The following is a 126045-nucleotide window of genomic DNA, read 5'->3' as shown; positions in this document are numbered from 1 at the left end:
TTTTTTAAATCAATTTTATTATTTTTTTTTTGTTTTAAAGTCCAAAACTTCCAAAAAAATTGCATTCAAGTCCTCCTAAGTTCTAAATTTTACCTTTAAACCTTTTTTAAATTCTTTTTTCAAAAGTCTTTTTTTTAAGTCCTTCGAAGTTTTTTTGTCAGTCCTTTTGTCCAAAATGTTTTGCAGAACAGTCCTTTGCCTAAATTGCAGGGTAGTCCCCCAACTTTCAAAATTGCAGAAAGGGTCCCAAAGTCCAAAAATAGTCAAGGCCGAGCCAAACAAGTCCAGTTCCAGGTGTCATAAGGCCATTGGTCCAGAATGTTACACTTAGCCTATAAATAGAGGCCACATCACCAATCACGCAGGGTTTTTTCACCACACAATCATTGCCAACTCATCAATAACAGAATCACCTTTCTCTCTCTTCCAACTCTCTCCGCCGTAACAAACTATTACGGCCACCACAGTCACCACCGTAACTGAATTGAACCACCGCAACAAATACCAAATCACAACAAGTTTTTCACAAAGTTCGAACCAATTCATCACAAATTCATAGAGCTTCGTCATAGAAAACCAAAATCCAGGGTTTGATAGCAAAAACAATGGGAATAGAAGCGTTTGTTTCGAAGAGTTCTCAGTGATACTTACGAGAATCATCATCATTGAACTTCGAATCTCTGCAATTCAAGCGTGAATCCGCGACCGAAGTAGCGAATCACGCGATCACAGAGAGATTGGGAAGAGAAGAAGAAGAATCAAAGGGAATCTGAACTAGCGAAGAGGAAAAAGGGGAAGAACTGATTTATTTTCAGTTTCGGAGTAAAGCTTACCACAAAACATCAAAAGAAGATTCAGAGTCCAAGTTTCTCCGAAGAATCCAGTTCGAATCTCCAATCAAGCTCAAGTAAGTCCATAAAACCTCCTCGTTTCTTCATATAATCATCATCGAAGGTTTAATTGCGAAAATAAACGGTGAATCAAAGAGGATTTCGAAAAGACTCCAAAAAAAAATTTGAAACGAAACCCTAGGGCACAAAATCTCAGGGATTCACCGTTTGTTTTACGAAACAAAGTTCAGATTCGTAATCAGCGAAGGAAACGAGTTAGATCAGGGTTTAATTCCAAGAATTTCGAGAAAAAGTTCGAAACCCTAAAAACGAAGGATAAAAGTCCGATCTACATCGTTTTCTCCATGTTCTCACAAAAATAACCTTGGATTCGTAAAGAGGGAAGGAAGACGGATGTTTTCATGTAAAATTTTCTTTCAGATCGTCGGAGAAGATGAATGTTCATCTTCCTCCGCCGTTCCTCCGCCGTCCTTCCCAGTTTCCGGCCAGGGTTAGGTTGCAGAGGTTTTAGAGAGAGAGAAGAGAGTGTTTGTGACTTAGAGAGAGAAAGAGAGGGTTGAAATGAAGGTTGAACCGGTTTCTTGCTTATATACTCCCCTGAACCGGTTCAACCCATGGCTTGACCCGTTGCTTGACCCTACCCAGTCCGTTCTAGGTGTTTTGAGCCCAATAACTGTCCTGAGCCCTTTCCTGCACGTTTTGATATGCGCACCCCCTTTGTATCTGCTGTTCTTGTTGATTTTCGCTATTTGCACCCCTGTCCACTTAATCCTTTTATGAAAAATCCTAAAAAAATTTCTATGTGTTCTTAATGTTTCTTTTAACATGTTTTTTGACATTTTTTGTGCTAAAAATTGAGAAAAGTATTTGAAGCATTTTTTCCCATTTTTTGTTAGAATTAGTATTTTTCTTGCATTTTTTTTAGTCCAAAAAACCTTTAAAAACTTCCAAAAAATTCATGTAGGCTTCTTGGTATTTTTGTAGCATTGTGTGGTAATTTTCACATTTTAAAATTGGTTAAAAAACGAGGTGTTAATTTTTCTTGCTATTTTTGTCATATTTTGTGCTAAAAATGAATAAAACTTTGCTTGATTTCAATCCTATTGCTTGATGAATATTAGTGACCAATGTCTCTTGACTTCATAGAGTTTAGCCACTGTTTGTGTTTAATTTTGTTGCATAATTGTGAATTTTGGTAGGTTACTTAGCTTACAAGTTAGTTGTGTAGTTAAATAATGTAAATATGCTTAAAATTTGTTTTAAAATGCCAATTAAACCATGTTGCCTTAATTCCCATTCCAAGACTTGATTCTAAACCTTTAAAAATGTATTGGAATGTGAGAATAATAGGTCATATGGTTCTTGCATTTTATGAACACATTTTAGCCATATTTGCATTCATCTTGCCTTTATTTTCTATCCTTTATGTTCTAGTGCTTCTCTTGCTTTATTTCCTTTAATATTGTCATGTGCTACTAACTCCTTTCATTTCATGTTTCATCATTTCATAAGCATCTCCATTTCATCTCATATCCATCTCTATTTCTTTCTTGCAATTTAATTTGTACCAAAGTTAGAATGTAAATAATTAGGAGTTCTTGTAATATTTTCCCTTCTATGCTTTTAATTTCTTGGCAAAGAGGCCATAGAATGTATCTAGGATATGATGTAAAGGACAATGGACTCTAATGATGTACACCGACACAAGCACCGACACATGCACACACATCACTATATAGCTAGAATATGCATGTTTAGATGTATGCTTAGGATTGTATGTTTAGATGAATGCCTAGGATTTATACTTAGAAAAAACCAATTTTCCAAAAAATATGAACAAACTTCACTCAAAACTTTTTTTCATAATAAACCTTGGGGTCAAAACCCCATTGAATTTTCCTTTTATTTTCTTAATCAAAATTCAATGAAAAATAATCAAATTTTGACTTCTTTTGCAAATAACTAATCAAACCCCACTCTTTTCTAAATCTCATGCCCTTGAGGCCTCTTTCTATTCTTCAAAATCCATTTTCAAACTTAAAATCAACCAACAAAAACAAAAACATTTTTTGAGAGAGAACTACGGTGGATTTGATCCCTTAAACGGGTACGTAGGCAAGGAACAAAATTCCTTCAATTCAAATAAAATAAAAAATCCAAAAAACATTCTTCTCCCTCCAATTCTTCACTTAGAAACTCTTAGGCTTAATATTTTCTTTCAAAATAGCATTTAAAAATAAAGCGCGCGCGTAGAAATTAAAGACGGTTCCTATAGGATACTATAGTCGTTATGGGTGCCTAACACCTTCCCGTAGCGAAAACAACTCCCGGACCTCAATTCTCAAGGGTTTTGCTTACTTTTTCCCTTCCCAAGAAAAAATAAGATATCACCGGTTTAAAAGGTTCAAACGTAATCAATGTTTGACACCCGAAAACCAAGATAAAACAGCTGGCGACTTCACTGGGGAGATTCGAGAGTTACGCCTAGTCTTTATTTCCACGCTTGCGCTTGTATTTTTACTTGCTTCTTTTACTTGCTTTCCTATGTGAATAAATGTATAATTTCTTGCAAACGTGTGGGGTGAGAATATCAAAAGTCCTGCACCCGGGCTGAGTGAACTTAGGATTTAGGAGGGATATAATCGACAATTCATTCCGGGGGTTGCCTCGTGTTTTGGATTATGCGATCAATCCCACATAGCTGAGGCATTTTGGGGGTGATGTTGTCGGCGCGTGTTGTCGCGTTTAGGCACTTTACTTCTAATTGTTCTATGACGCTATGAACCGTAGATAACCAAACCCATCCATGGCCATTTTTTTAGGATGTAGTGCGGTGGCTAAACCGAGTGTTGTCTCGAGTTTTAGTCGTCACGCGATACTACACTCAAGTTAGACCTTCCACGTATAATCATGGAGCGAGTGTTGTCTCGTGACACCATGAGATACGTCGGAGAGGTTGCAACTTGGGAACCTTTTTAGAACCCGGTTACTATTTCCTAAAGCCTTAGATTCACCGGACGCCGTGTCCACCCATGACTCCTCGACTTTGAACTTCAAACCCACCATGTTTTCTCTGAACTTGTACATAATCATGCATTCATGCATACATGCATACATGCATAAACTTTTTGTCATGCATTGTTATCGAAGGGCTTAGACCAGTTGAATTTGTAAACATTGTAGGGATGAAGATGACTAAGTCCTACAAGTTCAAGGAAGTGGATTTGGCTAGTTTGAGAGATTTGGCACTCAAGATTGAGGATCCAACTGGTTTCCGACGTCGTTACGGGGCTCTACTCCCTATTCTCCATACTAATGTGGATGAGAAGCTTGTGCACACTCTAGTGCAATTCTATGATCAGGGGTATCGGTGCTTCACTTTCCCAGACTTTCAGTTGGTACCTACTCTAGAGGCTTATTCTTCCTTGATGGGTTTATCTATTGCTAAGGAGATACCTTTCTCAGGACCTGAAAATCCTCCTCCTCCATTGGTTATTGCTAAAGATCTCTATCTCAAGACCACGGACGTCTCCAAGAATCTTGTCACTAAGGCACGCATCCAAGGGTTCACTTCAGAGTATCTTCTTGGGAAAGCCAACCTCAATACCACTTGTCAGGACACTCTTGAGGCTATTCTTGCACTCCTCATCTATGGGCTTATTCTCTTTCCGAATCTTGATGGCTTCGTGGACATGAATGCTATTATGATCTTTCACTCCAAGAATCCGGTTCCTACTTTACTAGCTGACACATACCATGCTATTCACGATCGTTCTAACAAAGGTCGTGGATACATTCTTTGTTGTGTGCCTCTCCTCTATAGGTGGTTTATTTCGCACCTTCCGCAGTCTTTCCACGACAATCCGAGGAATTGGTCTATTTCACAGAGGATTATGGCTCTCACTCCTAATGAAGTAGTTTGGCTTACTCCCGCTTCTAGGGTCAAGGAAATCATCTTTGGTGGTGGAAAGTTTCTTAATGTACCTCTTCTTGGTACCCGGGGTGGAATCAACTATAACCCGGAGCTTGCTTTGCGACAATTTGGTTTCCCGATGAAAGATAAGCCCATCAATCTTGCTACAGCTCCTTACTTCTTTCACTACTCTAGTGCTCCCACCGGAATTAGAGAGGATTTCATGCAAGCTTGGACTAAGCTTCGGAAGAAAGAGGTGAAGCATATGGGTGTAAGGTCCGGTATTGCTCATGAGGCTTATACACAGTGGGTGATAAACCAAGCTGAGGAGATTGGTATGCCTTACCCCTCTATGAGATATGTGTCTGCAACTGTTCCTACCATGCCTTTGCCTCTACTCCCACCTACCCAGGAGATGTATCAGGAGCATCTAGCTATGGAGAGTCGGGAGAAGCATCAGTGGAGAGCTAGATACTATGAGGCTGAGAACTTGATCATGACTTTGGATGGAAAGGGTGAGCAGCAGACTCATGAGGTCTTGACACTGAAGAAAGAGTTAGCTAAGGCTAAGAGAGAGATTGAGGAGAAAGATAGACTGCTTATGAGGGACTCCAAGAGAGCTAGGGGTGCCCGTGACTTCTATGCACGATACTGCAGCTATGAGTCCGACTCTGAGGACGACGCTTCCACTTCCTATGCTTGAGGATTTCCATTTTCTGTTGTTATTTCCATTTGTTTATGTTGAAATTGTCCTGTAAAACTGTATGTTGGTTGTTTGTTTCCCGTTTATGTTAATTTTTGTTTAGTAATGTTTACGAGTTTATAATTTGTCTAAAACCCTTCGATGACACAAAAAGAGTCTTTTTTGCATATGCATTAACACATTTCATGCATCATATGCATTCATTGGCTACAAAAAACTTCTCCCGTGCTCATTGCCTCCTGGTTTTGTCCGCCGCAGTCTGAAAAGTGGCTCGTGTTCGCAAAGTCTACCAACCAGATAGAATTCATCAAACAAGATTTCACAAGAGAAGGATAATGGCTAATTTTGAAGAAGAGAATGCTCAGCTCCGTGCCGAATTGGCTGCTATGAAAGAAGACTTGGCTAAGGCTCACGACGCTATGTCCGCTATGATGGCTTCACAAGAACAGCCAGCCACTTCTATTCCAGTTACTGCTGAGGTGATTCCCTCTATCCCACTATCTACTGTGGCTACTGATGCTCGTTTTGTTATGCCCAACGGCCGTCCTTATGGCCTCTCAGCTTACTACTCTCCTAATACTGCTGCTGGTGTCTCTGGTTTTGCTGGTCAAGGACAGATTCCTGTGTCTACTGCTATGCCGCAAGTAACCACTGTTGTTACCGACCCTATTGTACACACTGTGCAACAGGTGATTGATGTTGATACTCCGCGTGGACAAGATCCCGCAATGGAAGCTATGAAGAGACAGTTAAGGGAGTTGGCTGGAGAACTCCGTGAGGTCAAGGCTAGCCGGGGAAACAATGGTGCTCCTGCTAAAGCTCGTGATCTATGCTTGGTATCCCGATTTGAGGTTCCTAAGAAATTCAAAGAGCCAGAATTTGACAAGTACAATGGGACTTCTTTCCCACATAACCATGTCATCCGGTATGTCCGAAAGATGGCTAACTACGCCGACAATGATGCACTGATGATCCACTGCTTTCAGAGTAGCTTGACAGATGACGCAGCAGATTGGTACACTAGTCTGAGCAAAGACAACATTCATACTTTTGAGGAACTCGCTGCTGCTTTTGAAGGTCAATATGAGTTCAACACCCGTCTGAGGCCAAACAGGGACTCCCTCAAAGCCCTATCTCAGAAATCAGATGAAACATTCCGTGAATATGCTCAAAGGTGGAGAGGGGCAGCTGCCCGTGTTTCTCCTCGACTTGATGAGGAAGAATTGACACAGACATTCCTGAAGACTCTGAAGAAGGAATATAAAGAGAGAATGATAGTCTCTGCTCCGAACAACTTCTCTGATATGGTTACAATGGGAACTCGCCTAGAGGAGGCTGTCTGAGATGGTATTATTGTCCTTGAGAAGGGTGAATCCTCAAACAGTGCCCCAAAGAAGTACGGTAACGGTCATCATAAGAGGAAAGAATCTGAAGTAGGGATGGTATCTGGCAACCCATCTGCAGCTGCTACACAATTACCTCTGCCCTATCACTACATGCAGTACTCTCAACATCCTTTCTTCCCACCATTCTACCAGCAATATCCTCTACCGCCGGGTCAACCACCAATGCCCGTCAATGCCATTCCTCAACAAGTACAACAACAGCCTCCTGCTCAACAGCAACGGCAGCAACAACAGGGTCCCCGACCCAAACCTTCTTTTCCACAAATACCAATGCGGTATGGTGAGCTGCTCCCAACTCTACTTGCTAAGGGACACTGCGTCACCAGACCAGGCAAGCCTCCGCCTAATCCATTGCCTCCCAGGTTCCGTCAAGACCTAACATGTGAATTCCATCAGGGTGCTCAAGGCCATGATGTCGAAGGCTGCTTTGCTCTGAAATATATTGTGAAGGATCTGATAGAAAAGGGACGGTTGACTTTTGAGAATAGTGTTCCTCATGTCCTTGACAACCCGCTTCCAAACCATGCTGCTGTCAACATGATTGAAGCCTTTGAAGGGGTTCCCGTTCATCAAGAGGATCCCATGTTGGATGTCCGCAATGTCGTTACTCCCTTGGTGCCATTACATGTCAAACTTTGCCAGGCTTCTCTGTTCAAACATGATCATGCTTCTTGTTCAGAATGTCTGCAGAACCCTATGGGCTGTTGTGTTGTGCAAAATGACATCCAGAGTCTGATGGATGACAAGCATTTGATTACTAGTGATGTATGTGTGATTGTACCAGTGTTCCATGACTCTCCTGTTGAAGGTGTATCTCAGGCAAAGAATGTTGAGCCTTTGGTGATCAGGCTACCTGGTCCGGTATCTTATACCTCTACCAAAGCAATTCCCTACAAATACAATGCAACCATGGTTGAGAACGGAGTGGAAGTACCTCTGGTATCCCCAGCTACAATTGACAATGTTGCCGGTGAAATTACAACTCTGAGAAGTGGAAAGGTCCGTCCTCCCTTGTTTCAAAAGAAAGTGGTGACACCTATTGCCACGGCAACTCCACCAGTTGCCCCTCCTGTTGACAAGAACACTGGCCCAGCAGGCCAATCTATTGAAGAGTCCAATCTGGACGAAATCCTAAGACTTATCAAGAAAAGTGACTATAAGATTGTTGACCAGCTGCTACAAACCCCATCAAAGATATCCATCTTGTCTCTACTTATGAGCTCAGAAGCTCACAGGAAGGTGTTAATGAAGATACTGGAGCAAGCTTATGTTGACCACGAAGTCTCTGTGGATCAATTTGATGGGATAGTGAGTAATATTACTGCCTGCAACAACTTGGGGTTTGGTGACGATGAGCTCCCCGAAGCAGGGAAACGCCACAACTTGGCTCTACATATCTCGGTGCACTGTGGGTCTGATATGATATCCAACGTATTGGTGGACACTGGATCGTCTCTGAATGTAATGCCTGAATCCACACTAAGGCAATTGAGCCATCATGGAATTTCTCTGAGGGGTAGCAGTTATCTGGTTAAAGCTTTTGATGGATCCCGCAAGGATGTTCTCGGGGAAGTGGACTTGCCAATCACCGTTGGTCCCGAGACATTTCAAATAACTTTCCAAGTCATGGATATCAATGCCTCTTACAGCTGTCTCCTCGGAAGACCATGGATCCATGACGCTGGAGCAGTCACATCCACTTTGCATCAGAAGCTCAAGTTCATGAGGAACGGTAAGGTTGTCACTGTACATGGTGAGGAGGCATTTCTGGTTAGCCAAGTATCATCGTTCTCTTGTGTTGAAGCAGGGTCCGCAGAAGGGACGTCATTCCAAGGCTTGACTGTCGAGGGTGCAGAACCCCGAAGGGCTGGTGCTAGCATGGCCTCACTGAAAGATGCCCAGCGGGCTGTCCAAGCAGGGCAAGCTGCTGGCTGGGGCAAGGTGATTCAGATCTTGGAAAACAAGCGTAAAGAGGGCCTTGGATTCTCCCCGACATCTGCTGTTTCAAAGGGAACTTTCTACAGTGCCGGGTACATCAATGCTATCACTGAAAATGCTGCTGGAGGTGGTTACGTGCCTACCTTTGTTATACCAGGAGGCACTATGAGAAATTGGGAAGCCATTGATGTCCCTTTAGTCATGCATGCTTCCATGTAATGTGTTTTGTTGCTCATGTTTTTTGTTTTCAAAATAACAATCCTTTCGCTCTGCCCAAGGCGAAAGTGATATCATTGTAAGGGCATGTTTGTTTCGGCATTGCCGTTTTCAATAAAAGTTGTCGTTTTTCTCACGACTCTTTGCTTTTTACTTTTTAGTGCCTTTTTCTTGGAAATAATGGTAATGCCAGAAAAAACCAAAACATCTGTATTTTCTTATTAATTTCAAAAAATCTGCATAGAAAAACATTTTTCTAAAATCATCCCAATCATATTATGCAGATTGAACCACAATAAACCCGTTGAACACAGTGACCCTATGGTTCCTCCAAATTTTGAATTCCCTGTATATGAAGCTGAAGATGAGGATGATGATTATGAAGAGATACCGTATGAGATCACTCGACTGCTTGAGCAAGAAAGAAGAGCCATTCAGCCTCACCAGGAAGAGATTGAGCTTATCAACCTGGGTACTGAAGAAAACAAGCGAGAAATCAAGATTGGTGCAGCACTCGAGCCAGAGGTGAAAAGGAAGATTATTCAGCTTCTCCATGATTATCCAGATGTCTTTGCATGGTCCTATGAAGATATGCCGGGTCTAGATCCCAAGATTGTGGAACACCGAATACCGACAAGACCTGAATGTCCTCCTGTCAAACAGAAATTGAGAAGGTCTCGTCCAGACATGGCTCTTAAGATCAAGGCTGAAGTACAAAAGCAAATTGATGCGGGTTTCCTTATGACAGCTGAATACCCTGAGTGGATTGCCAACATCGTACCAGTACCAAAGAAAGATGGGAAAGTTCGAATGTGTGTTGATTACAGAGATTTGAATAAAGCCAGTCCAAAAGATAACTTCCCATTGCCTCATATTGATGTGCTTGTTGACAGTACTGCTCAGTCCAAAGTGTTCTCCTTCATGGATGGTTTCTCTGGTTATAATCAGATACGAATGTCTCCTGAAGATAGAGAAAAGACGTCCTTCATCACTCCGTGGGGAACGTTCTGTTATAAAGTGATGCCGTTTGGCTTGATAAATGCTGGTGCCACCTATCAAAGAGGTATGACAACTCTGTTTCATGATATGATTCACAAAGAGATTGAAGTATATGTTGATGATATAATTGTAAAGTCAAGTGATGAAGAGCAACATGTTGTGTATTTGAAAAAGATGTTTGAAAGATTGAGAAAGTACAAGCTGCGATTGAATCCTAACAAGTGCACATTTGGTGTAAGATCTGGAAAGTTGCTAGGCTTCATTGTCAGCCAGAGAGGCATTGAAGTTGATCCTGACAAAGTCCGAGCCATCAGAGAGATGCCGGCCCCTCAAACTGAGAAGCAAGTCAGAGGTTTCCTCGGACGTCTGAACTATATTTCAAGATTCATATTTCACATGACTACTACATGTGGACCAATTTTCAAACTGCTTAGAAAGAACCAGCCAGTTGTGTGGAATGATGAATGTCAGGAAGCTTTTGATAGCATTAAAGAATACCTGCTGGAGCCACCTATCCTTGTCCCGCCAGTGGAAGGAAGGCCTTTGATTATGTATCTGTCAGTGTTAGACGATTCAGTGGGCTGTGTTCTCGGTCAACAAGATGAGACTGGTAAGAAAGAGCATGCTATCTACTATCTGAGCAAGAAGTTCACCGACTGTGAGACTCGGTATACAATGCTTGAAAAAACTTGTTGTGCTTTAGCTTGGGCTGCCAAACGCCTGCGTCATTATATGGTGAATCATACAACTTGGTTGATATCCCGAATGGATCCAATCAAGTACATCTTTGAGAAACCTGCTGTTACTGGAAAGATCGCACGTTGGCAAATGTTGTTGTCTGAATATGATATTGTGTACAAAGCTCAGAAAGCAATCAAGGGAAGCATCCTTGCTGAGCATCTTGCTTGTCAACCTCTTGATGATTACCAGCCAATTAAATTTGATTTCCCTGATGAAGAGATTATGTATCTAAAAGCAAAAGACTGTGAAGAACCACTGATCAATGAAGGGCCAGATCCCAATAGCAAATGGGGATTAGTGTTTGATGGTGCTGTTAATGCTTATGGTAAAGGAATTGGAGCCATCATTGTAACTCCGCAGGGGCACCACATTCCTTTCACCGCTCGAATAACTTTCGAATGCACAAACAACATAGCTGAATATGAAGCATGCATCTTGGGCATTGAAGAAGCCCTTGACCTGAGAATCAAACACCTTGACATCTATGGGGATTCTGCACTTGTTATTAATCAGATAAAGGGTGAGTGGGAGACTCATCATGAGAAGTTGATCCCATACCGTGACTACGCAAGACGTCTGTTGACATACTTTACCAAGGTTGAGCTGCACCACATCCCTCGGGATGAAAATCAGATGGCTGACGCTCTTGCTACTCTGTCTTCCATGTTTCGTGTCAATCACTGGAATGATGTGCCCGTGATCAAAGTGCAGCGTCTTGATAGACCCGCTCATGTGTTTACTATTGAAAATATGCCAGATCAAGCTGACAAAGATGGGAATGACAAAAAGCCTTGGTATTACAACATCAAACAATTCTTGCAGAATCGTGAATATCCACCTGGTGCTTCCAACAGGGATAAAAAGACTTTGAGACGATGGGCTAGTAGATTCCTTCTGGACGGAGAAATCCTATACAAGAGGAACTATGACATGGTCTTGTTGAGATGTGTTGACAAACAAGAAGCTGAGAGATTGATGCATGATGTACATGATGGTACTTTTGGGACCCATGCTTCGGGTCATACCATGTCAAGGAAATTGTTAAGAGCCGGCTATTACTGGATAACTATGGAGCGTGACTGCAACAAACATGCTAAGAGATGTCACAAGTGTCAAATTTATGCTGACAAGATTCATGTGCCTCCGCACGCCCTCAATGTTATATCTTCCCCATGGCGTTTTTCTATGTGGGGCATTGACATGATCGGAAGAATTGAACCGAAGGCTTCCAATGGACATCGTTTCATTCTAGTGGCAATTGACTATTTCACCAAGTGGGTTGAAGCGGCTTCCTATGCCAATGTGACCAATCAAGTGGTTGTCAAGTTTATCAAGAATAACATCATCTGTCGATATGGTGTTCCCAACAAGATTATCACTGACAATGGTTCCAATCTGAACAATAGCATGATGCAAGCTTTATGTGAAGAATTCAAAATTGAACATCACAACTCTTCTCCTTAAAGACCTCAGATGAATGGTGCAGTTGAGGCCGCTAACAAGAACATCAAGAAGATTGTTCAGAAGATGGTCACTACTTACAAAGACTGGCATGAAATGCTACCTTTTGCCTTGCATGGTTACCGTACTACAGTGCGCAGTTCAACCGGGGCAACCCCCTTCTCTCTGGTATATGGCATGGAAGCAGTTCTCCCTCTGGAAGTGGAGATTCCATCTCTTCGAGTGATCATGGAAGCAAAGTTGACTGAGGCTGAATGGTGTCGAAGTCGGTACGATCAATTGAATCTGATTGAAGAGAAACGTATGGATGCTATGACTCATGGACAGTTGTATCAAGTGCGAATGAAGAATGCTTTTGACAAGAAAGTCCGACCTCGAGAATTCAAGGAAGGCGAACTCGTATTGAAAAGAAGGATAAGTCAACAACCCGACCCAAGGGGCAAGTGGACACCTAACTATGAAGGTCCTTATGTTGTCAAGAAGGCTTTCTCTGGTGGTGCTTTGATTCTTACACACATGGATGGTGTTGAACTCCCAAATCCTGTTAATGCCGATATAGTCAAGAAATACTTTGTCTAGAAAGAAAAGAACAGCGCGGTAGGTTGAAAACCCGAAAGGGCGGCCTAGGCAAAAATGCGCTTCCCGGTGGATCGAAAACCCGAAAGGGCGATCCAGGCAAAAGTTAGGGACAAAAAAAAATGAATATGAAAGGGCTCGCTGAGATTGTACGCAACTCAGGCAAGAATGAGCGCCTCGATGAGCCGAAAACCCGAAAGGGCGGTTCATGCAAAAATGAGGTTGACAATAAAAGACAAGTAACTATATCTGGCAAATCACCATCACTCCTTGGGACATCTGCAACTGTCAATGGTCGTCTTCATCAGAGGCTTCTGTACTTGTGAATTCAAAATTTCTATGAAATGTAGCGGTCATCGTGTTCAATGTATCACCAACCAATAAAATTACCATTTTCCAAGCTTTGTAAATCCGTGAAGTCATGCCTTTGGCTGACTTTCACTCTTCTACATCAATTTGAGCCTGTGCTTTTGTTTGAAACTCTATTTTTCTTTCTATTTTCAATGCTATATACAAAACATTTTCTTTCTATTTGATAATGTCAATGTCTGAAACAAACATCTTTGAAAATTGAAAAGTCTTTTTTGTCTATTTTGAAAGCAAACCTGAGCAACAGGGTACATTTCAATGAAACATGCATGAATGAATGAATGTCAATGTCTATTTCAATACATGTTACAAGCAGGTTACTCCCCGGGATGATCTGTGGTCAATGGCAAGAATGAAAAAACAGAATGAAAATGAAAGGAAAAATGGAAAAATGCAAATAAAAAGCTCGCTAAGTTGAAAACCCGAAAGGGCGGCTTAGGAAAAAATGAACACCCCGCTGATTGACAACCTATGAAGGCAATTCAGGCAAAAATGGGGCAATGAAAAGAATCTTATTCCCCGGTGAATCGAAAACCCGAAAGGGCGGTTCAGGCAAAAATGGGGTTTGAAAATGAAAAATGAAAAGAACATTGAAAAAGCATTGACCACAGATGCGAACATCCAATGTTTACCCAGCACTGACACGCCTAGCAACGGCGACCTGTATCCAAGGACTTTCCAAGGGTCTCTCCTCTACAAGTTTTATTGCCCTCAGCCATGGTTTCGATACGTCTCTCAACGACGGTCTCTCCAAAGAGGTTTTTCCCCTGTGAATATGTTGCAGCACGAGCCACTACGTGCCCAATCTTCCAATGTTTTGTCTGTCTTTGTGAAACTTCTCCGCCCAAACTGCCAATCAATCATGCATTCCAAGCATTCATACATGCATAATCATGCATTTTATGTGCTCATACATCCAATAATCTTGCTATACCATACATACATGTTGCATATCCAACTGTCAACTGTCAAATTCAATTTCAATTTCAATTCCAATTCCAATGTCAAATTCAATTCAATTTCAACTCTCAAATTCGATGCAATCTCAACTTTCCAATCTCAATTTCAAACCATGTCAAATGTCAAATGTCAATGTCAATGACAAATATCCAATTTCCAATTCCAATGCCAATTCCAATGACAATTCCAATGTCAATCTCCAACTTCAATCCAATGTCAATGCCAAATATCCAATTTCCAATTCCAATGCCAATTCCAATGACAATTCCAATGTCAATCTCCAACTTCAATCCAATGTCAATGCCAAATATCCAATTTCCAATTCCAATGCCAATTCCAATGACAATTCCAATGTCAATCTCCAACTTCAATCCAATGTCAATGCCAAATTTCCAATCTCCAATTTCAATTCCAATTTCAATGTCAATCTCCAATGACAATCTCCAATGACAATCTCCAATGTCAATGTCAAATGTCAATGTCAATGTCAATGTCAATTTTCAATTCAATCCCAATGTCAATTGCAACTCTCCAATCCGATGTCTATGTCTATGTCTATGTCTCTGTTCAATCTCAACTTTCAATCCCTCTTCCAATGTCAATTTTCAATTCAAATCAATGTCAATTTACTCTCAATTTACTCTTGGGCCAACAAAAATGGTCATGTCTATTTTCAAATCAAGTCAATAACAATTTACCCTCAATTGGTATCTTGTTAAGCCAGACTTTCAATTAGTATCTTGTTACCGGTCAAGTGCCAGGTTCGAGCCAAAAAGAACCACTTGTACCTACTTGTATACCTATGCTTCCGGACAAACGGCAAGTTCGATTTGAAGAACAGTTTGTACCCAGCTCATGCTTTGTTATCAGTCAGACGACAAGTTCAATCTGAAGAACAGTTTGTACCCAGCTTATGCTTTGTTATCGGTCAAACGACAAGTTCGTTCTAAGAGAACAGTCTGCACTCTCCCACATGATGTGGTGATAATCCAACAAGCAAGTTCGATCCAAAGAAACAGCTTGTATCAACCCTTTTGTCTATGTCTCCAGCCAAACAGCCAGTTCAATCCAAAAGAACAGCTTGTGTCTGTCTATCTGTTTGTATTTTCAACCAAGTGTCAAGTTCGATCCAAAGAACAGCTCGTATCTGCCTATGTGTCTATGTTTCCGGTCAAGTGCCAAGTTCAATTCCAAGAACAGCTTGCACCTATCTCTTGTTTTGTATCCCTTGGTCAAGTGACTAGTTCGACCCAAAGAACAGCTTGTACCTTATTCCCTATCCCTGGGTTTGTCTACCCTGTCAGTGTTTATCTGAATCCCCAGTGACATGACAGGTTCCATAGACTCCAGTCGTTTGTCTTGCATTCATAATCAAAATGTTGCATGCCATTCATATTTTGACAATCTGAAAACGTATTTTTACGTCCAAAAACAGTGCAAATGTTAATATTTAAGTATCTTCGTCCCGTCAACTCTAAGACTTCGTCTCTTGACTCTCCGGACAAAGAAACTTAAATAGAGGCAGCTGTTATACCCTAATTTTGGACCTAAAAATACTAATCAATCTTTCCTTTCTTGCATTTCAAGTTATTTGAACTGTCTCTGATCAACTGCATCTTTCTCTGCATTCTATTTCAATGTTATTTGCAAAATTCACATGTAAGGGCATTTTAGTCATTTCCTATGTCAAATTTCTCTCAGTCTTTCAAAAATTTGTTTAACTCCTTTCAAATAGGTTGAATGAGTCTCCATTTCAATTCTATGTCAAAATCCATTTTTAAATTGCATTTGAAGTCGTTTTGAGTCAGTTTTGCCCCTAAGGGCATTTTAGTCTTTTCATATGTTAAATCACTGTCTAAATCCTAAAAATTGTCTCTGAGTCTTTTAATTTTGCTTGTATGAGTCTTTGATTCAATTCCTGTTAAAAATCTATTTTTTCAATTGCATCTGAGTCATTTTTTAGTCGTTTTAGCCCTAGGGGCATTTTGGTCATTTCACACGAAATTTCGGCAGAGAGGTACTTTAAAGTACCTCATTTAGGCCATTGGTTCATTTTAGTCCGTTTTGTCAAATTTTAGTCGTTTCGCTTTACGTTTATTTCAAATTACGTTTTTTAAATCAATTTTATTATTTTTTTTTTGTTTTAAAGTCCAAAACTTCCAAAAAAATTGCATTCAAGTCCTCCTAAGTTCTAAATTTTACCTTTAAACCTTTTTTAAATTCTTTTTTCAAAAGTCTTTTTTTTAAGTCCTTCGAAGTTTTTTTGTCAGTCCTTTTGTCCAAAATGTTTTGCAGAACAGTCCTTTGCCTAAATTGCAGGGTAGTCCCCCAACTTTCAAAATTGCAGAAAGGGTCCCAAAGTCCAAAAATAGTCAAGGCCGAGCCAAACAAGTCCAGTTCCAGGTGTCATAAGGCCATTGGTCCAGAATGTTACACTTAGCCTATAAATAGAGGCCACATCACCAATCACGCAGGGTTTTTTCACCACACAATCATTGCCAACTCATCAATAACAGAATCACCTTTCTCTCTCTTCCAACTCTCTCCGCCGTAACAAACTATTACGGCCACCACAGTCACCACCGTAACTGAATTGAACCACCGCAACAAATACCAAATCACAACAAGTTTTTCACAAAGTTCGAACCAATTCATCACAAATTCATAGAGCTTCGTCATAGAAAACCAAAATCCAGGGTTTGATAGCAAAAACAATGGGAATAGAAGCGTTTGTTTCGAAGAGTTCTCAGTGATTCTTACGAGAATCATCATCATTGAACTTCGAATCTCTGCAATTCAAGCGTGAATCCGCCACCGAAGTAGCGAATCACGCGATCACAGAGAGATTGGGAAGAGAAGAAGAAGAATCAAAGGGAATCTGAACTAGCGAAGAGGAAAAAGGGGAAGAACTGATTTATTTTCAGTTTCGGAGTAAAGCTTACCACAAAACATCAAAAGAAGATTCAGAGTCCAAGTTTCTCCGAAGAATCCAGTTCGAATCTCCAATCAAACTCAAGTAAGTCCATAAAACCTCCTCGTTTCTTCATATAATCATCATCGAAGGTTTAATTGCGAAAATAAACGGTGAATCAAAGAGGATTTCGAAAAGACTCCAAAAAAAATTTTGAAACGAAACCCTAGGGCACAAAATCTCAGGGATTCACCGTTTGTTTTACGAAACAAAGTTCAGATTCGTAATCAGCGAAGGAAACGAGTTAGATCAGGGTTTAATTCCAAGAATTTCGAGAAAAAGTTCGAAACCCTAAAAACGAAGGATAAAAGTCCGATCTACATCGTTTTCTCCATGTTCTCACAAAAATAACCTTGGATTCGTAAAGAGGGAAGGAAGACGGATGTTTTCATGTAAAATTTTCTTTCAGATCGTCGGAGAAGATGAATGTTCATCTTCCTCCGCCGTTCCTCCGCCGTCCTTCCCAGTTTCCGGCCAGGGTTAGGTTGCAGAGGTTTTAGAGAGAGAGAAGAGAGTGTTTGTGACTTAGAGAGAGAAAGAGAGGGTTGAAATGAAGGTTGAACCGGTTTCTTGCTTATATACTCCCCTGAACCGGTTCAACCCATGGCTTGACCCGTTGCTTGACCCTACCCAGTCCGTTCTAGGTGTTTTGAGCCCAATAACTGTCCTGAGCCCTTTCCTGCACGTTTTGATATGCGCACCCCCTTTGTATCTGCTGTTCTTGTTGATTTTCGCTATTTGCACCCCTGTCCACTTAATCCTTTTATGAAAAATCCTAAAAATTTTTCTATGTGTTCTTAATGTTTCTTTTAACATGTTTTTTGACATTTTTTGTGCTAAAAATTGAGAAAAGTATTTGAAGCATTTTTTCCCATTTTTTGTTAGAATTAGTATTTTTCTTGCATTTTTTTTAGTCCAAAAAACCTTTAAAAACTTCCAAAAAATTCATGTAGGCTTCTTGGTATTTTTGTAGCATTGTGTGGTAATTTTCACATTTTAAAATTGGTTAAAAAATGAGGTGTTAATTTTTCTTGCTATTTTTGTCATATTTTGTGCTAAAAATGAATAAAACTTTGCTTGATTTCAATCCTATTGCTTGATGAATATTAGTGACCAATGTCTCTTGACTTCATAGAGTTTAGCCACTGTTTGTGTTTAATTTTGTTGCATAATTGTGAATTTTGGTAGGTTACTTAGCTTACAAGTTAGTTGTGTAGTTAAATAATGTAAATATGCTTAAAATTTGTTTTAAAATGCCAATTAAACCATGTTGCCTTAATTCCCATTCCAAGACTTGATTCTAAACCTTTAAAAATGTATTGGAATGTGAGAATAATAGGTCATATGGTTCTTGCATTTTATGAACACATTTTAGCCATATTTGCATTCATCTTGCCTTTATTTTCTATCCTTTATGTTCTAGTGCTTCTCTTGCTTTATTTCCTTTAATATTGTCATGTGCTACTAACTCCTTTCATTTCATGTTTCATCATTTCATAAGCATCTCCATTTCATCTCATATCCATCTCTATTTCTTTCTTGCAATTTAATTTGTACCAAAGTTAGAATGTAAATAATTAGGAGTTCTTGTAATATTTTCCCTTCTATGCTTTTAATTTCTTGGCAAAGAGGCCATAGAATGTATCTAGGATATGATGTAAAGGACAATGGACTCTAATGATGTACACCGACACAAGCACCGACACATGCACACACATCACTATATAGCTAGAATATGCATGTTTAGATGTATGCTTAGGATTGTATGTTTAGATGAATGCCTAGGATTTATACTTAGAAAAAACCAATTTTCCAAAAAATATGAACAAACTTCACTCAAAACTTTTTTTCATAATAAACCTTGGGGTCAAAACCCCATTGAATTTTCCTTTTATTTTCTTAATCAAAATTCAATGAAAAATAATCAAACTTTGACTTCTTTTGCAAATAACTAATCAAACCCCACTCTTTTCTAAATCTCATGCCCTTGAGGCCTCTTTCTATTCTTCAAAATCCATTTTCAAACTTAAAATCAACCAACAAAAACAAAAACATTTTTTGAGAGAGAACTACGGTGGATTTGATCCCTTAAACGGGTACGTAGGCAAGGAACAAAATTCCTTCAATTCAAATAAAATAAAAAATCCAAAAAACATTCTTCTCCCTCCAATTCTTCACTTAGAAACTCTTAGGCTTAATATTTTCTTTCAAAATAGCATTTAAAAATAAAGCGCGCGCGTAGAAATTAAAGACGGTTCCTATAGGATACTATAGTCGTTATGGGTGCCTAACACCTTCCCGTAGCGAAAACAACTCCCGGACCTCGATTCTCAAGGGTTTTGCTTACTTTTTCCCTTCCCAAGAAAAAATAAGATATCACCGGTTTAAAAGGTTCAAACGTAATCAATGTTTGACACCCGAAAACCAAGATAAAACAAACATAACATCTTTGCAACTACTAAAAATGGAGAAAATATAACAATGAAGCGGAGAAAATCTATATAAATAATCAATCATTATTGAGATTTTAACACCAGTTCTTTGTAAGATTTGTATTCTTTCTTTTCGAAATTCTTTTTCAAAAACCAAGTTCACATTTTCATTGTGAGTGTTGAAAAGAGTGTAAAAGAAACCTTGTCTTTGTAAAGATTTTCATTGAGAACGTCCTCGAGGGTCCAAGAGAGTACAATATCTGTAAGACTCCCGAGTTTAAGATCCTCTTCACTTCCATTTCTTGTTTTCTCCATCCTTTGCTAAACAATCATTAAGAAAAAAATATTAGTACACATGCAACTAAACTAAAACACAACAATGAAATAGTGAATGGAACCACAAATATTAAGGTACCAAACGGTTGAAGTATAGTTCAACCTTTCAACTGAAGTACCCATGAAAAGATAAAAACAATAGAAAAGTGTTAAATGATGCACACAACTTTCACAGTTAATGAAAGTGGCGCATTATAAATTTGTATTAAAAAAAATTATATATCAGAAAATTATTTAATATAAAATAGCCAAGTTCGAAGATAAATTACCTAAAAATCAATGGCTGTTTTTTCCGACCCTCTTTTTTTATCCCATATTCCAACTTTTTCATGCTTTATACTTTTCCTCACCTAGTTAGGAGTATTAACGGTGCGGTTTCGATTAATTTTTAGGCAAAAAATCATCCGGTTCAAAAATAAAATTATATGTGGTTTGGTTTTTGATTAATAGTTTAAAAAATTTGATCTAGTGTAATGCAATTTAATTTGGATTGATTTTTTTATATCCAATTTACAAATTGTAACCTTTTTTAATAATAATATTATAAAAATATGATAAATAATAAGTTTGATACAAAATATAGTATATGATTTATTAAAAATTAATAATACATAATAACAATGATCTTTGAGTAGATTAAGCATGTCAAGGGTGCTCATAGAACTAGACTGCAAGCTAGTGGTTGATAGCATCTTTGATAGGAACACCAATCAAGCGCAGTTTGGTAGCATTATATCTGATTGTCAGGTTTTACTACAACAACATCCAAACTGTAAGATAAGTTTTGCTAGGAGACAAACTAGTTTTGTCGCTCATACTTTAGCAGGGGTGTCAAGATTACATGCTCGTCACCAACAGTTTGATTTGTTTCCATCTTATATTAAAACTCTTTTGAGAAATGAAATAATATGAGTTTTTGATTGTAAAAAAAAAAATGATCTTTGAAACATACAAAATAGTAAAAATAAATAGATTGATTAAAGATTTTTTATAAGCAAAATATAATATATATATATATATATATATATATATATATATATATATATATATAGATAGATAGAAAAAGGGTGTGTGTAATTTAGCCTTAAGGGTGGAATAACATCCATTTTGTAAAATCTAAAAAGTTTATTACATTTCAGCCCCACTCCATTTCATTTTATACACCAATCCAAACATACCTTAAAGTTCAGTTAGCTTGAATCAATCAAGATAAAAAAAGCTAAAGAAAAGTTGTGATATAATAAATAACTAGTCGAGATACCCGTGCTACAGCACGGGTAGCGCGGCGACAGGGTACGTTGCAAAAGTAATTACTTTTATTGTTGATAGTGAAAAAATGAGTTGAAGAACAAAAAGGCAATATAAATTTATTGTAAGAAGTACATAGGAAAATATACCCTTTCTCAAAGTTACAGAATAATTATAGCAATAAGAATAGTAGACTTTTAGTATCGTCTAGTTAATCTAAATACAATAATGATGTTTTTTGCCAGGACAGAGTGACACTTGAATTCTAGAAGAGTCCTAGGAGCAATGCGATTGCATGAGCAAAATCTTCTCCATCCACTTCCAATTATAACAATTGTGGTATTTGTTTGCGGATCATTTATGAATAGCAATTTACATATTGTGACATTGTTAGCTGTTCCACATAATCTAAGATATTCTTGGTTTTTAGCTTGTAAAAAGTTCCCAAGATCAGTTGGTAAAATCTGCAACACCAATGAAATGATCATAAACATGTCATTAAGTGATTTTGTCGGAGATTCACAATATGTATGTACAATAAGGCATATTCCAGATTCTGAAATTGGATAGTCAAACATATATATATATATATATATATATATATATATATATATATATATATATATATATATAAAGTACCATAATAGATGATTTTGACATCAGCACATTGTTGGTATCATTGTTCAGATAGCTTAGCAGTCAAGTAAGCATAGTACAGTCATGTAGTTTTAAACACATAGTTAGCATATTACAAAACACAAATAAGTTTAAAAGACCCACATATGGTACTTAATAAGTTGTTCAGTTAGGTACTTGATAAGTTCAGTTAAACAACATCTAGCAAAAAGTGATTCATCACAAGAGTTTTCCTCAGTTCTTAGGCTCCAACTTTGGTTGTTTGGTCGGCTTAGGTTGCTTGGCCACCTTAGTAGATGAGAGTTGGGTAGGCTCAACATCTTGGCTAGAAGCTATCCAATCAACCTCATCCTGGGAAAGTCTCTTTGGAGGAGGGGTGGCAGAAGTAGACGATGGATCATTTTCACCGCAAAGTGACTGCTGCACATGGTTGTAGATGGAAAGTTTTTTAAGTATAATTTGGCTTTAATCTTAAATTGTATGAACTTTTGGTATTGAACTTAAAAAATGTGAGAAGTAAACACTTACAGTGTGAACAATATCAACATCTTTGTTGTCAGCATCACTAATTTGTTTGTCAGCATCACTCATTTGTCCACCTATTGCAAGCTTTGAACTCACCTACTCAAAATTGATTTTTGAATGTCAGATTAAAATGATCCAGTATATCTATAAACATGAGAATTATAAGTAATTTTTATACCTCTTCTAATCCAAATTGCTTTCTCAGGTTGGTCAAGAGTTGTTCGTTGTCACTAATTTGACTAACGGTACATGGATTCTTGCCAGGAACTGCCTTAATTTTAAAAACCTTTTCTTTGCAGACCAGCTTGTCTAGAGCTGGAGGATAAAGCTTAGGATGAAACTGAACAGCCTAAATCACGACTAAAAGTTAGGAACATATGGGTCTTTCCAACAGTGTTAAATTAGTAGTTAGGTTTAATTTTAATAAGGCATAAACATTGTTTACCTCAATCATCTCCACTTTCAAATCTTAGCAGATATCCCTACAATGGATGTGACCTCATTGTCCCATAGCAAAAACCTAGCCTTAACATCTTTGTGGATGGCTTGAACCTCAATTCTATACCTGAAAACAAAGCAATTAAACGAAAGAATGTGTTGCTACCCATAAATTATCCAATATAAATTCAAGTTTATCATTGCTTTATATATATATATATATATATATATATATATATATATATACATAGATATATATGCATATATATATATATATATATATATATATATATATATATATATATACACATATATATATACATATATATACATACATATATATACATATATATATATATATATGCATATATATAATATATATTATGTAATTTTTCAGTATGAATGAAGTATAATCTCTCTCATGACCATGTTTTATATATAGACTTGGTGGAAAATTGAAATCTTAAATGAAGAAAATGTAAATGAAAGGGATGATTATGCCGAGTATTCTCAATTCCCTCCCTTATGTTACACAACAATATCTATGCATACTTAACAACAAATAAAATGTATTGTTAATATTTACACCAAAACAGGGAACTCTCACTAAAAAATGAATAACACTTTGTGTTTTACAGTTGGTGCCCCTAGAGTGCCTAATGAGGTAATAAATGTGGTGGGCAGCAGGCAGTTTTTTCTAAGGGGGTTGGCTTGGTTTTTGGTGGCTGGCCGTGTCTGGTAGCAATTGGCTTTCCTGCAGTATTTAGCAGGCTTTCTTGCTGGCCAGCAGCTGCTAGTGTGCAGTTCAGCTGGCAGCAAGCTATGTTTTACACCAAAATTTTAAGTACTATGTTCTACACCAATTGTATTTTTTAAAAAAACTTGAAAACCAAGAGTCATACAATAGAAAACAAAGGTTATAACATCTGAAAAGCAAAACTTAGTTAAGCTAAAAGTGACTTTTTACCATCAAATTTCTTGTATTTGTTCGATTTAGGTGGAGAATCAAAGATTAAAGTTGGTTTTCCTGCAAAATTTAGCAGGTTTTCTTGCTGGACAGCAGCTGCTAGTGTGCAGTTCGCCTGCCAGCAAGCTATGTTTTACACCAAAAATTTAAGTAGTACTATGTTTTACACCAAATAGTGCATGCAATTTCACATGGTAACTTTAACATATATTCAGCAGTCATGCATTAATTATATTCTACTATCATTTGCATATTCACTTCATCACTTTTACTTATATTCACCAGTCCAGCATTAATTGATCAGTGGTCTGTGCATAACTTGAGCTAACAATTGAAATTTCTAATTGATAATAAGGCATAGAATGAACCTTGCTCTAGGCTTTTCATTAATATGGTTGCTGGTGCATTTCAGTTCACCATTGTCCAAGTGAACAGCCTTACCACAGAATTGCATCCATCATATGTCCATCCAAATTTGTTGGCATTGATCTTCTCAATTTTAGCGATAGTGACACAGACTGTTTCCTATTAGTAAGATATAAATAATGCAGAGATATTTAGCTATGAAATGATGGCTTTAAGTATATTTGAATTGATTTTGCAATGAGATATACAACTTCTTACATGTTGAACATGATTCACCTCAGAAAGAGTGAGGAAATTGACTTTAGACATGATATCAGTTTGCTGAGTAAGCTGAGAACCTTGACTAAATTGCGAACACTGTTGAGTTGGATTGACATCATCCGGTTGTTCCTCTGCAAATCTGTGTTCACATGTTAAAGATATTGTTGTGTAAGCGAATATAAGATAAACAAAACCAATTAAGAAAAGTGTGATATAAGTACAACCTCGCTTTGAATTCATTGATTTCAGGAATATCAGCATTAACAATGAGCTCAGTACCAGACCATGTGTTTGTAACACATAACGGGTAAACTCCTAATGGCCAAAATAAGATGTAATTAAAATGTATTTCAGGTTATAAATGGAAATTCAATAATTGAATGATATGAAAGGTTTCTAGTACCATGAGCAGGTTTGATCCTCCCACGTTTCACAACAACGAAGACCCTGTCATCATTGACCTTAGAGAATGAATCCATGAAGTGCTTTGCAAAATCATCCCACATACATATGTGGACCAAGTGACCACTGGTTTAAACAAAATAAAAATCAATATTATTAGTTTTATAAAGCAGAAAAGTCACTGATGTGGATATGTATGAAGTTTCTCTTCAATAATTGAAACAAACCTAGTATCCTTAAGAAGAAAAGTCACTGATTTGATTCTGCCATTATACTGATTTGTGTTGGTGACTGTTTGGAAACATCCAATGACATCTGCAAGCACAGGTAAACAAAGTTTAGTTATTATATGAACTATAAGTAGAATACCATACATGTTTTCAATTTTCTTACCTGTGAGCAAATCAGTACGGTACTTTCCAACCAATATTTCACCGAAGTCTTTGAACCTCATAGGGAGTATAGGGATTTGACGAAAATCAACTTCTTTGATAATGGTTGCACCGGTGACAGCAAGTCTGTATGGATGAGTGCATGCCTTCACAACAATATCATTTTTAAGGACCTTAAAGTTCATCATCTCATAAGTCTTATTCTTCACCAACTTTCCTTTCCATTCATCAAGTTCATCAGTTGGAACTGTAACTTGAATACTGTCACTCTGCACATGAAATTATTACAACTCATTAACAATATACTTAAAATATATTATATATAAAAATAAGATGTAAAAAGAAGTACACTATTTGACAGTAAAATGACCTGTTTATCAACCACGACCATATCGAAATGCTCTTGTCTGAATTTACCCATAACAGACCAAGCATCTGCAATCCTAACAGCAAAAGTCCAAAGATCTTTGGATTCATTGACATCTTTGATGTTGTCATAGGGACGACATACAACTTTCTTCTTTTCCAAGTTCAAAGACGTTCTGACTTCAACACCTTTGTTCTTTTCCATGTTCAAAGTTGTTCCCACTTCAACAGCTTTCTTCTTGTCCATGTTCAAACACATACCCACTTCAACAGGTAGGGGTGTAACGGTTCGATTTGGATTGGTTTTCAGTCAAAAAAATGTCCGAACCGATGAAACCTTCATCGGTTTGGATTGGTTCGGTTTTCACTATTTTTCAAAAAATAAACCGAACCAAGCTAATTGGTTCGGTTCGGTTTGGATTGGTTCAGTTGATCGGTTTGTTTAAAAACACAATTAAAAAAAATTCATATTCTCACAAAATATTTCATAGAACTTTGTATAATTATATTTCATATTTTGTTTTTTCATGTTCTCTATTTTTCAAACAACTTTTTATAACTAACCTTACTCAATATTTCATACATATGATCCAAGATTCATTCATCCATCATTCTTCAAAAACAACTTCATCAAACTCAAATATTTCAATCATCCATGATCCATACAATGTTCTTTTTAGTTTTATTTCATTTTCTAGTTCTAAGATAATCGCAAATCGCAATGCTTTCTTTTTTGAATAGCTTTTTCTAATCTTCACTAAACAATGACATATAACGTGAATAAATCAATGGTGTGGATGAACATGGAAAATAATGAAATATAATGAGTATAAATCAATGGCATAAACAAGATAAAACTGGCCAAGAGATGAACGATATCAGCAGTGATCGGTGGCGATGAACAATGGGTTTTGTGTGGTTGACAGCTAGGGTTTCTTTTTTAGTAGAAATGAAAGAGTCTGTCTGATAAGATGAGATGAAGATGAGAGAAAGTGAATGGATTAAAAATTATTTTATGTTGAACTTTAATTTTGGGTCTAACTATAAGTTTGTGTGAGGTAGGATAATATTAATAAAATAAGGAGTGTGGTTATCATCAGATTGGTTCATCGGTTTCACGGATCTCGAAATAAAAAATCATGAACCAAACCAAACTAAATTGGTTTCGATTGGTTCAGATTGGTTTCAAACCGAACCAAACAAGGTCGGATATTTTTTCGGTTTGGTTCGGTTTGAACTTTCGGTTTCGTTGGTTTTGTCCGAACCACTTACACCCCTATCAACAGGTTTCTTGTTATCCATGTTCAAGTATATGCACAATCTTAGTTAGACAAAATATGAACAATGTGACAAAGATCCAAAATTTAAGTTCTTATCATTAAAGCTAAAACAACCAAGTTTATATAGTTTTTCCAAACAACAATGGCATGAACACAACCCCTAAACCATAAAACACAAATGAGTCCACCTTTTACAAAATTGTTGATTCCTATCCATGTTCAGGCTAAAAGTCTATATGCACAAACTTAGTTAGACAAAATATGAACAATGTGACAAAGATCCAAAAATTAAGTGCTTATTATTATGAATGAAGTAAAAATGATTCTCATTATTCAATGTTAGAGAGTACAAGCATATATATACATGAAATGATAGCGCGTAATAGCTATGGTGCACTAGCTCATATGGAATACAAACTGAAACTAGGTTTAACTAGATAACTTGCTGCGCAAGTTATCTTCTATGCTAGTATCATCCAATATCCCCCCACAAGATGGAGCTTGGTAGAGGTCTAGCAAGCCCATCTTGGACAATAAAACACCAAAAGGCTGAGGTAAAAGTGATTTGGTGAAGAAATCTGCAAGTTGCTCTTTGGAGGAAACTGGGAGAAGTTTGAAAATGCCTACATGAAGCTTCTCTCTGACAATATGGCAGTCAATGTCCAAATGCTTGGTTCTTTCATGGAACACAGGGTTGGAAGCTATGTGAATGGCACTCTGATTGTCACAGAAGAGAACAGGAAGCTTAGGACATTGAATGTGGAGATCTCTAAGCAAGTAAAGGAGCCATTGAAGCTCACATGTGGCTGAAGCAAGAGCCCTGTACTCTGCCTCAGATGAGGATCTGGAAACAGTTAGTTGTTTCTTAGTTCTCCAAGATATCAATGAGTTTCCTAGAAAGAAACATTGGCCACTGATAGATCTTCTAGTATCATAACACCCTGCCCAATCAGCATCAGAAAAACCTTGTAACTGTAAAGATGAGCTTCTGGGAAAGTGAAGACCCTTGCCAGGACATCCCTTGAGGTACTTGAGCACCCTTAAAGCAGCTTGATGATGGATTTGAGTTGGTTTAGATAGAAACTGACTCAGCTGCTGTGTAATGAAGGTAATATCAGGCCTGGTAGTGGTAAGATAAAGTAACCTGCCAATCAACCTTCTATAAGAAGAAATGTCTTCATAAGGAGGTGAAGTATCAGCATGAAGCTTGATAGAAGGGTCTGAGGGTGTGGAAACAGGTTTGGAATCAATAAAACCTGAATCTGAAAGCAAATCTAGGCAGTATTTTCTCTGGCATAAAGAGATGCCCTTGTGAGAATGAGCAACTTCAAGACCAAGAAAATATTTGAGCTGACCTAGATTTTTAATCTTGAAAGATGTATGCAGAATGGATTTGATATGATCAAATTCAGATAAAGAATCACCAGCCAATATAATATCATCCACATATACAAGAAGGAGAGTGAAGGATGAATCAGTTTGTTTGATGAATAAAGAATGGTCAGAAGCTGCTTGAACAAAATGATGTTGCATTAAGATAGAAGTCAACTTCTCATACCATTTTCTGCTTGCCTGCTTAAGACCATATAAAGACTTCATCAGTTTACAAACTTGATTTGGCTTAGGAGATGAAACACCAGGTGGAAGAGTCATATAGACATCTTCCTGCAGATCTCCATGAAGGAAGGCATTGTTCACATCTAACTGATGTAAATGCCAATGCTTAATGGATGCCAAGGCAAGAACTAATCTGACAGTTGTCATTTTGGCCACTGGAGAGTATGTTTCAAAGAAATCAAGACCTTCAATTTGGTTATAACCCTTGGCTACCAATCTGGCCTTATATCTTTCAATAGTTCCATCTGCATTGTGTTTCACTTTATAGATCCATCTGCATCCAATAGGTTTTACATGATCTGGCAAATCAACTAATTTCCATGTACCAGTTGACTCAAGAGCAGAAATTTCAGCTTGCATAGCTTGCCTCCAACACTCAAATTTGGTTGCCTCAGTATATGATTTTGGTTCAGGGTTGGAATGTAAAGAGAGGATATAAGAAGAATGATGGTTAGACAATTTATTATGAGAAACATAATCAGAAATAGGATATGCAGAAGTATTAAAACTATTACAAACATAGTCATGAAGATAAGAAGGAGTATTAGTTTGTCTGGAAGAATGTCTAACAGGAATAGGTAAGGGAGGAGATGGAGAGGAGCTAGAAGTTAATGACTCAATAGGAGGGTCATCAATGATAATAGGGGAATGAACAAGAGGTTCATCAGTGTTGGAAGGAGATGATGAAGAGGAAGCAGAAGAAAAATACTCCCAATTAGAGGTAATGGATTCAGAGGTGGTTGGGTAAGGTAAAATATGTTCATGAAATATGACATGTCTGGATACAAAGATGTCTCTAGTGTGCATGTCTAAAAGATTGAAGCCTTTGTATCCTGATTGATATCCTAGAAAGACAGATTTTCTGGATCTGGATTGGAGCTTGGTTCTATGAGCTTGCAAGGATGAAGCATAACACAAACAACCAAACACCTTAAAGGAAGTAACATCAGGGAGTTTATTATATAAAACTTGAAAGGGTGATTGATTTTTGAGGACAGGAGTGGTAATCCTATTAATAAGAAAGACAGCATGCAAAATAGCATATGACCAATATGAGGAAGGTAATTTGGATTGAAAAAGAAGTGCCCTGCCAACATTGAGAATATGTTGATGTTTTCTTTCTACTCTAGCATTTTGTTGGGGAGTCTCAACACATGATTTTTGGTGTATTATACCATGAGATGCATAGAAAGTAGAAAGCATGAACTCAGGACCATTGTCAGACCTAACAACTTTAGGAGTGACATGAAATTGGTTTTTAATCATAGTAATGAAAGACTGGACATGATGAGCTACTTCAGCTTTGGATTTAAGTAAAATAACCCATAAAAACCTACTATGATCATCAACAATAGTTAAGAAAAATTTGTGACCATGTATGGAGGAAACAGATAAAGGTCCCCATATATCAAGGTGAAGAAGTTCAAAATTGGAAGATGCATGAGATAAACTGGTATTGAAAGGTATATGTTTTTGTTTAGCAAAGTGACAAATGTCACAAATAGCTTTATTATCATTGGTAATCATAGGATACAAAGATGACATTTTATTCAATCTTTGATGGGATAAATGTCCCAATCTAAAGTGCCATAAAGCTTGAACAGGAATGGAAATACTTGAATTACAAGTAACAGAAGAAATTGAAGTACAAGGTGCATTTATTTTGCTAGTAACTGAATCAAAAGAAGCTAAATTAGAAACTTGAAACTTGTATAGTCCATCTTGTTGACTAGCCAAACCAATCATCTTCAATGATTTCATGTCCTGTATAAGACATTGATTATCAGAGAAATGAAAAACACAAGATAAACTTTGACACACTTTAGCAACAGACATGAGATTCAGTTTGAAGGTGGGAGAATAAAGCACATTGGTCAAGTAAAACTGAGGGCTGAAAATAATAATACCAGCTTGATTAAGAACAACAGAAGAACCATTAGGTAGATTGACATAAACAGGTGGAATGGAATGTATAGAAGTAAACAAAGATAAAGTAGTGCATATATGTTCATTTGCACCAGAGTCAAGAATCCAAAAAGAATTAGAAACTGAAGAGCATGAATTAACAGTGGTTATACCTGCAGATGAAGAAGAAGCAGAATAACCAGAAGTGATATTGGGAGAGACATTTATGTGGTTAGTAGTGGGGCCAGGGGAAGGGTTAGGAACTGAGGAAACCAAATTTGCTTGCTGAAGAAGCAACACAAGTTGATCAATCTTCTCCTGAGCCAAACCAATACTACCAGATGCATTGCTTGCATCAGAAGATTCAACTGAAGATGCATTAGCTTGAGAATTCATAGAGGCTTGAGAATTCACATTGACTTGGGGATTAGATTTGTTAGGAAAACCATGCTTCAGATAGCAATACTCAATAGTATGATTATATCTATTGCAAAAGCTGCAATATCTGCCAGAAGATTTGTTAGAAGTTCCCCTTCCACGCCCTTGAGGTCTTCTAGCATCTGAAGCATTCACAAGTACAGAACCTTCTTCTAGAGAAGGTAGAGAAGGAGTATAGACATTGTTACTCTCCTCCTGAACAACAAGAGAAAATACCTTGTTCAATGAAGGTAAAGGATCAAGTAAAAGCACTTGAGTTTTCACAACTGAAAACTGATCATTGAGACCAGTTAAAAACTGAATTATTTGATCTTCAATCCTATATTCCTTGTTAACTCTCATAGCAGCACATCTACACTGATGAGGACAAGTACAAGTTGGAATTGGACGGTGAGAATGAAGTTCTTCCCATAGTGCATTCAATTCAGTGAAGTATTCCAACACAGATTTGGAACCTTGCTTAAGATTGTTAATGGAGGAACGTAGATTTGCAATGCGAATACGATCAACCTTGGAAAATCTCTCCTTGAGATCTTGCCAAACTTCAAATGCAGTGTTGTGAAAGACAACTGTTTGTGCAATTGAATCAGAGAGTGAAGCAATGAGCCAAGATTGAACGAGGTGATTACACCTTTCCCAAGCATTTTTGTTAAGATCATCATCATCAGGAACAGGAAGAGATCCATTGATGAATGAAAGTTTGTTCTTCGCGCCAAGAGCGCGTTGCATTGATCTACTCCATGCAAGATAATTGGAACCATTGAACTTTGGAGAAATCACCACAGAATGTGGACCTTCGCTAGGATGAACATAGAAAGGAGATTCAGTATCTTGATTGGATGGTTGAGAACGAACCATAGTGTATCAATCAGAAATGAACCAAAAACAGAGGATTGAAGAACAACGAAGAAACTAGTTCACAAAAAATGATGAAGTGAGAAAAGAGAATCTCAACAAGAAATTGAGATCAAAGAAGAAGAATAATCGGTGAAACAAAGGAGATTCACGCGAAAAAGGATGAAGAATCAGAGAAAAACGAAGCTTGAGAATCAAGCTTCCATGGCGGAAACGGTTAGAAAGAAGAAAAGGATCGTAACTAACTTCTCTCTCTTGAGAGAGTCTCGTGATACCATATTATGAATGAAGTAAAAATGATTCTCATTATTCAATGTTAGAGAGTACAAGCATATATATACATGAAATGATAGCGCATAATAGCTATGGTGCACTAGCTCATATGGAATACAAACTGAAACTAGGTTTAACTAGATAACTTGCTGCGCAAGTTATCTTCTATGCTAGTATCATCCAATACTTATCATTAAAGCCAAAATATGGAAAGTTACTTCCCTACACCATAAACCACAAATGAGCAAGCCTTTTCAAAATTGTTTATTGTTATCCATGTTTAACTATAAGCAGAAAGTTGGTTACACACAATATTAACAATGTGAGAATGAGATTAAGCTTCAGTACCAATAAAAACTGGTAAAACTATACATTTTCAGTTCCTTTTGGGTGAGAAATATTTTTAAGGTCTACAACATGTAAAATGAAGAACTTTTTACGAAAATGATGAAAAAAAGACATTATATATCTTCAAGGATGTAGAAAATGAATATGACACTGATTTAACAAACTCATGAAAAATGGCTTGTTTCACCACTAAAATATCGGGAAAATCTTTTCAAAATCAACACATGCAACATTAACTTCACTCTGAAAGCATGAAATCAATGCTTTTGTTTGATAATCTTTATAATATGATGAATAAGTTAAAGATTGATGCCAAAATAACTAAAGAAAGTTGGTACTCAGTTCTGAAAACAACATTGAAAGCTAAAATATATTGAAAACAAACAAAATGCAAGTAAGAATCAAACACATGAACCGATTAACAACATGCAAGTGATATGCAACCGATTAAGCATATTCACTAATCATGTAATTCCACTACCAAATCAATCTACAAAAGTTCAAAAAATAAGAAATTCACATTCAAAAAAGATGCCAAAGGGATTAAGTTTGAGCCAAAAGTAAGAAACCGTGCAACAACTTTATTTTTTTAAGAACGGATAACAACTTTATTGATGGGAAAAAGTGGTCTAAAATCATCACTTAATATAGTATTTTTCATAATTGTGCATAGAGAAAGAAGAATATGAATGAAAGACATCGGAAAATACATACCGACGGTGGAGACGATCTCCGGCGCAGTGATGGCTTGAAGTAGATTGAGACTGGAGCTTTTGGCGGAGAAGCAACAAACAAGCTAGGCAATCAAAAGCATGTAGCAACGATGTCACTCAAAGCTTCTTTTTTATACATGAAGGACAGACATATAAAAAGGATTTCTTAGACCTGAAGGAAGTATACAATAGTTTCATAGTACCAGTGATAATAATAATAATAATAATAATAATAATAATAAGGAAAATTCTATGGTGAAGTCATGAAAATGACTTTTCTGGTGAAGTTAACACTATAACATCAAAAATGTAGTGAGTAACACCCCACTGTTTGTACAATGGCATCAAAAGTTCAGTCCTCATAATATCATCAATTCATCGGATTAACATGACTACACTTAACCTAATTTTATCCTACCTTGTTTTAAGCGTAACACCCCACAAAGTGTAACACTTAAGACTATCATATAATATCATCAACTCTATTTGCATGTTAAAGATTCCAACGATAAAATAGTACTTGTAAGTCCAAGATGTTGCAAGCATTAATAGACGAATTACTATTGATCATTAATTAGTAATCAACAATTTAAAAATGAATCAAACATTAATATCAAAATTAACTTTTTTAAAAAAGTTAGTTTTCTGACTGCACCGTAGAAGCTCCCTAATAATAAGGAAAATGAAAGTAAAAAGAAGATGCTCCTCGTACATTATTTGAATGGACCTTTAATGTACAGTCATCAAACTAAAGGGGAAAACTAATGTTACAATATAGCAACTAAAGGGGAAAACGTTACAATATGGCGGAAATTATCAATTTTGTTTATGTTACGATTCTATTTCTTTTCTTGTTTCGTGTCGCGACAATATCCGCCGGTAAACTATTTTTTCATCATTTTCAAATTTCATTATCTATTTTATAGTTCATACACAATCTTTTATTATGTTTTAATAGTATTATTTTGTTATCTTTTTTCATTGCAGAACTACCACATAAATGTGACATTGTGGCTGATTGTCCACCTCATGTGTATAGATTTTTTAAAGCTACCTGTGTTGATTATGTGTGTTGGTATGTATTGATATGGTGGTAATTCTACGAACACAAACTCAAGAGAGTACATAAACGTCCTCTAGAGAATTATGAAACGTCCTCTAGAGAATTATGAGTTCCAGCATTAGAAAGATAAGCAATACACCGTATATTGGACTATTATATGAGCTATCATTTAGTTATTGTTTTGTACTCTTAGGCTATGTTTGAATTGATAAAATGCGATGGAGTGGGATGAAATGGAGTGGTAACTAATTATGCTCCATTATTTGGATTGTTAAAAATGAATGGTGTGAAATGGTACATAAGAGAGAGAATACTACACAATACCAACTAACATCTTTCACCTACAAAGTTCTAAATCCACACTTTGGATTTTTGATTTTTCGGTTTGCCATGTTTACAATATCTTGATCCAAGTTTCTTCTATGCTTATTTTTTAAGTTGAAACTTCTTTGCTATGTATGTCTTTTTCTATGTATGTTCTTTTTTATTTTTCTCTGAGGTGTTTCTTTTTTCTTTTTCTCTTGATTTGGTGAATTTTTTCAGTGTTAAGGGAAAAAAATTACTCTATATATTTTGTTTCTTAATTGAGTATTTTTTTATTCCATTTCTTTTGAAGAAAAAATATTTTAGTAATATATTTTTTTACATAATATTAGTATTTTTCAATAAGGGTAAAAATGGAATTAAAAAGTTATAATTTGTTCAATTACGTCCACTTTCGAAACAATGGAACAAACACATTTCACAACATATCCAAACAATAGAATGAAATCTCTGTTCGATTCTGCTAGGTTTCACTCCATTTCATTTTGCTCTGCTCCGTTTTGTTCTATCAATCAAACAGAGCCTTAAGATGATGATAATAAAATAAATCATCTTTTTCTCTCTTAATTTTGGAGCTATTACCACAACATCTAATTCAAGCATATCACACATTCTTTTCAAACACCTCATTTACATTTCTCTTACCTTTTGATTCATTTTAATATCTTCAAATGCCTTGTTTGGTTTTAGAAGATATGGAAAACTAGAAGGTCGCTATAAAATTATACTTCCTCCGTCCCAAATTATATGTCGCTTTGGAAAATAATTGTCTTAAATTATAAGTCATTTTGCAATACCAAAGAAACATTAATGTTACTTTTTCAATTTTTCAATTATACCCTTAAACATTTATTACTCTCTCTTTCAGACAATTTTGTAAAACAACTCATGATATCTCTTTCCAATACAAAATAATTACATATCTTAATATGTGTAAAATGTCCAAAACATCATATAATTTAAGACAAAGGGAGTAATTAATTAGCAACTACAATAATAATAAATAATCTAATTTATTATATATTTTGTTGAGTGGACAACAATTTTTCAGCCTACTGTGTGTTTAATATATTGTCTTAATTGTGACTTGTAATTGAAAACAATTGGTGAATCATAGTACTACCTCCGTCCCTAATTATAAGACCCTTTTGAGAATTATTTTTGTCCCTTTTTATAAGACCCCTTTGCTATTTCCAACTACATTAATTATTTTTTTACATACATGCCCTTATTTATTATACATCTTTTTCTTCAATAAGCAATAAATAACATGTTGAAAACATAAACCAACCATCTCTCTTAAAGGATAAAATTGTAAAACCAATAGTAATTACAAACATATTTAATACAAATATCCACTATCTTAATTCCCGTTATTTTTTCAAAAGGGTCTTATAATTAGGGACGGAGGTAGTAAATACTAACGAGTAAAATTTATGATAAGACACAAATTAAAAGTGATGTTGTACCCAAAAAAAAAAGTGATGTTGTAAAAAAAACATCCCGAGTGTAATATTCATATTTAACTATTATTCCATTCGATTTTTTCAAGTGTCGTTTTGAAATAGTAACAATAAATTAAAAAAAAGGAATTCAGTTTGCACTGAAATAGTAATCTTAGAGTATATAAATGTTGCAATAGTTTAGATTTATTCTAATTTCCTATTTGAATTCAATGAGTTTTCTCTTATCTTCATCAATGGTGTTGAACTTGAAGAAGACAATTTTCATTAGTTCTTTTCTACAATATTCATTTTCATCCAGGAACGTAACGACACAAACTTTGGAAGCAATAACATTGTAGCAACCAAGTCATTCTTGTGACCAGATAAGATCTTCAATAAGCTCTGATATTAAAGTATCAAAATTTTAAAATTTAAGTGAGTTTAGCTCAAACATATAAAATTGACTTGTAAAGTGATGATTTTCCAAATTACTAGTCCATTTTTCAAAATAAAAAAAAATATATGGTATCAGACCACAAAGATCGATTAATTTAAGGGATTATATCTCACCACTTGTAGGGGATCGTTTGTAAACTATCGATTCTTATCTTATCCAATCTGATATTTTTGAATATCAAAAGTATGTGTTGAAATTCAAACCCAACTATTGCAACATTGATTGGTACTAAAGTAAATTTGAACTTTTTGTAGGCAAAATCTTAAATACATGAAATTTGGTTAGGTACCAATATCCGAACAAAACCTAATTCACAATTTGACAAAACACATCAACCAAACAGATCACAATTTCGAAATTGAATATTTTGTATTTACTCGTCAAAAGAAGAAAAAAAAACTTAACCATTTCTCTTTGTAAGAGTCTCACTGGAAATAGAACACTAACATTCATTGATAAGAAAACATCCATATAATTCACTAGCCCCATGCTTCACCGCATAGTCACCAGGTTCGTAGTTCGCTTCGGTACGTGGTACGGGTTCGGGTACGCGGTACGCAACTCTTGAAGAATTAGGTTCGAAGGGGGTATACATAGTCGGTACGTTATTTAGGTTCGCGGTACGTTTTAAACATATTATTCGGTACGTTGTGAATTGTTAGATAATAAAATATCGGGTCCGTTAGTTTAGAGTCGGGCTATGTTATTGGGCCTGTTAATTTAGAGTCCATTAGGTTTTATATATATATATATATATATTCTCTAGTAACCTTTTGTAATGTCAAGCTATTGTTATTCTAATGAAACCCTAGCCGTCGTCTTTGTTATTCACTCTTTCTCTATTTTGTATTTGTATTGTTAACATGGTATCAAGAGCATGGTTTGATCCGCCTTGAACAACACGTTGCTTCCGCTTTTGAATTCTCAAACCCAAAAGTTTGAGAACGTGTTTGTTTTGCTTTTTGATAATGGATTTCATTGGTTGGTTTTCATTTAGAAGTTTGGTGGCTCTTGTTCACTTTTGATTGCATCTGGTTGCGGTTCATGACTGTGATTTGTGAAAGGGAAAATATATGTTTAGCATCGTTGGTGCCACCTTGAATTTAGGATAATTGCATTGCCACCGATTGGAATGATTGCTTGAAAGCCACCGATTTGGATATTATTGGGTAGGTTTTCATATTGTTTGATAACGGTACCTATAAAGCCATTGTTTTGGAGTCTTTTTATTGGTGTGGATTATGGATCGTAACTATGTGATGTTGGTTCTCTCTTTTCATTTGGATGTTCTTTTTATTTTTGACTTTTGTGTTTGGATCCGTCTTAGTTTTTTTTTTTTTTTTTTGGTTTATTTATTTGAGTCTAGTCCTCTTTGTGGGTTTGTTGGTTATGTTAGTCTTCGTGTGTCTCTTTGTCTTTGTGTTTGTGTTTGTGTTTGGTTAATTGGTTGTTTGTCTATATCTGTCTCTGGTTGCTTTGGTTCAGCGTTCGTTTGGTTTTGTTTGTTTTTATTTTTCAAGTTGTCTCGATTTAGTTTCGTTCAGATTGATTTGGTTTCATTTGGTTCAATTTGTTTGATGGTTGGGTGAGTCAAAATTGTGTTCACAATTGGTTTGTTTGTTTGGTGGGTCAAGCGCTCACAATTTGGTTGTTTGGTGAGTAGAGTTCTCACGTTGGGTTGTTTGGTGGGTAGAGTTCTCACATTTGGTTGTTTGGTGAGTCGAGTGCTCACAATTTGGTTTCTTCTCCCTCTTTTGATTCTTCAATTTGGTTGTTTGGTGGGTCTAGTTCTCACATTTGGTTGTTTGGTGAGTCAAGTGCTCACAATTTGGTTTCTTCTCCCTCTTTTGATTCTTCAATTTGGTTGTCTGGTGAGTCTAGTTCTCACATTTGGTTGTTTGGTGAGTCGAGTGCTCACAATTTGGTTTCTTCTCCCCCTTTTTGAATCTTCACTTTGGTTGTTTGGTGAGTCTAGTTCTCACATTTGTTGTTTGGTGAGTCGAGTGCTCACAATTTGGTTTCTTCTCCCCCCCTTTTGATTCTTCTAATTGCACTTCTCCCACTTTTGATGATTCTTTGGTTTCTCCTCTATTGGTTCTATTGGTTCTTCTGTATGACTACTTCTCTCTACCAGTTCTTTTGTTTGGATGGTTCTCTCTTTGATAGGTTGATGGTGATGGTTCTTGCTGCTCTCACTACGAAGATAACTCACTTTGGTTGCTGCTCTCCATTGGTTTTGTTAGTAGCTGATTTGGTTTATGCTTCTGGGTTAATTTGTAACAAGCTTAAAGCTTAGTAAGCTTCAGCTTGAGGGGTAGTGTTAGAACTTTATATTATTTAATATGTTTCTCCGTATTTTGTTTGACAAACTCACAATGCTTCTTTGTGATGCATCATGAGTTTGAGGGTAGGTGTTAGATAATAAAATATCGGGTCTGTTAGTTTAGAGTCGGGCTATGTTATTGGGCCTGTTAATTTAGAGTCCATTAGGTTTTATATATATATATATATTCTCTAGTAACCTTTTGTAATGTCAAGCTATTGTTATTCTAATGAAACCCTAGCCGTCGTCTTTGTTATTCACTCTTTCTCTATTTTGTATTTGTATTGTTAACATAAGAATAAATTATTTAGTTAAAATACATGAGTAAAAATATCAAGTCTTTAAAAGAAAAAAGAGTTAAAATATTAATACATCATATTCATTCAAAATCTGAGCCGTACATAATTAATGTATATTTCCTAAAAAAGTAATTTAATTATTGTTTATTTAAAGAAAAACCATTAAATTAGTTGGGATACCCAGCATGCATCGTTTATCAAAAAGAGTAATCACTGATGTTAAGATTTTGATACAATAGTAATACAGTACTAGTCACTAAAAAAACTCCTATTACCGAGAAAGAAGAAAAAGCATAAAAATAAAAAAGAAAAACCTAATTTCACTTTACCAAATAACGAGCCTCTCTCTCTAACCTTTCGTCTTCAATTCCAGAAATACCTCCATCTTCATCAACACACTCCTTTCTTCTTCTTCTTTACTGAAATTGCTTCTTTAATGTCTATCTTGAGTCATATGTTGAAAATCGAAACTGAAAAAGCGGAAATCCCGACATCTTTTCACGGTTCCTCTTCTGTTTCACCCGTACGCTTATTTCTGCGAATTGTTATACGAATTTCGACGAACCGGTTCGCAAAAGTACCGCGAACCGGTTCGCGCGAACCAATTCGCGGTTCTCCTCTAGGGTGGCGAATTATGTGACTATGCTTCACCGCCTTTGTTTAGGTGCCCTGCAACCAAAACACAACAAATCATACAAGTATTAATTCCACATGATTATAGGCAATGCTATTGCATGTTCATGTTTGTCACTAAATCAGTCATAAAAATATGTTATAGATGGATAAGATTCACTTTATCAATTATTATCGACCAATAATAAAACCCTGTTTCGAGTTTAAATTTATATGCGATGTCAGTCTAATATGCACTGGAAACCAATTGCAACCAATCATATGTGTGATTTTGAAGGTGGTTAAAACAAGAGTCAAATGTTTTCTATTGATTTGACGACAGTGTAAAACATTTTTAGACAGATGTTGCGAGTTGCCGTTAATCAAATAATTCAGCACCACAATAGATATATTGAAGAATAAATTATTTCCACTCACCTGGAGCTGGAGGAAGTAGTTGGTTTTTCTGATTTTCCACCTAAACTGAGTTTCTTAAATGGCGACTCAGATCCTTCAAGTAGTTTGATCTCGAACAAGACATCATTAATAGCCCGGGCCAATTTCTTGTTCTCTACAGCATTATGGAAACAATCTCTTCTCTTAGCATCAAGAACTACATTTCTCCAAACCGAGTCACTGTTGATCAGAGTAGCTGCATTTCCTAATATCCAAAGGCAATATCTGCACAAAAAATGTTTTCAGTTTTCGGTAAACATTGCCCTTAGGTAGATATTATTGTGTTTTCAGTAAAAATGAAAATATTATATAGTTATAACATACCTAGCCCTAGTGATTGCCACATTAACTCTTTGTGTGTTGGAAAGAAACCCCACTTTTCCACTCTCATTTGATCTTACAGTTGATATTATTATTATATCTTCCTCACCACCTTGAAAACCATCAACAGAACGGACACGAACAGAGAAATCGGTATCAGAAACCGCAATGTACTGCTTAACTTTCTCTTGAATTTCAAAAACTTGAGCATTATATGGAGATATGATTCCTATGCTCACTTTCTTCTTTGTCCTCATAAATTCTGTACACCAAAAAGGGTCATAAGTATTAAAGCATAATGCATATTTAATCTAAATATTTCTTTTTAATTCGAGTTAATGCATTAGATAATACATCCACATAGTACAAGATAGAGAAACAAACCATGTTTTAGGCTTTCAAGTATCTTGGAAATAACAGCTACCTCAACCATGTTCTTCAAACTGTTTCCGCAACCAAATTGCTCTTTTCCCTTGGCTATGTTAATAAAAGAATAAGAAGCATATATTTTTCCTTGAAGGAAATGCTTATTATATTTTTCTTTCCTAACAATGACGGCATCAGAAATTTTTCCATCATAGAACTCTTTGCATGGAAATAAGCTAATTGATGGATGCATTCTATACTGAACATTAAGCATATGCCTCTTGTAGCCAGAAGTAACTAGCCTCTCGAACATACTTCGTCCAAAATCACACTCGTCTGCAATCTACAAATATAAATTCTTTGAGATACAGCAGTTTATAAAAATTGTGTCGCACAAAATGCACAAATAGTGACATGTTTTTAGTTTTATATAAACTAGAAAGTGTTGTTATGGAAAGTAAAAGATAAGCAGATCAAACTAGATCACATGCTAAAGGGAGTAAAGTACATAGTACCTAATCACATGCTAATACACTAGATCAAACTAATTAAGACTAGATAGCTTGTATCTGCTCTTTTTCTCTAATAAGTGTTATGTTACCGAATATTATGAGCAAAAGTGTTTAAGAAAACCAATCTTCATAATGATTTTTTTTGCCACTTAACTTAGAGGCGGATTTCATAATTTTCATGTCTAAAAACACTCACTTATTATCAAATTTGATTCAATAATGAGTGTTTTGTACAATCTTCGTGTGTTTGGTTTGCTAACGTACAATGTTCCTTTAATTTTGAACATATATTAGACAACAATCTTAAATTAAGGAAAAATATCTGCAATTTAAACAATAACAAAAACAGCAATGATCAAATACCTTGCTTTTTACCAATGCAGGAAGTTGCCTCTCATCACCTATTAGGATACAATGACAAAGACCAGGAAGCTGCAATGGAATGGTTGACTCACATTCTTTTAGCATAGCTGCTTCATCAATAACTAAAAATTTCACCGGACTCTTCAATTCTGAGTAAAGTTTGATAGAACTTGATACAGTACACAAAATTAGACTAGCATTTGACAAGCAAAACTTTTCCACTAGATGTTTCACTTTAAAATCAGGAAGCGAAATTGACTTGGAAAGGAAACTTAGTATGTGAAGGCAATCCTTTCTTTCCAAACTTGATGGTCCTAAGCAAACAGGAATGCAATCTTCTTCACAATCATCAACAGCTTGCTTAAATTTGGCTTGACTCAAGGAAATTTCCAGTGATTTTAACGAGTCAAGAGCTTGGAGAATATTGTTCACTGAAATGAAAGATTTTGGCATGTGGGTGTATAAGGTAAGTAGCAAGAACTTTAGCTTCTCTCTTAATTCTAAATATCTCTGCTTCACAAATTGCTCCATGGTCATGATACTTTGGTATAGCTCTATAATCTCTTTCCTTGCCCTCTTCACATATCCCTCAAAAGTCAAAGTATTGTCATATTTATCACTCCCCTTATTTTGCTTGTAAGCACTATAAGCGGATACTACAATACTATTTGTAGCAAAATCATCAAGGGACTTGTAACCCATCTTTGAGAAAATTTGCTCTCTAGGGTCCTCAAGCAGCTGCATTAAGCTTTTTTTTTTTTTTTTTGAGCAAAGCTGCATTAAGCTTATATATAAGGTCATGAAGAAATTGACTCTATTCATGCTTAATTTATCAATTCTCTGTTTCACAAATTGCTCAATTGTCAACATACATTCCTTTTTGTCATTCTCATCCAATTGGTATAGCTTAGTGATCTCTGTCCGTGCCTTCTGAACATAATCCTCAAACCTCATAATCAGATCATGGTTCCCCTTAAGATATGCAGATACTAAAATCCTATTTTTATCCATAACAAAATCCTTTTTGGACATCTCCAAGAAATATTGTTTACTAGGATCACTAAGAAATTCGATCATTGCTTCAAAGCTATGCTTCCATTCAGCATAGCACTGCATGAGATTTTTCACGCGATAATCAAGAAAGATATCTTCAAGACCTTGATAACTATCCACTTTCATTCTCTTACCATTTCCAAATAGCACAATGTCACCTAAACCATATGTATCATCGTCAAGTGAATCTGTAACTAAACTATGCAACCTTGTTGCCACTTGCAACACTGCAGTATTAGTTGGAGCACAGGTCAATGTTCTTGATTTCAACTTAAGTAGAGAAAAAAGCAAGCATGCAACAGACTTTGTTTTTCCTGTCCCTGGTGGTCCCCATATCACTTTGGTATTAGCATGAGAGCAATCTACCATACTAACACAGCTTGTAACTGCGTCTTGTTGGGATTCATTCAGATTCTGAGATTGAATTATGTCTTTCGTAATGAAAGAGGCTTGACTATTTGATCCAGACATGCAAATTTTGCAGTTCTCTCCACTCTGAAATACAAAAATTATACAGGTTACATTCATATTTAGCCGCAAAAGGAGAAAATTGAATAATACATGTAGTATTCAAAGTTCCATACTGCATGATCATTGAAAAAACCATCTTTTGCAGAAAACAACGCAGTAAGTGGATTTCAAAGTACTTTTCCACTCCATAAAAGTATGCTTTGAGAAATTGTACAGTATGATATATTATAAATAAAGGTGAAACTCATCAAAGAAAGTGATGTAGTAATTCTTACATTGAGATTAGGTTGCAAAACTTTTTCAATAATGTTGAGGTAATCACCATTTGACTTTGAGTTCAAGGCTTTCCAAATTCGAACATTTGTTGTCATGTTCATAATGTAAACAACATACATTTTCTGTGTATTGTTTTTCCTGGATAGAATGTCAACATCCATCTTCATGCATTTGGAAGATAAAACTGTGATTCTACCAGAAAATCTATTTTTTGCCCCATTAACATAGGCAATATGGTAGGGACTGTTGAGTGTGTTCAAGTCATTTAAGCTTTTTGGCCTAATGTATGTAATAGCAATAAGATCCCCTGATGCAGGTTCATAATTTCCACCATTTTCATCTTTATCAGATTCAGTTGTACTCTCCAACCGCATGGTATGATGGAACTGAATGAATTGATTTTGAGCTTGGTGAAGTTTCAATTGCTTGCTGTTTTCAACTTTACAGATTTCACAAAGAGAAGCTTGTGACACACCAGACAAGCTTGAAGATAAATCAGCGCGTGTTTCCTCAAACAATAGAGGAATAAAAGAGTTCTTGTAATCTGTTGCTGACTTAAATGTCTCTGGAATCTTATGAACCTGAGAGAAAACAATTTTCACAATATACTTCAACTTAATAGTGCTGCTCTAATCATTCAAATGTTAAAAGATGGTTGCACTCAATAGAAAATAAAAAGTTTAGATATGTTTTCTGGGCTTATATTGAACACATACAAACAATTCCTTGAAATTATTAAGAAGGTTGCTCTATAGGGCGCCCAAGTTGCTAAAGCCTGAAAAAAGATCGATCGGAAGATAGCTTTCGATGGGGAACAAAAAACGATTTGAACGTATCTCCTGAGCAAACATTATCAACAATAACTGAAGTCTATACAAATTGAACATCAAAAGGAAATTGGAGGATGTGATCAAGTGATTCTTTCTAGTGCAACTTTGGAACAAGGTAACATTATCAAATCCAGTGATAAAAAATATCAATGTGTTAAAAAAACCACACCGAACCAACCAGTTCAACCAGTTGAACCGGAAACCAAACAGTTTTCCTGTTGGTTGATCCTGGTTACATTGCATTCTGATTGAACCGGATTGATAAAAAATATCAGTGTTAAAAACCACACCGAACCAACCAGTTCAACCGGAAACCAAACAGTTTCCGGTTGGTTGATCTTGGTTGCATTGCATTGCATTCTGATTGAACCGGATTGAACTGCTTAAAACGCGGTTGGTTCAACTGTTTTCATTTTTTACTTTTTAATACTTTTTTCAACTGTCATCTATTTCAACCGTGTGGTTAATCTGACCGAACCTATTGAACCATTAACCTGAGGTCTCACCGGTTCGATCTTCCGTCCAGGTTTAAAATATTGATAAATATATATAACGAAAGATATTTTTTAGTAACCAGTCTCCTGGGTAAATACGTTCCAAAAATGTTTAATCTGTATCCACTTTTTAACCAAATTTAAATGGTTAATTATTCTAAAACTCAATACTTAGACCAAAAAATTTCAGTTTCCTCAAAAGATAAAATTTTTTATACACTAATTTGCTAGCGTCTCAAATCTCAACGAAACAGAATTGCTAATTAGATATTTATCTTTTTGTAGAAGATATATTCTCATCTTGTGAAGAACAGATAAACAATGATGGCATTGTTTGTTCCTTGTCAAGTGCAGAGTTCAGTTCCCCTCTTCAAGTTACCCCTATGTTCAGATCCTTAGCTGCGGGAATTCCTAGTCCACAATAATTTGTATAGACTATATACAGCGACTTTCTTATTGCAACACAATTTTTTGCAACTCTTAAACAACATAGCATCTTTGCAACTACTAAAAAGGGAGAAAATCTAACAATGAAGTGGTGAAAATCTATATAAATAATCAATCATTATTGAGATTTTGACATGAGTTCTTTGTAAGATTTGTATTCTTTCATGTTCAAATTATTTTTCAAAAACCAAGTACACTTTTTCATTGTGAGTGTTGAAAAGGGTGTAAAAGAAACCTTGTCTTTGTAAAGATTTTCATTGAGAACATCCTCGAGGGTCCATGAGAGTACAATATCTATAAGACTCCCGAGTTTAAGATCCTCTTCACTTCCATTTCTTGTCTTCTCCATCCTTTGCTAAACAATCATTAAGAAAAAAATATTAGCACACATGCAACTAAACTAGAACACAATGAAATAGTGAATGGAACCATAAATATAAGGTACCAAACGGTTGAAGTATATGTCTTGTTCAACCTTTCAAGTACAAATGAAAAGATAAAGACAATAAAGAAGTGTTAAATGATACACACAACTTTCACAGTTAATGAAAGTGGCGCATGAGGGTACTTTCATAGGAGATGACAAGTGACAACATGCATGATGCATTGTCTTCTCATATTCTACAGTTTTATTAAGAAAAAAATATTAGCACACATGCAACTAAACTAGAACACAATGAAATAGTGAATGGAACCATAAATATAAGGTACCAAACGGTTGAAGTATATGTCTTGTTCAACCTTTCAAGTACAAATGAAAAGATAAAGACAATAAAGAAGTGTTAAATGATACACACAACTTTCACAGTTAATGAAAGTGGCGCATGAGGGTACTTTCATAGGAGATGACAAGTGACAACATGCATGATGCATTGTCTTCTCATATTCTACAGTTTTTTTTTTTCTTTCTTTCGAATAAGTACAATCCTTTTCATTTTCATGCATTAACCGGTGTTTTTTAATTGAAAATTGCAAAAATGAAAAGAATGAGGATATATAATTGTTATTAGGGAAATGCTAAAGAGTGCCCTTGAGGCATTGGTTAATATGATAAAAATAGAAACATTGTATTGAAAAATGATGAAAATGAAGAATTTAACTTTTTAAAAGTCAAAACATTGTTGAATTCAATGTAAATATACTACTTTTGGTTTCCTTAACCATTACCCTGAGGGCACTGGTTAACAATACCCTTATTATTAACTTTATAAAAGTTTCAAAAAAAATTGAAAGAAAAAGTTTTAAAATTATTGTTTCCAATGTATAACTACTACTATGCAATATTGCAATGTTGCATAGGTTTAGACGACTATAAATTTGTATTAAAAAAATTATATATCACAAAATTATTTAATATAAAATAGCCAAGTTCGAATATAAATTACCTAAAAATCAATGGTTGTTTTTTCCACCTCTTTTTTTTATCCCATATTCCAACTTTTTCATGCTTTATATTTTTCCTCACCTAGTTAGGAGTATTAACGGTGCGGTTTCGATTAATTTTTAGGCAAAAAATCATCCGGTTCAAAAATAAAATTATATGCGGTTTTGTTTTTGATTAACCGTTTAAAAAATTTGATCTAGTGTAATGCAATTTAATTTGGATTGATTTTTTTATATCCAATTTAAAAATTGTAACCTTTTTTAATAATAATAATATTATAAAAATATGATAAATAATAAGTTTGATACAAAATATAGTATATGATTTATTAAAAATTAGTAATACATAATAACAATGATCTTTGAAACATACAAAATAGTAAAAATAAATAGATTGATTAAAGATTTTTTATAAGAAAAATATAATATAGATAGTTAGATAGATAGATAGATAGATAGATAGATAGATAGAAAAAGGGTGTGTGTAATTTAGCCTTAAGGGTGGAATAACATCCATTTTGTAAAATCTAAAAAGTTTATTACATTTCAGCCCCACTCCATTTCATTTTATACACCAATTCAAACATACCTTAAAGTTCAGTTAGCTTGAATCAATCAAGATAAAAAACTAAAGAAAAGTTGTGATATAATAAATAAATAAATAAATAAAGGATTATAAACAATCAGTCAATTCACACTAACATTGAAAGAAGAAGGAAAAAAAAAACAAGGATAAGAATGGGAGCTAGATAGATAACTAATCTCCAACCTTTGTCACAGACTTCCTCAGAGGAGAACAATTGTTAGCAATGATAATTAATATCCCAGCAAATAAATCAAATCAAAAGCACATTCACTAATCACTCAGTTCCACTACCAAATCGAACTTCAAAAGTTCAAAAAATAACAAATTGACATTCAAAAAGATGTCAGAGGGATTAAGTTTGAGCCAAAAGTAAGAAACCGTACAACAACTTAATGTTTTTGAAGAACGGATAACAACTTTATTGATAGAAAAAAGTGGTCTAAACATCATCACTTAACATAGTCTTTTTCATAATTGTGCATAGAGAAAGAAGAATATGAATCAAAGACATAGGAAAATACATACCGATGGTGGAGACGATCTCCGGCGCAGTGATGGCTTGAAGTAGATTGAGACTGGAGCTTTTGGCGGAGAAGCAACAAGCTAGGCAATCAAAAGCAAGTAGCAACAATGTCACTCAAAGCTTCTTTTATACATGAAGGATAGACGTATAAAAAGAATTTCTTAGACCTGAAGGAAGATGGTCCTCGTACATTATTTGAGTGGACCTTTAATGAACAGTCATAAAAAGAAAGTAACAACAATGACACTAAAAGCTTCTTTTTTATACATGAAGGACAGACGTATAAAAATAATTACGTATAAAAATAATTTCTTAGACCTGAAGGAAGTATACAATAGTTTCTTTTCTTAGTACTAGTAATAATAATGAAAGTAAAACGAAGAAGCTCCTCGTACATTATTTGAATGGACCTTTAGTGTACAGTCATCAAAAGCAACATGACGTATACAATAAAACGTCACAACTAAAGGGGGGAAACTAATGTTACAATATAGCAACAACACAACTATAAATAAAATTTATTTGGGTATACACAGATGATAAAATTTAAAAATAAAATGATATTAAGTAATATCACTAAAATATTTCTCTTTTAAATTTTTTTATTATTTATGTGTATACGTCTAAATATTTTTGATTTGAGGTTGGACCCAACTAAATATTTTTAATATCAATAAAGAAAGCACGCTAGAAGACAAAGGTAGTGAGGTACGATGATATTGACGTCAAATTGACAAGTCAATTACATTATTTGATTTAGGCATGGAAAAAGAGGTCGGCTTTATTCGATATTATTGGTTACTTTCGTAGCAATTTCAGTGGAATGTGAAAGGAAGCTACCCAAAAGCAACAAAGTATAATACTGAAAAGTGAAAACTACTATGACATGTTGTCTAGAATACTACTACCTCCGTCTCAATTTAATTGATACAATTTTGTTTTTCACACATATTAAGAAAAATGTATAAATAAAGGGGAAAGTGGAATATATTGTATTGGAAATGATAAAAGTAGTATTATTTAGTGTTATATTGTATTGGGAATGATGAAAGTTGTATTGAAAATTGAAATGATTCAGTTATTTTGGGACATTTTTTTTAGAAAATGGGTCAGTTATTCCGGGACGGAGGGAGTAGTAATTTCCATTGCATAATGTTTGTGTGCTTATATATATCCTTTAGTTTGGTTATTTTAATAGAGAATGTTGAAAACCCACAATCGATACTAATGTTTACACTCCTCTTTTATGAGAGAAGTTCAAATTTACTCATTAAAACATACGGGAGATTAGTCATTTTAGTCCCTAAATGGGAAATGAGTCGTCACTTTAGTCTCTGAATACAGATAAATTGCAAAATAGTCCTGAATGTAGACTTTGTTAGTCAATTTAGTCCCTAAATGCCGACTCCGTTTGTCAATTTAGTCATTGAATGTAGACTTCGTTCGTCACTTTAGTCCCTGAAATTGACCAACAAAGTCTACATTCAGGGACTGTTTTGCAATTTCTCCGCATTCAGGGACCGAAGTGACTACCCATTTCTCATTTAGGGACTAAAGTAAATAGGCTCCCGTATCTAATAGATGTTTGAATTGCAATATGTTTCATTAAGAATTTTATATGTATTATTGTCAATGTATTAAAAAAAAAACGGATAGACACGTAGATTGCAAAGAGAGGAGGTGGATGACCTTGATATTACAGAAAAAAATTGAGGTGGTAGGTGGGCTGCCAGGGTAAGGTTGAAAGGATGGCGAATGGACAAATGTTTCAATGAGAGGGATGTGTGAGTTATTTCTTTAAAACCATAGAAGAAATAATTACTCAAACAGCGGAAACTTAAATTAAAGGATTAAGGCATACCTCCAGCCATTGCTCCTGCTTGAAGAAGTTGAGGCTCTTTTAAACCTTCCACAATCTCACTTTGATGGTGTAAGTCTTCTGAATAGAGATGTTAGGCTTAAGGAACCAAAACTGATGAATTGCAAGCCTTTATATAACTTCTGCAATCAAGAAGTTATGTTACGTGCAACAAGTGCTCCTCATTCCAAATGGGATAGTGGACAGTTACTATAATTGAGGGAAAGAATAAAAGACCACTTTATGCTTAATGGGTAATTACCATAATGGGCCCTTAATGATAATTACCACTTATTTAAATAAATAAATAATAATGGGAAAAAATCCAACATTCTCCCAGTTGGTCGACATATTCTTTCACTCACAATGATATGACACAAAACATATGGATCATAGCGATAGGTCCTCTATATAATCGAGAATTATCTTCTATGTATCACAATGTATTATGTCTCTAACCAAATCATATAACTTAATGAATAAACTCTTATCATTTATGTTTATTCTGGTTCCAAACTTAAACGATATTTCTCAAAATCAAATGTGTACTACACTTTAGAGATCAAAATATGAGAAAATACCATACATATAGTTTCATAAAACTAAAATCGTTCTTACAACGAAAATCAGGCATAGGAACCAAATCTCATCCTCTCCACATGATCCTTAAATTTGACGGTTGCATGCCTTTAGTCAACGGATCATCAGTCATCAATTCAGTGTCAATATGCTCAGTAACAATTGTTTGATCTTTAACGCGCTCCCTTTTGGCTAAGTACTTAATGTCGATATACTTGATTCGACTTTTACTTTATTATTCTTAGCCTTAGAGCCACAACTGAATTGTCACAAGACATACTTAATGGTCTTGAAATTGAATCCACAATTTCCAACCCAAAATAAAACTATTTATCCATACACCATGTGATATAGCCTCAAAACAGATACAACTTAGCTTCCATTATGGAAGTGGCAGTCAAGGTTTGCTTTGTGCTTTTCCAAGAAACAACCCCGCCGGCTAACATGAAAATGTAACCGGATGTTGATTTTCTTGAATTAGACACAATCCGCAAAGTCTGAATCAAAGTAACCGTTGACCAATAAATGTTCAATTTGCCTATACATAAGCATGTAGTCTTTGCAGCTTTCCAATATTTCATAATTTGATTACTATGAAATCTACTTAATATCCCAATTACAAATGCAATGTCAGGTCGTGTGCAACCTAAGCATACATTAGGCTTCCAAACAACGGGAGCATATGGAATATTAAGCATTTGTTCCCTCTCAAAATCTTTCTTCGGGCATTGTTCCATATGGAACCTATTACCCTTCGCAATAGGTGCTACACTTGGTGAACAATCTTTCATCTGAAAACTCTCTAAGATCTTATTGAAATATACCTCTTGTGACAAGCCCGGAGTTATATGAACTCTGTCTCTTGGAATCTTAATTTCAAAACTCTTAGAAAGAAATTGTTTCACCTTATATAACAAACCTTTATCATTGGTAGCAAGTAAAATATCATCCACATACAAAATAAGGAAACAAATTTACTCCCACTGACCTTCTGGTATATATGTTAATCCATGATGTTCTCTACAAATCCAAAGGAAGATATCACATCATGAAATTTTAAATACCATCGACGGGAAGCTTGTTTGAGTCCATAAATGGATTTCTTAAGCTTGCATATCAAATTCTCATCACCGCTAGAAGAAAATCCTTATGGTTGTCTCATATGAACATCTTCTTCTAGGTCTCTATCTACAAATGCAGTTTTCTCATTGATGTAGTTCTAAGTCAAAATAAGCAACTAATGCTAAGATGACGCGATGAGAATCCTTATTAGATACAATGGAGAATATCTCCTTGTAATGTATACCCACCTTTTGAGTGAATCCTTTGGCAATGAGTCTAGCTTTATAACTCTTGATGTTGCCTAATAAGTCTTTCTTTGTCTTATAGACCCATTTACAACTAATGGCCTTTAAACCATTAGGCAACTCGACAAGATCCCAGACGCCATTAGATGCCACTGAATTCATCTCATCTTTCATAGCATCATACTATAAATTTGACTTTCTAGAACTCATGACTTATGAAAACTTTTCAGGATCATTTTCAGCACCAATATTATAGTCCAATTCATGTAAATATACAACATAGTTACTAGGTGTAGTTGACCTTCTCTCTCTAGTATATTTCCTTAATGTTGGTTCAACATTTTCCAGAGAATCATGTTGCTCAACCATTTATTCAACAATTTCTGTAAATTCTTGAACATCTTTATTTACTAGATTATTGTTGACCGCTTGTGGAACTTCAATGACTGATTGCCTAATACTCATTTGATCTTGAGGAGTACTCTGAATGACAATCAATCTATCACTTGAAATGGACGGTTCAACATCAATTTGACTTTTATCAGAACCAATGTCCTGAAATTGATTGCTCCCACTATTCAAGTCATTTTCAAGAACTTTGCATTTCTTGATTCCACAATCCTAGTGCTATGATATGGACAATAGAACCTATAACCTTTAGAATTTTCAGCATATCCAACGAAATACCCACTTATAGTTCTAGGGTATAGTTTCTTTACTTGTAGATTATAAACTCTTACTTCAGACAGACATCCCTAAACATGTATATGACACAAACTCGGTTTCCAACCTTTAATTAACTTAAACAGTGTCTTTGGGACAACCGTGGTTAGAACACGGTTCAATATATACACTGTCATTTTAAGAGCTTCAATCCACAAGAACTTTGGAAGTTCGGAGTTTCTACGCAAACTCCTAACCATGTCCATCAATCGTATGTTGATAGATATCTGGCAAGTGTACCAAAAACTATCGAAGTAGTAATAAATATCGATCCACAAGGACTGTGTTAATCTCGATTCAAGCAAGCGCGCTATACGTTAGGATGTGTAAAGTTTGTATTTAGTTGCCCTAGGCAAAAAGGTTAGGTTTAATCAGATTTGATTAAAGTAGAGAAAGTTTGAAAGAAAATTATATTAAGATGAATGGTTAAGCCGGTGAATCCACTGTTGCTCTATATGCAAAGTCTACCTCTCTTTACTCTCAATTACTACTCAGTTTTTACGATAAATTAACTAAGTGGTTTTGATCAATCTCTTGACTCAAAACCCTTTCCTAAGTTATAACCCTATTAATCTCTTAACTTGATTGAATAACCGCGGAAGCAATATTGGAACGTTAATTCATGTATCATAACTCTCAATTTCCTATCTCTAGGCTCCTAGTGTTGAGTTAAACAAAATTACTATTTCAGGATTAAAAGCTAGGGCTATTAGTCATTCAATTCCTAATATCAATTCATGTGATTGCAAGAAGCTAGGGCTAGTAGTCATACAAAACAATAACATGAAAAGCAATAAACACAAGTAATTCTGAATAAAAACTGAATAGCATTGATTATAAAGATAGTTCAACTACAAAGTCATATATTACAAGAGTTTCATCATGGCTTAACCAAACTAAAGGTTTAGCTACTCATAGCTAAACAATCATAAGCAATAACAAGAGAAAACATACATAAATCTAACCAACAGAGTGTTGGTATGAGATTCAGGGCGTGTTCCTTGGTCTCCTGTCGTCCTCAGTGCTCAAAATCGCAATAATAATCAGTACCATAACCCTTGCTAGCAGCTGGATATTTATAGAAAGAAATTACGGTTTCAGAAAAAGCCCATCATCGTGCCACGTTACGGGTTGGTCGTGGCACGATGCTTCATTAATCCTACGTGGCAGCAGACAAAATCAACCATCGTGGCACGTTGTATATTGCTTCGTGCCACGAAATTTCCAGAGCTGAATCCTTTGTCCCACGCTTCATCCAACGTGCCACGATGGTCACCAAACGTGGCACGATGCTCAGTTCTTAGGCAATTTTTCCTTGGTTTCTCAAAGTTTCTTCTCTTGAGCTCTTGTTCATGTTTTGGCTTGATTTCACCATGAACTCATTGCAGTTGACTCTCTAAATGCTATAATAAAGGCATAAATGCGACTAAAAACTAATGTTGATGCACCGTCATCACAACCCCAAACTTAAACCATTCCTTGTCTTCAACGAATCCAATTTGCAAATGGAAAAATCGCAGTGAGATAACAACTTACCAACCAATGATATGCTTAAAAAGTTCACTCCTTTCTGGTGTAGTGATGTACCGAATGCCTAGCTCTTTCCTCCAAATCCACAACTCCACGCAATTGTTTGAATAGGATCACACAATCATCATGCAGGTCTGCTGTATTACCATAGGCTTGAAAAATTTCTAAACTGTCAATCAAAGTCAGAGTCAAGTACACACTTTTAAGGTCTTTTAGGGTTATAACGGGGCTTAGGTGAAAGGTGGATATAATTTGGGAAGTAGTGTTTACAAAAACAATGAAGTTAAGCTCATACTACTTGGATATCTTTGGTAACAACATAGAAAACCAATCTCCTTCCTTTCAAATTTAACACAGAAGGGTACTAGAGTACTTATTCTTTTGAGACATATAAACATTGTTGGTCTCATACACAAGATTCTTTTCTTTTTCATTCATTTTTTTTTCTGCACATTTTCAAGTGCACTTTGCTTTGTTTTTCAAGAGATAAAATATAACATTTAACAATTTCTCTTCTCTTGGTTCTCTAGTACCCCCACCCCAAACTTAGTAGGTTGCTAATTCCAGAAGCAACCCCAAACTTGAACATTTACATAACCTAAAGAGCTTACTTTAAACAAATAATTGGGACATTCATTCCTAAGGCCTTCTAGGTTTGTAACATGGCTCGTCACCGAACAAAAAGGATCTATACCTAATGGCTCAAATTGGCTTTAGGTAGGCTCAAAAAGGCTCAAGGTACCAAGCACTTTGCCTTAGTGTGTACAAAACAAGACCAATCAACAAATAGAGAAATATTGCAAGTTCTAGAAACAGCAGTTGCATGGAACACTCATATATGTAAAATTGGAAAAATAAAAATTTGGCTATGGACCTTACAAGTTGAGATATCTGGGAGTTGTGGCTACCTATTTCCTTTGTCGAATACTTCCCTTTGAAACATTTAGGCATCATCCACCTTTGAACTCTTTGGCATATCATTGGTATAGCACTGTTATGAGACTGATAAATTTAAACAAACAAACAGATTCATTAATAATAAACAAAGGAAAGCATTATAAACTAGGGGGGCAATAAAGTTAAACAAGGATACACCAACACAATGTTCAAACAGAATAAAAAATACATCAAAATAAAAGGAACAAAATACAGAAAGCTGAAAAATAAAATTGGATTTCAAGTCCATCACTACTCATCCTCATCAGTGGCCTCCGGATCATCTTGCAAGCCGGCATAAAACTCATTCACGCTCTGATCACTAGCTGCCTTCCCACGAGAAAAGTCGGATCGAAGACGACCCTCTCTCTCACTAGCACGTCTCCTCTGCTCAATAAAGTAGTCCTCCATGTTGGCCTCAGTGCCAAACCTATCAAAAGCATTGCTCTGAAGAGACCTCTGACGGTGCTGATCAGCAGCAAGAGAAAGCTCCGCTCCAAAATAAGGACCGTCCACGTACAGCTGTGATGATGTATCCTGAGCCCAGCAAGCCATACCTCCCAAGTAATCAAGCATCATCGGGTGTAGTGGTGGGTATTGAGGCGTATCCTCCTGCATAGGCTGTGCCTGAGATGGTCATCCACGCTCTCTTTGAACCGGTGGTCCTTCACGACCCTTCTTCCTCTCAAACTTCACCATCGCTGTATCATCAATGTCTCCTTTTGACTTTAGCATGATGTCTCCAAGCTCCTCTGGGACACCTTCTTTCTTACACAAGGCATAAATCAAACAAACATGCCCCAAATGCACCGGAGTCCCGCAATCCGCCATTTCTTGAATACTCATGTTAAGCAGTCGCCCAACATTGATCCCATAGCCAAAGATAATGGCCTCCAGGATATAAAGCCGCTCCATAGGTAACTCAGATGTAGCAGACACACTCTCCAAGGTAGAATGAATGAATGAAGCCCAAGCCTTGTATTGTGGCTTAAGATCCACAACATCCATCCGAGTAGGAAGTCCAGTGGCTCTAGACCTCACATAATCAGTACCCTCTATCCCAATTTCCTGTAGAATCTGCTGAAGCACATCATCAGACGGAAAGTTGTTCGCGCTCCTTGATCGCCTCATTTCTACGTGACACTGTCTTGGAGGCTTCAGCCCTGGAAATGAATTGAGAGCAATAGTACGATTGCTCTCTTTCACTACCATGTCATTAAGCTTTTTCCACCCAAGTGTCCTTATAGTTGTTTCAAATTGGGGATACCTCTGAAGATTGATGAAATCAAACCTTCTTTCACCAGAGAATTTGAATCCCTTGATTTTCTCGAATCGTTCGGCATGCACGTCATCCTCGAATTTCTCATAGGTGGGTTCAGGTGGTGGTTGGGTTGATTGGGTGCTGCGGGTTATTCTGGAACGTTTGTTGGATGATGTGGCCATTTGTGGAGTTAGGTTAGATGGTTTGGATGTTTTGAGATTGAGGAAGATGAAGATTTGGGGTTAGGGTTTGATAAATAAGGGTTAGGTTGAATTTGTGGAGAAAGTTGATGATTTTGATGTGATGATGGATAAGGATGTTTGTAAGGGTGAAGAAAATGAAGATTTGTAGGTTTAGGGATGGATTAGAGAGGTAGAGGATGATTTTTCGAAATTTTGGCAGAGTTTTGGTAAGGGAGAGTGAATATGGTGAAAAATTTGTGAAGCATGCATATATAGGGGAAGGGTAATCGTGCCACGTTGGGTTCTGGTCGTGCCACGAAGCTATTTGTAACGGTCAATTGATTTCAAAACTTCCCACTCACGTTCCACGATGCAAGAAAACGTGGCACGATCATAGTTCTGGGCAGAAACGTGCCACGATCATGGTACCATCGTGCCACGTTCATAGTTCTTCCAGCAAACGTGCCACGTTTTGAGACTGTTCGTGCCACGAAAATTCCAGTGGCGAACCATGTTGAAACAACTCTCAAAACGTGCCACGATGAAGAACCATCGTGCCACGTTGGTCTAGACTTAGAAATTTTTTTCCTTTTTTCAGCTTTCTAAAAAAAAAAAAATTGTTGTTTTTGTTTTCTGAAAATGCAATAAATAAATTTAAACAATACTTGAGTGGATCTAAATCCGATGGGTTGCCTCCCATCCAACGCTTCTTTACCGTCACTAGCTTGACTTATGATGACCCCTAAGGATCATTCAACACCACTCCCTCTCCATTCTTTGGGAGTTCACCTTCAAGATATGGTTTCAACCTTCGTGCATTATTCTTGGAAGTCTCTTGTTCACCAAGCCTCCTCAGCTCCACTGCTTCATGAGTAGAAGTGTTCCTTACCAACCTCTTGTCATAATACCTCCTAGCTCTCTCTATTGTGTCAGAGAAGATGGAGAGCATACACCATTGAAATGTCGCCTGCCCATTACGCAGCCCAAATGGCATTCTTCTGTAAGCAAAAATACCAAATGGACCATAGGAAATAAACTTTTCTTTTCCTTTATTCAAAGTTTCCGGTCCCCCATACTTGTCGTCCAAGATGTCTTCAGGTTGAATTCGTTCTTTGCTTGCTTCAAGTTGCTTGACACAATCACTCACCTCAAGATCTTCGTTGGGTTCACAACTTTCTATAGAATTTACAATTGCTCTTTCAAGAGGTTGTGGTGGTTGAGGTTCACGAGAGTTGTCTTCTACTATTTCTTCAACAACATCAATACGGTAACACTTGGGGTTTTCATCTTGGTGCTTCATTGCTTCAAAGATATTAAACACTACTTGCTCGTTATGGAATCTCAACATTAGCTCTCCCATCTCAACATCAATCAAAGCACGACCAGTTGCAAGGAAAGGTCTTCCTAGAATGAGTGGTATTTCTTCATCTTCAGCCATGTCTAAGATCACAAAATCTGCTGGAAACACTAGATTGTTCACCTTTACTAGCACATCTTCAAGCACACCGAAAGGATAAGAGATTGACCGATCAGTTAAAGTAATGGTCATTCTTGTTGGTTTTGGCTCACCACATCCAAGTTTCTTCATCATTGAAAAGGGCATCAAGTTAATACTTGCCCCTAAATCACACAAGGTTCGACCAATGTCTACCGGTCCAATAGAACAAGGGATAGTAAAAGCAACAGGATATTTTAGCTTTGGTGGCAACTTCTTTTGGAGAATGGCACTACAATTTTCTGAAAGTGCTATGTTCTCATCATCCATAGGATTCCTTCTTTTAGTCAACAAGTCTTTCATGAACTTAGCATACAACGTCATTTGATTAAGAGCTTCACCGAAAGGAATGTTCACCTGAAGTTGTGAGAAAAGTTGCATGAACTTCTTGAATTGACCTTCATCCTTTTCTTTCTTCTTGGCTAAATGAGGGTATGGAAGCTTCACATATGATGGAATAACTTGTGGTTTATCTCCATCTCTTTGGTTTCCTCAAGATTGAATCTTCATCTATCAATTTCTCACTTTTTTCTCCCTCTATTTTTTTCTTCTTTTCATTTTCAACAACTCCTTGATCATCATCTTTTTCAACTACAACCTCATTATTCTTTTCAACTTCACCTTCTTCTACCTCCACTACCAATTCATCAACTTTCTTTGGAACTTTTGTAACTAAAGGTGTCAAGACCTTTTTGCTCCTCAATTCAATAGCATTGCAAGACTCATTTTTAGGATTGTCTTGCGTGTTACCTAAGAATCCGCCTTTGTTTTGTTCAGCCAACTGTTTAGCTAGTTGACCAAGTTGAGTTTCAAGCATCTTCCTTGAAGCTTCATTGTTCTTCCTTTTAGCTTCTGGGCTTTTCTTCATCTCTTCGAAGTTTCCTTGAGTCATTTTCATGAAGTTAATCATAGTTTCTTCAAGAGCTGAAGGTTTTCTTTGTTGTTGTTGTCGAGGAGCAAGCATGTGAGAGTTCAAAGCGTTGTTATTTGAGTAGCTCAAGTTGGGGGTGCTTGTTGATGCCTGAATTATAGTACTGATTTTGTCTTTGGTAGCCCCCCATGTAGTTTGCTTCCTCACTCGATCCTTCTGGTACACATTCACCATTGGGATGTTCTTCACCACATAAATCACACTTGATTGCAGCTACTTGTTGTTGCTTGTGAGCCAAAGTGAACCCTTGAAACTCCTTAGTTAGAGCTTCTATTTGTTTGTTCATGGCTGCTTGGTTAGCTAGGATCGTAGTTTGTTCACTCACCCCAAACACTCCTCTTTCTTTCTTCTTAGCTTCAACACGATATTCATTACCCGCCATATTTTCTATTAGGGCTTGAACTTCATGATCAGTTTTGCTCTTAAGACTACCTCCCGCGGAAGCATCTAAGAACATCCTAGTGTTTGGTGTTACCCCCTCAGTAAAGATTTGAAGGTATTGTTTTCCGTGAACTCATGGTTTGGACATCTTTTAAGAAGCAAGTTGAATCGCTCCCAAGCATCATACAATGACTCATTTTCCCCTTGCTTGAAGTTAGAAATTTCCATCTTCTTTTCCCAATATTTAGACATAGGGAAATATTTCTCTAGGAACTTAAGCTCTAGCTCCTCCCAAGTTTGGACAGTCCCATTGGGTATTGTTAACAACCAATCCTTGGCTCTTCCTGTTAAAGTGAAAGGAAATAGCTTAAGCTTCTTTTGTGCATCAGTCACAGTGGCTGGTTGTACACAAAATTCACATGTTTCAGCAAAGCGGCTCAAGTATTCATGTGGGCTCATAGCTTCAGTTCCATCAAACTGTTTATCTCTCAACCCATTCAGAACGGTGGTCTTGATGTCGAAAGCAACGGGGTTAGCTGGTTGAAAAGTGTGGGTCAGTTGACCACGATGAGTTGCTAACCCATAGTCTCCTAGCTTTGGTCTTGGTGGTACAGGTTCTCCCATGATAGCAACTTTAGGAGAAGCAGTTGTTTCAGATTCAGTTGAGAGTGGCTCCGGTATCGTGTTCGTTCACTAGGTGGCACAAATTGAGACAACCTTTGTAACCGGACAGCTTTCCGAAGTGCTCTAGCAGTCCTTTCTATCTCTGGATTGAACTCGAGATCGTCGGAACTCCTTTTACCTCGCATAAACAGCAAAATACCTTAGTAGCTCTGCACAATACAAAGTAATCAAATGAATACTAAAACAGAAAATTTAAAAATAAAACCAGATATTTAAATTGCAGAAATCCTAAATTATAACGTAATTTCCTTGTTGAAATAAATCAACAGTCCCCGGCAACGGCGCCAAAAACTTGATAGATATCTGGCAAGTGTACCAAAAACTATCGAAGTAGTAATAAATATCGATCCACAAGGACTGTGTTAATCTCAATTCTAGCAAGCGCGTTATACGTTAGGATGTGTAAAGTTTGTATTTAGTTGCCCTAGGCAGAAAGGTTAGGTTTAATCAGATTTGATTAAAGTAGAGAAAGTTTGAAAGAAAATTATATTGAGATGAATGGTTAAGCCGGTGAATCCACTGTTCCTCTATATGCAAAGTCTACCTCTCTTTACTCTCAATTACTACTCAGTTTTTACGATAAATTAACTAAGTGGTTTTGATTAATCTCTTGACTCAAAACCCTTTTCTAAGTTATAACCCTATTAATCTCTTAACTTGATTGAATAACTGCGGAAGCAATATTGGAACGTTAATTCATGTATCATAACTCTCAATTTCCTATCTCTAGGCTCCTAGTGTTGAGTTAAACAAAATTACTATTTCAGGATTAAAAGCTAGGGCTATTAGTCATTCAATTCCTAATATCAATTCATGTGATTGCAAGAAGCTAGGGCTAGTAGTCATACAAAACAATAACATGAAAAGCAATAAACACAAGTAATTCTGAATAAAAACTGAATAGCATTGATTATAAAGATAGTTCAACTACAAAGTCATATATTACAAGAGTTTCATCATGGCTTAACCAAACTAAAGGTTTGGCTACTCATAGCTAAACAATCATAAGCAATAACAAGAGAAAACATACATAAATCTAACCAACAGAGTGTTGGTATGAGATTCAGGGCGTGTTCCTTGGTCTCCTGTCGTCCTCAGTGCTCAAAATCGCAATAATAATCAGTACCATAACCCTTGCTAGCAGCTGGATATTTATAGAAAGAAATTACGGTTTCAGAAAAAGCCCATCATAGTGCCACGTTACGGGTTGGTCGTGGCACGATGCTTCATTAATCCTACGTGGCAGCAGACAAAATCAACCATCGTGGCACGTTGCATATTGCTTCGTGCCACGAAATTTCCAGAGCTGAATCCTTTGTCCCACGCTTCATCCAACGTGCCACGATGGTCACCAAACGTGGCACGATGCTCAGTTCTTAGGCAATTTTTCCTTGGTTTCTCAAAGTTTCTTCTCTTGAGCTCTTGTTCCTGTTTTGGCTTGATTTCACCATGAATTCATTGCAGTTGACTCTCTAAATGCTATAATAAAGGCATAAATGCAACTAAAAACTAATGTTGATGCACCGTCATCATATATCTACCATGATATTCTTCACCTCTATCGGTTCTCATGATCTTAATTTTCATTTCACATTGGTTTCTACTTCAGCCTTAAAAATTTAAAGGCATCCTACACTTCATACTTATTATGAAGCTATATTAGACATACATATAGCGTGAGTAATCATCAATGAAAGAGCTCCTCTTTTAGAACCGATATCTGAATGTATGATTTCTAATATTTTAGAACTCCTCTTTGCACCTTTCTTATACTAGTTAGCCTGCTTTGCCTTAATGCAGTTTACACAAGTTTCAAAATCAGTGAAATCTAAAGTATCATTTACTCCATCATTCACTAGTATTTTGATTCACTGAATGGAGATGTGTCCTAATCTCCGGTGCCACAAAATAGAGGATTCCTTATTTATAACACAACGTTTAGTTCCAGCATGAACACACATAACATTATTAGTGCCATTATTTTACAAATGAATTGAGAAAAGACCATAAGATAATACTCCATTTCCAACAAAATATTAGATTTATAAAACAAATTGAACTACGTTTCATAAAATTCAAAGAGTATCCCAAAGGTACAAGTCTTGAAATGGAAATTAAATTTCTAGAAAAAAAAAACTAGGAACATAAAATGTCTTTTCCAAATTTAAAACAAAGCCACTACTTAAAGCTAAATTGCATGTTCAAACAGCCTCCACATGAGAACGCATCTTGATTCCTGAATAGATGCATTGCTCACTTAGAAGTGGTTTCCTTAGGCTTGTCATACCCTGCAAGGTATAGAAATATGGATTGTAAACCAAATCAGTCCACCAAATGTTATAAATAACATCAACTGTATTAGATTCATAACAAACAAATGAGATTAGTTTACCTTTATTTTCAAACCATTTCTGAAATTCAGAACAATCCTTCTTTATGTGTCCATTCATATTACAAAATGAACACTTGAACTTTTTCTTAATTCCACCATCGGGAGGTATTTTACCTTTCCCATTTTCCTTGGCTTGGTGAGAAATCATGTCCTTTCCGACTATCTTCATCAGAGTATACCCATTCATTTCCACCGCCAACCTTTCTTCTTCTTGAACACACATGGTCAAGAGTTCATTAATTGACCATTTTTTTTATGTGTGTTGTAAGAAATTTTTAGTGGTTCATACGGAGGTGGAAGGGTATGCAAAATATAATGAACAAGGAAAGATTCAGACATGTCAACCTCAAGTGTCTTTAGTTGTGCTGCAATGTCACTCATTCGCATAATGTGCTCACGCACACCTTTCATATGGATGAGCTTAATAGTTGAAAACTCCATAATAAGGGTGCTTACAAGTGCCTTATCAGATGATACAAAATGTTCATCAATGGCCTTAAGTAATGCTCAGACATTATTATGATGATCAAAACAACCACGAATACTAGTCGGGATGTTGGTCATTATGAACTGCACACTGAGACGATTGGACCGTTCCACATTTCATAACGATCAACATCATCTAGAAGGCTAGTTTTTGTAATAGAAGGTGGTTCGTTTTTTCCGAATAGCATAATTAATATCCATTAACCCTAAATAAAGAAGAATTTGCTCCTTCCACACCTTATAGTTTTCAACATTCAGTTCGGGAATTTCACACTTAAAATCATAAAAATTTATAGCTGCAAAATTAAGCACATGCTTACAATTAAAATTAAGACTACAAAACAAATATCATGTTTTACCAACGTAAATCATGTTTCAAACTATGAACCTAGTGACATAAAATTTGCTTGTAGGCTAAAACTTTATTCAATTAGATTCATATAACTGAATGACAAAACTATCAATTTATGTTCCTTTTCCTAATTCCTGAGGGTAAGTTAGAAAATATAAATTGATATTTCATCCTAATTAATTATACAAAAACATAGCAAAAATTTCTGTGGGATGAGATTTACTATATTCAATATAATTAATTACCATCAATGTCACAACCCATGATCTTCTTAAACACTTGATATATAATTTTGCATAATTAAAGATGTTGTGGACTCCCTAATTAATTAAAATTATATAGATCATCTAGACATTTAACCCATGATACTCAATTGTATGTACGGAAATCAACTGATTATTCGAACATGTTAAAACTCCAAAATTGCATGATTAAACTATAATATCATACATCCAGTGTAATACTATCTCCGTTCCTTTTTAAGTGTCACTTTTTGACATTTTACACAAACCAAGACACTCAATAAATGTTATTTTTTCTTATACAATAATGTATACTTTTACTATAATAGCCTTAGTCATTTAATATCTTATTTCATATATTTCTCTCTCATCAATAAATAACTAAGGGTAATGTTGGTAAAACAACATTTATTGTTGCATTGAACTTTGAAAGTGACAGTTAAATAGGAACAAAAAATTTCTCCAAAAGTGACACTTAAAAAGGAACGGAGGGAGTAATAAACATGCAAAACAAAGGAATATTTTACACTGATATAGATATGGAAACCGTAACGCAGGCTCACTATATACCCACATATGACTTTTTATCTAAATTTAAATAATTAAATTGCATAAAACTGTAGGCAATTAATTAATCTATTAATATGTGTTTATCGTATGATCGAACTCATAATATCATATAAACAAGGGAAAATTACACTAACCTCCCCTGAGGTTTATGTTAATGTATCCCACCTCCCCTCTATTTCTTCATTTAACAACAACACCCCTTCCTGTTAAATTCTCATCCACCTTCCGTTAAATTTACACATTTTCTCCTTTTAACATTGATTCATTGCTCCAACAAAAAAAAAATACATATATTAATAGCCAAGAAAATCATAGACGCATGGAAGAGGCTATTACAAGTCCAGGGATCACAATTTATTTTTTGTTGCAATTTTTCTATGTCTCGACAAAATGATTTACTCTTGGTTTACCACAATTGGATCGATAATTCTATATAAAATCACGGGGCTTACATTTGATCTGTTAATAGGGAAAATAATGCACAAATAATTGGAATTAATTATTACAAATATAGGGAAAATAATCCACATATAATTGGAATTCCATACTCATAAACTGCAACCCTATATTTTTCATACTGCAACTTAGCTATCTCTTATGTGTCATAGAGGAGTACCCTGTCTATCAAAGCTGCAAAACTTGGATAAACTTTTCAGTAGCACAGTACAATGAGAAGAAAACAAAGAGCATAATATATTTTTTTTAATATATATATATATACAAAAATATAAAAGACAGAAATCCTAAATTATAACGTAATTGCCTTGTTGAAATAAATCAACAGTCCCCGGCAACGGCGCCAAAAACTTGATAGACGTTTGGCAAGTGCACCAAATACTATCGAAGTAGTAAAAATATGGATCCCACGAGGACTGTTTTTAACTTCAATAATTCAATTGCGTTATATAATTAGGATGTATAAAAGTTATTTTTAGTTTGCCACTAGGCATAAGATTTGGTTTGATTTTAATTAAATCAAGTAACAGAAAACAAAGATTTGATTAAGAAAATATGGAGAGAGATGAGATCAGATCCTTCGAATCCTCTAAGTTCCCCTAATTGGTCTACTGCACCTATTTGTTATGAATCCTCTTCTAATTTATGATGATTAACAAAGTAGCCCTAATCAATCCCTTGAGTTAGGACCCTCTTCTTAAACTACAGCCCCTAATTCCTTAGGTGGTCTAATAATTCTTGAAGGTTTTACCGAACGTTAACCTATTATCACTAACAAACGATTATCTATTCCTAGACTAACCCTGTTTATTAGAACAATTCAATTAGGTCTAAGTCGAAAGCCATGGTCAGTGGTCATTCGTTCTCACAAAATCAGGTTATATGTGATCAAGATATAAAAAGCATTAAGAACAATTGAATTGAATAAACTAGAATTGAGTTCATAAACAAAATAGAGTTTCACAGCAACATGTGTCAATTAGGGTTACAATGATTCATCTCGGATCTAATCTCTAAGAGATTTAGCTACTCATAATCGAGTTTACAAATAGCATAATCAATGAAATAATTAAAACATACATGAATTGGTAAAAGGTTGAAGAAATCGCCCTTCTAGCCGTCTCCGATGTCTCAAAATCGCACTTTGCTCTCCAAAATCGTCACTCCTTTTCTTTTGGCTGAGTGCAGTATTTATAGAGATTTTGGGCCTGACCTAGTCAAAATCGCGCCGCGCAGTTGTAATTGGCGCGCCGCGATTTCCCTCAAACAGGGACATATGCAAATGTGTCTTAAAAATCGCGGCAAGGCTGTATTTTGGCGTGGCGCGATTTGGTCTGGCAGAACTTCAGTTTTTCATCTTTTTGCACCCCGGAATAGTGAAAATTGCATGAGAACTCTAATAAAATGTCACAATAAGTCCTAAAAATTACGTAATGACAGCATGTCATCAGTGATGCAAGTGATTATGTTGTTGGTGCAGTCCTAGGCCAACGCAAGAACAAATTTTTCCATGCAATTTACTATGCAAGCAAGGTTTTAAATGAAAATCAAGTTAACTATTCCAAAGTCATTGTTTTTACAGATCATGCAGCTCTTAAATATCTCTTGACTAAAGGGGATTCAAAGCCTCGACTGTTGAGGTGGATCCTATTATTACAAGAATTTGATCTTGAGATTCGTGAAAAGAAGGGAGTTGAGAACGTGGTAGCTGATCACCTCTCAAGGCTGGAGAATGATGAGGTGACAAAGAAGGAGAAGGCCATCAAGGTCGAGTTCCCCGATGAACAGCTGTTTGCTATTGGAGAAAGGCCCTGGTTTGCTGACATGGCTAACTTTAAGGCCGGTAACATAGTTCCTCATGATATGACTTACCCTCAGAGGAAAAAGTTCTTCAAAGATGCGAACCACTACTTGTGGGATGATCCTTATCTGTTTAAGGTAGGTACTGACGGTTTGATTAGACGTTGTGTTGCAGGTGAGGAAGCACATAGTATCATGTGACACTGCCATAGCTCAGCTTATGGAGGCCACCATAGTGGAGAAAGGACAGCTGCAAAAGTCTTGCAAAGTGGATTCTGGTGGCCCACACTGTTCAAGGATTGCCACGACTTTGTCACAAGATGTGACAGATGCCAAACAACAGGTAACATATCAAAGAGGAATGAAATGCCCCTAAAAGGAATCATTGAAGTTGAACCATTTGACTGTTGGGGTATTGATTTTATGGGACCATTCCCTTCCTCTTACTCTTATCTCCATATTCTAGTATGTGTAGATTATGTCACAAAGTGGGTTGAAGCGATACCTTGTGTTGCTAATGATGCCAAAACTGTTGTCAACTTCCTTCAGAAGAATATTTTCACTAGGTTTGGAACCCCTAGAGTATTGATTAGTGATGAGGGGAAGCATTTTTGCAATAATTTTCTTGAAAATGTGCTAAAAAGGTATAACATTAAGCACAAAGTTGCAACTCCCTATCACCCACAAACTAGTGGTCAAGTAGAGGTTTCAAACCGACAGCTGAAGCTGAAGCTGTTTCCTGGGAAGCTCAAGTCAAAATGGTCTGGACCATTCTTGGTCAAAAGTGTGTCACCATATGGAGCTGTTGAACTAGTAACACCTGAAGGAGATCGAAGTTTCAAAGTGAATAGACAAAGAGTTAAGCCATACCTAGGTGGCGACCTACCAAAAGGAAGGGTGGGACTCATTTTGAAGGACCTCTAAGGATCCTTAGCAGTCAAGCTAGTGACGATAAAGAAGCGCTGAGTGGGAGGCAACCCACTAGATTTACTTTTGCTTTCGTTTCATTTTGTTTTTAATTTCCCTTCAATGTCAAAAGTCCGTTGAACTTATTTCCCCTTTTGTGATAAATTTGCACTTGTTTATTATTGACGAATTTGTTTGTTAGTTGACTCTTTACAGTTTAGTAACAAATGTTTGATCAAAGTGATATTCCAAAAGTTCAAAAGGAGGAGTGACTTGGTATCTCAAAGGCGAAGTGTACGGCAGTAAAGATAGGTAGTCACAACTCCCAGAAATCTCAGCCTTAAGGTTCATTGCCAAATTTTGTTTTTCAATTTACATATATTAGCATATTCCATGCATCTACATTTCTAGAACTTGCGATTTTTCTCTACTGTTGATTGGTCTTTGTCATTAGCACACTGAGGCAAAAATGCTTGGTCCTGTGAGCCTTTTGAAGCCTACCCTGATTTTAATTGTTATATATTAGCCATTTCTTAGCCAATTTGAGCCGGTAGGATTAGAACTTTTTGTTCGGTGACAAACTACATTACAAGCCTAGAGACTTTTAGGATTTGTCCCTTAATGTATTTTCTGAGTTAAGGCATTGTAAAATGTTGCTAAAGATTAAGTTTGGGGTTGCTATTGGAATTTGCAACCAACTAAATTTGGGGTGGGGGTACTAGAGAATAATAGAACAAAAAAATGAAAGAAAAAGAAATTGTCATGCAAAATATACACAAAAATGGTGTATGAAAAAAAAATGAAAATGAATGATGAATAGAAAGGGACAAAACATTGAAAATCCGAGTAACTTCAAACTCGATTGTTCCTAATGTTAAAAATATTCTCTAGTACCTTTACAAGAATTGTTGTTCCATAAGGTGAATGAATGAAGGATAGAATGATATGCTTTAACTTCCGTAGGAATGCCTAACTCAAATTTTGTGTAGCCTACTTATCCAAATATTATCCCACCTTCACCTAAGCCCCGTTATAACCCTTAAAGACCTCAAAGTGTGCATTGCCATTGATTTTGATTGAAGTTTAGAAACTTTTCAAGCGTATGGTAATATGTAGATTGCATGTCGACTGTGAACCCTATTCAAATTGTTGTGTGGAGTTGTGAATTGGTGGATGCGAACAAGTCAAACTAGCTCATCTTTAGCTAGTAAGGTGATTGAACTTTTTGGGTACTATTACTTGATCAGGTATTTGTTATTTTACTGTCGACTGTCAACTTTGCAAATGAATTCCTTGAGGACAAGGAATGGTTTAAGTTTGGGGTTGTGATGACATGTTGTCATTACGTAATTTTTAGGACTTATTTTGACATTTTGATAGAGTTCTAAGCAACATTAAGTGTCCAGGAGCAGTTAAAAGCAACAAAATTGGAAGAACTGGAAGCTGCCAATCGTACTGCGATTTTCACCATCGCAATACGATTTCTTGAAGTCAGAGAGCATGTTTTTGAAGGAGCTGGATCGCAATACGATCCAACCAATCGTGATACGATTTCAAGAAGGGCTTTGAAGTAAATTAGGGTTTAATGAGGTCATCGTAGTACGATTTACTAATCGTAATGCGATTTTGGGCGATCTAGATTTGCCTATTTAAGCTGAAGTCAGTCTCAAACAAAGGGGATTACGATTTTGGAGAGCTAAACTACGATTTTAACACCCAGAAGGCTGCATCGGAGAGGATTTCTTCATCTCTAACCCAGTTTATGTATGTTTTAATTCTTTCATTGATTATGCTATTTGTAAACTCAATTATGAGTAGCTAAATCTCTTAGAGATTAGGTCGGAGATGAACTTATGTAACCCTAATTGATCATATGTTGCTGTGAAACTCTATTGTTTATTAATGAATTTCTAGTCTTTATTCAATTCACTTGTTCTTAATGCTTTTTATATCCTGATCAAATATAAACATGATTTTGTGAGAACGAATGACTACTGACCATAACTTTCGACTTAGACCTAATTGAATTGTTCTAATAAACATGGTTAGTCTAGGAATGGATAATCGTTTGTTAGTGATATTAGGTTAACATTCATAAAACCTTCAAGAATTATTAGACCACCTAAGGAATTAGGGGCTGTAGTTTAAGAAGAGGGTCCTAACTCAAGGGATTGATTAGGGCTAATTTGTTAACTATCGTGAAACTAAAAGATCATTAGTAACAATAGGTGCAGTAACCAATTAGGGGAAACGTAAAGGATTCGAAGACCTGATCTCATCTCTCTCATATTTTCTTAATCAAATCTAATTCTTTTATTTGATTTCATAAAATCAAACCAAATCTACTGCCTAGTGGCAAATTAAAATAACCTTTATACATCCTATTTTATAACGCGATTGAATTATTGAAGTTAAAAACAGTCCTTGTAGGATCGATATTTTTACTACTTCGATAGTATTTGGTGCACTTGCCAAACGTCTATCACCAATCATGAATTTTTCATCTTTGTTGAGGTAATATTAATGATACCCAACAGATACATTAATAGCTAGCTATAGACTCTTTGTAGCATATGGGCCACAAAGTCATGGGAAATTCTCTCTGTTAATGCACAATGTCATGTAGTTAACGTACACTTAACCAAAAGACCTATAAAATATCAACAATAATTTAAGGATTAAATACAAAACTATAATATTTAGGTGGCTAAGTGTTATTTTGAACAAATCAATCAAAATTCTGAAATGTGAACATACAAAGATTATAAATATATACCAAATCAAAACCTAACATAAAAAAGTAATGATTTTATTGAGAGTATTTTAAAAATAGAAATCTCTTCCCTCCAAAAAAAAAATAATAGAAATCTCTTGTTGCTTGTAGAGATGTGCAAAGGGGGAATTTAGATTTGCCATGAGACAACTCATTTTATATATGGTTTTTTTTATTACACCTAGAGGTGCTTACAAAGTACTCCTTCCGGTCTCAAATGTAAGAAACAAAAAAATAAAATTGGTGGTCTCAAATATAAGAAAAAGTATAGTAAAATGAACCTATTAAATGCTACAATTCCAAGTTTACCCTCATTAAACCCACCTCATTAATTGTTTTTACTACTCCAAAACAAGGGTAAAATTAGAAAAATATCACTTTTTATAATGACTTAAATGTAGTCAATCCACTTTCTTAATATGTGTGCATTTTTTTTTGTTTCTTACATTTGAGACCGGAGGGAGTAAATATCTTTTTTTTTTTTGGTGGTGGCCCGGGTTTGAATCCCGGACCTTGCATATTTTTTATGCATTGTCCATACCAACTGAGCTAAACTCACGAGGACAAAGTAAATATCTTTAGCATAACATATTTAATTTTAGTTCGAGTCTTTTAACCTTCAATTATTTTTTAATAAAATTAGGTTAAAAAGTACACGTTAGTTTTTCAATCAAAGAAAAATGTGCAGTTTCTTTGGCTATATATTCACCTGAAAGTTAGCTCTACTTAAAACATGATTCCATAATAATATATATTACTCATTTTAAAAAACAATTTTGATTTATGTTCAGCTCCAAATTATTTTGGAAAAATGAATGATATAACTTATGTGAATGAGAATGTAGAAAAAAAGTTATGCATATACTAAAGTAAATACATATTCTTTTTTATCCAACAATTTCATCAAAAAATAAATAAATTGATAATACAATACAGTCTACTTGTTCATAAATATGTACCCAAACAAATGGTGCATTATTCCTACATATTACTTTACCATGGTCCAATAATATAAATTTTTTCTTTACTGACATGAAATGTTATAAAAGTAATGGAAAATTAGTTCAAAAAGAATGAATTCTTATGGTTAGTCAGTTTGTTATGTTCCTTCTTAAATATGCTAAAGGGACAAACACAATACATTTATATACTTAACATATATACATTTAATAATGATTCAAATTTTATGATTTATGAAGGGGTGTTACGACTTTGTAAGTGTTAAGAACTATTTAATTGTTTTTAGGAGAGTGCCAGCTTTACACTCTATAAATAGATAAAATTATATTCAACAATTTTTACATGCAAATAAGAAAAAATATGGCTAAAATTATCAACTTTGTTTATGTGATGACTACATTTCTTTCCTTATTTCTTGTCGCAACGGTATCTGGTAAGCAATTTTTTTCATCATTTTCAAATTACATTATTTACTTTGTAGTTCGTAAATCATACACAATAGATTTTTAACATTTTTTCCTAATATCATTTTGTTACCTTTTTTCATTTCAGCCCATAATCCTTGTAAAACGGTTGTTGATTGTCCACCTCATCCGTATGGTTTTGTTGTTACTGTTAAGTGTGTTCGTCGCTTGTGTATATATTATGTACATCTTCATACTTGAATCTATGTATATGAGATTCAAGAGTCCAAAAATGCCATGCAGAAAATTATGAGTTCTTGTGCGAGAAATATAAGCAATATACCGTATGCTAGACTATTACATAATTTAATTATTTGATTATTGTGTTGGCACCTAATAATTGTTTTTTCTTCTTCATATTTTTCATGGATTTAGCGGTTATGGTTTTGTATTCTAAGATAATTGGAAAAAAATAAGGAAAAAATGCATACCTTCCGATGAACCTTACATCAATATCAATCACCATACATGAAGGAATTTGTGGTTGTGCACATCAAGTTGGTGATAAACATGGTAATATTATTCAACATGTTCCAGTAGATGATTACATTCCATATCATCCGGCCATGGCCTTTTCGAAGACTTAATTCGTCAAATCTTTGAAAAAACGTTATATAGCCATTTAGAAAACTCAGAATGACAAAAATGGTGGTTTTAAACGACTTCATTGATCAAAAGAATAAGGTGAACACGTTTTATGCTAAAAGAATGAAAAAGAAAAATAAGTTTTCAAGTAGGAGATTTGGTATGCAAATCAAGTTCACCAATAAGTGCTTTATTAGACGATCAAGAAATGCTTATCAATCAAGATCTCTAATTTATTTTCATTGATAGTCTCTTCCGCCTCACCCTATGGATAATCATCACCATCATGTTGTTTCATTGATAGTTCCTTGGTGACTTAAATCTCCTTCTCAAAGTTTGAGCTTTGTTGTTTCATGTTGCCTATTTAACTGTCCCGGATCCTTAGGGTAGAGTTCGTGAGGTGAATTCAGTCAGACTCAAATCTAAGACCAATAAAATTAAATGTGTGGAGTAAAAGAAAAGTAGTCACCAATATCAAAGTAGCCTCAAGCAACAACAAACATAAATCCAATAAAAGTACAAACCACAGGCAAAAGGAAAATAGAGAAGAGAAAAAACAACCAATATTTTTTCACTTAGTTCCGCCCAAGAATGACTGCTGCATTTCAATATCAATGAGTTTTTTATAAATAGATACAAAAGGGTTAAAATAAATTAACTTCAACAAGCTTTCAAAGAATAAACTTAATTTCTACCCTTTTACCAAATCTCTTTCCGTGGGCAAGAGACTCAATGAATTCACTCACACAAGTTGTTTACAATTGTTTCCCAACTCAGGAATCTCACCCCAAAGCCACTCAACTCCTAGCCTCCAAGTTCCCTCCATTGGTTTCATGAGATTGCCCAAAGATGATGACTGAAGCCCTTTTATAATGTTCAACCCAAGGAAAATCGTGCCATGATTTCTCGAATCGTCCAATTTGTACTCGTACACAAATACAGTACTAAAACTTATCCAAAATCGTGCCACTATATCTCCAAAGCTTTCTCCAAATTATTGAATCAAAATCACGCCACGGTTTTCAAAATTGTGCCACGATTTTGCAAAAACTTCATCAGTGTTTTGAGCCAATTTTCAACATTTCTCTACCTTGACTATAAATTGATGGTGATGCCAATTTAACCATCAAGCCCCTTGCTCCTTATCCTTTCATCCAACTACACCATGTAGTTCCACAAGCTTCCACCCTTGCCTCTTTAACCCTCTGAATGTTTTCCGCCTTCTTGAAGATCCTTGCATCCAACTACACTAGAACCTTTAGGTAGTTCCACAAAATTCACCATCACCTCTTCAACCACATAACATCTTCCTTCTTTTTGAAGATTTCCTTGCATCCAAATACCCTTGGTGTTTTAGGTAATCCCAAAAGTTGTGCCATATATTCTTCAACCAACATAATGCCTTTCGTCCTCTTGAAGAATTCTCTTGCTCATAAATATAGCATAACACACAAGGTCCCCATAGTCGTACCATTTTGGTGTCATCAACTTGTTTCCTCCTAGTCCCACTAGTGGAAGATTCCATCTCAAGCTGGGCTTTCTCTACTCAACTTCCAAATGCATACATCCACTATGTCTTTCACCTGGCAACCCCACCTTTAAGGTTGAACATGAGTATTCTTAATCCACCTCTATAGACTGACCTTGAGCATTCTTTTCACTACCTCTTCAGGATGTTGTTGAGTGTTTAATGTCTCTTCGGAATATCACCTTTTCTACATGAAGTTTAACTTGAAAGTGTCATCGTTTCCAATGTGATAAACTTCACCTTCTTCTCCCTAACATGACACCACCAGAGTACCCGCATCCTCATAATCCTCTGTGGCAACTGCAACTTGCACGGAGTTATCAATGTCCATTAACTCAGGACAATCCCTCTTGAAGTGATTGGTCTTGTGACTATTGAATCATATATACTTCGACTTCTCACTACCCTTTGAGTTTTCCAGGTTTCCTATATCTGCACCTTTCCCACCTGAGACACTCAAGCATGCACCACTATCAGCAAATCTGAAGTCCCTGGACTTAGATACCTCTTTGGTTTTCAAATCCGCTTGTACTTCCTTCAAGGTGGCAGTGCCTTCCTTGCCATAAATCATGGTATCCTTGAAGGACTCAAAAGATCTAGGTGAAGCACACAGTAAAAGTAGAGTCTTGTCTTCATCCTCAATGTTCACCTCAATGTTATCCAAATCATCAATAATTTTATTGATCTTTGTCAATTGCTCCATGATGGTTTTGGACTCCATCATCCTAAAGGAATAGAGTTGTTGGTTCAGAAATTACCTATGAGCCAAAGACTTGGTCACATACAATAACTAACATTTCACACATAGATGATGCGGTTGTCTCCTTCACAACATTTGTATAGGTTCTTCGAGTGTCATAAGATTGGTCGTTTCAGGATGGATTGTCCCGAGTTAGGGGCCAATGATGACTCTGCACATACATGTGTATTTTTGGTGTCATGTTGGAAAGAAGAAGAAGGTGAAGTTTTTCACCTTGGAAATTATAACACTTGCAAGTTGACATTCATGTAGAAGGGGCGTTCATTTGGAGAGACATTAAACACACAACTTCAGCCTGGAAAGGCGGTGCTAAGTATAATCAAGGTCAGTTTGAAGAGGCAGAGGTAAGAATACTCATAATTATTCTTGGAGGCTACAAGCTTAAAAACATAATGAATGCACACATTTGGAAGTCGAGGTAGAGAAAGCTCGGATTTAGGTGGTCTTCCGCTACCGGGACTAGAAGACAAGTTGATGGCAACTAAATGGTACAACTTTGGAATCCTTGTGTGTTATGCTCTAGTGGATAGCAATAAAATCTTCAAAAGGACATAAATGTGCACTCTAAGGGATGAAGATGTTACAGTTAACTTGTGGAACAACCAAAAGATCCTAGTGTAGTTAGATGCAAAGATATTCAAGAAGGGGGAAAGCAATCCGAGGGTTTAAAAGGTAAAGATAAAAGCTTGTGGATCTACATAGTGTAGTTAGATGTAAGAATAAAGAGTAAGGTGATTGATAGTTAAATTGGCATCACCACTATTTTATAGTAAGGTGAAAAATTGTTGTGATATGACTCATTGTAGAGCCTTGAGCTTTCTGGATAAAATCATGCACGATTTGATGGTGCTATAAAAATGGGTGTTTCTGATTTGTCAGAAAACTCCGCACAATTTTTCTTGTTGGCTACAGTACTGTGTATGAAACTGAAAATCATGGCCCGATCCGGTCAAATCGTGTCGCGATTTGTTCCAAATTTGAACACTATGTAAGCATTATTTGACCCATTCGATGGGCAATTTCAAGTAACCAAATGAGGGAACTTTTAGTGGACTTAAAGGCTAAGAGTTGATTATCTTTGGGCGAGATTCTTGGGTTGGGAAACAGTTATAAACACCTCAGGTGAGTGAAAATCATTGAGTCTCTTGGTCACAAGAAGACATTCGGGAAAATGATTGAAATTATCATTGTTCTTGGAAAGGTTGTTGAAACTAATTATTTTTATCTATTTTGTATCTTTTTGTAAAGAACTCATTGATAGTGAAGCGAAGATATCTCTCTGCACCAGATATAGGTCAATGTTGTTGGAGAAAACTGGATGGACATATTTTTGGTGTGTTTGTTTCTCTTCTCCATTTATCTTTATGCTTGTCGTTTGTGTTTTGCACTTAATTAGTAGATTAGATATAAGTATATTGTTGTTGCTTAGATTACTTTGATTATTGGTTACTACTTTTTTTTTCTCCACACAACTAAATTAATTAGTGTGAGATTTGATTTCAAATTCATAACAAAAAATATGTTGTAATCTCGGGAAAATAAAGGGGTATGTACATGCATGTTCTACTAGCGAACCACGTCTCTTTTTATGACTTAAAACAACATGTCTGTTAGATTGGAGGAACAAACAATGTAGGATTTCATGGAAGAAAAAAGATCAATTCCTAATTCTTATTATTTAACTGGTAGTGGTGTGGCAAATACCACATCCGTTCATCAAATGCATACACAACTAATAAGCATTAGAAATTGGAAATCCCAATTCAAACAAATCATCCACAGATAAGAAAAGTTAATCTTTCACACATATGTGTCTAATAATAATTATAATTTTATGAATGGTTTTACAAATTTATAAATGCTAAAAACTATTTAATTATTTTTTATTAGAGCATAAATTTTATACATTATAACAAGATCAAATTTTAATCTATTTATTGAAACAAAAACCATTGTATAATTGTTTTTAATTCATGTTCCTCTAACCAGTTTAGGGGACTATTTTAATCAAAATTTAGCATCTTACGTTAATTATTTTTTGGAATATTCATTTCACATGCAGGGTTTTTACAACTTTGTAAATGCTAAAAACTTGTGAAGGGTTTCTAGGGGACTAACCGGTTTAGGGGATTATTTTAATCAACTCTATTTTAATGATTGTTAAAAAAAAACCTCTATATTTTAATGATTCAAAATTTATGAAGGGTTTTTACAACTTTGTAAATGCTAAAAACTCCTTAATTATTTTTTCGTGAGTGTGGAATTTCACACTATAAAGTGATAAAATCATATTCAACATTTTACGTGCAAAGAGAAAAGACTATGGCTGAAATTATCAATTTTGTTTATGTCACTATTCTGTTTCTTTTCTTGTTTCATGTCACAACAACATCCCGTAAACCTTTTTTCCATCATTTTAAAATTTCATTATTTACTTTATAGATCGTACACAATCTTTTATTGTGTTTTAATAACATTATTTTGTTATCTTTTTTTCATTACAGCACAGTACCGTCCATGTGAAACTGAAGATGATTGTCCACATCATATTGGGTCTAGTGTTATGTGTTTTGAATGCGTGTGTGTATATTATGCAACGATTCACTGATTCTGAGTACCAAACTCAAGAGAGGACATAAACGCTTTGCAGAGAATTATGAGTTCCAACATTAGAAATATAAACAATATACCGTATGTTAGAATATTACACGAGCTATCATTTAGTTATTATGTTGGCATCAAATAATTGTATTTTTTTCGCATTTCCATAGACTTCGCGGTTATTGTTTTGTACTATTAAGGTGATGATTATAAAATAAATTTAAAAAAGAAAGCAGCAAAGAGTGTTATTTAAATCGTCTTTTTCTCTCTTAATTTTGGAGCTATTATGACCTCTATCTAATTCAAGCATATCTCTCACACATTCTTTCCAACCAAACCACTAATATAATAACTTAAATAGTTAAGTTGAAAAATAAATTTATCTTACTTTAAAGCCTATAATTTTATTTATTTTATGCAGTAACATTATCACATTTATTATTTTCAAACACTTCAATTTACATTTCTCTTACCTTTTAATTGATTTTAATAGCTTCGAATGCCTTTTGATTTTAGAAGATATGGAAAACTAGACCGTTGCTATAAAATTATAATTATTTTTTTGTCAAAAAAGACTATAATTAATTAATCTACAAGACGATTAGTGAATTTTTAACCTATGAAAAATGTATCTTGTAATTTTGTGGTGGCTTTAAACTACCTCATTGTCACCACCAAAAAAAAAAAAAAGAAGAAGACACCACCAAAAAAACTACGTCATTGATAAAAAGAGTAAGGTGAACACATTTTATGCTAAAAGAATGAAAAGAAAAAAAAAAGTTTTCAAGTAGGGGATTTGGTATGGAAATCAAGTTCACCAATAAGTGTTGAAAGTCCGAGGTTCGAAAAGTGGTCTTCAAGTTGGCAGGAACCTTTTATCATCAAAAGGATTCAAACAAGAAACATGTGTATGATTCAAATCCTAAAATTGGACGAACAAAAAATGTTTATTGATAAGAACTGTCCGAAGGTATGTGCAAATGGGAATTTAGATTATCATGGTACCACTCATTTTATATATGGCTGTTTCTAAGCGTCAACATCTCATGCATTTTTTATTGGAAAATGATTTTTAGTGCGAACCATCACTAAACGAAAATCCACGAATAGGTGTAATTCTACTTTTACTTCCAACCACCCCTTTTACTTCCAACCACCCCTGTATTGTGGTAAATGGTACTATTATTATATTATTATTTTTTAATATAAATTGATTTTAATGGCAGCCACCCTGTGTATTCCGCAAATGGAACCATCTTGTTATTGTGCAAGTGAAGTGCCTCACAAGTGATTCGTGAATTTTCGCACTAAATCATTCGCACCATATAGCATCTCTCTTTTTTATTACTCCTAACCAGTACCGGGTCCATAAATTTCAATAAGCGGGGTCAAGATTGTTTATCATAAATATTATAGAAAAATATATAAATGCATAATCAATAAAATGATGACATCATCATCAAGCAAATAAATAAAGAAGATTACAAAAATTAGCATAGAAGTAGAAGGATTTTTTCCCAATGCTATTGGAACACAAAAAGTTGACAACGATACAACAAATCGGTAGTATCTATATAATATAAATTTAGGACCTATTTCATGTCCCATTATGGAAGTTATTTTCTCTTCTTTTGGTGTTGACATGTGGCATTATAAACCAAACCAAACATTTGTTTTTTAAAGTGACATGTGGCGTCTAAACCAAACCAAGCATTTTCGTGCATTTAACAATTAATGAAAAAAAGAATAATAAAGGAATATTGGATTAATGAAATGAACTAATTATTATCTTTTATTTTTATTTCATAATAATTATAGTAATGTGACACTATTTGTTTGGTTAAGACTATTTCAAATATATTTCTCTTTCAAAAAAATGTCAAATATATTTTATTGAAATGTAAATATGAACTAATGAATTTATGAAATTAATGATTTCATGAAACAAACTAATTTTTATTTTTATTTTAATAATAATAATATAGTGAATTGTGAGACAATTTAATAACATATTTTATTGAATGCCAAACAATTATGAAAAAAAATCAATATCGTAATTTTTATTTGTATTTTTATTTTAGTAACAATATAATAAAGATGATGTGAGACAATGTTTTTTTTAACAATGTGAGAAAATATTTTTTATATGTCAATATTATTTTGTTGAACCAATCATATTTCTTATATTTTAAATGGTCAGCAAATCTCAGCCACATTATTATTGACAATATGTATTTTGTTGAACCAATCATATTTCTTTTTGTTTTTTAATAAATATTTATTTTTGTATTACTCAAACAAATTTCATTTATTTCAATTAATTTATTAAAAACCAAAATGGAAATCATAAACAATTTAATAGCCTATCATGAATACACTACCAAAAAAAGTCTATCATGAATACGTTTTGTATTATCAGCCAATAAAATTTGAGTATGATTCATGATTTAAATTATCAGCCAATCATGATTCATGATTGAAATTACCAACCAATCAAATTTGAGAATACATGTCATCCTTCTAACCTTTACCTAGGTTTTTTTTTCCTATATATAGTCAATATGTTTGTCATCATTTTCATCTTCATTGTAATATGACATCCTTTCCCTCTATCTTCATTTCACACACACTTTTTCTCTCTATATATGGTTATCATGGATGCATAAGTATTGTTTTCACAAATATGTTTAAAATTTTATTAGCTTTCGTTTTCTTTATTCATGCATTGTGTTTTAATTTTGTTTTCTTTTTCTTTATTTTTCGTTTTTTTATTACAAATTTCTTTATAAATATTTCAACGAAGAGACAACTCTCTAAATTTTTGTAACACCATCCATAGTTTATGAAACATGAAATGAATGCTATGGTATATAATATGTTTATACACATTTTTAGTTATTTTTGTTACACATTTAAATTAAATAAAAATATATTTGGCCAAAAAATAGTGTGTGTAAATGTCAAATATGTGGTCATCAATAAAATAAAATCATTTAGTTTGAATTACTACGATTTTGTTTCTAAGATCAAATGTATCAATTGATGAATATTAATATACAATATTATTTTTTCGTGATTGTATGCATGAATGAAAGTACTTGATTATTTTGGTTACTTTATGTCTTTGGCTATAAATATCGGGTTTGACTTTCACATTTTGCACGCCACTCTCTATTCACAATTCATATTATTGAAAGTCTTCTCCTAACCTTTATTTTCTCTCTTTGTTACATTGTCAATTTTTTACACATTTTTCTTATTAATTTCCATGACACATGTATTGTAAAAACTTATTTGATTTCTCTTATTTGATATATGTAAGAGAATTATGAGTTTCAGTAATTCATTCTATTGAAAGTCTTTTCTGAGTCTGTTTTTCTTTTTTTGTCAAATACAATGTAGTTTTTCTTCAATATAAAGTTGTGTTGTTAAATATTGTATAACTTTTTTTGTTTGTTTTGACTCTTTAACTTGCAAGCATTATTCACCTCAACAAAACAAAACAAAACAAAAATTTTGCCTCAAAATTGTATACATCACTAAAATAGCAATGTCAATTGGTTTTATTAATATTATTACTAATTAATAATGGTGGACACAATCATCTCACTTGAATTGAATCAATTATTAATATGAATTTTTTTTTTACAAAAAAAAAAGTAACATGAAATTTTTTAAAACACATAAATACTTATAAATAATTGTAATAACTTTTTTAGAGTAAATAATCATAATTACTGTTTTTTAGGGTATTAAAATATTTTGATCTTGATTTATTTACATTTACTGATATATATATATCTTTTCATTAATGAGTACTATTTTTCTTTTTAGAGAAGGAAATTTGTATCAATTGATGTGATTGTATTATTATCTTTTTTTAAGCAAAGAAAAATATATTAAATAAAAACAAGTATAAAAGCTTAGAGGACATAAAAAACAAATTGTATTACTATCAAAACTCATAAGAATAAGTAATGTAGAATAATTTTATTTTGATATATCTGCAACTAAAGTCAAAACTAATTATTAACATGATCGTAAAATAAATCAAATCTATATAATATAAATTTACGACCTGTTTCAAGGCTTTTCTCTTCTTTTCATGACAAGTGTCACTTAATTTCAAGGTTTTAAATTCTTTCAAATAGCGACATGTGGCGCTCTATTCTTCTTCTATTCTCAAGCATTTGCTAGCAAGGTTTTATTAATGGTATAATATGATATATGGATGTTATTAATGAAATTCCATATTAATGTTGTTCCATAATATTAATGATAGTCTCACGGTCCCATTTGATATAATATGATATAATATAATTGGTCTAAAAAAATGACATCGCATCGCATATTATATAGATTTTATTAATGGTTAAAAAAATATAATTGTTTTTAAAAAAAAATACGATTTTATTAATGAATTCTAATTTAATTGTTTTTCTCATAATATAATTGTTAAATCATAATAATCCCCATGCCAAGTATAGTGACCGTGATCCACCATTTTTTTTTTATGAATTCTGTTGAATTATTCAATATTTACTGTAGGAAGGAAAAAAATATATATACTTTATTTTAAGACCTGAAAATAATTGGATTGGAGGTATGTAATTGGAATTAAAAATGTATCATTAAAAAATATCGAAAATATAATTTCAGTTGATTCTATTTAATGGTCTTGCTAAAATAAACGTTGAACCTTCCCTAAAAAAAAATAAAGTGAGCCTTAAACCAAAAAAAAATCGGAATTGTTTAATAGCTAAAAATCGGATACTTTTATGAAAGAAAAAAAATCGGATACTTTATTTTAGGACATAGCAAGATTTTATTAATGGTATAATATGATATATGGATGTTATTAATGAAATTCCATATTAATGTTGTTCCATAATATTAATGGTATTCTAACGGTCCCATTTGATATAATATGATATAATATAATTGGTCTAGAAAAATGACATCACATCGCATATTATATAGATTTTATTAATGGTTAAAAAAATATAATTGTTTTTCAAAAAAAATACGATTTTATTAATGGTTAAAAAAAACGATTAATTTATAGATATATTTCACAGGATGAATTGGTAAAAAAAACACCATTAATTTTTTTTTTAGCATTAAAGTTTAGAAGAAATTTTACGTTACAAAAAAAATTTGCTATGTTACTTTATTTTATACCAGTTATGTCAAATGCTTCTACTATTATTTTTGAAGATATTTTTTTGGTTACAATTTGTTTGACTAATTTAAACTTTAATGCTAAATTTCGGTTACTATTTGTTTATACCATATATGTTTACTATCTACATTATTAGTTTGGAAGAAATTTCGGTTACAGAATTATTTGCCATGAAGCAACTTTAATGTCAGATCTTTGTTACTATTTCAACACAAAAACTTTAATGGTAAATTTTGGTTACTATTTTTTTGAAAGGAAAATTTTGGTTACTATTTGTTTATACCATATGTTTACTATCTACATTATTAGTTTGGAAGAATTTTCGGTTACAGAATTATTTGCCATGAAGCAACTTTAATGTCAAATCTTGGTTACTATTTCAACGCAAAATGTCGATTACAAAAGTAATGTTCGATCACTACCAATTTATTTTTCTGAACCATTTGATCACCCTTCGCAACTAATATGCAAGGATTCTTTGAAAAAAAAATCAATATGCAAGGGAAATACTTAATAAAAACAAAATATTATTTAATTTGATTTATTTGAACGTTAATATATCATATTTTATGTTTATGAAACAGTAATAAAAAATTGGATACTTTATTTTAGTCTATTTAGTTTTTTTCAAATGCAATCATTTAATAAAAAAAAATATTATATTTTGCTTAATAGCTAATATATGAGCTCAAATTTGATTGGTTAAGTTACATGTTGTTGTTTTACGTAATTATCCTCTAAAAGCTATTATAAATTAGACCCTTTGGCCAACACATTCTTCACACCACAACTCCTGCTTTGCAGTTGTCTTTCATATTCCTTTCTTTTTCATTACGTAATCTTCGTATCTCTCTGTTCAGCTGAAATGGCACCAAAGATCGACTTGATTTCTGATATATCCCCTTCCAAAGAAAACTGAAATATCATGGTTCGAGTCGTTAGCCTTTGGTTTGTGAGGGATATGAAAAAGGATAAACTTCCTTACTCCTTGGAAATGGTTCTAATGGACAATAAGGTAGTTTGATTCCATTTGTTTTTAGTTTTTATCTTTCTTTTTTTTATCAATAATTTTTTGTTTTTTTTTTTTGTCAAAACAATAATTTTTTTGTTAAGGTCGTGTGTAACTGTATCAAGGACTTCAGTTTTTTATAAAGCAAAGAGCGATTATTGTGATTTTTTTTAAAGTATGCGATTATTGTCAAAACAATAATTTTTTGTTAAATTGATTCTTTTTTTTTTTATTCACAGGATGAAAAAATACGATCCTATACTATAATTTAGGAGCAATTGAAAACTTATTCACAGAATGAAAATTTATATTTTTTTTGATCCCACGTTAGAAGCAACAAAAATATCTATTTTTCGTCCTGTACTATATACGTTCACCGTCCTATACTGAAATTTTTCACCGTCCTATACTAATCCAAACAAAAATACGATCGGTTCAGTTTTTTTTTATATATATATATCAAAGATCGACTATATCAATAATTTTAGAAATTGTATCAATAAATTTTTGTTTGGGTCCTTGAAATTTTATTTGTTTATATACAATTGATTGTTTATATTTTTTTGTCCGGCTGTTTTTATTTTTCGTTCTTCTATTATTTTATCCCTAATTGTATTAGGTCAATATTCGTAATTGTATTGTTCTCTAAATTAATCATATAAGTTATTTATATTATAAAATGTTTTGTTATCTAATTTAAATTTTTTTATTTTATAGGATGACCGAATCAATGCGTCTGTTAGACGTACTCTCATATACAAGTATGAGAAGGAGCTGAAGGAGGACCGTGTATTCTCTATTGGAAATTTTAGTGTTGCTTCTAATGTGGGTACAAAAATAAAACAATGTGATGATAAGTTTGTTCCTGCTGACATCTACGTGATCGGTGATCCTCGCGAAATCTTTCAATCTGTGTAACACCCACGACGTGGCTTTCGATATCCCGCCAGTTGGATTCGAAAGGTTCCCGCCAGTTGGAACGGGCACTATCCGTAAGGATGACCCCACGTTAAAGAGAGGAACCGAAATCACATCGGAATGAGAGGGATCCAGAGGCCGTGTAGGTATGGGACTACATGGTTGAAGGAAGGCTTATAAGAATTGTTTGGTACTACCCATATCAACAAGATGCATCTTCTTTTCGGGAGCTCAATCCATAGGAACTCCACAGTTAAGCGTGCTTGGCTTGGAGTAGTACTAGGATGGGTGACCTACCGGGAAGTTTCCCGGTAAGCATGTGAGTGAGGACAAAGCATGCTGAAAAGACCCGTGTTGGTTTGTGGGGTTAGTCGGCAATCCTGTAAGCAGTCTGGGATGTTACATTTGGTATCAGAGCTGGTCGATTCAGATCGTGCCTTGGATCATTAGAATTCAATAAAATGGAGTGGGACTATTGGGTTCCAGATATTTATTCTAAATGTCATATCTAGCTGAGCCTGATCAACTCAACCTAGTATGTGACAGCTAAAACAAATGTCTGAGAGCTGAATAGGACCTAGGAGGAAAGAAGCATGCGGAAAAGGAAAGTCAAGGTGACAGGTTCTATAACGAATTTTGATGTGTAAGTATTCAAAGCCAAATGGTGGCCAGTAAACTGTGAAGCTGAAAATTTTCGAGGACATAAGGGAAATGTTAAGATTAAGACGGAGTACTCTGGTATTGTTGAACGACACTTTTTATGTGGATACCGTAGAAGTAAGATATTCAGGGTGACTAAGGGATGATTGCAACTTTGACAGGAGAAATATAAGAAGCATAAGTAAGGTATAGAAGAAATGAGTATTTCTAAAGGTGTAACTAGAACTGCGGGATCAGAAGATGAACTGGATATGAGAAAATTATCCGACGAACAATGAAATTCATAAACTCTCAGTGGATGTAGAGTATGTAAGAAGTGAATGACTCAAATGCCGAAACAATCCGACTTTTGATGTTTGAGTTATTAAGTGAACTAATTAAGGAATAAGTAAATTATCTTGGAGCAGACAAGGAAATCCCCTCAATGCGAGCATTGCATGGACAACTTAAGTCAGATAAACTATGTTGGATTAGTTGCACCTCCCGAAATCTAAAGTGCTAGATTTATGAATCAGTAAAGTGAAGATGCTATGCAGCATAAGAGTCAAGAGGGATGAATAAATAGTAGTGGAAAGATCCTTACGGATTATAGCACGATTTGGATGTATTTTTATTAGCAAAGAATTGCAGAAAAGTTAAACTAATAAGGATTGTACGCTAAGGAAATTGAATAAGACCCCTTGCATTTATCATGATATTAAGTTCTTCTTCGAACTAAGAAATACAAGTATAACAGTAAGTGGAAAGAGATCCCGGTAATGGTCAGAGACAAGATGTAACTTTTAATCGAAAAAAAAAATGAAATGAAGACTGAATAAGAAGTTGCCAAAGTACAGTGAATTAATGGACGAATGATGTCAAGGACAAGAATGTATTTTAAGGGTCTGCTACAGGTAAAATTGTCGCTAGTGTAAAAGAGTTAAGAACAAAGTAAAGTATTGAGGAGTTAAACATTTTAACTGATGATTTTTCTTATGCAAGTGTCTTGAAAACCAAAAGAATGATTTTGTTAACTAAATCGAATTTTGGGAGTCGAAGTTATTACAGAAGAGATCGTAAGTGTAACTGTTGTTACAGACAAGAACAAACTAAATGGAAATAAGCCTCAAATATTCAAGTATGTTTTAGTTCATAAATAATGTGAATGTGAGAATCATTCAAGGAACACTTTGCGAGAACAAGTATGTAGTGCATGTATAAAGAAAAAATTGCAGTATTTGAAAATGACTCGTCACTGATTATAAGTCGGTGCTCGAAATAGCAAGAAGTGTAGAGTTAGCCCCATGTTAATAACATGTAGTAATGAGATGGAGAAATTTACAGTATGGTTGGAGCAGTACGCCTAAGCGAAGTGAACTAATAAATCAGAGTAGCGCAGCGAGATATTTATCGGCAAGAAGTAACATAATGTGCAAAAGTTTAAGACTTTGAATGAGATATTTATGGGAAATCTTAAGAGACGAATTAAATAATTTTTCAAACCGCATAATTCACAGATATTAAAAAGTTCAAGTAGTAAGAGTAGGATGAAGGTGTTCCTACCTTATTAAATATAAGAAATTGGAATCACTTATAGTATGTAACCCGGTTAATCGACGCAGTGATTCCGAAGAATGACTTAGAAGTATCAGATTAGTTAAAAAGGAGTCATGTATGAGGCAACAAATATGAATGTTGTATCTTGAAGATTTTATTTTTATTTTGGTTTGAAATACTATCATGGAATATCAGGTATATTAACATGTATCAGAGGGAACATATACTACTCAGAATATGAATGCAAATGCTTGAATGCAATTTTAGTCGTGAAGTTCAGGAATCTAAACTCCATATTTTTTTGAGGTAAAGAAAAGATTGATATCACACAAGTTAGAAAATTATGTGAGCTACGGTATGAGACTACACATGTTCAGGTTATGAGTATGGAATTAAGAAAAGATGATCAGACATTCCCTAGAGTAACAACTATAACAATATTGTTCAAGATTGAAATGTATATTTTGAACATATAAGTTCAAGAGAAGATCTATGATGATACTTTCTACTCATCCTAATATGATCAAGGTGTATAGTGATTGATTTAAAATCTGGTATGGATGAAACAAAGTTGAATGACTACAAATATATGTTATTGATTAAGCTATCAGTTGTACTACCTCGTGTATTGTGTACTCGCCAGTCAGTGCACCATTCTCATATAAGATTTATATATTTAATGTACTCGCCAGTTAGTATACTATGTATTTAAATCTAACTTATGGATTGTACTCATCAGTTAGTACTTCCAACAGATGTTGAGGTAGCACCATGTTGAGTTTATTCATATAAAACATAACAGATATCAGAAGTAACATTTTTCTATTTATGTGTTGATTAACGAAGAAAGTTGAAATAATTCTTACTTTCGATGAAATAAACTTGACGTCAGATATTGTTCAGAGTAGGAACGATCTTATACAGAGTATGGTACGATTATCATTATAAGACCTCGTTATTTGGGGCGTAGTTCAGAAATAAAATTTTATTGGGAACAGACATAGCATGAAAGATCATTTAAAGGTCATATCCGTCCAAGACAAGATAAAAGTTGACGAAGTCGATAGAAGTGTTACTCCAGTAAACGTATGAGATTTTTCAAGAATTCAGTAAGGTAAACAAGTAGGAGTAACCTAAGACAATTTATAAAGAGTATGTGGAACAAGGAATTTACTCGAAAGATATCAGATGCATCGGTTAGCTTTACAATCCACTATGTTCGGAATGTGTATAATGTATTCCACAAATCACAGACAAGAAGGTTATTATCGAATCTTTTCGACATATGAGATTGGAAAACATGTCCTGAAATCGGTTTAACATATTAATTTAAGTCAGTTGTATCTATGGCTAGGTAGTCGGAAGACTTTATGTAACAAGGAAAACCGATAATTTAGTCGGATAAAGAGAATCAGTTAGTAACAGACGTATGTGGAAGTCTAAGATCGAAAGTATAGAGGAATTATTTGTACTTATTAACAGGAAAATTCTAAATTTCGAGGACGAAATTTCTTTAAGGGGGGTAGAGTGTAATACCCTGCTTAAAATCACTGTCAATTTCTGTGTCAGTTATTTCCCGAATTATCAATGAGACATTTTTCATCCATAATCCATTTAGAATCAAGGGTAAAATAGACATTTTGGTGGCCAAGTATATTTTATATAGGAAAATACTATAATTTTCTACACAATTCCACTACCTTTCTCTCTCAAAAACAACACAATATCTTCCCCTCCTCTCTCAAGACCCAATCGGTCCTCTCCCTCACCACTCCACCATCATCTTCAAATCCTTCAAACCTCCAATAATCATCACCAAAGCCATGCCTAAAGGTTCCTAGAGGTGTTGTTTGCATCAAATAAGCTCAAAATTTCTCCCTCCCTTTTATTCAAGCCAAACCGCCCCTTCCTTCAAATTTTTTCAATCTTCCATTTTTGTCTCCTAATTCAGGTGATGGCCACCAAGTTCGGTCAATTGGAAGAATAGTTAAGCTTGGTAAGTTATTCTTTACCCTATTATTACTTGGGTTGGTTGTATGTGACACAATTCCATTTACCATAATTATTTCTTTTCTCAATTTTGGTTGAGATAAGCTTTTGCATGTGGTCTCAATACTGAAGAGGATTGTTGGGCTATTACGGATCAGGTTTTAAGTGGGAATTGGAGATGAAGCTTTAGGACATCTTGCTTTAAGAGAAAATTTCTCATGGAGGTGAGTTCACTTTTAAGCTTGAATTTAATGTTGGTGATAATTGGATGAATTAGTTGCTTAAGCACCTGAAAATGGACTGTTGTTGTTGTATTATGGGCTGGTATTGTTGTCGAAACTAATTGGTATGACTAGAATGATTATGGCTGAGTTATGTGAAATGTTAGTTAAAAATTCGTATAGACCTGCTGTTGGTAAAACTGTCATAACTTCTGCTACATGATTCGTTTTGGAATGGGACTTGAGCCATTAGAAAGAAGACAAAATTTAACACGAAATAGGCTTTGAAATGGCTTAAATAAGTTATGTTATGACTGAGAAAATTGAGTTACAAGTTTCAGTTTTGAATTAAAAATCTGCACTAATGTGGCTAAAATGTACATGCTACAATTTTCGGTACATTGCTCGGGTTGAACTGTTAAGGACGATATACTCAAAAGGAACTAAAGTGTGATTGCGGAGCTGTTTGGACATGTTTGACTTAATAGAATAGGGATTGAAGCTGAAGTCAAAGATGGCAGAAGCTCAGGGAAGGTTAAGCTGTTTTGAAGTTGTCAGAAAAGCGGTTAGGTGAGTTCCTCTTAGTATTAGCACTTTCCTTGGGTCTTAGAATGTGAAATTGTGAGATGACAATTGTTTTAGAATAGATTTATAAGCACTAGTGTTACCCTTGATGTTAATGTATGTGCTATGTTAGGATTAATGTTGGAAAAATGTCAATGTGCATTCGAATCATGTTACTGCATCATGATAATTTTGAAAAACCCAAAATTATGCAGCCGTGTTATTTTTCTTTCTCTTCATCACTTGTTTTAAATAAGGCCAAGCTACATATTAATCGATTTGTTATCATGAGACTTGGTTGTTATATGGCCAAAGTTTAGAACCTTTTTTATTTCTTCCAGTAAACTTGTTTCAACATTGCAGGCCATATAGCAAGAAGTTGTTATCGTGTGGGAATTGATTTTTATGTGGCCAAGGCTTGAACTTTTGTTCCTATAAACTATGTATATGGAATGCTATGCATTTTCCAACATTAGTGCTTATACGTAGAAAATCATACATTGACGAGAGAGATATTAAGAATAATATATGAATATGTAATTATGGGTATGCTACTGACCCAGAATAGTAAAGTCATGTTAAGACGGGATTACTACGTCTTTATTATCAGATTTAGAAAAATTATCATCATAAGAAAATCAGTTAAGATAAGTTATTCCTCTCTAGATCCCCGTCAGTAGTGGAGTTGAGGATTAACTCAGTTATCAGAGAATCAGTTCAATTTATAATATTAAATAATTTATAAGTCATGGCTTTCGCTATTCCCGCCAGTTGGATACGAAAGGTTCCCGCCAGTTGGAACGGGCACTATCCGTAAGGATGACCCCATGACAATAAGAGGAGTCCGGTATCCCCGTCAGTTGGGTTCCCGCCAGTTGGAAATTAATACCGGTCAGAGTGGAATAAATTCCGGGGTTACTCCACCTGGGTTTATTCCGTAAAATCAACTCAGATAATATTGTTTGTTCAACGCTAACATTTCTAACATAATATGACAGACATTATGATTATGTTTATGATTTTATCATTAGTATTAGAATTATATTAGTAATTCAGATAGCGATCCTAGTTATCCCTCGATCGCTCAGTTATGCATGATAAAACAGTATAAACCCGGAATGGGTTGAGTTTAGAGACAGATGGCGATCCTAGGTTCCCTGAGATTGCCTACAACCTAAGAAAGGTGGAACTCACTGAGACATCCCGTCTCACCCCAATCCCTTTTATTTTATTTCAGATCAGCAGGTTGTACGTGGCAAGGAGATAATTCAGGAGGCTGACTGATATATTTTCACATGCTCGTGTCATATCAGTTCATATTATTTTTATGCTTCCAGACATGTATTTAGATAGCAAATGTATGATCCTGCAGTGATGTATATATTTATTTCAGTCGAAATTTTATTATTGTAATTTTAATGTATCCAGTACTAAATCTAACGCACATTCTAAATATTCTAGATAAGTTTAGTATGGGCGTTACAACTTGGTATCAGAGCAGACCTCTCCCAGTACGGTGTGGTTCGGGGACGAACCAGGCGGAAGCTGGTGGGCATGTAACACCCACGACGTGGCTTTCGATATCCCGCCAGTTGGATTCGAAAGGTTCCCGCCAGTTGGAACGGGCACTATCCGTAAGGATGACCCCACGTTAAAGAGAGGAACCGAAATCACATCGGAATGAGAGGGATCCAGAGGCCGTGTAGGTATGGGACTACATGGTTGAAGGAAGGCTTATAAGAATTGTTAGGTACTACCCATATCAACAAGATGCATCTTCTTTTCGGGAGCTCAATCCATAGGAACTCCACAGTTAAGCGTGCTTGGCTTGGAGTAGTACTAGGATGGGTGACCTACCGGGAAGTTTCCCGGTAAGCATGTGAGTGAGGACAAAGCATGCTGAAAAGACCCGTGTTGGTTTGTGGGGTTAGTCGGCAATCCTGTAAGCAGTCTGGGATGTTACAATCTGAATATGATACTGATTACTTGATCGGTAAGCTGACCAAAAATAGTATTATCAATTAAAGCAAATCTGGTCTTTTATGTAAAGGAATCATTTTTTTTAATCTTGGTTGATATTCTTTTCAGATGTTATGGGTATGCTGAAAGCTGTTGGTGTTGAGAAGTCATATACTCGCAATATGGATCTCAATCGAAGATGATTCCTATTGAGTTGGATTACGATGGGTACACCATCCTTTTATATTTTACTATTTAGGGAAATGCTAACAAGTGCCCTAAGGGCACTTGATAAGAAACTTAAAGTAGTAACTTTATCTTGGAAATTGTGCATTCAACTTATTGAAATAGTAAAAAGCAACTTTTTCTACATGAAATTTCACAATTATTTCCTTTTTTGATTCCTTAACCATTGCCCTAAGGGCATTGGTTAGCAAAACCCTACTATTTAAAATGTGTTTAAAAAGTTTTTTCACGTATATTTGTGTAACTCACGTTATATTTTATTTTATTTTTTTTAAAATTGTTGTATTAGGTTTCGTTTCAAGTTCACCCTCTTTGGTCCTTATGTTGATGAGTTGAAAGCTTTTCTTGCATCTGGTGAAACCGATAATGTTGTTGTTGCTGTCCTCTTAACCAAGATCAAGATCTTTCAGGGTATAATTACTTTGTGTGCATGTCACCATTTCTTTGTTGTTGGCTTTGTAAACATCTAACGAGCTATTTTTTTCTCAATTATCGAGGTCAGGCGACGATACGAAATACCATCAATGCAACAAAGGTGTTGTTCAATCCAACTTTCAGTGCTGCTCTTCTATTAAAGAAGAGGTAATTGAACGAGGTTATGGTTTTTTGTATTCGCTAAATGACGTTGTGATGTTAAGGCGTCTACATTTAAACAAATATGGATTCAGTTATGCTAACAAAAAAAAATTGTACAGCGAGTGAGAACTCTTTGTAATTTATCAAACTTTTATTTCGTTGAACTGATTTTGTTGAAATCACACCCACGCTGAGTTTTGAGCGCCTCATACACTGGAAAATAGAAATGTCATAGAAATGTTGTAAAATGTGGTATTGGAATGTTGCGTATGATTATCACTTTTTCATTTTTCAAGATCAAATTCCATGTCAATTGTGATAGGCCTGTCATGTATTCAGTGTGGTTGGATGCTGCGAAGCATTTCATGTATTTCTGCAAACACTACAACATTCACTTATCTAACTTATTTCGGTTCCTAACACTTTTTTTAACTAATAAGGGATACTTTATTTTAGGACATAAAAAAAATTGGAATTGGAGGTATTTAATTGGAATTAAAAACGTATCATTAAGGAATATTAAAAATATGATTTCAGTTGATTCTATTTAATGGTCTTGCTAAAATAAACGTTGAACCTTCCCTAAAAAAAAATAAAATAAGCCTTAAACCAAAAAAAAAATCGGAACCTTCCCTCTAAAATCACAAAGACCATTAAACATGCATATTCATTGTACTTAAAAGTGAGATTTCCGTGTTATTTTCTTTGATTCAATTTGATTAAAAGTTATAATTTTATTAATGCATATTCAATGTACTTCCGTTTTTCTTTTTCTGTACTAAAATAAAAATTGAACAGTTTAATGAAATTTCTTCAACAAAAAAAAACAGTTTAATGAAATAAAAATGTGAATAATATTTGTTTTATAACTATTAGTTTTTAAGATAATATTCTTTGTGATAAATTATAAATTTGATAATCTTTTTAATAAGTTAAGATTATATTTTTGTGAAATAAAAATGTGAATAATATTTTTTCTGTGTGAAGGAAACATGATTTTATTTGATCTAAATGTGAATGCATATTATTTAATGCCGTGAAATTTCATTAAACTAATACTCATATCATAATAGAGAAATTTCACTAAACTAATACTCATATCTTAATAGCTAAAACATGATTTTATTTAATGCCGTGAAATTTCCTATTTAGTTTTTTTTCAAATGCAATCATTAAAAAAAAATTATATTTTGCTTAATAGGTAAGATATGAGTTCAAATTTGATTGGTTAAGTTACATGTTGTTGTTTTACATAAATTAGACCCTTTGGCCAACACATTCTTCACACCACAACTCCTGTTTTGTAGCTATTATAAATTTTGATTATATAAAGCTTTTATTTTTATATCTTTTATTGTTTTTTAGTTTAGACAGCGTAACATCCCGCTCGTCAGCTAATGGAAATTTTATCTGTTAAATGAACCAGAGGACTCAGGTTCATGGAAAGAGGTTATGATGAAGGATGCTAAGTACGACAGAAGATAGTCATGAGTAAAATCAGTCAAGCACGGACTTGTGTGTCAGTGTCAGGTAAACACGAGTCAAGATGAAGGGCATTTAAGTAATTGCGCGTAAGGGGGTATATAAGTGGTTTTGGAGCCAAAATAATCATTTTCCACTTCTCTTTCTCTCTCTAGGTTTTTAGAGAAAATGTTCTCTCCTCTCTCTCTCTATGGATCGGCCCCTCTCCCTCAATCTTTCTCCAACAAGCCTTCCAAAGTCATGGTATTTATGATCAAGCATGGATCAAAGAAGCTTCTTGGGCAAGAAAGCATCAAAAGGAAGAGGTTTTAGCATGATGTGAGGAATTTGGAGATTAGGGTTTGAGCTTGGAATTGAAGGAAGAGCAAGGATTATGTTAGGTGAGTTCTTAGATAGAACCCACCATTGGGATTATGTGTTTATTTACAAGCAAAAACAAGAATTATGCTAAGATTAGAAAATATGAGAATTTTATCCCCTTGCCTTGATCTTGCTTTGTACATGTTAATATGGCTATGAAAGATGTTTTATAATGTATATGTATGTTGCTGGATGTTTTGGTGCATTGCAGGAACGATTAGGATGAGTTTTGGGTCAAAAATAGCAAAATTTGTACCACAGACCCGAGGAACCACGCTATTAGCGAAATATACGCTAATAGCGAAATTCCCCAGCAAGGGCTACGCCCCAGCTGCGCCAATAGCGTGGCTCTCTGGACTTGGCCAACTTGCTTTGGCCTGTTGGCCCAGTTCAGGGTCCGTGGTGCGTTCTGATGCTTTTCTTTCAACGTTTTACGACTTTGTAACCCCAAAACAACACCGAATCAATGCACATAACATCAAGCAATCATTGAATCAAGAATCATGGTAATCTTAACATGTACATCAAGAGAGGCACAAGAGAGTTTAAGCTGATTTATTCGGGTAGTAAGTACTAAGAAAGGGAAGAACTAGAGCCTCGACATAGTAGTCGAGAACTAGCAAGTTTAGCATGAAATCCCTAAGTATGTTAAGTATAGGAATGATCTTAATTAAGTAAGACGCGAAGTGTATTCTCTTCGCATATGATCATGTATGATTAGTTAGAACATTAAGTAATGGATTGATTAGTTAATCTCTCCACTAAGATTAAGAATGTATAAGTTTACCGCTAACCGGATCGACTCAAGGGTCCGAGGTATTAAGCAAGCAAGTATGAATATGTTTATGTATACGTACGACATGACTATGATTAATAAGTAGGTGGCATGTCTCTTGCTATCCACATCAGGGGGATACAAGAGGTTCTCGACCTAAGGGGAACGATTCAAGCCGTAAGGGACCCGCATGTCACCGAAATTAACAAGACGTAGGTGCTCGTGTCTCTTGTTATCCACGCCAGGGGGATACGGGAGGTTCTCGACCTAAGGGGAGCGGTTCAAGCCGCAAGGGACCCGCACGACACCGAGGGAGTCCGATGTACGTACATCGGTCATGTATGGGATTGATTTCGGGGTTACTCCACCCGGGACTATCCGTAAAATGAACCAAGATAATAATTGTTTGTTCAACGCTAACCTAATAAATGAACTTATGCACGACTATGTATGTTATGATTATGATTATGTTCATGAATATGTAAGAGTGATTACAAGTATGATTAAGTTATGAGCAAGGGCATTAGATGCCATAAGACATGTGCAAGTTAAGTAGAGAACAAGTAAGTATGTTATGCCGATGACGATCTTAGGTTTCCCCTATTCGTCCGGTTAGAATCGTGCCATGATTATGTATGTTTAGGCCTTGATACGTAGAGCGTATCTTTGGCAATGCGGTTTTAGATTCCCCTCGACCGCCATGACACGTATAGGAAGTGAAGCCTATAACAAGTTAAGATATGACTATGACGGCTCTAGTATGCACTACCGTCTAAGTATGCAAGTCCCCACACACGTATAATCAACCCTCAGGTTGTAAAGTAGACACGTGGTGACCGTAGGTTTCCCTTGAGGTTGCCTATAGCCTAGGATTAGGTGGAACTCACTGAGACATTATGTCTCATCCCAATCCTTATTTGTTTCAGATAAGCAGGATACTGTGCAAGCTTGAAGTCGGATGGATATTTCAGCAAGTGTGCGTTCGTGTCGCCGCAGGATACTTGGATTTTGAGGATGTAATTATAAATGTATGAATGAGCTGTTTATGTGATTTATGTACGAACGCAATTTGTTGTATAATTATTCATTCGTATGTAAGTTATGTTGTAAATTTTAATGTATCCAGTACTAATATTAACACACATGCTAGACTTTCTAGATACGTCTGGTATGGGTGTTACAATTGGTATCAGAGCAGGTCGATTCAGACCGTGCCTTGGGTCATTAAATTACAACTAAGGTAGTGGGACCATTGGGTTCCGGGTAAATGTTCTATTTGTCATTGTTAGTTGAGCCTGATCAGCTCAATTTAACATTCGATGATTAGAACGGATACCTGAGAGCTGAATAGGACCCAGGAGGAACGAAGTATGTGATGGAGATGCACTGGAAAGTGTGGATTCATAAGTAAGAACTCGGATAAGTATTAGTAAGAGTTTGATCGTGCCAAAAGGTGGCCGATGAACTAATTAAGCACAATTGTGAATCCTCCGGGAATGTAAGGCATGTTAAGAAAGAACGTCCCGACAAATTCGAGTATGATGTTAGTGATACTTCAAGTATCCATAAGTGAAGAAGTTGGATATATATATATATATATATATATATATATATATATATATATATATATATTCTGGAACGTAAGTACAAGACTACAAGCTAAGGATAAGATGATATGTGTTGATGGAGTTAATAAACTCTCAGGGATTGAGATACGAGAACAGAAGATTTATATGTCCAGTAAGAATAAGGTTCTAAGCAGTGAATGAATTAGCAGAGAAATAAGTTAAGCTGTTCGTAGTGGATGAAGTTGAAGTTTTATGTTAAGTGAGGTGATGAACAAGACAATAGTTCTAATGTGCCGTGAATTGAATTGATTGGTGTTAATGCTTGCCATGCAACAGTTATGAAATTATTATTATTTTTTTTTTATGATGACCAGAATGAATGATGTGCACTAGATTACTTGAGAAAATGAGATTTTTATGCAAAGTATGTTTTCTGGAAAACTGAGTTGAAGAAAAATACGCCAATAGCGAAATTTACGCTAATAGCGAAATTACTCCAGAGAATTTCGCTAATAGCGAACCTGGGGCGAAAATTTTCAGTTTTTCCAAAATTTGTCATTTCGTCTCTAGGGTCAGTAGTAGCTATTGGGGGTTGTTTTCACTATCTTTTATATGACAAACTTTTTCTATAACATCAAGTAACGAATGCACATCACATCCTATGATTTCTAAGGAAGAAATGCATGGAGAAGTATTAACGGAATCAATCCGGTTTAAGGTAGCTTTGAAGGTTAATGTGTCAAGAGTCAAGAACAAGTCAAGATCAAGAGAATAGAAGTTCTGGCAATTAGAAGAAAAGTCACGGATGTTTATGCATGAGTTATGAAGTAAGAAGTTAAAACGGTGCAAAGTTATAAGGAATCACAAGGATCTCGGATTATGTGGAAATATGACGTATCTCTCGAACCTATGTTTTGCTTAATAGACTTGCTAAGGCTCAATATGATGTTGAATTGTAAAGTTTAAATAATTTTAGAAAGATTTACGCGTATGGGTGATTGAGATTGACATTTTGAAAATTCACGAGATTTTCCTAGGAACCGAGTTGCATCGACACTCGTAGAGCGGGCTAGACTTATTAGAGTCTAGGTTTGATGACACGTATGTGTTATCAACTCGTTCTATGATTTTAGAGCAACGGTCGGGGCCTAAACTCAATATATTTATAAAGTAGAAAATCATCAATGTCAATGACCCATGCGCTAGTTTACGAAGTTTTCTATTAAAAAGAAAATCAACGAGCAAGCATTGGTATGATTAAGCAAAAATATAGTATGTGAGAATGCAAAGGTTAAATGTTAAGAAAGATATGTTCAAGTACAAGATGAGATTGTCAAAGGAATTTGAGTTACTCGGAAACAAGTTCAAGTATGACATGTATGCTTCAGCCGGTAAATCCAATTAGTAAAAATGTAAGGTTGTGATGTTGGTTGCAACATGGAAGTTAATCGTTAAATACGAAACATGGGAGTTTTAGTATGTATGAAGCTTTGTGAAGAATAAGATTGTTTAAGGTGTTTATATGTTATGCCTTGCATTTTTCCTTGTCTGTTATGTTCACCGGTTGTCTGGGGTTGAAACAGGTCCAAACATGAGAGTTTAACAAGAAGTTTCGAACAAAATTGCAGAAACCATTCAAGAACTACGCTATTAGCTTGGCTTATGCTAATAGCGAAATTTGCAGCATCTTCCAGAGGCTTACGCTAATAGCGAAATTCTGGCATGGCTGGAAATTTTCTGCGCTATTAGCGTAGCTTGTGGGAAGTGTGAACTTTTCTGCATTTTTAAAACAACCTTTTATCCCCTGATCTTGTCACTTTGATTTGTTCTTAATGGAACATCTTTAATCCAATTGTTTTCATTCTCAAATTTCTTTAACAAATTAAAGAGAACTCTCTTATGCTTGAACATGTATCAAGTAACCCTAGACTTCCTTGTTTGAATAATAATGGGAAGGTAAATGTCACAATCAACTTTATGTATTTACCAAGAACTCTAGAAAAGGTATTAATGCTCAAGAGATAACCGGATGAGATGTTATGGAGAATCAAGTTTAGTGTTCTGAGGAAGAGGAATAAGTTTACGTTAAGAAGTCCAAAGGATTTCCTATGGACATGTAAGCAGTATGGTAAGTATGTTATTATGAAAGGAGATGCAACTCTCGAGTTGAGAAATGAGAACCATACTTTCGTATGCGATACTTGTTAAGTGAAAACGATACTAGATAAAACATGTTAAGTCATGATTTTAAAATTTTTAAAAGCTAAGATTGATATTATGGGACTTGGGAACGATGTTTTATTTAAACTCATGGAAATTATACATTTTTTTTTTTTGAAACTGATGAGATACGTTGTAAGTGGACTCACTTAAGACGTACGAACTTCAGGACCAACTTGTCATGGACAAGTTTTGGGCAAGTTGTAAAATCTTTTTAGTCATGTATAAATTCGTTCCAAGAACCCGAATACCAAAATTTAAGAAAAATTTCTTTAAGGAAGATTTTAGAACACGTATCGTTATCATTTCGCAAGAAGTGGCATTTGAAAGTATGTACATGTTATGGAAACGACAATGTTTATATGAAGCCAATATCATGTAGGATACACGGAAGTGTATTAAGAGTATTCAATGTATGTGCAAGTGGATATGCTAGTAAGTTTCAAGAGTATGAAAACCATGATGTTGGTTAATAGATTAACGGATGAAGTGGTGGGTTGATTTCACCTTTCATGTCAAGCTATGTAAGTTACCCCTCAGTACGGGTGATAAGATGCAATGATATTGCAATGAGATCGAAGATTTCCTAAGACTCAGAAAGGGATAAGAGATTCGTGGAATCGTCTTTTTGAGTAATACAAGTACGAAGCATGTATCTCAAGGTATAGTAAGATTATGTAATCATGATAAGATGTACGTATAAAATATGTTTTATGTTGCAAGTAAGCACTGCAGGGCAAACCTGGTATCTGATGGGATTTCAGTTAAAAGGCAAATCCTGAGTGTTCATGTTTATGATAAGGTAACGTTATGAAATGGTTTATGCTAAGCGGGTAAGATCTGAGATAACCAGTTTATGTGTAGCAAGGTAAGTTCTAAGTTATGGTATGCTAGGATAACTCTAAGTTTGAGTGATATTAAGATCAAGAAGGCTATGTTCAGTTACATGCGAGTTAAGAAACAAGATGAGGACACAATACGACGAACCCTTTGGATAGGTATGAATGGGAAAATGTATGTCATGATGATTGTAGTCGATCTCTAAATTTCGAGGACGAAATTTTTTTTAAGGGGGGTAGAGTGTAACATCCCGCTCGTCAGCTAATGGAAATTTTATCTGTTAAATGAACCAGAGGACTCAGGTTCATGGAAAGAGGTTATGATGAAGGATGCTAAGTACGACAGAAGATAGTCATGAGTAAAATCAGTCAAGCACGGACTTGTGTGTCAGTGTCAGGTAAACACGAGTCAAGATGAAGGGCATTTAAGTAATTGCGCGTAAGGGGGTATATAAGTGGTTTTGGAGCCAAAATAATCATTTTCCACTTCTCTTTCTCTCTCTAGGTTTTTAGAGAAAATGTTCTCTCCTCTCTCTCTCTATGGATCGGCCCCTCTCCCTCAATCTTTCTCCAACAAGCCTTCCAAAGTCATGGTATTTATGATCAAGCATGGATCAAAGAAGCTTCTTGGGCAAGAAAGCATCAAAAGGAAGAGGTTTTAGCATGATGTGAGGAATTTGGAGATTAGGGTTTGAGCTTGGAATTGAAGGAAGAGCAAGGATTATGTTAGGTGAGTTCTTAGATAGAACCCACCATTGGGATTATGTGTTTATTTACAAGCAAAAACAAGAATTATGCTAAGATTAGAAAATATGAGAATTTTATCCCCTTGCCTTGATCTTGCTTTGTACATGTTAATATGGCTATGAAAGATGTTTTATAATGTATATGTATGTTGCTGGATGTTTTGGTGCATTGCAGGAACGATTAGGATGAGTTTTGGGTCAAAAATAGCAAAATTTGTACCACAGACCCGAGGAACCACGCTATTAGCGAAATATACGCTAATAGCGAAATTCCCCAGCAAGGGCTACGCCCCAGCTGCGCCAATAGCGTGGCTCTCTGGACTTGGCCAACTTGCTTTGGCCTGTTGGCCCAGTTCAGGGTCCGTGGTGCGTTCTGATGCTTTTCTTTCAACGTTTTACGACTTTGTAACCCCAAAACAACACCGAATCAATGCACATAACATCAAGCAATCATTGAATCAAGAATCATGGTAATCTTAACATGTACATCAAGAGAGGCACAAGAGAGTTTAAGCTGATTTATTCGGGTAGTAAGTACTAAGAAAGGGAAGAACTAGAGCCTCGACATAGTAGTCGAGAACTAGCAAGTTTAGCATGAAATCCCTAAGTATGTTAAGTATAGGAATGATCTTAATTAAGTAAGACGCGAAGTGTATTCTCTTCGCATATGATCATGTATGATTAGTTAGAACATTAAGTAATGGATTGATTAGTTAATCTCTCCACTAAGATTAAGAATGTATAAGTTTACCGCTAACCGGATCGACTCAAGGGTCCGAGGTATTAAGCAAGCAAGTATGAATATGTTTATGTATACGTACGACATGACTATGATTAATAAGTAGGTGGCATGTCTCTTGCTATCCACATCAGGGGGATACAAGAGGTTCTCGACCTAAGGGGAACGATTCAAGCCGTAAGGGACCCGCATGTCACCGAAATTAACAAGACGTAGGTGCTCGTGTCTCTTGTTATCCACGCCAGGGGGATACTGGAGGTTCTCGACCTAAGGGGAACGGTTCAAGCCGCAAGGGACCCGCACGACACCGAGGGAGTCCGATGTACGTACATCGGTCATGTATGGGATTGATTTCGGGGTTACTCCACCCGGGACTATCCGTAAAATGAACCAAGATAATAATTGTTTGTTCAACGCTAACCTAATAAATGAACTTATGCACGACTATGTATGTTATGATTATGATTATGTTCATGAATATGTAAGAGTGATTACAAGTATGATTAAGTTATGAGCAAGGGCATTAGATGCCATAAGACATGTGCAAGTTAAGTAGAGAACAAGTAAGTATGTTATGCCGATGACGATCTTAGGTTTCCCCTATTCGTCCGGTTAGAATCGTGCCATGATTATGTATGTTTAGGCCTTGATACGTAGAGCGTATCTTTGGCAATGCGGTTTTAGATTCCCCTCGACCGCCATGACACGTATAGGAAGTGAAGCCTATAACAAGTTAAGATATGACTATGACGGCTCTAGTATGCACTACCGTCTAAGTATGCAAGTCCCCACACACGTATAATCAACCCTCAGGTTGTAAAGTAGACACGTGGTGACCGTAGGTTTCCCTTGAGGTTGCCTATAGCCTAGGATTAGGTGGAACTCACTGAGACATTATGTCTCATCCCAATCCTTATTTGTTTCAGATAAGCAGGATACTGTGCAAGCTTGAAGTCGGATGGATATTTCAGCAAGTGTGCGTTCGTGTCGCCGCAGGATACTTGGATTTTGAGGATGTAATTATAAATGTATGAATGAGCTGTTTATGTGATTTATGTACGAACGCAATTTGTTGTATAATTATTCATTCGTATGTAAGTTATGTTGTAAATTTTAATGTATCCAGTACTAATATTAACACACATGCTAGACTTTCTAGATACGTCTGGTATGGGTGTTACAGACAGGGAGACAAAGTGATTAGAAATTGTGACGCACAAGAAGTCGTTTATGAGGAAGAAGAGTCATATGATGGAGCATTGCAAAAGACATTGATAATGAGGCGTTTGAATATAGTGTATAAGAAATAGTGCACTATTTCTTTAATTTTTTTTTTCAAATACAAGAATGACAGAGAAACTGAAGATTGTATTTATTATATTGGAAAATTTAGTGATGCGTGTCGTGAGTGCCCCTTTTTTCTTCATGATTTGTAATTATTAATTTATTGTATATCACACGTACATGAATAATACAAATATATTAATCCTGTAACAAAAAAAAAACAAATATATTAATCCATGTGTATGAATTTAGATTTTTTTTCACGAGTTTTTATCAACACCATTAACATGCCTTTTTTCTTAAAAACTATTTTAACAACTTCTCACCCTCGGTAACACTTTTCACGTAAGAAATTCTGAGGTGAACTCTCACATAATAATTAATAGTTATAAACAACCAATATTTCTTTAAAAAAAAAGTTATATACAACCAATCAAATAAATACAAGTAATAAAGTAATAAAAATAAAATTATTTAATAAAATATATTAATGCGATATTTTCCTCTGTAACCAAAAAAAATATTAATGCGATACAAAATTCCTAAACAAGTCATCGAATTGTAATATTTTGAATAAACATTAATTTTTATGAGAATATTATACTTAATGAATAATGATGTCTTCAAATAAGTCATTTTATTATAAGATTTCAAATAATAATTAGCTTTAATGAGAAGATTATCCTTAATGACAAATTTTAATAATAATTGTTATGTATAATGTATTTGATTTTTTATGAATAAATTGATTAATTTGTTAACTAACTTTTTTTATAAAAAAAATGAAATATTTATGAATAAAAATACTTTGATCTTTTTTAAAAAAATTTAAACCTAAAGACATTTTTAAAATAATTCTATTAACCTTTTTTGGAAAATCGGTAAATTTCATTTTATCACAAGTTGATTTAATTTGGTGATATGTCTTTGATGTGTCTTTTTACCACTAGACTAAACTTTTACAAATTTATTACATTAATCTATTATTTGCTAATTTTAATTTTAATTTTTTTATGATACTTCATCTTACTCTTATGAGTGTGTGTGTGTCAAATTTTATCAACTTCTGATAAAATGAAATGAAAAGGGTTTCCAATTTTTTTTAATACTACTTATTAGTTTAATCTATTTTTGTATCAAACCTATTAATCTATTGTTCCTTTATATTATTAACATTAAAAGAGTTTTCTAAAATTTATTTTGGATATGTAAATATTGATCCAAATTATATTGCATTAAATTTGATTGGATTTTTTTTCTTCAAAAGATTCATCCAAGTCAAAGTTAACCGTGTTTGATTTTATATTTGGATCATATGATATTTTGCCTCAAAAATATTTCGAATTAGACTTCAAACAAACCTAACATTGTGATGTCAAAATATAGACTAGGACGGTCAACAACGGAGCTCTCAAATTTGGGTGCTTAATTGGATCCAACAAGTACATTTGTAGAATTGTATATGTATTAATGTGCAAGATATATATGCATTAATTCTAATATTTATCCTTTTATACGGTCAATAATCTTTAAATAAGCATAAAAAAATCCTATTTCTTTTTTCAAAAATAAACACATACTTTGATAATCCTATTTGAAAATATTCGTTGAGACAAATCAAACAACATCTTACATGCTAACATTTGTATTTATATATTAGTTAAAAAATGTGGTCAAAGTAAGTTATGTGAATAATGTATATTGTAAAATTGTGAAATGTATTTTGAAACGGTTGAAGTATTAATGAATTGTTGAAACTTTGACATGCTGCAATCAAGGATATCTTAAAAATTCAAGGTATTCTTTAAGTCATTTAAGAATATATAGCAAGTTTTCCGTTTTCCATAGTCAATCACCAATGAATAACTTTTAAACCATCATAAAAAAATCCTATTTTATTTAAAAAAATAAAACTCATGAATTAAAAATTAATTGCATTAAAGGTAATCAAATTGTAGAAAATTTGAAATGCTTCAATCAAGACAATCACAAAAAACAAATTCAAGGAATATTTTAAATCACTCAATAATGAATATGTATGTCTTCTTAAAAAAAACAGCCGTGCTATATCCAGCAAAAATAATTTCGCAAAGATATCACGAGCGTATTACTTTTAACATGTACTAGCCTACCCCTAAAAAAATCATGTGATGACTTTCAATTTTTTTGTGCAAACTAACATTCAGCTGTTTAAGTTATTTTTTTATTTTGGATTTAATTTGTATACATCTACGATATAATTTTTTGGGTTAAATATGTTTTTTAATCCCTATAAAATTACAAACTTTCAAGTTTAATATTTACAAAAAATTTATTCATTTTTAGTCTCTGTTTGAATTTTATAGGGACAATTTTGGAGGACCACAAGTGTCCATTTTTTGTAAAAAGTTTTTAAAATAAGGATTATTTTTACAAACTACAATATTATAAAGGTCTAAAATTACCGCTAAAATTTTGTAGAGACTAAAAACATATTTACCTCAAAAAAGTTTTACACATGCATGCTATCAAATCATTATATGATGTCACATTTTTAAATAAGCTCCTAAAATATCTTAAAATATATTTATTTGTAAAAAAATAATAAAAGATATTCTTTAGGATTCTTATAAAATATCATAACATTACATTGAATAATTGGATATACCCATATCTTATAATTGGAGCTCCTAAAAAAATTACATGATGGGTACATATATTGTAAAAGTCGTGGAGTAATAAACCGCTTTGACACACTAAACCAAAACGCTGCATTTAAAGAAAAAACTTGCCTCTATTGCCAGTCGTGAACATTTCGTGGAATATGTGTCGCGATATCAAGCATTTTCCAAAAAAAAAAAATGAATATGTATGTCTCATTTTCTTATTTCTATTTAATCTTGACCCTCATCCTGTTCTTCAATTCATGTTTCTACTATTCTTGGTAAACAATAGATCATTGAACAATCATTAAAAAAAAAAATCAAACCAAGCAAGTTCTCGGAATCAATCAAAGTATGAAATACAAATTTTGGGACAAATAACTTATTTGATATTATGTGGTTGCTAATTTAAAATTCAACGGAAAAAAATTATGGTCAACCTTAAATTTTAAATGAAAGTTAAAAATAAGGTAACTAATTAGTTGTGGAAATTTCTACTATACTTATAAATGATTATTATAGTTTTTTATTTACAGGAATTTTGATTTTTATTGTTTTTATTATAGATTTTTTTATTATAGAAATCATTAAAAAAATATTGATTTCTATAATCCTAATGTGCATTAAATCATAATTAAAAAAGATATTTTATCAAAAGATAAAGAATGACAATTGGATATTTAAATGTTTGAGTTTTAATAAGGAAAATAATACATAATAAAAGAGAGTACAACAAGTAGTCTAACTCATATTATACCATGCAAACCATCTCCTTCTCCTGAAAAATAAAATAAAAATATACCTATTTTTTGTCCTAAAAAATAACCTTTTTTAAGTAAAAGTGGGATGATCACTTTCAACATCTCATTGTTTTTTAATGAACTGAAGAGAGTTTCATTGATAAGGGAAATAAAATCAATCAATAGTAAATGAGCACTAACATAGAAAATACAATCATTTAATTCCTTCGTCGTTTGTAAGAAAAATCATTCAATAAAAAAAAAAATTAAGCAAACATAAGTTTATGATCATCATGGGTATAAAAAAAAGTTAATTATGGATGATGATACCTATTTAAAAAGAAATTAAGAAAACATGATTCAGCATCCACGCATACAGGTGTTCACGGGATGAGTCGGTTTTCATTGTAATCTATTACCCGATGCAATCAAGTTTCATTAGGTTTGATCAATAAATAATTACACGTTACTTTTAAAAAAAATCTTAAAAATATATATAATTAAAGGACATTCTATATTATAAAAATTTGAAGACTTGGACTAGATTCTACTAATTAAAATTTGAACACTTGAATTTAATTAAAACACTTTGAATCTCTATGACATGGACCGAGTATATAATAGTGTGAACACTGGGTCAATGCGTAGAAAAAACGCGTTTTATAGCTCAAATACAATGTTAAATGAGCAAGGATGGATACATCGCTGCGTGAATGCAGTAAAAAATAAGCAAAGGTCTCCACATCTTTGTGAACGAGTGTGGGTAAAGAAGTTAGTTAATAAGAGTATGATCCATTTTAGAACATGGAATAAAGGTACCCTTACTTGAACATATATGGAAATAGTTGACGCTATGACTAAAATGAAGATTAATTTGATGTGCCAACAAAAAACTATGTGGGTAGGTGAAAATGCGAAAGAATTAGATAGTTCAAGATTTAAGCATTGATAAACTGTAAAAGTTAGATCGAGAAATGGTGTGAGCATTATTGTGGATAAGGAATTGCAAAAGGATATTGTGGATGTAAAGAGGATGTGAGATTTGATTGTATCCCACAAATTTTTAGTTTAATAAGACATCTTTATTTTTTTTATTTTTTTTAAAGGAAATAAGACATCTTTAATGTTATGAGTATTTACTCACCTTAGGTAGGTTTGGAAGAATATTCTAAAGTTAAATTTTGGAAGGATTTGAAAGGTTTTTGAGCCTCAGTGCATATGATTGTGTAGAAATTAATGGGTTTAGGGGTGTTCGCGGTCCAGTTTGGATCGGTTTTGAGGGAAAAAGTCAACCGATCCAAAATAAAAATCATGTGCATCCGATCCGATCCGATCCAAATATATGCGGTTTAATTTGGATCGGTTTTTGGACATCCAAAGTGCAACATGTATTTTTTTTATTAATATTAATATTACACATACACATTAAAATAATAGGTTTGATACAAAATATAACACAAATGTATTTAAAAAGTTAACATTATACAATGAAAATGATTGATTATATTTAAAATAGATGAAGTAGTAGTAATATAAATTAAATTAATGCAGTATATAATACTAATAAACTAATAAATATGTATTAAAATCTACTTTTGCGGTTTGGTTCGGTTTTGAAAAGGTGATTCGAAATCCGATCAGATCATAGCGATTTTTTCAAAACAACATCCAAACATATCCAAAAATATTCGGTTTTTTGTGATTTTCGGTTTTTTTGGATCGGTTTGCGGTTTTATTTTAGATTGGTTTGGATTTGAACACCCCTAGATATACCACAAGGAGAAAATGATTTTCTAGGAGGGGATCTAAATGGGCATGTAAGGAGTGTTTGATAAGTTTTAAAGGCGTGAATGATGGTATAGCCTCGGGGTCAAAAATGCATAGGGTAAATCTATCCTAGATTTTTTGTTGTCTTTTATTCTTACTCTAGGAAAATAAAAAGGAAATTTATTACATACAAGAGTGAGATTTCATTTTCTCAAATAAATTTATTTCTTATTAGGAATTATGGCAGAAATATTTGTTTGAATTTAAAGTTTTACATGGAGAGAGTGTGACTATCCAACATATAGTATTGGTTATGAATGTAAGGGTTAAGTTAAGAGCGGAGATGAGAGGCCATGATTGGGATACAAGGATCAAGTGGTGACATTTAAAAGATCAAAACCAAAGTGCTTTCCTACAAAAGATTTTGAAGGTAGGTTGTGTGAAGCTACATAGAAGCGAAAATGATACATGGAACAAGATGACATATGAGATTAAAAAAGTAGCAAAAGAGACACTAGAAGAATTAATAGGTTTTGGACCTAGCTAGGAGTAAAGAATCTTGGTGGAACCAAAGAGTTCAAATTAAAGTGAGAATCAAAACAGTACTTCACTAATAAAAAATAGGGATAAGGGTGATACATTTGAAGAATATTATACATTAAGAAATTTTGCACATTCCAACCTTGATGCCAAGGTTGATCTCGAGGGGTGTGTTTTTTAGGATATAGTAAAGGCTGATTAGAGTAGTTTAAGTAGTTAAGAGATACTTTTTTTAGGCTATAGTAAAGAAAAAACTAAGAGTTACTAACTCTACGATACCATTCAACATTTTCTACATTTTTTAGGCTGATATGTTTAAATATAAAGGATTCTTATATAAAGCTAAAATTTTTTCTTTCTCTTCAACATGCACACATATGCATGCAAAGGTGTTAATATTAATTTAGTGACTTTACATTTAATATGTAGATCTGCGTATCTGTGATGATGACTTGAAGAACCTTTGTTTGATTGAAATTGAAATGCTGCTTCAGGAAAACGGACAGTCTCTTACTGACTTCAAATCTATGCCTAGGCCAAACGCAGCAGACATGCCAACTTTCACAAACAAGCTTATCGTTGATGAGCTAAATTACAACAAAGATGAACTGGAAAAGACACACGCTGATATGTTACTGATGCTGATTGATGAACAAAGATGTATGCATGACAAGATCATGGAGTTCGTTGGTTCTGACGCCGATGGTTTCTTTTTCTTATATGGTTACGGTGGTACTGGAAAAACCTTTATATGAAAAGCATTGTCGGCTGCTGTTAGATTGAAGGGGTTAGTTGTATTGAATCATGCATCCAGCGGTATAGCGGCTCTTCTATTACCAGGTGGAAGAACCGCACACTCGGCGCTGACAATCCCTATTGAGATTAATGAGGCATCATCACTTACGATGGAAAAGGATAGTCCTAGGGCAGAACTGGTGCGTGCTGCAAAGTTGATAATTTGGGATGAGGCTCCAATGATGCACCGATGGTGTTTTGAAGCAGTTGACCGATCATTGCGTGATATCATGTCCAAGAATGATCCCCTAAACGCACTTAAACCTTTTGGTGGAATGACAGTAGTTTTAGGTGGTGATTTCAGACAGATATTGCCTGTTGTTCGAGGAGGAACGAGGCCAGATATTGTTGATGCCTCAGTCAATTCGTCAAAGTTATGGGCTTATTGCAATGTGTTGAGGCTTACTGTTAATATGAGATTGGGTGCATCTTTGGTACCTACAGAGCAGGAAGAAATTGCTAATTTTGGCAAGTGGATACTCTCAATTGGAGACGGCAACGACGCTTCAGATGAGAATGGTGAAATGAAGGTAGAAATTCCTGAAGATTTGTTGATATCGGACACAACAAGTCCGTTGATGACCAACTATTTTTCCAATAAAGGGGAATACTCGCACCAACGCTTGATTCAGTTGAGCATGTTAACGAATATATGATGTCGCTGATTCCAGGTGAAGAGAAAGAGTATTTAAGCTCTAATTCTGTTTGTCGATCGAGTGAAAATTCTGATGTCCAAAGCGAGTGGTTCACAACGGAATTTCTTAATGGTATTAAGAGCTCTGGAATTCCAAATCACCGGTTGATACTAAAGGTGGGATGTCCAGTTATGCTGATGAGAAACATCGATCAGGCCAATGGACTGTGTAATGGTACGAGGCTGACAGTTACACATCTAGGGAAGAGCACGATAGTTGCTACCGTAATTACATGAAAAAGGGCAGGTACCAGGGTATTCATTCCCAGGATGAATCTTATTCCGAGTGATCCAGGACTACCCTTCAAATTCAGGCGCAGACAATTTCCATTGACGCTTTGTTTTGCAATGACAATAAATAAAAGCCAGGGTCAATCTTTATCTCGAGTCGGGGGTTATCTTCCTAAGCCCGTGTTCACGCATGGACAACTTTATGTCGCTGTCTCTCGAGTTAATTCTAGAAAAGGTTTGAAGCTGCTCATCCTGGATGAAGATAATAATGTTTGCAAGGAGAGCACAAATGTTGTGTATCATAAAAGGATTCTAGAAAAGGTTTGAAGCTGCTCATCCTCGTTTTAAAAAGGAACGGAGGGAGTACCTATTAAGATTAACACGGCAACACCACACTTTGACGTTTCTTTTATTTTGATTTAATAAAACAACGATATATTTTATGAATAAAAATAGCTTTGAGTATAAGATTATGCAAGCCAAACTTTATATAGAATGAGATGATGTGAGGGGTCAACTTGAAATTTAAAGTGGGGTCATCATAAAAAATTACTTGGTAATTGGTTAAAACAATAATGGTGAAATGGGGTCACGTGCCCCCAATAGCACTAACGTGCATCCGTGCCTGCTCCTAACGGTGCAGTTTTTTCAATCAAAGAAAAATGTGCAGTTTTTTATGGTGCAAATTCACTTGAAAATTATCTCTACTTATACCATGATTCCATAATATACATTTTTTTAACAAGCTAAAATGATGTATTATAAACAGACACTGATTCACCCCGCACAAGGCGTACAAAAGGGGAACCAACCAAGAGAATTTACAAAGTCAAAGTGCCGTAATTAAGAAGGCACGAGCAAAACAGACAACAAATTACACGAGGATACCCATACAAAGGAGCGGATGTTTGCACCAGTCATAATAACTATAACTAAAATTCACATGCTTCGCTTTCAACCATAAGAAAGAATGTTGCTTAACCTTGTCAATGAGAATAGAAGGATTAGAGACCGCATTTTGGAATACACGGTTATTCCTCTCCTTCCATATCACCCACAAGGAAGTAAACCAAATAATTTTGAAGAAAAGATGAGTAGCTCGAGGTAAATCTGCCAAGTCAGTAAACTTTTGGAAATGAAGTCGAAGCTCACCAGGCTGAACCGATAAAATACCCAACCAGTTCCACACTTGATGCCAAAGCGAACCAAAAGTAACACAATCCAAGAACAAATGTTTAGCTGTTTCCGAATGTCCGCATCCTGAAACGCACGCCGTGTTGTCTGATTGAAGAACGCGCCTCCGCACCAACTTATCTTTAGTAGGCAATCTATTACGAAGTAGGCGCCATACAAACAGAGACACCTTTGAAGGAATACATTGATACCAAAAGTCGTCAACAAGAGTCCTATCTCAAAAAAAAAAAAAAAATTGGATTACATTCAATACCAATTATTTTTTGGATAAATTGATGTTATGGAATTACAATATGCATTCTTTTTTATCTTACCATTTTAGCAAAAAAAATATGTTCCTAAATATGTTCCCAAACAAATGGTGCATTATTCGTCGATATTATTTTATCATGGTCCAACAATATAATTTTTTTTTTGACAAAAATAAACAATATTCATTCATTCAAATTGATAGAGTACATCGATACAATACAAATTCAAATTCGCTAAAAACAAAATGGATGAATATGTGAACAAACTCACAGCATCCATATTAATAGCATAAAACGGCAAAGTACATATGCCTACAAATATGACTATATTCATGTCTCTGGAATATTCATGTCTCCGGATCTGCAATGTTGACGACACCAAAGTCATTGTCATTGATCGGATCTACACTTGCTCAAAGCTAATCTTTCAACCTGAATCAAATAAATACCGCACTAAGACGGGAAATCAAAAACACACTGCACAAAGACGGGAAATCAAAACAACCAGAGTCGTTCAGAGAGGACGAAATCACAAAAACAAACGAAAGAAAACAGAAAATATGTGAAATCACTTATTCAATTTGGATAGAAGGAAAAACAATTCGGAGGGGTGGTTTTTGGATCAAAATTGACCCTAAATCACCCCTCTAAAAAGAAGAAGAAGAAGAAGAAAGGGGTGGCGACTAGGGTTTGAGAAGGAGATAAGAGAGAGGAAGAAAGTTGGTCCAACAATATAATTTGTTTCTTTACTAACGTGAAATGTTAAAACATATTGAAAAATTAGTTCAAAAAGAATGAATTCGTTAGTAATTTTGTTATGTTCCTTATTAAGTATGCTAAAGGGATAAACACAACACATTGATATACTTCACATACATTTAATAATGATTCAAAATTTATGAAGGGTTTTTCCAACTTTGTAAATGCTAAAAACTACTTAATTATTTTTAGGTGAGTGTGGGATTTACACACTATAAAGTGATAAAATCATATTCAACATTTTACATGCAAAGAGAAAAAGCTATGGCTGGAATTATCAAATTTGTTTATGTCATGATTCTATTTTTTTTCTTGTTTCATGTCGCAACAACATCCGGGTAAACCTTTTTTCTCATCATTTTCAAACTTCATTTTCAAACTTCATTATTTACTTTATAGACTGTACACAATCTTTTATCGTATTTTAATAACATTATTTTGTTATCTTTTTTCATTACAGTACAACCACGTCCATTACAACCACATCCATGTGAAATTGATGATGATTGTCCACATGAGATTGGTAGTAAAGGTGTTATATGTATTGATTGCGTGTGTATATATATTGCAACACTTCACTGATTCTATGAGTACCAAACTCAAGAGAAGACATAAACGCCCTGCAGAGAATTATGAGTTCCAACATTAGAAATATAAACAATATACCGTATGTTAGAATATTACACGAGCTATCATTTAGTTATTATGTTGGCATCAGATAATTTTATTTTTTTTCGTATTTTCATGGACTTTGCGGTTATTGTTTTGTACTCTTAAGGTAATGATTATAAAATAAATTTTAAAAAAGAAAGCAGTAAAGAGTGTTATTTAAATCGTCTTTTTCTCTTTCCCTAAAAAAAAAAAAAAATCGTCTTTTTCTCTCTTAATTTTGGAGCTATTACCATGACCTCTAATTCAAGCATTACCATGACCTCTAATTCAAGCATATCACATATTCTTTCCAACCAAACAACTAATATAATAACTTAAATAGTTAAGTTGAAATATAAATTTATCTTACTTTAAAGCCTATAATTTTATTTATTTTATGCTATAACACTATCACATTTATTCTTTTCAAAAACTTCAATTTATATTTCTCTTACCTTTTAAGTCATTTTAATAGCTTCAAATGCCTTTTGATTTTAGAAGATATGAAAAACTAGGTCACTATAAATTTATAATTAATTTTTGTCAAAAAAAAAGTTATAATTAATTAATCTAGAAGACGATTAGTGAAATTTTAACTTATGAAAAATGTATCTTGTAATTTTAAAAGTTATTTATTCTACAAGATGATTAGTGAAATTTTAGAAAAGATTAGAGAACAATATAAATAAGATAAATATTTATCATGTCCTTTTCGAGAATGGGCGTTAGACTTAATTGGTCAAATCCAACCAGCTTCGTTGAAAAATCATAGATAAATCATTGAAAAGAGTTGCATATCCATTTAGAAAAAAACATAGAAGGAGAAAAATGGTGGCTTTAAACGACATCATTGATCAAAAGAATAAGGTGAACACATTTTATGCTAAAAGAATGAAAAGAAAAAAAAGTTTTCAGGTTGATGAAAGTCCGAGGTTCGAAAAGTGGTCGTCAAGTTGGTAGAAACCTTTTATCATGAATTCAAACAAGAAACATATGTATGATTCAAATCATAAAATGATCTAGAAATGTTTATTGATAAGAACTATTTAAGACCTACAAACCATCCGTGGGGAAAATAAATGTTACATTATGAAGAAATATTAGCCATGCTTGCTTTAGATATATTCCCTTTTGTTGAAAGCAACGTTGAAATCTTCTTCCATAATAGCTAATTCATGAATAAGTTGAATCCAAGTTCTATGCATATTATTGGTTTCAGCATCAACCTCATTAATTAAAAGAAGTCTTGATTATTGTAGAAACATGATCATGAAAAATACTCGATAAAATATGGGCTGAAACCAAGAGCCCTTGTCTTGAAGTACAATGTTGAAGATCTAGAGTCTAGTATGCTGCAAGATAAAAGAGGAAGAACACAGTATGCTATAGTTACTTGATGCACAAGCAATCACAAGTCCTATCTAATTTAGAGTGTGAAAAACGGTTACAACCAACTTAGAGTTTGTTACAAGTTTGATTGTTATCCTATAACATAGAATACACAGTAGCTTAGCATAGATCACTTTACATTCACTATAAATATATGTAACTTTCTCTTGTCTTCATCCTATATGTTCACCTCAATGTTTTTCAAATTATTAAGGATTTTATTGAACTCCGTCAATTGCTTTGTGATGGTTTCGGACTCCATCATCCAAAAGGAATAGAGTTTTTGTTTCAAAAATTGCCTATATGCCAACGAGTTGGTCATTTACAATGACTCCAACCTTCCCACATAGCTATTGTGGTTATCCCCTACACGACATTTGTAAAGGTGCTTCACGTGTCATGAGATCAGTCACTTCAGGAGGGGTTGTCCCTAGTTAGGGGACAATGATGACTCCGAAAGTTTGCAATTGTAACAGCCCAGGTGGGTCCCTGCTAGGCACTGTACCCCCCGGCACTGTTACTCACAAGCTTAATCACTACCCCCCCTATATTAGTGTTTTTGCCTCCCGTGGGAATCGAACCTAGTACCTGGGGATAAGTACTAGTTCAATGCATTCCCACTACCAATTGAGCTAAGTGTAATATCCCGCTTGTCAGTATCGGAATATTACCAGTCGATCGTGTCAGAGGATTAATGTTACGGAAAGTAAGAACGACGGAAGATATTATTATGTAATATCAGTCAAGTAAGGACTTACGTATCAGTGTCAAGATAAAACGGTTAAGACGAAGGGCATTCTGGTAGCACGCAAAGAGGTATATATGTGATTTTGGGGCCAAAATCTTCATTTTGCATTGCTCTTTCTCTCTCTAGGTTTGAGAAAACATTTTCTCTCCTCCTTCTCTCTAGATGGCGCCTCCATTCCTCAATCTCTTTCCCTCAAGCTTCCAAGTTTTATGCAATTGATGAACAAACATGGATTAAGGTGCCTTAAATTGCAAGAAAACCTCAAGATTGGAATGGTTTGAGCTATGATGTAAGAGGACCAAGCTAGAGTTTGGATTGGAGAAAGGTTGATGTTGGGACTTGAAGATGCTACAATTATCATGTGAGTTCTTAGATAGAACCTACCTTTGGGATTATGTGCTTAATTTTGCAAGGAAAACATGAAATAAGTTAAGTTTAGAAAAATAAGATTTTGTACCCTTGTCTTTGATCTTGCTTTGTTCATGTTAAAATTGCCATGAAAGATGTTTTATAATGATATATAAGTTGTTGGATGTTCATAGTGCATTGCAGGATCGAATTGGATGAGTTTTGGGTCAAAATTTGCAAAATTTGCACCATAGACCCGAAGAAATTCGCTATTAGCTCAATTTTCGCTAATAGCGAAATTACCCAGAAGAATTTCGCTATTAGGTCAATTTTCGCTAATAGCGAAATTTTCAGAACCTGCCCAGAAAAAGTTAGCTAATAGCGAAATTCTCTGTTTTGGCCTACTTTTGGCCTGTTGGTCCATTCTAGGGTCGGTGGTGCATTCCAGAGCCTTTCTTTCATCGTTTTATAACTTTGTAACCCCAAAACAACATCTAGGCAATGCACATAACATCAAATGATCCTCGAATCAAGAATCATGGTAATCTTAACATGTACATCAAGAACGGCACGAGAGAGTTTTAGCCGAATACTCGGGTAGAAATGAACTAAGAAAGGGAATGAAAGTAGAGCCTTGACATAGCTTGTCAAGAACTAGAATAGTATGTAAGAAATAGAATGTTAGACATGAGTTATGCTTGAGTAGATGCGAAGTGATTTAGATTATTCCCTTCGTATAGAAGCTAGAGTGCCATACGAGTATGGCAAGACGTGAATTGATTAGATATCTCTTCACATAGTAAGTTAAGAAAGCATATAGTTTACCTCTAGTTGGATCGTATAGGAATCCGAGGTAAAAGAGATAGCATGTATATATTTAATACTCATGCATTTATAGACCAAGAACTTTATTAAAGTTGTGAAGCGATTAGATATCTATTCACAAAGAAAGCTTAAACAAGATGTAGTGGTCGTGTCTCTTGTGTCCACACTAGGTTGGCTCAAGGGGTTTCCATTAGGTGAAACGGGGTTAGCCATAAGGAACCCGCACGTCACTGTAGGAGTGCCATTGGCTATACCTTAGATAGGTTTCCTTCGGTTAGATAGGGATTGTGCTCGGGTTTACTCCACCCCGAGGCTCTCCGTAAAATGTACTCAGATAATATTTGTTTGTTAAACGCTAACTTAATGAATGAATCTGACTATGCATATTTATTAGACATGTGTATGTTATGTTATAGAGCCTTGACGTAGATCGTCAAGAATTAGTAAAGCATAGACGTAGATCGTCCAGAGCTAGAATGATAGTAAGATAAGATACGTTGTTAGAAACATCATATTATGCAATAGAGCGAATAGATAAAGATATGCCGATGACGATCTTAGGTTTCCCCTAATCGTCCGGTTTAGAATCGTGTCATGATTATGTTAGACTTAGGTCTCGATACGTAGAGCGTATTCTTGGCATTGCGGTATTAGTTTCCCCTCGACCGCCATGACACGTATAAGAAGTGAAGTCTATAACAAGGTAAGAAGAATCTTATGACGGCCCTAGCATGCACGACCGTCTAAGTATGCAAGTCCCCACACAAGTATAATCAACCGGCAGGTTGTATTGCAGACACGTGGTAACCGTAGGTTTTCCCTGAGGTTACCTATAGCCTAGGATTAGGTAGAACTCACTGAGACATTATGTATCATCTCAATCCTTATTTGTTTCAGATAAACAGGTTGGATGGTAAGCTAGTAACAGAATGGATGTTTCAGCAAGTGTTTGTTCGTACCCGTTGCAGGATGATATGGATATGCAAGGACACATTCATTATATTTTAGAAAAGTTGTGTTACTTTATTATTGTACGAACACACATTGTTGTATAAGATATTCATTTGAAGTTTTTATGTTGTATATTTTTAATGTATCCAGTACTAAATTAATGCACACACTAAACTTTCTAGATACGTTTAGTGTGGGTATTATAGCAATTGCCCGTAAGATTATGAGGATGCGGGTGTTTTGTTGGTGTCGCGTTGGAAAGAGGGAGAAGGTGGAGTTTTTTACCTAGGAAATCATGCCACTTACAAGTTCACCTTCATGTAGAATGAGTGTTCGTTCAGAGAGACGTTAAACACCTAACATTAGCCTGGAGAGAGGGTACTAAGAATGATTAAGGTCATTCTAAAAAGGCGAGGTAAGAATATTCATGATTAGCCTTGGAGGTGGAGGCTACAAGCTGAAAGACATAGTGAATATACTCGTTTGAAAGTTGAGGTAGAGAAAACTCAACTTTAGGTTGAGTCTTCCACTACCGGGACTAGGGGAGACAAGTCAATGGCACTTAAATAGTACAACTATAAAATCCTTGTGTGTTATGCTCTAGTGGATAGCAAAAGAATCTTCAAAAGGAGATAAAGGTGCACTCTGAAATGAAGATGTTATGATGAAACTTGTAGAATAACCTAAAATTCATAGTGTAGTTGCATGCAAGGATCTTAAAGAAGGAAGAAAACATTATGAGGATTCAAAACGTAAGGTGAAAGCTTGTGGAACCATTTGGCATAGATAGCTGCAAGGATAAATAGTAAGGTGGTTAGTTAAATTGCCATCACAACTACTTTAGAGGAAGGTGAAAAATTGTCGAGATGTGACTAAAAGTTGAGCGTTGATTTTTCTGAAAAATTGTGGCAAAGTTTGATGATGCTAAAAAAAAATTGGTGTTGCTAATTCCCCAAAAATTGTGGCACCATTTTGCTTGTTGGCATCAGTATTGTGTACGAAACTGAAAATTTTAGTGCGATCCAGTGAAATCGTGTAGCAATTTGCTCAAGATATGGACACTATATAAATATTTTTTTGAGAGACACTATATAAATATTATTTGACCCATTTGATGGGCAATCTCAAATAACCAATGGAGACAAATTTTAGGGTACTTATAGGCTATTAGTTCAGTGTTATCAGGTGAGACTATTGGATAGGGAAACAATTGTAAACTCCTTTGGTGAGCGAAAATCATTGAGTATCTTAGTCACGAGAAGAGATTTGATAAAATGATAGAAATTATGATTGTTCTTGGAAAGCTTGTTGAAGTTAATTACTTGTAACCCTTTTGTATCTTTTTGTAAAGAATTAATTAATGGTGAAGTTGAGAGATCTCTCTCCTTGAGATGTAAGTCAATATTGTTGGACCGAACTGGATGAAAAAAATTTGGTGTGTTTGTTTCTCTTCTCCATTTATTTTTTTGCTTTGGTTTGCTTGTGGTATGTGTTTTACACTTGATTATAGGTATGTTGTTGTTGTTACTTGGGGTTAATTTTATTATTGGTTACTACATCCTTTTGCTAACACATCTAAGTTTATTGATGTGAGATTTGAATCGGACTTATAACAGGTGGATGCCACAATCTCTAGAAAATAAACGGGTGTGCACATGATGTTCTATAAGCTAACCACGTCTCTTGCTATGACTAAAAACATGTATGTCAGATATTTTTTTTGGAAGTACATATCTGTTAGATTGGAGCAACGAACAAATATAGGATTTCAAGGAAGATGAAAGGTCAATTCCTAATTCTTAGTAACTCGTAATGGTGTCGTGAATACCACACCCGTTCATGAAATATGCACACAACTAATAAGTATTAGATATTGAAAATACAAATTCAAACAAATCATCCACAGGTGAGAAAAGTCAATCTTTGATGAATCATTTCAAAGAACAATTTTGCTTTACATTCAACACCAAATTATTTTCTAATCAATATGATTTATAAAATAAAAAAATCATTCTCTTACACACAACAAATCTATTATAAAAAAAAATCCTATACAATTACGTTTTATTAGTGTATAAATATGTTTTTACTCCAATGTTAACTTATTATAACAAATAATTTCTCTTTGCTATCATGAAAGTTTAAAAAAAAAAGTAATAAAAAGGTTTTTAGAAAATAAAATGAATTCTTATGATTAACAAGTTTTGTTATGACCTCATTTCTAAATGTGCTAAAGGGACAAATACAATACAGTCATATATTTAATAGGTGTCTAATAATAGTATAATTTTATGAAGGGTTTTGCAAATTTCTAAAGAGAAAAAGTTATGGCGGAAATCATCAATTTTGTTTATGTTATGATTCTATTTCTTTTCTTGTTTCATGTCGCGACAATTTCATTATCCGCCGGTAAACTATTTTTTCATCATTTTCAAATTTCATTATCTATTTTATAGTTCATACACAATCTTTTATCATGTTTTAATAGTATTATCTTGTTATCTTTTTTCATTACAGAGGTACCACATAAATGTGACATTGTGGCTGATTGTCCACCTCATGTGTATAGATTTTTTAAAGCTACGTGTGTTGATTGTGTGTGTTGGTATGTATTGAAATGGTAATTCTACTAACACAAACTCAAGAGAGTACATAAACGTCCTGCAGAGAATTATGAAACGTCCTCTAGAGAATTATGAGTTCCAGCATTAGAAAGATAAGCAATATACCGTATATTGGACTATTATATTATATGAGCTATCATTTAGTTATTGTGTTGGCATCAGATAATTGTTTTTTTTCTTCGTATTTTCATGGACTTCGCAGTTATTGTTTTGTACTCTTAGGCTATGTTTAAATTGATGAAATGTGATGGAATGGGATGAAATGGAGTGGTAACTAATTATGCTCCATTATTTAAATAAGGGTAAAAATGGAATTAAAAAGTTATAATCTGTTCCATTACGTCCACTTTCGAAACAATGGAACAGACACATTCCACAACACATCCAAACAATGGAATGAAATCTCTGTTCAATTCTGCTTCGTTCCACTCCGTTTCATTTCACTCCGCTCCGTTTTGTTCTATCAATCCAAAGAGAGCCTTAAGATGATGATAATAAAATAAATCATCTTTTTCTCTCTTAATTTTGGAGCTATTACCACAACCTCTAATTCAAGCATATCACACATTCTTTTCAAACACCTCATTTACATTTCTCTTACCTTTTGATTCATTTTAATAGCTTCAAATGCCTTGTTTGGTTTTAGAAGATATGGAAAACTAGAATGTCATTATAAAATTATACTTCCTCCGTCCCAAATTATATGTCGCTTTGGAAAATAATTGTCTTCATTAACATTCATTTATTCACTAGCCCCATGCTTCACTGCTTTTGTTTAGGTGCCCTGCAACCAAAACACAACAAATCATACAAGTATTAATTCCACATGATTATAGGCAATGCTCTTGCATGTTCATGTTAGTCACTAAGTCAGACATAAAAATATGTCATAGATCGATAAGATTCACTTTATCAATTATTATCGACCAATAATAAAACCCTATTTTTAGTTTAAATTTCTACGCAATGTCAGTCTAAAATACACTGGCAACCAATCGCAACCAATCATATGTGTGATTTGACAGTGGTGTAAAATATTTGTATACTGTCGGTGCATATCAATTAAATATCATATCCGTTACCAGCAAGTAGACGGATGTTGCGAGTTGCGGCGAATCAAAGTAATTCACTTTTCCTTTTGCTGCTGAGTATTGATACTCATAGTGCTATGAAATTATAGCTTAATGTAAAATTTAAGAATATGGACTGTTTTTATTTAAATTGAGCTAAGATTTGATTTTGGCTACTTGATTTAAACTTAAGAAAATGTGCAAGGGAGCTCATGATTGTTCTTATAACTATTACCTGGAATTGGATTAATAAACTGGATGGAAATTATTGTAAAACTTGAATTTCAAAGAAATAAATTTGTAAACTCGGTATTCGGACCAAGGTTATATGGACAGACCAAACACATAAATTATTGATACGTGAAGGATTCAAACTTGAGACAGAGATGAGGACACTCCTAAGTCGCAAGCCTACACCACCAAGCCAGCCCTAGTAGTTTTGTTTTCAAGATTTAGAATATGTTTCTCCCTTAATTTTTCCATATGCACCGTACTTAAAGTTGTGATCTAGATATTAATATAATTATTCCTTCTTCTGGTATTCTAATTCTTTGGCTTCTCTTCAAAGTGATTAATATATTTTGCTTATAAAAAAAGATAAAGATAAACAACAAATATGATCACAACAAGAACAAATAATTCAAAACCACAATAGATATATTAAAGAATAAATTATTTCCACTCACCTGGAGCTAGAGGAAGTAGTTGGTTTTTCTGATTTTCCACCTAAATTGAGTTTCTTAAATGGCGACTCAGATCCTGTTGACTGGATGACTATGAAACTACTGTTTTAAGATTCTAATTTTTAGGATCCATTATCTTTTTATGTTATTGTTAGGAACTTTCTGATATGCTCTATTTGTTACTAGTTTTTAGGCATTTAGTTTTCAAATAGTAGTTTCTTTATGCATTATTTTAGGCTTTTCTTTATGTATAAATATGATGGTTATCATTCAATAAAAATATCTCTTTCATGTTGTTCACATAACATATTCTTTTCCACGTTAAACCTTTCTATATCCAACAAATTGGTATCTAGAGCCTTCTTCTTGGAGGGACTTGTGAGTGAAGTGAGTGAAACCCACCATAAAAGCTAAAACACTATTTTCAATTCATCAAACAGATGGATTCTGAAACATCCTACAAAGCCCTACCATTACCTGTGTTTGATGGTGAAAACTATCATATATATATGGGCAGCAAGGATGGAGGCATATTTAGAGGCAAATGACCTATGGGAAGATGTTGAGGAGGACTACGAAGTTCTTCCTTTGTCAAACAATCCAGCAATGGCTCAGATAAAAAATCACAAGGAATGGAAAACAAGAACGTCAAAAGCAAGGGCTACTTTGTTTGCTGCTGTCTCAGAAGAAATCTTCACCAGAATTATGACCATCAAATCAGCATTTGAAATATGGAATTTCCTCAAAACTGAATATGAAGGAGATGAAAGAATTAGGGGGATGCAAGCACTTAATTTGATTCGAGAATTTGAGATGCAAAAGATGAAGGAGTCTGAAACAATTAAAGAGTATGCAAATAAACTTATTAGCATTGCTAACAAAGTGAGATTGCTTGGTTCTGAATTATCTGATTTAAGAATAGTTCAGAAAATACTCGTGACTGTCCCGGAAAGATTTGAAGCAACTATCACTTCCTTGGAAAATACCAAGGACATGTTAAAGCTTACCGTGGCAGAGCTTGTAAATGCTATGCAAGCCCAAGAGCAAAGAAGAATGATAAGGTCTGAAGGTTCAGTGGAAGGAGCATTACAAGCTAAATTAAAGAACTACAATGGTGGAAGGAATGAGAAAAGAAACTAGAGCAGCAATACAAGTATCTTTTCACCCTGTCCATACTGCAAAAAAAAAAAATAACCATCCACCAAACAGATGTTGGTGGAGACCAGACGTAAAATGTCACAAGTGTGGTCAGTTAGGACATGTGGAAAGAATATGCAAGGCTCAACATCAAGGGGAAGCTAAGGCAGTTGAAGATCAAACTTTGGAGGAGCAACTCTTTGTTGCATCATGCTTTGCCACCAACACCACCCGAGAGAGTTGGCTTATAGGTAGTTGTTGCACAAACCACATGACTTATGATCGTGAGCTCTTTAATGATCTGGACGAGACAACTATTTCCTAAGTCAGAATTGGAAATGGCGCACTTATCGAAGTAAAAGGCAAGGGAACGGTTGCAATTGAAAGCTTTTCAGGTTTGAAACTAATTTCTGATGTCTTATATGTTCCTAAAATTAATCAAAACCTTTTGAGTGTTACTCAACTGCTAGAGAATGGTTATAAGGTGTTGTTTGAGGATAAAAAATGTGTGATTAAAGATGGAAACAACATAGAAATGGTCAATGTTCAAATGAAAGGCAAGAGCTTTGCCTTGGATTTGATGAATGAGGAACAACATGTTGTTGTACACAAGGAAGGAAGGATTCGGGTTGGTGTTGTGTTCCTTCACCATCTATCTATGGTGAACGCTGTGGGAGTGATGAGTTCCGTCGATACAATCAATGGAAACTCTGCAAAATATGTCAAAGAACCTGTTCCAGGGGAAAGCCTGGAACCAAAACAGGATGTTACTGAAGTAAAAGCACAAGTTGATGCCATATGGGAACAAATGAATAAAGGATCGTCCAATAACGTTATTATCAGTTTTAAAAGCAAGCCTAAGTCTACTACAAAAACTACGACAAAGAAGAGATCTTCGAACTTGGATGCTGCCCTTGAACAAATCAAGAAGAAAGCAGAACCTGAAATTTTTGTAGGCTATAGCTCATCTTCAAAAGTCTATAGAATCTATCTTCCACAAAGCAACAAAGTAATTGTTAGCAGAGATGTCAAATTTCTTGAGTCAGATAGTTGGAATTGGGAAGATTGTGAGAAGTTTGAATTTCAGGAGGAGAATGAAGATGTTGATGATGAAACTGTTAGAGGAACTAGATCACTTTCAGACATCTACCAAAGGTGCAACGTTGCTGTCATGGAACCAGAAGGATATGACAAAGCTAGATATGAATTCTTGACACAAATGCTTGGTGTATGCAGTTTCAGAGTCAAGGAGGAGTGTTGACTGGATGACTATGAAACTACTGTTTTAAGATCCTAATTTTTAGGATCCATTATCTTTTTATGGTATTGTTATGAACTTTCTGATATGCTCTATTTGTTACCAGTTTTTAGGGATTTAGTTTTCAAATAGTAGTTTCTTTATGCATTATTTTAGGCTTTTCTATATCTGCTATGTTCTAATTTACTCAACATTTATAATTTATAGTTTATAACCTTATACTGCATTGTCAACACTTACATTTTATAGTTTATTTGTTATTATTTTAAACAACCATGCATTTTTACTTCACTTATTAATAATTAAATATATTATTTGATGTTGTTCCATCAAACATATAGTATACTTGGTAGTATTTAGACATTGCAAGTTACTAATATTATGTTATTGTTTAACATTATAGCGACCACCAATATGTAATGCTTTAATAAAATTGTGTCCCCCAGCTGTTATATTTTCATCCTCATCATTTTCCATTACTAATTTTGTTAATACAAATATTAATACAATCTAAACATTTCATTAGTTTAATACAAATTATATATATAAACATATATATTTTAAATTGTATATATAAGAAGTTTTAAATAATCTAAATTCAAACTGGTTACAAATACTTAATGACAAGTTGAAACTATTAAAAATCACCCCCGACCGACCAGTACCCGTGAGGATGCACGGGTATGTTACTAGTCATTCAATAAAAATATCTCTTTCATGTTGTTCACATAACATATTCTTTTCCACGTTAAACCTTTCTATATCCAACAGATCCTTCAAGTAGTTTGATCTCGAACATGACATCATTAATAGCCCGGGCCAATTTCTTGTTCTCTACAGCATTATGGAAACAATCTCTTCTCTTAGCATCAAGGACTACATTTCTCCAAACCGAGTCACTGTTGATTAGAGTAGCTGCATTTCCTAATATCCAAAGGCAATATCTGCACAAAAAATGTATTCAGTTTTCGGTAAACATTGCCCTAGTAGATATTATTGTGTTTTCAGTAAAAATGAAAATATTATATAGTTATAACATACCTAGCCCTAGTGATTGCCACATTAACTCTTTGTCTGTTGGAAAGAAACCCCACTTTTCCACTCTCATTTGATCTTACAGTTGATATTATTATTATATCTTCCTCACCACCTTGAGAACCATCAACAGAACGGACACTAACAGAGAAGTCGGTATCAGAAACGGCAATGTATTGCTTAACTTTTTCTTGAATTTCAAAAACTTGAGCATTATATGGAGATATGATGCCTATGCTCACTTTCTTCTTTGTCCTCATAAATTCTGCACACAAAAAAGTGTCACAAGTATTAAAGTATAATGAATATTTAATCTAAATATTTCTTTTTAATTGCAGTTAATACATTAAATAATAGATCCACATAGAACAAGATAGAGAAACAAACCATGTTTTAGGCTTTCAAGTATCTTGGAAATAACAGCTACCTCAACCATGTTCTTCAAACTGTTTCCGCAACCAAATTGCTCTTTTCCCTTGGCTATGTTAATAAAAGAATAAGAAGCATACATTTTTCCTTGAAGGAAATGCTTATTATATTTTTCTTTCCTAACAATGACGGCATCAGAAATTTTTCCATCATAGAACTCTTTGCATGGAAATAAGCTAATTGATGGATGCATTCTATACTGAACATTAAGCATATGCCTCTTGTAGCCTGAAGTAACTAGCCTCTCGAACATACTTCGTCCAAAATCACACTCGTCTGCAATCTACAAATATAAATTCTTTGAGATACAGCAGTTTATAAAAATTGTGTCGCACAAAATGCACAAATAGTGACATGTTTTTAGTTTTTAATAAACTAGAAAGTGTTGTTATGTAAAGTAAAAGATAAGCAGATCAAACTAGATCACATGCTAAAGGGAGTAAAGTACATAGAACCTAATCACATGCTAATACACTAGATCAAACTAATTAAGACTAAATAGCTTGTTACTCAAGTAAACTTGGTGAGGTGGAGTTTATTGTTGTAGCTTGTGTAGTAATCTGCTCTTCTTTCTCTAATAAGTGTTATGTTACCGAATATTATGAGCAAAAGTGTTTAAGAAAACCAATCTTCATAATGAATTTTTCTTGCCCTTTACTTAGAGGCGGATTTCATAATTTTCATGTCTAAACACTCACTTATTATCAAATTTGATTCAATAATGAGTGTTTCGTACAATCTTCGTGTGTTTGGTTTGCCAACGTACATTCTTCCTTTAATTTTGCCAACGTAAATTAAGGAAAAATATCTATAATTTAAACAATAACAAAAACAGCAATGATCAAATACCTTGCTTTTTACCAATGCAGGAAGTTGCCTCTCATCACCTATTAGGATACAATGACAGAGACCAGGAAGCTGCAATGGAATGGTTGACTCGCATTCTTTTAGCATAGCTGCTTCATCAATAACTAAAAATGTCACCGGACTCTTCTCTTCTGAGTAAAGTTTGATAGAACTTGATACAGTACACAAAATTAGACTAGCATTTGACAAGCAAAACTTTTCTACTAGATGTCTCACTTTAAAATCAGGAAGCGAAATTGACTTGGAAAGGAAACTTAGTATGTAAAGGCAATCCTTTCTTTCCAAACTTGATGGTCCTAAGCAAACAGGAATGCACTCTTCTTCACAATCAGCAACAGCTTGCTTAAATTTGGCTTGTCTCAAGGAAATTTCCAGTGATTTTAACGAGTCAAGAGCTTGGAGAATATTGTTCACTGAAATGAAAGATTTTGGCATGTGGGTGTATAAGGTAAGTAGCAAGAACTTTAGCTTCTCTCTTAATTCTAAATATCTCTGCTTCACAAATTGCTCCATGGTCATGATACTTTGGTATAGCTCTATAATCTCTTTCCTTGCCCTCTTCACATATCCCTCAAAAGTCAAAGTATTGTCATATTTATCACTCCCCTTATTTTGCTTGTAAGCACTATAAGCGGATACTACAATACTATTTGTAGCAAAATCATCAAGGGACTTGTAACCCATCTTTGAGAAAAGTTGCTCTCTAGGGTCCTCAAGCAGCTGCATTAAGCTTGTATATAAGGTCATGAAGATATTGACTCTATTCATGCTTAATTTATCAATTCTCTGTTTCACAAATTGCTCAATTGTCAACATACATTCCTTTTTGTCATTCTCATCCAATTGGTATAGCTTAGTGATCTCTGTCCGTGCCTTCTGAACATAATCCTCAAACCTCATAATCAGACCATAGTTCCCCTTATTTATCTTGTATGCATGATATGCAGATGCTAAAATCCTATTTTTATCCATACCAAAATCCTTTTTGGACATCTCCAAGAAATATTGTTTACTAGGATCACTAAGAAATTCGATCATTGCTTCAAAGCTATGCTTCCATTCAGCATAGCACTGCATGAGATTTTTCACGCGATAATCAAGAAAGATATCTTCAAGACCTGGATAACTATCCACTTTCATTCTCTTACCATTGCCAAATAGCACAATGTCAGCTAAACCATATGTATCATGGTCAAGTGAACCTGTAACTAAACTATGCAACCTTGTTGCCACTTGCAACACTGCAGTATTAGTTGGAGCACAGGTCAATGTTCTTGATTTCAACTTGAGTAGAGA

General features: G+C 34.6%; 3 protein-coding genes, 4 long non-coding RNA genes and 1 pseudogene across 13 annotated transcripts in view; 5 read left to right on the top strand and 3 right to left on the bottom strand.

The window, feature by feature from the left end:
- Window positions 1-21990: 21990 nt before the first annotated feature.
- Window positions 21991-33005, bottom strand: LOC146923634 (replication protein A 70 kDa DNA-binding subunit C-like; annotated as a pseudogene). The gene is made up of 12 exons (XR_015011174.1): window positions 32904-33005; window positions 25478-26763; window positions 25109-25376; window positions 24943-25030; window positions 24717-24841; window positions 24538-24628; window positions 24311-24452; window positions 24055-24211; window positions 22727-22846; window positions 22460-22621; window positions 22285-22377; window positions 21991-22176 (listed from the first exon to the last, which is right to left on the bottom strand). The product of XR_015011174.1 is annotated as a replication protein A 70 kDa DNA-binding subunit C-like (transcript).
- A 3408-nt stretch (window positions 33006-36413) lies between these two features.
- On the bottom strand, window positions 36414-47606 carry LOC146923633 (uncharacterized). Of its 2 annotated transcripts, XM_085708791.1 has the most exons (9): window positions 47509-47606; window positions 45250-45369; window positions 43243-43824; window positions 41444-42991; window positions 40587-40911; window positions 40206-40464; window positions 39864-40106; window positions 39468-39482; window positions 36414-36690 (listed from the first exon to the last, which is right to left on the bottom strand). In XM_085708791.1, exons 2-9 carry the CDS (start codon window positions 45361-45363, stop codon window positions 36684-36686), a joined length of 3093 nt encoding a protein of 1030 aa, XP_085564917.1. In that variant the 5' UTR covers window positions 45364-45369; window positions 47509-47606; the 3' UTR covers window positions 36414-36683. The 2 variants fall into 2 exon arrangements, with proteins under 2 accessions (XP_085564917.1, XP_085564915.1); XM_085708789.1 differs by lacking the exon at window positions 36414-36690 and having other exon boundaries at window positions 39007-39482.
- Window positions 47607-70121: 22515 nt separating this feature from the next.
- On the top strand, window positions 70122-71131 carry LOC146923632 (uncharacterized). Its single transcript, XR_015009813.1, has 2 exons — window positions 70122-70743; window positions 70863-71131. It is a non-coding gene; the product is annotated as an uncharacterized LOC146923632 (long non-coding RNA).
- A 4774-nt stretch (window positions 71132-75905) lies between these two features.
- On the top strand, window positions 75906-76502 carry LOC146923631 (uncharacterized). Its single transcript, XR_015010919.1, has 2 exons — window positions 75906-76042; window positions 76152-76502. It is a non-coding gene; the product is annotated as an uncharacterized LOC146923631 (long non-coding RNA).
- Window positions 76503-86428: 9926 nt separating this feature from the next.
- Window positions 86429-91346, top strand: LOC146923630 (uncharacterized). 4 transcript variants are annotated; one of them, XR_015009808.1, is made up of 7 exons: window positions 86429-87549; window positions 87648-88333; window positions 89565-89685; window positions 89789-90320; window positions 90416-90514; window positions 90822-90943; window positions 91035-91346. It is a non-coding gene; the product is annotated as an uncharacterized LOC146923630 (long non-coding RNA). The 4 variants fall into 4 exon arrangements; XR_015009809.1 differs by lacking the exon at window positions 89565-89685 and having other exon boundaries at window positions 86432-87549; window positions 91035-91339; XR_015009810.1 differs by lacking the exons at window positions 89565-89685; window positions 89789-90320 and having other exon boundaries at window positions 86466-87549; window positions 91035-91327.
- Window positions 91347-117914: 26568 nt separating this feature from the next.
- On the top strand, window positions 117915-118570 carry LOC146923629 (uncharacterized). Its single transcript, XR_015009837.1, has 2 exons — window positions 117915-118055; window positions 118164-118570. It is a non-coding gene; the product is annotated as an uncharacterized LOC146923629 (long non-coding RNA).
- Window positions 118571-120545: 1975 nt separating this feature from the next.
- LOC146923628 (uncharacterized) lies at window positions 120546-121163 on the top strand. The gene has a single exon (XM_085711747.1). It carries the CDS (start codon window positions 120546-120548, stop codon window positions 121161-121163), a length of 618 nt encoding a protein of 205 aa, XP_085567873.1.
- Window positions 121164-122943: 1780 nt separating this feature from the next.
- Window positions 122944-126045, bottom strand: part of LOC146923627 (uncharacterized) — a 6139-nt gene continuing 3037 nt past the window's right edge. For both annotated transcript variants that reach the window (XM_085708787.1, XM_085708788.1), the window contains exons 5-8: window positions 124732-126045; window positions 123841-124165; window positions 123460-123718; window positions 122944-123362 (exon numbers count right to left, since the gene is read on the bottom strand). The exon at window positions 124732-126045 is cut by the window's right edge and continues 213 nt beyond it. In XM_085708787.1, the coding sequence (XP_085564913.1) occupies window positions 123167-123362; window positions 123460-123718; window positions 123841-124165; window positions 124732-126045 (2094 nt within the window). In that variant the 3' untranslated portion in view covers window positions 122944-123166. The remainder of the gene's footprint in view (window positions 123363-123459; window positions 123719-123840; window positions 124166-124731) is intronic.

This window comes from Medicago sativa, chromosome 5, assembly GCF_051527215.1.
Source record: "Medicago sativa cultivar Bolivia chromosome 5, Bolivia_mono, whole genome shotgun sequence".
Classification (NCBI taxonomy): domain Eukaryota; kingdom Viridiplantae; phylum Streptophyta; class Magnoliopsida; order Fabales; family Fabaceae; genus Medicago; species Medicago sativa.
Note: the sequence above shows the minus strand (reverse complement) of the source record. Positions and strands in the feature narration are given on the sequence as shown.

What these genes read in the sequence shown, in the direction of transcription:
- LOC146923628 (XM_085711747.1), top strand. Translation starts at nt 120,546, where the DNA reads ATGGAGGCATATTTAGAGGCAAATGACCTATGGGAAGATGTTGAGGAG.
- LOC146923633 (XM_085708791.1), bottom strand. Translation starts at nt 45,363, where the DNA reads ATGGAGAAGACAAGAAATGGAAGTGAAGAGGATCTTAAACTCGGGAGT. An exon ending in AAAATCTTTACAAAGACAAG is followed by an intron (nt 43,825 to 45,249) that starts GTTTCTTTTACA and finishes GTTTTCTCTCAG; the next exon opens with GTTCATAAGATTCCAGAGAC. An exon ending in CTGCATTGGTAAAAAGCAAG is followed by an intron (nt 40,912 to 41,443) that starts GTATTTGATCAT and finishes TTATATTTGTAG; the next exon opens with ATTGCAGACGAGTGTGATTT.